The sequence below is a fragment of the Schistocerca gregaria genome, chromosome 1 (genome assembly GCF_023897955.1).
Source record: "Schistocerca gregaria isolate iqSchGreg1 chromosome 1, iqSchGreg1.2, whole genome shotgun sequence".
Lineage (NCBI taxonomy): Eukaryota > Metazoa > Arthropoda > Insecta > Orthoptera > Acrididae > Schistocerca > Schistocerca gregaria.
The window spans coordinates 495,723,224-495,867,402 of record NC_064920.1 but is presented as its reverse complement, the minus strand read 5'-3'; positions in this window follow the sequence as shown (position 1 = coordinate 495,867,402).

The window sequence follows — 144,179 nt, the reverse complement described above, 5'->3', positions numbered from 1 at the left end:
AAGTGAGCCCCGTATCACGGAGAAGAGAGTATAGTACAGCAGTGAGACGTGACATTACTGAGGCCAATGAAATGATATAGTACGAGGACTTGCTGAAAAGTAATGCCTCCGAATTTTTTTATTTGGAAACTCTTAAGGATTTTTAAATAAAACATAGGTTATTCTACATCTTCACTCTTCATGTCCACATATTTGTAGCCCTCTTCCACTAGAAGCCTACGAATTGTAACATGTAACATAGAGATGTATAACCTACCCATTGACGGAAAAAAATGCAACGCAGAAAACCAGTTAATATAGGGTAATTAAATTTTAAAATACGTTTAATGTAACATATTTAAGTGATTAACATTGATAGATCATGGGTTAATGTGGTGCGACATCAGCCATTGCAGTTTTGAAATTATGGTAAATTAATAACCAGTGTAACCACCGGAATGCTGTATGAAAATTTGCAAATGTGCATGCGTTGTGTTGGACAGATGCCAGTAATCAGTTTGGAGGATGGAGTTCCATGCTTTTTGTACTTGGTCGGTCAATACAGTGACGGTTGTGGATGACGTAGGAGTTGTCGTCTGATGATTCCCCACATGTGCTCCATTGGAGACAGATCTGGCGATCGACCAGGCCAAGTCAACGTGTCTACCCACTGTACAGTATATTGTGTTACAAAAGCTGTACATAAGCGCGCGTTATCCTGTTGGAAAACACTCTCTGGAATACTGTTCATCAATGGCAGCACAACAGGTCGAATCATTAGATAGACGCACAAATTAGCAACCAGGACGCATGGAATAATCACTAGAGAGCTCCTACTGTCATAAAACATCGAACTCCGCACCATGACTAGGACGCAGGCAGGTTGGCTGTAGCCCTAAACTGGCTTCCTCGTATCAACACGCGGCCATTGCTCGCACCGAGGTAGAACCAGTTTTTATCAGAAAACACAGAAGCCCTCCACCTTGCCCTCCAATAAGCTCTCACTTGTCACAACTGAAATCGCAGATGGCACTGTTTGGTCTCAGTGGAATGCACTGTACAGGGTATCAGTCTTAGGGCTGTCCTTGAAGTAACAGCTCGTTGTGTCACTGTGGTGCCAAATGCTGCTAAAATTGCTGTGCACGCGAAGTACGATGCCCCAGAGACATAAGCCGCACCCGATGTAATGTGGCTACATCCCTGTAAAGTCTTTCTGCAATATCGCAGAAGGAAAAAAACCTCTTTTGCATCCTCATAGTGGCGCTAATAGCGTCATTCTTATGTGACTGGCGCGAAATTTGAATAGACGTCTTCCAGATGCAGAAACACACCCACAGAATTAGTTTACGTCGCACAACTGCATCTTTGGTTGCAGATCTTTCCATCACACTAAGTCGGTACCTGAGAAACTGTTTGTTATAATCGAGTTTCTAAATCGAAGAGTACGTTCAGAATATGACAACGCCAGATACACACGAGCAGTACGACATCTGCAACAATCCAATCGTCCTCCATACACTTCCGACTTGGCGGGATCCGACTTTTATCTGTTTCCAGAACTCAAAGAACACCTTAGACGATTTCATTTGGATAGCAATAAATCGGTGTAAACAGAGATGACGTCTTGGCTCCGTGAACAAAATAAAACATTCCACAGTTTGAGATTAATTCAGCAGAAGAGGAAGACGGGACATTGCGGCAGGCAGCTGCTACATGCTGAGCCCCTTGGATAACATAATTAATTATTTTATTCTAATATCGTCAGGGGAAGGTTTTCCATATGATGTGTCCTCTTTATTGTGGAGAATGTCAACTCTTAGGGTTTCTAATTTCTCTTTCCTTTTCCCCATTTTTGCATCAAGTTCCCGTAAGTACTATTTTATTTAGAGTTATTGACCCCTTATTTTGATTATACAATGGGAAAAATTTTCTTTAATAATTTTGTTCCTGTTTGTAACATGTAGTTCTTCAAGCTTTAACGGTGGCCGTCGCTAACAGGCTTAAGCGCTCCTTTGCCTCCTGCATTTTCAGTCGCCGACAGGCTTTTAAGCTCATCCGTCATTCCTCCCCTTCATGCGGTTTAGGCTCCAGTAACGAAACCGGTACGCTGTTTAATATGCGAAGGAGGTGTGCTGCATGAAATATGATTTTGTATAACCGTGGCAGTTTGATTACTCAACGGCAACAAACTGTGCTTCAGCTTTCAGTTACTAAGCAGGTTTTTATAGTAAGAACTTATGTGTGCATATTATATTATGCAAAACCCAAACTGTGAAGGCAAAAATTGTTGGACAATGGTGAAAAATACAATTAAACATGAAAGAGGAAATATTGCAATCTGTTGGTACGTCTCTTAAGTCCTTTTAATACACTAAAGATCTTTAAAGCATAAACAACCATAATTATTGTGAAATGCATAATATTTCCAGACAGCAGCTCTTGACTAAATGGAAATGATTATCTGAAAGGAGTAGATGGTGTCTTTAAAATAGCTTAGAACATGCAAACAGAAACATGGGTAATAGAATTTAGTAGAACTAAATATGTTACTGACGGTATTATTTTAGGAGATGAGTCTCAAGAGTTAATAGACAAGTTTTGCTGTTTGTTAAATTAAATAATTGACAATAGTCGAAATAGAGAGGACATAAAACTCGATGTATCATCTCAAAAAGGTAGATTTATTAACATTCAACATCAATTAAAGTATTTGAAGGTATGGAGCGTAGCCTTTATGGAAGTGAAACGTGGATGATAAACTTTTCAGACAAGAAGAGATGATGATGATTTCACTGTTCAGAACGATTTGCTGAAAGAAAGGAACTGTTGATAGGATGCAATCCAGAAACGTTTAGGAATCGTCAGTTTGATAGTGTAGGGAAGTGCGGTAAGTAAAAATTGTTGATGGTGGCTAAGGGTTATCTGCAGTAAGTAGATATCTCCCGCCCGGCTAGCCAAGCAGTCTAACACGCTGCTTCCCGAGCGGGAAGGCGTGCCGATCCCCGACATCAATCCGCCCAGAGGATTAGTGTCGAGGTCATACGTGCCGGCCAGCCTGTCGATGGTTTTTAAGGCGGTTTTCCATCTGCCTCGGCGAATGCGGGCTGGTTCCTCTTATTCTGCCTCTGTTACACTGTGTCGACGATTGCTGTGCAAACACTGTCTCCACGAACGCGTACACCGTAATTACTCTACCATGCAAACATTTGGGGTTACACTCGTCTGGTATGAAACGTTCCCAGTGGCGGCGGAGGGGAGGGCGGTACACTGGGGGCCGAACCGCGCAATAACCCTGGGTTATTCTGGTGTGGGACGGCGGTGGAACGCGTGGACTGCTATGGCCTGTTGTGGGGTTGTGAATCACTGAAGGCTACAGCGGGACGAAGCCTCTCCGGCGTTTCTAGATCTCTCGTTCAATACACAAGTAGGTATTCACAGTAAGTGGGTTCATTTGGATGCAAGCTACATAGTTATTCATAGATGAACAAGCGTGCACAGGATAGACTAACGTGAACATCTGCATCAAACCAGTCCTTGAACTGAAAACAATAAAAACAGTTCTTCATTTGTCAGTTGTTTATCTAGACTTATGGCACGTAATGTGTTACCAAACTTTCAGTTTTTAGATTGCGCTTACTTATTAAGGTTACAATGTTTGTTGGGAAGAGAAATTGCATTTTTACAGGTCTGTCACTTCGGCCTTACAGAAGTGCATACGGAAACAGGCCTACAATAAACATGGTAGACTAATTGATGTAACTTGTCCCTTTGGAACATTATTCTGCGAGTGCATGGTTTAGCTGGTACGATGAGCTGGAATTAAGCCTGTATGTAATCTTTATCCTGCTGCGATGTTGACTACTGTTGTTTCCCCTGCTGACTCGACTCGACTCTTATTATGGAGGAAAGTGGCTCAGTTATTTGCGCTGGAGAGAACGGCCGGCTACAAGGAGGCACGTAAAGAGCGGTGGACTTGGAAACAGAGGCATGCTAGTCTAGTTATGGGGAAGCGACGTGGGGAAGCCGGTGGCCTGGCCTATGAACTGTTATTAGCTCCATCACTCCAATTGGAGTTAATGTGTCAGCTGCTTGACCATTGGACACAGCCAGCTTGCTCAGGGAACCGTTGCGTGCACGTATTGTGGACTATATGCTGAGGTCTTTTGTAATGGGTAGAAACTCTGTTTTTATCACTTTGACTATCACTGTGACATGTTATAGTCCCATGATAGTTGTCGGAGAACCGATCGTAATTTGTTGCTTGCCATTGATATGTATCTGAGCACTATGCGACTTAACGTCTGAGGTCATCAGTTCCCTAGAACTTAGAACTATTTAAACCTAACTAACCTACGGACATCACACACACCCATGCCCGAGGCAGGATTCGAACCTGCGACCGTAGCGGTTGCGCGGTTCCAGACTATAGCGCCTAGAACCGCTCGGCCACTTCGGCTGGCGCCAATGATATGTATAATAGTCGCACTGGTAAGGACTTAAGGGCTATCATACTAACGGGTAGCACAGTTCTTATAATTACAGATCACAACTGTAGATTGTGCTGTCCTCCAGATTCATTGTTAACCCTCGTCACCATATTGTCACATCGATTTAGTTCGCACCCGTAGACAGGCAACCCAAGTATCAGATTTACAAACCGGGCTAAACGGCGTCCCATATTGAGCGCCGTTTGTGTGAGCTGCAGCTTTGGATTGATGCTCTGTCCGATGATGTACGTCTGTTATCAGTATATCTTGTAGTTTTTGCTCAGGCGTGTTCTGAAACCCAGAAAGCATTTATAAAAAATCCTGTATGTCCCCGACCCCCACCCTCCCCAACCCATTTGGAAAACGAAACGGCGGGATGCATTCGTTTCTTATTGTCGCTACTGGCTAAAACGTTAACTAAAATAATCACAAATTAATATTTTTTAAACAAAATTTTCAGTGAAAGTGTTAACTGACGCGTGAGCGACTGCCTGCTGGTTCCTTTCGGATCTAGGTGGTATGTGTGGTCTTTCCTCCTACTCGCTGTTGGTCCAAATTCTGTATTACGCTACTAGGTTGCGTGTGGCCAGTTTCCTGGACTCGTATTCGCTGTTTGTGGCTAATGAGGATTATATATGAGTTCTCTGCTCTCCACGTTACTGTGCAGTATGACTGTGTTAATTGTATACGAGAGTCACAGTTTTCATCAGAGCGCTCTGTAAGTTACCTGTCTGGCGTATTACTTATACAGAGCCTGCATACCTTCTTTACGTCGTTACTATCTTGTATTTCATTAAAGTAGTGTTTAAAGTAGTTACTGTTAAGTTTAACAGTAAGCTACCTGTCTGACATGTTATCTATTTTATGGTCGCCAGCCTTGTTTAACTCATTGGTAGTTTTGGAGTTTTATTACAACGTATTTATCGGTTCCAGTACCAGCCAAATTGGTTAACTTATTGGCGTTCTGTATCTAATTAGAATACTGTTGAACGCTTTCACTGCTTCTCAAACTTGTTTCACTCATTGGTGATTTAGGACAGATTAGCCGTTATTTTATACTCTATTTATCAGGGCTAAATCCAAAAAGGGGGCTCATTATATGATTTGGCTTGTCTTGTGGCATTCACAAAATCATTTTGCACATTCCTCATCCATCTGTTGGTCAGATGGCTCGCGAGCCAATTCTAGTGAGTCCGCATTATTTGTCGTCTGCTGTTTCCGGAACTAGCCGCTCGTGTAGTAATAGTCTTGTGATGCGTTTATTTGCCGTTTCTGCCCACGGAGCTTAATTGATTCCGTCTATATAATTGGCCTGCTTTCGCCATTGTTTGCTTGCCTGTAATCTCTGAAAATAAGCGTTCGCCGTGTCTTGGAGTGTTATATTTCAATTTTATAATCGGTTTCAGTAGTCCTGAATCTGAGTAACACCGTCTATAGGCAGCTTTTAGTATTAGTTTAACCTGTGTGTATTAGTTTAACCTGTGTGTGTGTGTGTGTGTGTGTGTATGTAGTGAGTGAAGTGTTATGAAACAATGTGTGTATAGTGTGTGCAGTGACTGATAGTGAAATATGAGTGAATAGTGTGGCATTACATTATTTAATGAGTTATTTGTAAATAAATTATTGTATACCATGAGTAAAATCTAATGATTGTCTCGAACTAGAAGTCTGTAAATATATGTGTATAGGAATTAGCTTATTGTAAATTGATCTAAGCTTGTAAATACTTTGACATGTCCTATATCCTTGTAAAAAGAGATCTACGGATGAATAAAACTACTACTACTACTACTACTGATGCTATGGTTGGCCATGCGACGTAAAGCTCGTTGGGTTTATGACTCTGATAACCTGCTCGCCCGTGGAGGTGTGTTCAAACATAAGGTTAAGATACTTCAAAATAATTTCTAAAGTTATGTAAATTTTGAAGCACTTTCACAACTTTTAAGTTGTTGCATGAGTGCCGGCCGTTAATTCAGTTACTGCGTTTCTCGTAATTGCTATTTAAGTTCCCTGTTGTAAAATTCTGTTTACTTAATACTTAACATTGTTGTCGTAAACTGGGCTTTATGACCGAGTTATCGTGATCCTTATTGAAAACTGTGTTTTTTGTTGTGTCCTTCAGTCCAGGGACTGACCTAATGAGGCTCTTCATGCTACTCTATCCTTTGCCAGTCTCTTCATTTCCGAATAACTATTGCAACTTACATCCTTCTAGATCTGCTTAGCGTATTCATCTCTTGGTCTCCCTGTACGATTTTTACCCTCCACGCTTCCCTCCAGTACCAAATTGGTGATCCCTTGATGCCTCGATCGTGCCCGACTAACCATTCCCTTCTTCTATTCAAGTTGTTCCACAAATTCCTCTTCTCCCCAATTCTATTCAGTACCGCCTTATTAGTTAAAAATAAGTGATCTATCCATGTAATCTCCAACATTTTTCTGTAGCACCACGTTTCGAAAGCTTCTATTCTCGTCTTGTCTAAACTATTTATCGTCCATGTTTCACTTCCATACAGGACTACACTCCACACAAAAATTTTCAGAAAAGCTTCCTGACACTTAAATCTATACTCGATGTAAACAAATCTCTCCTCTTCAGAAACGATTTCCTTCCCATAGCTAGTCTACATTTTATACCCTCTCTACTTCGACCATCATCAGTTATTTTGCTTCCCATATAGCGAAACTCGTCTACTACTTTAAGTGTCTCGTTCCCTAATCTAATACCCTTGGCATCACCTGATTTAATTCGACTACATTCCATTGTCCTCGTTTGTCTGGCCTCTCAACAGATACCCCTCCGTTGTGGTTGGACCTGCGACACGGCTATCTGTATCGCTGAGGCACGCAAGCCTCTCCACCAACGGCAATGTCCATGGTTCATGGGAGCAGGGAAAATTGTGTATAAAATTGTATTACATGAAATTGCTTCGCTGTAGTAGATTTCAATCGTTGGATCATAAGACTTTTGTGCAGTTGCTAAGCATAATTTATTCTTTGATCAGTTGGTGTTCTTCACTTGCATTTCTCTGTTAACAACTTTTATTGCAACTGCTTAATACTTTAAATTATTTTGGCTTCGTCGCGCAAGGCATTTATCATGGGGCTCTTAATCTGGTAATTTCACTTCGGTCCAACAACATGGGACTATCTTTGTTGTTTTCTTGCTATTATCTTACTGTCATGTATTTCAAGGATGGCATTTAACTGTGTCTCTGTCAAGGTAAACAGTTTATCTTTTTAAGATAATAAATGTCTTTTCAAATGTATTTTGTGGTCCCAGTATTTTACCACTCCCCAACCTTTGCCCTACCACTTCACACTTACGCCCAATTCAGGTACAATTTCTTAAAGAGAGCATTGAATATGTAATTCTTCACGTTCGACTAACCCAAGGCACGTCCCTACTGACACCGTTGTCGGAGGAACGCGTAAGTGTGATCTTCCTTCATTGTTCGTATGTTGAGACGTAAAGAAAGTCGATATATAGCCCTTCTTTGATTCTGTCTTTTACAATTTCGTCTACTACTCCGTTGTTCAGTTAGTTGAGCGCTCTTTCTTCGTCGTTAGCTAAAACCTTTTGTTTTCTGCATCTATATCTACATATTACTCTGTTAACCAGAGTGATATAAGTGACAGGATGTACGTCCAAGCTCTGCGAATTTCATTCCCGTAAGATAAACGCAAAGAATTGTTGCTTAAATGCTATTGTACAACTTGCAATTAGTCTAGTGTTGAAACTTCCTGGAAGATTAAGACTGGCAGCCCGCGTTGTGTAAGGTGATTAAAATAACTGTAAAGTAAAAAAAAGAAAAATCGTCATTTAGTCATTCATCCGGACGGATGTGAAAAAGGTTTTGCGATGTGTGATGTACGGCATCAATCAGTTCGTTATCTCGCCAGCAAGATGACTCAGTAATCGGATTATATGAATTAATTTTATGTTGCTGTTTCTCCTTGTTTCTGGCACTGGTAAAGGCAGTTTTTGTGGCGGCGCCGTTTCCTTTGTTTGCTCACGACGAGTCTCGGGGCTACGCGGTGTGGCCGCGGCAGTCACCGCGCGGGCCTGACGCCGGCGAGCGGCCCGCGGCACTCGCGTTATTTCTCCCGAGTCCTGCGGCCCGGCGTGGCCCCCGGCTGATTGAAGTGGCTGGCTGGCTCCCGCCCCCGCAGCCCGCCCCCAGCCGGCGCGCGCGGACAATACGGCAGGGCGCCGCCGCGCTGCGCTGCGCTGCGCTGCTCCTTTCACCGCCGACAGCCGCTCTCGACGCGCCCTCAGCCGGCTTCGCTTGTATTACTCCGCTGGCGCGTGCCTGCCGCGTGTCGCACTCGGCGCTCGCGATTTTCGCTGCAGGGTTTTACGCGCTACCTCGACTCGGAGCATAATGATTTTGTGCTAGAATGTCTGAAATGTTACTGGAAAACGCTAGAGGAATGCAGAGGCTTATAAGTACTGAAAGCTGTGTAGCCCCGAACGGAAATTGTGTAAGTGGGGTGGGTATTCACGAAATATGCGAAATATTCGGTACCTTCAAGTTTATGAAGCTATTTTGGTAAGAAATGTTACACAGTGGGGCGAGTATTTTCTCTGTATAAAAATTGGCCAAGTGCGTATAGGTCTCGCTTACTGATGGGTATACCAAACTTAATCATGTATACAAATAGTTAACCCATCTCGTTAATCGAGAAAAACCGACGATTTATGCCTGTTATACCGGTAAAACGTCTGTCCCGGGAATTCGAAGTCTGTAATAAAATGTCTACATAGGTTCCTGAGACTAGCCCTGACATACAAAAAGAAGCGATCAGGGCATTCATTTTATTTATTTAGAGAGAGAAGATTTAATAAAATAATTTTATTTCCTTACTAAAACAGGACAGGAGCTTACATTTTATATCTTCATGTAGAGATATTGAAAGGGTCTTGTAGCCACCTTCCATTAGTCCGGTAGCCCATTTTCACTAGCATTTCTCTTTCTTTTCCTTGTTTATCTTTTCTCATAACTCTCATAGTGGTGTGACTGAATAAATGTGGTTGTGTGTCACTTGCTAGACGGTGACGCAGTCTGCTCCAGAAAGTCTGCGATACTCATACAGATTCATCAGAATAGCCAATTCTCGTAGTGGTCAAGTAAGCAAACAGATTTGCGCTACTTGTGATAAATCCACCTGCGTTAGGTTGGTGGCAGAAATGGCATCTTTGGGTTTTCCGCAGACGCGCTCTGGCCGTCGTGGCGGAAGGAGCTCTTAGCCGGTGATGGCCGGTGCATCGGTAGCTATTGGGGCTTAGGCCTCGCTGACCGCTCTGCTCTACAGAGAGTCTTCTTCCGAAGCGCGACAGTAGCGCCCGGTGGATCGGCGGAGGGTTGAGCTTGCTCCCTTTCGTCGAGAAACCGCGTAGTTGCGGAAAGCAGAATTGTCGTGAAGAGTCCTAGACTCACAGCAACCCCGTAACGTTTGTTACAAACTCCCCAGCGAGGCTATCTCGTTCTTTGTAGGGTTAATCAGTGCCAGAGGCCCGTTCACGTCGGATCACCCCGCGTACTGTAGGCCGATTCTCTTCTTCCGCACCTCCTTTAGGTGCTGCGCCACTGCACTAACGGCGCACGCTTGGCCGTAGGGCACTCCCCCCACTTCCGTAGGGTCAAACAGTTAGGGCTTTTTCTTTTCAGAAAGAGCAAAATTGTCGTTCCCCTTTCTCGTCCCTCCCAGAACACCAAGATGGCAGATTCCGCCGGTGCTTCTCCCGCCATAACCCGCAGCAAAGCTGCAGCGAAAGAGGCGCTCGGGTCGACTGACCCCGTCGACGCCAGCGTCCCGCTTGCCGCCGTGGGGGAGGTATTGGCCGACAAGGATCGGCAGATCGCTGCGCAAGCGCAGGAACTGCTGGACCAACGTCGGCTGATAACCGACCTTTGCGGCGCAAACGACACGCCGAAACGGACTACATTGCACATCACGCTGCACTCGCCTGCTACTGGTGACTCCTGCACGACCGTCCCGCTGTCGCTGCTGACTCCAGTGGCGGAATCAGCGGCGGCGGACGAGGACACAGAACAGCACTACACCGGGCCCTGGCAGGTGGAGGGCCCACCACACAGACGCAGAAACACAACAGGCACAAGCGAGCAACCAAACTCGCTAGGCAGCCGAAAGGCGTTGCTGCCTACACCGAAACAAACACTTCCCGCTAGGAACACAAACACTCAAACCAACACGAACCGACCCGCGGTCAGTAATAACACAAGTACACAAACCGCAGCTACGCCCGCACAACAAAAGACTGGTTTTCCCCCAGTCGTGATACAGAACTATGGGGACCTTAGCGTCCTCAACACCACATTCGAAGCGAGGCACACACCTTGTACGCTCCACACTAAATACTCTGGGGATAGGGCCTCACTGTAAGTGGCTACTAACGCAGAGTACAAAGATCTCCTGTTCTTCCTCAAAGAACAGGGGATCGAGCACTACACGTACAGAACGGCTGAAGAGCGGACACAGCAGTACGTGGTGAAGGGAGTGGACCCCAGCACACCGAACAAAACAGTTCAAGCGGCGCTCAACTTCCTTGGTTACGACTGCCGAAGTGCTAACCGGATGACGGGCTTCCGCACACACACCCGCCTACCACACTACCTGGTCGAGATGGCCGATACGGCCGCCTCCCGCGGCCTTCTGCAGATAAAAAGCCTTCTGCGGATGGACGTAAGGGTAGAGTTATATGAACCACCACTCGTCCCCCAACAATGCAACAACTGCCAGTGATTCGGTCATTCGGCCCTTCGCTGTCGCCTGGCACCCCGTTGCCGCGGATGCGCTGGCAAACACGCATCCAACGCTTGTACACAAGCACAACGAAACGCACGCCGTTGCGCCAACTGTGGTCAAGGCCATGCGGCCAACTACAGGGGCTGCGACGTATACAGAGAGGCGCAGAGGCGTAAAATACAACAAGCTAGAGGACTCAGCGCCATACCACGTTCAAGGCCCGCACCAAACCTGTCAGGAACGGTGTAACATTCGCCATGGCTACGAGCCCTGGAGGAGCGGTGCGGGTGGCGGAACCTCCGCGCCCATCACACGCGCAAAACACAACCGCTGCGACAACAATACAACCGTCTCAGCCAACAGAAAACACATCAACCACACCGGTTCCAACACCAGCTCCCCAAAACAACACGACCCCACTCCCTGAGGCCACGGCATGCGAAACCACGCAGACCGCACAGGAAGACGCACCCACACAAGGACCCCCAGAACCGAAAACCCAGAGAAGGCGTAGGCGACCTCGAGGGAACAGGAACGGGTACACAAGATCGCCACAACAAACCACTCCGCAACAACAGAACACTGAAACGCAGGCACACAGTCAGCAAGCCAGCGACACCAGCACACACACTACTCCACCCGTCACCACAACTGTAACACAGGCACCACAGACTGCAGTACACAGCAGCAACACAAGCGCCAGCCCACACACAACGCTAACACCCGCACCAGTGGCCGCTAACACCACAAACGAGCCACAGGCCGACATGCACAACACAAACACAACACAAGGTGGAATATTGGAAACAATATTCCCCCAGCATACGACCAAAGAGATCCTTGTCAGGATCCTCTCGGTAGTCACCACACTGATCACACAGCTCTTGAATGCCCAACCCGGGCAGTACTTGACTGCCATACAAACAGCTCTCACCACACTGTCCACATCCCTACATGGATAATACGCCACACCCGGCCCCCTTCGCAAACAACCAGACACTATCACAGATCCTGTTCTGGAATGCAGACGGGATCAACGACAAAAGGGCGGAACTTGCCGCGTTCATGGAGCGTAAGGGCATCCTTATCGCACTACTGAGCGAAACTAAACTCAAACCGCACAATCACCTAAACTTTACCAGCTACTGCGTCTATCGTACCGACCGACCGGACGGCTCTGGTTTCGGTGGAACGGCCATCATTATACACAAAGACATTGAACACACAAACATAGTGCTCCCTGAACTTGAAAAATTAGAGGCAACCGCCGTCAGGGTCAAGTTGAACGGAGCCTATACCACACTGGTGTCAGTATACAACAGTCCTAAGAACATTGAGACACGCGACATCAGCACTATACTCAACATATCACCGCGCGTAATAGCCGCTGGAGATCTTAACGCGAAACACCCAGACTGCAATTCACGTATACGAAATTCCAACGGCAAAAAACTATACGAACACGCGCTAGGACGAAACTACATTACACTAGCGCCGACCGAACCGACGCACATTCCCTACCGGAGGGGACACAGGCCAGACGTATTAGACATAGCCCTCATCAACGGCATAACAACGACACTCAACGTTGCTGTTGAAAACGATCTGCCCTCAGATCACCAACCTGTTATGCTATACATTGAAGAAACACTGCAGCACATTGACCAACGCAGGATGCTCGACTACAAGCGCGCGAATTGGACATTGTTCAAGGAAACGCTTGACAGTCACATCCCACCTACCCACGCAATTAATGAGACAGCCCAAATAGATGATGCTGTTGAAACCCTCACTAACGCCGTCCAAGACGCAATAGCCGGCACCATACCAATCCGCACACCACAACATTACAGTGCTGCCCTGCCCCAGGAGATCCTGGGCCTTATCTCAATGAGGAACCGCCTCAGGAGGTATTGGCAGCGTACCAGGCGCCAGCACTTCAAACGGCACATTAACAGGCTCCAGGGAATAATCCGGGACAAAATACAAACATTTAAAACACAACAGTGGGACCAAAAACTCGCAGGGCTAGACACCACACGACCTGGCGTGTGGCAGATGGCCCGACACTTCACCAGGGAGAAACACTACACACCCACGCTACAAGGGCCCGACGGACCGGCATATTCTGCGGAAGAAAAAGCTGAACTGATGGCCCTCATACTTGCAGCGTCATTCACACCGAACATGGATCCGTCAGATCCAGCGTTCACACTTGCAACAGACCAGGAGGTCACTCGCATCCTGGCCCAACCAGCGCGCAACAACATCCGCCAGGCTAGCACAGCTGAAGTGAAATGGGCCATCATGCATACCACTGCTAGGAAGGCCCCTGGTCACGATGGCATTCAAAACCGTGTCCTCCAGGAGTTCACGGATAAAGCAATAGAATATCTCACGCACATCACGAATGCCATACTCAAACACCAACACTTCCCCGCCTTTTGGAAGACGGCCAAGGTCCTGATGTTCAGGAAGCCGGGGAAAGACCACTCCCTCCCACAAAATTACCGACCCATCAGCCTGCTGAGCGCGCTCAGCAAGATTGTTGAGAAGGTAATACTAAAACGACTCACTAGGCACTGCATTACAAATGACACCCTGAGGCCGGAGCAATTCGGCTTCAGGAATCACCACTCGACAACACAACAACTCCTCCGCGTCGTCGGATACATCACACACGGATACAACATGAACAAAGCAACTGGTGCGGTGTTCCTGGACATCGAGAAGGCTTTCGATCGTCTATGGCACAACGGCCTCATACGCAAACGACGCAGGGTTCCCCGACGGGCTCGTACGTCTCATACACTCATATCTCACGGACAGGAGTTTCAACACCGACGTGCAGGGCAAACAATCAACACGACATGGTATACAGGCAGGGGTATCCCAAGGAAGCATCCTAGGGCCCTTACTGTTTAACCTCTACATTAACGACCTCCGAGATACACATAACACGACGATGGCAATCTACGCGGATGACACTGCCATCCTAGCGCAAGATTGGAAGCCGTCTAACATTAACTCACGACTACAGACCGCACTCAGAACGGCAGAGCCCTGGTTGGTGAAGTGGCGTGTTAGAGTAAACGTCGACAAGTGCGAAGCCGTTCTGTTCACCAGAAGACCGAAACTACTGCGCAAACATCAACACTGCAATCAAATAACACTACACGCACGCCCAATACGTTTCCGAGAGAAGTTCAAATACCTCGGTGTCTGGCTGGACCGGAAACTACTCTGGGGGACCACATCCAACACGTGACCAACAAAGCAAACGCGAGGCTCAAACAACTCTACCCTATGCTTAACAGGCGTAGCACACTGAATAGGAGGGTGTCCAGGTCCATGTACACCACACTTATCAGACCTCTGATGACGTATGCTGCTCCCGTCTGGGGATACGCTGCGCCCACACGTGTGCGCCGTCTGCAGCTCATACAGAACAAAGTACTCAGAATCATAAGCAACGCTCCGCGCTACACGCGCACCGCGGACCTTCACCGGGTATATCGGCTAGATACCATCTTGCAGGTATTCCAAAAACTCTCCACACGACTATACAGAAACACGAGACACTCGCGTAACCCGTTTATCCTTTCTCTGGGTAACTACGACCACAACCATAGATGGAAACATAATAGACCAAAAACACTATTAGCACGAAACTGAACATCTATGGTCCATAGCACGCTAACATGACAGTACTGGCGAGCCCCTGCAACTCAGCTACTACTGGCAACCCCAGATGCTTAACCCGCCGAAATACCGGCAATCGCAGGGAAACCGTACTGCACACAGCACGCAAACCAGCCACACACACCCCCCACACTGTGAGCTGATCTATGACCGATCGCCCACTAATACATGATGACAATGTAATGTTTCAGGGACGCAGCAGCAGCAGATCCTGGAACGAGCGCCAGCAACGAAAACGGTAACGATGCACGATACCTCGCACTAACATAACCACACCTTGCATGCGCTGTCGCAGCTAGCAATCCGCTACTGCCCTTACTACCCGTCCTACTATCGCAGAGGTTTTTTTCCCTTGGCGCTTGCCTTGCCACTTTTTTCCCTCTGCCCTTAAAACCGCTACCCTTCAATCGTTTTCGACCACTTCTATCTCCTGATGGACCATGTAAATGAGTAATCTTACCCAGACGCATGGATAACATCACAGCCTGCATCCTGTGACTCCTGATTCTAAAACTAACGTGTTATACGGAGGTGACAGTAGAACTTTTGGTTTGGTCACCACGTTGGTGCGGGCGTGGAGGGGCCCCATCCTATATTTGGGTTTTCGGAACCACGCGGAGCGTGGAATAGGCTGGAGATGAAAAAGGGAGGCAGAGTGCCGCCGGTACGGGAAGCGTCCACATCTGTGCTCCAGTAGAAGAAGGGTGAGTTAGACGGACCGCGTGGCGCGTTGTTACTTGGTGAGAGGAGAGCTGTTAGCTTTTGGTCTCGCTTTTCAACTCTGAAAGATTGCTTTGCCTTGTCACAGCAAGGAATGCAAAACTTTGGCAGATATTTCTTTTAGTAAATTTCTGTAGCAGCCTTGGATCCACCGGAAGAGCGCCACACAAAGGTGTCGGTAAGAAGTGAGCACTCGCTTCTGTATGAATGTGTGTTTGCCTTCCGCTGTGCCTGTATAAGCATTAATTTTTCTAAATATTAAAAGCTTTGCATTCTCGTAAATTTGCCTTGCCTTAACTATCTTTCTTCCATGAGCAGCCAACCATGTGGTTGAGCATTAGAGTTTGTTGGGCTCCCGTCATCACTAACTGTCTGATCTCATGTTTGTTTTAAGGAATGTTAACTGTTCATGATTGCGTGATGTGATATTGTTGCAATTTGGCCAAGATACCTAGAAATTGCTTCTCCACAAACCACGTGGGCACACGGGTGTACTGCGAAACGTGTTCCGTTTCACGAATTATTGCGATCAGTTATCAGGCAACAGCAGTTGTATGAATGATTCACACCAATGATTTTAGGTGTAGATTATAACGGTGAATGTATCGATGCTTTTATTTAATGTTTTAGGAATAAATGTTATCAGGAATTGTGTACATGCCTCATATCCATATCTTAGGAATAAATGATTTTATCCACAATTTTCTCTTGTATTCCGAGGTTACGTTTTTGCACCTAAGCCACTCACCTCGTAGCTTTCCCATTAGCACATCCAATGCGTTTCCTTACGCACAGGTCCAGTGATTACTTTCCCCTTTTATTTTATAACAAATGCTTTAGATTAAGTCTTATTTTCAGGTGTGTTGCTAGGAGCTGATCTTGTGCAGTGTTCATGCATTTTCTATTTTATTTTATATGTTTGATTCTCGTGGACAGTGCACGGGCAATAACATTAATTACATCACATCCCCTATGAGTGACATCACAACGTATGCATTTTTATGAGTTTTTGGTCAGTGATCAAATTAATTTATTTTCCGACTCGGCCAAACCTCTGATTAGTTGTATGGTTAGAGTCGGTGATGACCCTAATCTTAACGTAATAACTCGTAGTAACAGGTTAGTTACAACATTTGTCTGTTATGCTTTCGACTCCTGATAAATGCAACTTAAATTCTAATAGCAAAAATATATTCTATGTGTAATTTTCGTGTTTTAGTTTTCAACTGACGTTTATTATTCTTTCGAGTGAAATATTTCAGTGAAGTTTTCATATAGTGTTTTAACTTCGCTTAGTGTTACAGTGGCAGTTTTAATTTATTGGTTGTAGCTAATAATTTTGTGAAGTTTTGCTGGTATTGCTATTGGCTCTTTGTAGTAGTGTTAATACAAGTAGCTGCTTTCTTAGTAGGCAGAGAATTTCGAGACCATTATTGTTAGTTCTTAAATAGTTCTACTGGTGTAACTGAACTTTGGTAACTTAGACGTATAGTTTATTTTTCAGTAACTGTAAAATTTACCATGAGTGAAAAGTGTGGGCTCCGTCGTAGGTTTGCAAGTAGTAGATTACAGTGTGGGATTTGTTCAAAGTATTTTCATTGGGGGGAATGCAGTGGGGAAGCCAGTGATCATTTTAGGGAGATCCTCTCCTGGGAGTGTAGAATCTGTAGTAGAAACAAGTTAATAGAGGAGCAGGAGCGTAAGATCTGTGCACTTCAGGTGCAGTTACAGTGCGCAAAGGAGGAACTAGATAGGTTGAGGAGGGTGAAGGATGGTGGGGAATGGGAACTGGCAGTTGGCAAGAAGGTAGTTAGAAAGAGGAGGTACTCAGACAGTTTTACTTTGCATACATGCAATAGATATGACCAACTGTCAGAGTTGAATGGAGAGGAGCCTCGTGTAGCCGTAGATGTAGGTAACTTGCAGCAGTCCTCAGCAATTAGGAGGCCTAGGTTAGTTGCAAAGTCTAGCAGAAAGAAGGTTCTGCTGCTAGGTAGTTCCCACAGTAGAGGTGTGGGTCAGCAGTTGCACGAAGTGTTGGGGAGTGAGTACCAGGTCACCAGCATTGTGAAGCCTAGTGCAGTGTTGGCTCAGGTGACAGAAAGCATAGGGGAGCTATGTAAGAATTTTACGAAAGAGGATCAGGTAGTGATAGTGGGTGGAGCAGGGAATAGTCTTGATAGGGACGGGGAATATGATGTCAGTGGTGACTTGGTTAAGATAGCTACTCAAACTGGTGGTACTAATGTGCATTTCGTGCAACTGTTTCAGCGTCGTGATCGGGGCTGTAAGGCACGTTAATGTGGGGCTGGGGAGGGCACTGATGACGAAGGGCATGGATCACATCTCAGTGGTGCCAGTTGGGTCTATCAGTAGATGGGGTTTCACTAGGCATGGCCTACACCTCAGTAGGTATGGGAAGGGGAGGCTGGCTAAGCTTATAGGTGACAGTGTAGTGGGTGGTGGTGGCGGTGGTGGTACCACTCATGGAAAAATTCCTATAGTAGTTGGTGTTAGAGCTGCACCTTTTTTTAGACTGAAGTCAGCTGATAGGTATACCTGCTTAAAGGAAGTGCCTCTAACTAAGGGCTCGCCTCCAGAGGATGTAATGTTTCCAAGTAGAGAAGGAATTACCTTATTTCATCAAAATATAAGAGGTATTAGAGATAAAGTTAGTGAATTACTAATAGAAGCTAACTCTGAAATTATTGGTATATCTGAGCACCACTTAAATAATTTGATAATTCAGAGGCTTCCTTTACCAGGCTACAGATTAGCTGGCTGTTTCTCAAGGAGTTCCTTGCGGGTTGGGGGAGTGGATCTGTATGTAAAAACAGTATTTCATTTGAGACTAACATATCGCGACACTGCACTGAACAGGTATTTGAAAGTTGTGCAGCATTAGTTGAATTTAGTGAAACTAAACTTCTAATTGCCGTTGTTTATAGGTCCTCTAATAGCTCCGACTTCAGAGCATTTTTGCTTAAGCTAGAGAGGGTACTTGATTCACTTTGTAGGAAGTACCAGAAAGTAGTTCTATGTGGTGACTTCAATATTAATTTTGTAAATGATTGTGCAAGAAAAAGGATGTTGGTATATCTCCTAAATTCATATGATCTGATGCAAACTGTGCTTTTTCCAACTAGGGTGCAGGGGAACAGTAGCACAGCCATAGACAATATTTTTATTCATTCTTCACTACTAGATGGGCTTTCTGTTAGTAAAAGGGTGAATGGCCTTTCAGACCATGATGCACAAATTTTAACATTAAAAGGTTTTTGTACTCTAACCAACGTCGTATTTAATTACAAACTACGTAGGAAAGTTAATCCAACAGCAATAGAGAGTTTTTCAAAACTCGTGAAGCAACAAGAGTGGCAAGAGGTTTATAGTGCCGATAATATAGATGATAAATACAATGCTTTCCATAACACATTTCTTATGCGCTTTGAGAGTTGCTTTCCATTAGAACATTCTAAATGGGGTAATAGCAGTAATGGACAGCCCGGTTGGCTGACTAGTGGGATAAGGATATCATGTAGAACAAAGCGGGAATTATATCAAAATGTTAGAAGTAGTCACAATCAAGCTACAGTAGCCCATTACAAACAGTATTCTAAGGTGCTTAAAATGTTATTAGCAAGGTAAAAAGTATGTGGTATGCAAATAGAATAGCTAATTCAGAGGATAAAATTAAAGCCATTTAGTCAGTTGTGAAGGAAGTGTCTGGTCAGCAGCACAAGGTTGACAATATAAAGTCAGCTTGCAGTAATAATATTTCTGTTACTGATAAATCAGATATATGTACAGTATTTAATAACAATTTTCTGAGCATTGCTGGTGAATTAAATAAAAATTTAGTATCTACAGGGAAATGATATAAATTTCTTAGCAAATGCCTTTCCGCGATTGACGTCTGAAATACTCCTCTGTGATACAGACAAGAGGGAGATTGAGACAATAATCAAATCATTGAAGACTAAGGACTCTCATGGTTATGATGGAGTGTCTAGTAGAATATTAAAGTACTGTGCTGCACATGTTAGCCCTGTATTTAGCCATATTTGTAATTTTTCCTTTAGGAATGGTCAGTTTCCAGAGCGATTAAAGTACTCAGTAGTTAAGCCGCTTTATAAAAAGGGAGAAAGGGATAATATAGATAATTTTAGACCTATTTATATGCCATTAGTGTTTGCCAAATTTATCGAAAAGGCTGTGTATGTAAGGTTAATTGATCATTTTATATCACACGATTTGCTATCAAATGTACAATTCTGCTTTAGAAGTCGTTTGACAACTGAAAATGCTATATTCTCTTTTCTCTGTGAGGTACTGGATGCTCTAAACAAAAAGTTTCGAACGCTTGGAGTATATTTTGATTCAACAAAGGCATTTTACTGTGTTGATCACACAATATTGCTCCAGAAGTTGGACCATTACTGAGTAAGGGGAGTAGCTCACAATTGGTTCACTTCTTACTTTAGCAACAGGCAGCAAAATGTCATTATTCACAATGTTGATAACGGCTGTGATGTGGGATCTGAGTGGGGTACTGTCAAGTGGGGGGTGCCCCAGGGATCAGTGTTGGGGCCGCTCCTGTTCCTTATTTATATAAATGATATGCCCTGTAGTATTATGGGTAGCTCAAAAATATTTCTGTTTGCTGATGACACTAGCTTGGTAGTAAAGGATGTTGTGTGCAACATTGGCTCGGTTTCAAGTAGAGCAGTACATGACCTCAGTTCATGGTTTTTAGAAAATGAATTAACGTTAAATCACAGTAAGACTCAGTTTTTACAGTTCCTAACACACAATTCAACAAAACCTGACGTTTTAATCTCACAGAACGGGCATATGATTAGTGAAACTGAACAGTTCAAATTCCTAGGTGTTCAGATAGATAGTAAGCTGTTGTGGAAAGCCCACGTTCAGGATCTTGTTCAAAGACTTAATACTGCCATTTTCACTATTCGAACGGTATCGAAAGTGAATGAAATTCGACACGTAAATCAGTCTACTTTGCTTATTTTCATTCACTTATGTCGTATGGTATTATGTTTTGGGTTAACTCTTCCCATTCTAGAAGGATATTTTTGGCTCAGAAACGGGGGGTTCCGGCAATAAGTGGTGTGAGTTCACGAACCTCTTAGCGACCTCTTTTCACAAGTCTGGGTATTTTGACATCGGCCTCTCAACATGAATATTCCTTATTGTCGTTTCGTGTTACCAATATTAGTTTATTTACAAGAATAAGCAGCTTTCACTCGGTTAAAACTCGGCAGGAATCAAACCTCCGTTTGGATCGGACTTCCTTAACTCTTGTGCAAAAAGGTGTGCAGTATACTGCTGCATCCATTTTCAATAAGCTGCCGCTCGAATTCAAAAACCTTAGCAGTAATCCACGCGCTTTCAAATCGAAACTGAAGAGTTTCCTCATGGGTCACTCCTTCTTTTCTGTCGAGGAGTTCCTTGAAAAATTAAGATGATTCTCATTTTATTGCTGATAGCGTTTGCGTAAACTTATGGACTGATTTTCTTTCAGGTTCATAAACATTCATTTTTATCTCTTATTACATTTTATGTTGTAAGTTCATGTACTGACACGTTCCATGACCTTGGAGATTTGCTCCTCAATTTAGTCCTACGGAACTTGACATTTAAATAAATAAATAAGTAAATAAATGTCATATAACTACAAGTTAGCAGCCTTCGGATATTTCTACCTGTTGGTACTGCAAAAATTACCTTCTTCCCAAAATTTCATGATTCTACCTCAAGGAGAAATACCTTACACATTTTGATGAGTGAGTCATCTAGTATGTTTTGACTGGTTTGGCTTATAAGCTTAAGGTTTTTACACCGTGAAGGGACCGTAGATCTTAGTTTGATACGTCTGTCAGATCCTGAGAAAAAAGGGTCTTAACAGAGGAACAGAGAAGCAGACAGACAGACGGACACCAAAGCTAACCTGTAACGGCTCCGTTTTCACCGACTGAGGCGCGGAACCTAAATAGGAATGAATTCAGGGATCACGTTCAGAGGGTCATCAGAAGCTGTACTTCTGCCAGTACCTCCACATTCCAAACTTCACAGAAGCTCTCCAGCGAACCTTGCAGAACTAGCATTCCTAGAAGAAAGGATACTGCGGAGACATAGATTAACTACTGCCTGGGGGATGTTTCCAGAATGAGATTTCCACTCTTCATCGGAGTATGCGCTGATATGAAACTACCTGGCAGATTAAAACTGTGTGCCGGACAGAGACTCGAACTCGGAACCTTTGCCTAGGAGACGACGTACTGGCAGAAGTAAAGCTCTGAGTACGGGGGCGTGAGTCGTACTTGGGTAGCTCAGATGGTAGAGCACTTGGCCGCGAAAGGCACAGGTCCCGAGTTTGAGTCTGGCACACAGTTTTAATCTTCCAGGAAGTTTCATGTTATGAATGCTTAATATGTTACGAACACTTGACGTATCGACCGCCAGAGTGTTAACAACCAGAGGATGTACATTGCGTGAGCGGGCAGCACGATTGGTAATTTGCGTTATTCTGCAAGGATGTTATCAAAACAGAATACAGGAGACAGCAGTCGTACAACCTTTGGTGGTTTTTATCGTTGAATTGACGAGACAGGATTTATACCATCACTAATGGAGGTGACTGTGGGCTCGGAACAGCATCTTTGATAATAACTAGAAGTTCAGGGTCGCGGGTTCGATACCATCCATGCTTGAATTCTGAATAATAATCGTCAACAGTGGCAACCGAAATCTTCATGCATAATGTGTCAAACTCGTCCTAGCAACTGCCTTGTTAAAGAGGGCGGAGGAACAAATAATGTCAGAAACCATTTCCACACAATATGGGGCCTGTAATAGAAAAAGTATCATTTATATCTCTCCAGAGGTAAAAATTTCAATGTACGCATCTCTGGAAAGAGACAGCGAAGGGGGAGGAGACTATGAGTAAGACTGAATAACCAACAAAACGGTAACTTTCTACTAGTCGGACCGCAAAGTTTGAACATTCCAGGGCGACAAGAAGAAAAGAGAAGGCAAATGCAAAGACTCAGTCTATATCGTTCAGATGTACTTGTCGACCTCAAAACTAGAAAATAGAGGGTTAGAGAAACTGTATTGGATGTGTAATTAAGTAAATAAAGGGAGACGAAAATCTAACGAAATTGGGACATTAGAAAACTGTAGTAGGTGAAGGAAAGTTACGGGGCGGTTTGCGCTTGATGATGGAAATAAGAGGAAAGACCAGCGTAGCTCTGCAATAAATCCAGGACAGTATCAGGAAACTCACTATTCGAAAATTAGAAGAGTAGGAGGTATAACTGGAAAAGTTCTACAGGCGTGGAACGAAACCAGCTGTATCATGTATGGTGAGACGGAGGGTGTCGTCTTCAGACGTTGGACCATAGCGCGTAGACAGGAGCATGTATAACCGGAGGTTACAATTTAGTAACTTTGATTAGCAGTTTCACACCACAGACCAGAAAAGAAGAAGAAATTAAAGTTTTTATTACGTGCATGCTAGCACAACTACAAGTGACTCCAGGTGGGGGTAGTGACTTAGCCATGCAGCAGAAAGCAAGAATCAAGATAGCCTGTCACGTGAAGGAGAACAGGTTGCTACATCGGCACCAACCGTGAGGCACAAGTTACACATTCAGCGAGAGACCCACAGTGAGTATGAGACCGAGATACGTTCGTTAGCTGTTGTTACGTTAAGCAAGAAGCAGTACTTAGGGCGCAACAGTGCCTACCAGATACTTGCCAGTGCAAATGAGAGCCTGTAGCACACTGATAAGCAAACAATGACACAAGGATTGCTTGAGAACGAGTCAAGGATAGGGACAAATTCGATCATAAAGATCAAAGACGGTTCAAATGGCTCTGAGCACTATGGGACTTAACTTCTGAGGTCATCAGTCCCATAGAATTTAGAACTACTTAAACTTAATTAACCTAAGGACAACGCACACATCCATGCCCGAGGCAGGAGTCGAACCTGCGACCGTAGCGGTCGCGCGGTTCCAGGCTGTAGCGCCTATAACCGCTCGGCCATTCCGGTCGGCGATCATAAGGATCGCCAGTACTTATAAATACCTCACATCTCCATCTCAGAATGCAGTTTGTCATTAGGATCGATGGCGTTCGTGGCGAAACACTCGAGTCAATGATCACTATGGTGCACTGACAGCCAAGTATTAGATGTTGCAGCCCTTCTCGTGAACATGCTGTTTGCCATTACCGAAATGGTAGCATGCAAGTAACCACGGCTGCCACTCGTGAAACATTGAAATAGTCGCTTACCACTGTAGGAGACTGAGGGTCTCCCATCTACCGGTGCTTGTCGCGCCATCATCGTCACTGGTGGGTGAGAGAGTCGTACGGTGCATCTATTTCTGATAGTCGCTGTAGGCACTTCCGGGTGCCAAGAGCCTGCCTGTCCAGCATGACCATGAGACCATGATCGTCCAACTACTCTGTTGCTGAAAGCGCGGTACAGCCCAAAGGGACATCATGGGGCCGGCCGCAGTGGCCGAGCGGTTGAAATTCCGGCAATGAATAACACAATTGGCAGTTTACTTGAAAAGGAGTTCAGTTGAAAAGGAATGGAAATCTCTAGGAACAATCACAGAATCTGCATACAAAAAATATACGTACAAAAAAAGTGACTGCGAGGAGACTTTTGGTAACAAAAGAGCTACTTCAACTAATCATTGAAAGAAGACAGTACAAAAGCTTTAAGGAAAAGAGAAGAACATAGCAATATTAGTCACTTAAGAATGGAATAAATAGGAAGTGCTTGGAGGTCAACGAGAAAAGTCTGCAGGAAAAAAAATCTAGGAAATCGGTAAATCCACTCCCGGAAATGGAAAAAAGAACACATTGACACTGGTGTGTCAGACCCACCATAATTGCTCCGGACACTGCGAGAGGGCTGTACAAGCAATGATCACACGCACGGCACAGCGGACACACCAGGAACCGCGGTGTTGGCCGTCGAATGGCGCTAGCTGCGCAGCATTTGTGCACCGCCGCCGTCAGTGTCAGCCAGTTTGCCGTGGCATACGGAGCTCCATCGCAGTCTTTAACACTGGTAGCATGCCGCGACAGCGTGGACGTGAACCGTATGTGCAGTTGACGGACTTTGAGCGAGGGCGTATAGTGGGCATGCGGGAGGCCGGGTGGACGTACCGCCGAATTGCTCAACACGTGGGCCGTGAGGTCTCCACAGTACATCGATGTTGTCGCCAGTGGTCGGCGGAAGGTGCACGTGCCCGTCGACCTGGGACCGGACCGTAGCGACGCACGGATGCACGCCAAGACCGTAGGATCCTACGCAGTGCCGTAGGGGACCGCACCGCCACTTCCCAGCAAATTAGGGACACTGTTGCTCCTGGGGTACCGGCGTGGACCATCCGCAACCGTCTCCATGAAGCTGGGCTACGGTCCCGCACACCGTTAGGCCGTCTTCCGCTCACGCCCCAACATCGTGCAGCCCGCCTCCAGTGGTGTCGCGACAGGCGTGAATGGAGGGACGAATGGAGACGTGTCGTCTTCAGCGATGAGAGTCGCTTCTGCCTTGGTGCCAATGATGGTCGTATGCGTGTTTGGCGCCGTGCAGGTGAGCGCCACAATCAGGACTGCATACGACCGGGGCACACAGGGCCAACACCCGGCATCATGGTGTGGGGAGCGATCTCCTACACTGGCCGTACACCTCTGGTGATCGTCGAGGGGACACTGAATAGTGCATGGTACATCCAAACCTTCATCGAACCCGTCGTTCTACCATTCCTAGACCGGCAAGGGAAGTTGCTGTTCCAACAGGACAATGCACGTCCGCATGTATCCCGTGCCACCCAACGTGCTCTAGAAGGTGTAAGTCAACTACCCTGGCCAGCAAGATCTCCAGATCTGTCCCCCATTGAGCATGTTTGGGACTGGATGAAGCGTCGTCTCACGCGGTCTGCACGTCCAGCATGAACGCTGGTCCAACTGAGGCGCCAGGTGGAAATGGCATGGCAAGCCGTTCCACAGGACTACATCCAGCATCTCTACGATCGTCTCCATGGGAGAATAGCAGCCTGCATTGCTGCGAAAGGTGGATATACACTGTACTAGTGGCGACATTGTGCATGCTCTGTTGCCTGTGTCTATGTGCCTGTGGTTCTGTCAGTGTGATCATGTGATGTATCTGACCCCAGGAATGTGTCAATAAAGTTTCCCCTTCCTGGAACAATGAATTCACGGTGTTCTTATTTCAATTTCCAGGAGTGTAAATAGTCGTCGCAAATGTTGGTTGAACGTACAAATAATCAAAACTCACCTGGGTGAAATTAAAACAAAAGGCGAAAGTATAAAGAGTATAAGAATTATACGCAGAGGAAAGAACGAATCGATTTAAAAATAATACTGACTGTCTCTACAAGACGAAGGAACTGGCCAATGTGGGATTGCCCTGTCTGACGTGTATGGCTGTGAACCTGTCCGAAAGATTTACTAAGGGACGGGCTCGCCGCCAATTGCTTTCAAGTCACAACAAGCTGTATCTAGCAGAACCCTAAAAATACCTCATGCTTTTAGTGCCCTACCAGGCTCCATCAATGTCTGCTCAGGCCATTAACTTTCTTGAGTCTTGCTCAAGGTGCGTCAGCTTATAATGAAATCTTTAATAATTTTTCGTATGCGGGAAATAGGTGAGAGAGTAACTTGTTCTCTCTCAGGTCAACCGATCCACAAAGTGCGATCCCACTTGATGGTGAACGGTTACCAGTTTGATCACATTGTTGTTGGACGCTCAGTGCGAGAAGAATGCCCATTGTCGGGCATATTATTTGCGGCAGTGCTTGAACTAGCTTTGCAAGTTCTGTAGAGGCGATTAGCAGGCATTGGCATATATAACGTGACCTTACGTTGTGCTGCATTGGCCGATGATATGGTGTTTCTGGCCAGATCAGAGGATGAACTGCACATGGTGTTTCAGTAGCTACGCCAGTACGGGGGGGGGGGGGGGGGGCGTTGTGAGCGTCATCAAAATGAAGAAGACAAAATTCATGGATTTTGGAGGGGGGGGGGCTTTGCCACGCAACGACGGTGCCCTTTGCCAAAGTGGCCATTCTCAAATGTTTAGGAGTGCAGATCTATAGCACAGCGGCGGCTATGCACTGCCGGCTACTACACCAGACGCATGCTCTGATACAGGACAACAAATTGAGTCAAATGAACATGTTCCTACAAACACATTATGTCAACACCTTTCTTGTCTGCAAATTGAACTATTTTGTACATGTCCTTCTGTTGACGGTTACGATGGCCGACAGATATCAAGCAGCATATGGACATTTCGTGAGCCCCGGTCTTGTTTTTAAAGTCCGATATGCCACGCTGACACTGCGGCAGAGGGCAAGTGTTACCGGTTTAATTCCTGTCTATAACCGTGCGCACGCTATGTGTCGCACTTGGACATCTGTCCACACCCATCTGACAGGCACCCTGGTAGCTGAAGTGGCACCACACTCTCTGAATCGCCCGTTTCTGTAGGACACATTTCACCAGCACTCGCCCATATCAGAGACTTCTTGATTGACCTCAGTTACATAAAATCAGACATTACAACAACACGGATGCCCAGCACAAAGACTATTATCGCCTTTACCAACAGCAGCAGCCTGTCAATATGGTCCTACAAAGACATCCTGAAGTTGGCTGGAACACGGTGTGGCGAGCAGTGCACAAGCCTTTTCTACCTGCGACGGTGCGTTCATTGCAGTGCGTGGTTGTGAACGTTAACTTAGCTACTTGTCAGAGGCTACATTCCATTCATCTGACGGACTTGTGTCCGACATTCCCTGCTCACTGGGGTTTCTGGGTATGAGACGCTGAAACTGAAGAAGAAACCTGGAGCATATTGATCCACTACGGGCGGAATAGGGGGGGGGGGGGGGGTACCCCTTACCAACAAACGAGAAAACAGCTCGGATGCTCGGCTAGGGTAGTTGTAGGATCTTTTTCTTTAATAAAACAAAATTAGTTCCACAAATACAAGAAAAAAATTAAATAAATAAATAAAACAACATAGACAAACCCTCTATATACTCTCCCTGATTCTTCGATCCTAGAACACGATGCGTGGCTATGGCTATGGGATGGCCAGGCCTTTGGTGTCGACCCCTAAGTGTCGCCCTGCTCCTGCAATGGTTCCCTTTGAGAAAAATGGCAAGGCAACCGCTCACGGTAAGCGATAAAACCGCGTTCGAGACCTGGCCGGGCAGAAATTTTCATTAACGTTATCCCCATACACAGATGATGGTTGTCCTTATTCACAATTGCGAATACATTTCATGTATTTCACAACGAGCTGTAGTCACCATAGTGCCCGTTCCATTGGACATGCATGCAAGTTCAAAAGAACATTGCATTATATCTCGGAATAGGTCAGGCATTGCATATATTGTACTCTACGGACTGTCGATATGTGCCTTCGCCTGCTCTGTCTCTAGATGTGTCTCCAGTCGAGAACATACGGTACATCATCGGACGACAACTCCAGCGTCATCCACATACAGCATTAACCGTCTCTGTATTGACCGACGAAGTGCAGAAGGCATAAACTCGAGTCCACAAACCGACATCGGGCGCCTGAACAACGAAATGCATACACGTTTGTGTGCTTCACTCAACATTCTGGCTGTTACAGTGGTTATTAACGTATAAGCATTTCACATTTTCAATGTTTTATATCGCACTTACATTAGCCTATGATCTTGCAATGTTAATCACTAAATATGTTATCTAGACGAACGTATTACCCAGATTTCATTGCTCTACATTAATTATTTTTTGGTGTTGCGATGCTTTCAAATGGTTCAAAAGGCTCTGAGCCCTGTGGGACTTAACTGCTGAGGGCATCAGTCACCTAGAACTTAGAACTACTTAAACCTAACTAACCTAAGGACATCACACACACCCATGCCCGAGGCAGACTGTAGCGCCTAGAACCGCTCGGCCACCCCGGCCGGCTGCGATGCTTTCCGTTAGTGTACTTAAGCAAGTAGGTGTAAGTACATTACCACTGTAAATATCTTAGAACAGGTCTATGCCTCAGATGATCATGAACAATGAAAAGAGTGAGCACTTGTAGGAAGACAGAACTTTCGGTCGGGTGTGGTCTTGAATCCATATACCCACCCTCTATGACACTATTTCCATTTATACTTCAACTCAATGTCTTAAATTACACTATATCCCAAGCTTCGCTTCAAAAATGTAATCTTCAACGATACATTTTGTGGAACATATCAACAGTGAACGATATCAAAGTACAGGAGCCATGAAAGGTCATACACGAAATTAATAAAGAACAATATAACACAAAATGCAGAAACTGTGGACAGAATTGTGTCGGTGTTCTATACATTTACTAACTTGCAGTGCTTACTAAATATGAAGAAAATAATTCGTTTCTCCCCTCTCCTATTCAACGAATGATAGGGCAAAAAGGTACGTAATTGTTCCTCAGAGAGTAACAGGTTTCTTGTTTTAATAAAAATTCACTGCGGTTGCTCTGAAACCTAGCTTCTCAGAGATATTATCTTGCTTCTTCAGATTTACAATGGCGGGTTGAAAGTATTCTACAGTGCCAAACGGCAAGCTTATGTGGGGAAAATTCAATAGGGGAAGTACACGTTTAAATTGAAAAAGCTATGACACGAAAAGCACATTTGAGCCATTCTTTGATGCGAGTCGTTTCCACATTTATTGTCAATTCTCTAGAACACCCTTCATTCGTCCATTAACTTTTCCATTAATACGGCGATTAAGCTGGAAAGAGAGCGGTTTTGTTTTGTGCATGTGATCCACGCAGTGGTTTTCGTTAAGTTGCGAATGGTTTTGAGAGAACTGTTATTCAGTAGGCGTGCCTGAATCACATACGATCGGTTGCAGAGCGAGCGAAACGATTTAAATGCGCTGATATGTTCATGTTAAATAAATGGAAATACCCTTTTAATCTTTCTAGAGACGTTTCACTGGTACTGAAAAACGACTTCAGTAGTCGTTATGGAGAGTAGCAGATTCAATAGTGACTGTCTTGTTGAAAGTACCGCTACTAAGATTGCTCTTTTTGTTTACGTATTTCTTAGCTTTTGAGGAATGAAACAAAGTAACGCACAAAACTAAAATTGTTGAACAGCAGAAAGCAGAAGGGAAATGTAGCGTGAAATGTACTTAATTCGACCGATAGAAAAACGAGCAGGAAAAGTTATTTCGTAACAGTACTTCTATTACAATAGCGCTCCTGAACGCGATGTAACTAATACTTCTCCTTTTTTTCTGTGCGCTTCAGTTGATTACGCACAAAGTGATCGAGTCTCCATTTAGACAGTACTGCACTGTCACTACATATCTGTCTATCTAGTCTATTTAGTTGAGTATAGACTGTTAGTCAGTTACTTTTTCACTCCGATCTTTACTAATCAATTGTTTATGCGCTGAAAAATTAAAATAACCATATTTATACTTTTTGGAAAGTTTAAGCACAGTATTGAAATTACCATGGAATGAATGTTTTTCTTTATTCACTATAATATCTAGTTAATGCTAAATCATACAACTGGAAATATAGTTTTTTTTTAAGTTTTACTTTACTCAAGAAGGGAGCACAATCGCGATCCTGATAACATAAAAGTGGTGCGTCATGATCGTTTTACACAACACACGACCCGTGTCAATGATCACTATTATCTTCACACCCAATGACTACAATTAAAATGAAAATGTCCGTCTCTATTTTCCTTCTTACATGCTTTGCAACATATTTTTGAATCACACTTCAGTATCTTTTATGAATTTTATTTCACTGTAACAAGTTGTTGCGTTGGCAACCCCCATAGGCATTACTTTGTTTTTACCTTTCGTTAGCGCGACACTACAACAGTGTCATTGTACTTCACATGTCTGTAACCACTTGACTCTGTAGTACTATAATAAATTATCACCATAAGTGTGCAAACTAGTTGTCTCTTTGTAACTTGTGTGGTTTTCCATTTTTTAACTTTATCGAATCGCTCTAAAGATAATAACATGTTGGAACAGAAAATCCACTGTTGTGAATTGTGAATACAACCAGACAAATTAAGTACTCTAAGGAAATTTTATGGATCTCCAGGGGCAGATTAAATAAAATTTTTATGACCTCCGCTACCCCTGCAGTCACGCCACCTGTTCATTCGTGCCACCCCAATCCCCTTTTCTTTTTCCTGACACCATCAGCTTACATATTTAAATTCAGGTGGGTGTATTTGTTCCAACAATTAAGTGATTCTATGAGAAAGACACCGAGGAATGTTTAAATATTTCGGAAAGTTCTATAATGTTCACTCATTCCTTCTGACTAAACCTAGACTTAAATTCAAGGGTTCGGTCGCTACAGAACTCCACGGTCTACGGATTCGACATTAGTATATCTGCTTCTATTATATCTACGTGTAACTATTCCACTCACACTACACATTAAACCCTCGAGGTGGTAAATCGTGGGAGCTATTACGGTAACATCACTTTTATTGGTCATTAGTCCTGTGCTTTGATGAGGCTCGCCACTAATTCCTCTGTTGCGCCAACATCTTCATTCAGAGTAGCACTTACACCCAACGTCTTCGATTATTTGTTGGAGATACCTGTGTTTTCCTCTACAGCTCTTGCCGCTGCCTGTAATACCTGTATCTTTTAGCTCACAGTCATAACCTTTCTTCTAGCCACTATTTACCACAAATACTTCCCCTGACGATTCTACCAAGGAGCTATTCATTTTTAATTAATCCACGTAATTATCAGCACCTTCCTGTAACACCACATCTCAAACAGTTCGATTATCCTCTGGTCCGGTTCACGCCCGCCCCCTTCGTTCGTTCTCTGCTTGTCTTGCTAGTAGTACAGGGTAGAATAAATTGTTGTTCTTTTTTTATTGTTCGAATGTGCGAGAATTATGTGATTTTTCTCCACTGTATGGAACTTTGACGTCTCCGATCCGGGCCTGTAATCAGTACCGATGATCCATGCGTCTATATAACTGCACAATAATACTCGCACTATGTTAACAGACCCTCTATTCAACGATCAATTATGATCATGTCCCCCTGTTTGCGCCAAGAATTTCGTTTGATAAGTGTGCTTCAAAGTATTATCGGTGGCAATCAGAGGCGCACTTCCTCGTCAGGAGAAATATACACCTCCTTATCCAAGTGATTACACTGTGCATTGTCTGTTTCTATAGAAGCATTCACGGTTTCTTATAGTCGTCTCCCCACCCTCTCACGGCGTTACTGTTTCCAAGAAATGCATCAAAAATTTTGTCTCTCAAGGTAAATTCTTCGGTCCATTATAAATTTACTGCTTCAATATATTTTCGTTTGTGCTGTTAATTTATCAGTACAGGTGCAACAGTATGCTTATCAGTACGTTGCAAAACGTTGCGCATTAAATCGGGATTTTCCCGGGGCTTATGCCTCTCGTTCTTTAGATGATAACAAGTTAGGGTCAAGTGTTTTGTATAGTAATTGTGCTAGGCACTGTTTGTACACTCATCAGAAGATTCGTCTTAGTGTCACTATCCTGTAGTGCAGGGTCAAAATACTACTGTTACATACGTGCTCCATTGCACTTGCTACAACAAGTGCAATGCAGCAAATTGGTTCCTTCTTTTTCCATTTGATGTGATCTACGGTGGGACTTACAGGATTTGTGGAGAGACCATAAATTCACGGGTGGTCCTTAGAAAATCTGAAAAATCGTTTCTCTAATATTTTTTCGTACAGAAACAGAGCCTTGGATTCCAAGACGCCTATGCACTGAAAATTGCTGACATTTTTGCAGTATGTAACATCCCCTTAGAAAAATTATTGATTTACTGCGCTGATAAACCTCTTACATTATTTGATTTTCAAACAGCTGAGCAGAACTGAACTTCCTCGGACATTTCGCTCTTTCCCTGTTCTGATCAACACTAAACTGACACACAATATTTTTTAGCGCAACGAAATCTGACTTTCAATAATCTCTACGAAAGAATGGCCCCGACTAACATTAATCTATGCCTTTCACAAGTCACTTACCTCACAAAAATCTTCGTTACTCGAACTACTGCAATACAGCGAGCGCCACTACTGCCAGCTAAATAAAAGATTCAAACTAATGAAGGGACTAACTACTGATAGGCATAGTTAGAAAATGAAAGATTTTGATAGAGAACAAACAATGTATTTGCCTTAATAGTGTTCAAAAGTCATAATATATACATCAGTTCATGACATCCAGTCTTACAAATTTACTGTCTCTGTCCAGATCATCCGCTCTCAAAACTCTGCCTTCTTTCCCCCCACATACACCACTGCTGGCGGCTCCAACTGTGCAAAGCTACGCGCTGTTCACATCCAGTTGCCCAACACTACAATGGCAGACAACAGTGCAAACTAGCCACAGACTGCACACAGCACAGCCAGTGATTTTCATACAGAGCGCTACGTGGCGTTACCAATAAGAAAACCTAAACAGCCTCGATCTCGAACAACCTTGAAACTTTTATTGATCTATTTATATAGAGGTTCAAATCTATCCAATTCCTAAATGTAAAATACGCACTATAATCAGCTGTGAGGCGAAATCCAAATAACAAATAACCGCAGAAAATCGCTCAGATTCTAATGTTACATTCTCTAGGCATTTATCTAGAAGTTCCATCATCCCGTTTTCAAAAAATGTTTGTTCTTTAACAAGAAATGTCCCAAAATCTTGGTTTCTGGGTACCAAACCAAGCCAAGAATTCCAAGACAACTATGCACATCAAATGGCTGTAAGTCTTACGACATACTTATAAGACACGGATCGGGAACGACCTTAAAATTTTCTTATGTCTTAATCCCTTTCCGAGCAAGTGAGGTTCAAAGTTAACCTAGTTGCACAAGTGAAATACACACGTGAAATACGGTATGAGGCGATAACTTAGCTCATAAAGTGACGTAGAACGCAGAAATATGCTGTAAACTGCCTCCGTTATCATCGCAGGAGTTCTGGGAAACCATGTTATAGTACTAAAGCACATGCAAATCTCGTTTCATATGAACGTGATGCAGTGGCGGTTACGTATAGGGGGTTTCCGGAGCTCCACCCAAGACACTGTTGGTCTGTATTGTCCTGCTCCACAACGGCGACTTGGCGTAAATCCCTCAAATTGGTTGGTGGGTCAAGGCTTCCATTAACAGCCCTTTTCAATCTATCCCAGGCAAGTTCGATAGGGTTCATGTCTGGAGAACATGCTGGCCACGCAAGTCGAGTGACGTCGTTGTCCTGAAGGAAATCATGTGCACGATGGGGGCAAGAATTGTCGTCCATGAAGACGAATGCCTCGGCAATATGCTACCGACATGGTTGCAGTATCGGCCGGTCGTATCGCACAGCCGTTACGGTGCCTTCCATGATCACCAGCAGCGTACGTCGGCCCCACATTATGCCACCCCAAAACAGCAGGGAACCTCCACCTTGCCGCATTCCCTGGACAGTGTGTTTAAGGCGTTCAGCCGGACCGGGTTGCCTCCAAACACATCTCTTACGATTGTCTGGTTGAAGGCATATGTGACACTCATCGGTGAAGAGAAGGTGATGCGAATCCTGTGTGGTCCATTCGGCATGTTGTTGGGTCCATCTGTACCCCGCTGCATGGTGTTGTGGTTGCAAAGATGGACCTCGCCATGGATTTCGGGAGTGAAGTTGCGCATCGTGCAGCCCATTGCGCAAGGATTGAGTCGTAACACGACGTCCTGTGGTTGCAAGAAAAGCGTTATTCAACATGGTGGCGTTGCTGTCAGAATTCCTCCGAGCCATAATCTGTAGGTAGCGGTCATCCACTGCAGCAGTAGCACTTGGGCGGTCTGAGCGAGGCACGTCATCGACAGTTCCTGTCTCTCTGTATCTCCTCCATATCCGAACAACATCGCTTTGGATCACTCCGAAACGCCTAGACTCTTCCTTTGTTGAGAACTATTCCTGGGAAAAAGTAACAATGCGGACTCGATCGAAACGCGGTATTGACCGTCTAGGCATGTTTGAACTACAGACAATACGAGCCGTGTACCTCCTTCCTGGTGGAATGACTGGAATTGATCAGATGTCGGACTCCCTCCAATAGGCGCAGCTCATACTTGGTTTTTATATCTCTGTGATGGTTTAGTGACATCTCTGAACAGCCAAAGGGACTGTGTCTGCGATACAATATCCACAGTCAACGTCTATCTTCAGGAGTTCGAGGAACCAGGGTAACGCAAAACTTTTTTTAGATATGTGTATGTACAAGTAAAGGTGTGGGTCTATCTTAGAATTGTCTCTCATTGGCAGAACAGTCTGCAAATTGTGAGGGAAGGTAGACTACGACCTTTATGTCATTTCTTTGCAGAGGTGATGTTAGCTGGTAGGGCGACTGAGGACAGTGTTTTGAGAGTGGCAGAAATGATTAATGTATGTAGCAGTATGGTTGGCAGACTCCAAGTCTGGAGAGAAGCAATGTTTCTCTCTCTCTCTCACTCTCACTCTCTCTCTCTCTCTCTCTCTCTCTCTCTCTCTGTCTGTCTCTCCGTGGACGACAGAGACAGATTTATTCTGTGGTCATTTTGATCACAATTGATTCTAAATACATGAACCTTAAATAAGCTGGAGAGTTTCGCATATTCTCCAAGTTGAGGGTCGAGGAAAGCAGTCGTATTACTACGCTACTGGCCATCAAAATTTGCTATACCACGAAGATGATATGCTATAGACGTGAAATTTAACCGAAAGGAAAAAGATGCTGTGATATGCACACGATTAACGTTTCAGAGCATTCACACAAAGTTGGCGCCGGTGGCGACGCATAAAATTTGCTAACATGAGGAAAGTTTCCAACCGATTTCTCATATACAAACAGCAGTTGACCGGCGTTTCCTGGTGAAACGTTATTGTGATGCCTTGTGTAAGGAGGAGAAATGCGTACCATCACGTTTCCCACTTTCATAAAGGTCGGATTGTAGCCTATCGCGATTGCACTTTATCGTATCGCGACATTGCTACTCGCGTTGGTCGAGATCCAATGACTGTTAGCAGAATATGGAATCGGTGGGTTCAGGATGGTAATACGGAACGCCGTGCTTGATCCCAACGGCGTCGTATCACTAGCAGTCGAGATGACAGGCATCTTATCCGCATGGCTGTAACGGATCGTGCAGCCACGTCTCGATCTCTTAGTCAACAGATGGGGACGTTTGCAAGACAACCATCTGCACGAACAGTTCGACGACGTTTGCAGCAGCATGGACTATCAGCTCGGAGGCCATGGCTGCGGTTACCCTTTACGCTGCATCACAGACGGGAGCGCGTGCAATAGTGTACTCAACGACGAACCTGGGTGCACGAAGGGCAAAATGTCATTTTCTCGGATGAATCCTAGTTCTGTTTACAGCATCATGATGGTCGTATCCGTGTTTGGCGACTTCGTGGTGAGCGCACATTGGAAGCGTGTATTCGTCATCGCCATTCTGGCGTATCACCCGGCTTGATGGTATGGAGTGCCATTGGTTACACGTCTCGGTCACCTCTTGTTCGCATCGACGGCACTTTCAACAGAGGACGTTACATTTAAGATGTGTTACTACCCGTGACTATATCCTTTATTCGATCCCTGCGAAATTCTACATTTCAGCAGGATAATGCACGACCGCGTGTTGCAGGCCCTGTACGTGCCTCTCTGGATACGGAAATATAGATAATGGTCGACTGCTGCTCTGGCCAGCACATTCTCCAGATCTATCACCAACTGAAAATGTCTGGTCAATGGTGGCCGTGCAACTGGCTCTTCACAATACGCCAGTAGCTATTCTTTATGAACTGTGGTATCGTGTTGAAGCTGCATGGGCAGCTGTACCTGTACACGCCATCAAACCTCTGTTTGACTCAATGCCCGGGCGTATCAAGGCCGTTATTACGGCCAGAGGTGGTTGTTCTGGGTACTGATTTCTCATTATCCATGCACCCAAATTGCTTGAAAATGTAATCACATGTCAGTTCTAGTATAATATATTAGTCCAATAAATACCCGTTTATCATGTGCATTTCTTCTTGGTGTAGCAATTTTAATGGCCAGTAGTGTACGTTCTTGCGAGAGTTCTTAGTGTACCACTGCTCACTTTGCCCCACCAACGAAGCGAGTATACAAAGTCATTATAGACAGACCAAGTACAAAAGGTTTTCTGCTTCACAGAAGAAGGTGTTAAGAGTGTATGGCTGACACTTCAATGAAGACTAAGCAGTTATATAAGATGACAGGCAGTATGATGTAGATACAGTAGTCTGGTGACCCTCACATACAACAATACATTGTGTAGCAAAGGTAAATAACGTATTGCAGTCGCGCAGAAAATACATTACATTTGCTGTTGTCACAAGCATGCCTCTTGGTCTAGTTAAGTGTTTAATTAGGAGTAGAATACTAAATCCTCGTTCATGTTGTGTTCAGCCAAGCATGATTGTAATGTTGACAGCCAGTTAGGACCACTGTCCAACTACGATAACTAACGTTGTTTAAGCATAATGTATTGTAGAATCCATTTCTGCAGGGTGTGGTTCTGTTCTTATTTGTTTGTTTTAGTGTATTAGGTAATAACGCATTGTCATGTATAACTATATGACACTTGTAAGAGGATTAATGTGTCCTTTTTTAAATTTAATTATCAGTAAACCATTTCTGTCTTGAAGCACTTCGTAAAAAACATGATAATAAAAATAATATAATAGTACAGGGACCGAGTTGATTGTTCTAACAGTGGACTACCTACTCTCGTGCAATTAAATTGCTTGGCCGAGAAACTCTTTCAGAAATCCACAAACAATCGTTCTTCTGATGTCTAGCCAATTCCACGGTTCATGATCCCTCCCTGGCATGCCCCGAACTCAAATACAGTCAGAGCGATCCTCGGTGCCAAATGTTAGGGGGCTGACTAAGAATCACCTGTACTTAACATACTTCCAAACCAGAAAATTCGATGAATGACTGGACTGAAGCTGTCGATTCGCTTAAAAGACGAAGTCATCAGACGCAACCAACCGATTCAGCTCATATTTGGCAGATCGCTTCTGCACAACATAAAATAAACTGTTAACACGTGTTTGCTCAAATCCTACCCTTTTGTGAGAAAACGACTCCTAAATTTCATGACACGTAATGGACTCACAACTGACGGGATCCATAGACTATTGAAAATTCAGCATTTTTCAACATGGAACGTAGAAAAACGCGTGTTTTTTTCACATATCAAGGACAGAAACTTTTACGTCTGCCACTTATGTACCCAGAAGGTAAACACTGCTTGAGGTAAGCGTCGCTCTTATAGCGCCAAAGGCATCTAGATTGGGAAGAGAGAACCTGTGTTCGATTCTCAAATATATGCTACATGATTTTTTTGGAAAGACTACGAGGATTAATAATGTAGTGAATAACTAATAATAACAAGGTAGACAAATATATTTCTCATACGCATTCTGTTAGTAAAGAATTAAAATTGTATTCCTGGTTGCCTTTCAATGGCTATTTCACTTACACTGTTATATGTACTCTTTTCCCTTCGAACAACTTCATAGATGGTAACTGTGAAATAAACCTTCGAAGGAAGTACGCTCATGGTACCAAGAACATCTAATGAACGCAATATTTATGCAACTACATGGTTCCTTCCGGAGATTTGACGGTAAACGGACTTAGTTTATATTTAAAAAACCAATTCTTTTTCAGTAATAAATTTTAATGCATATTGCTCGTATGATAACATCGCCCGAAAAGTCATCCCTGAACTTGATCGTGAATTATGCTAGTTACATGGCAGTTACGCATTTCCCGCTGAATTTCCTGGAGCACATAGTAATTCTGAAGTCTCCAAATAAATTTCTGTACCGCGGCCCCGCGGTAAACAAGCAACGTGCGTTAGACTGTCTGTGGTACCTCGTGATGGAGTAGGACCGGTGTCACTGTGAATTATTTTCGTACAACGAGACTTTAAATTTTAATTCCTTATCAATCCAATGCGTCTGAGAAATTTGTTTGGCTATTGCTTCTTATTGATCACCTTATTAACCATCCTACGATATGAGAAAAACCATAAATAAAAGAAGGCAGAACATCGAACACAAATGCTACGCTCCCCAACCAGATGTCTAGATTGCTTTCTCTCAACAGTATTTACCTTATGGATACACAAGAGGCTATCGTAACGTCCCTTGCAGCGATCTGTAGTAAAATATGCTTTTGTGGACCCCATATATGATGAAAAATTCTTACTTTTCAACCTCTTACAATTTTTAGTCGATGAACTTCAGGAATGATTACTCAAAGTACAGAGATGGGGTTGGGAAAGTTTGTGGTGAGTCATGTAGCTTACTGTCTTTCATTTTAAGTTATATACTAGAGATTTGCCAAAGTCAAGTACAGTCGGTTGGTCGTGTCTGAGGCCCCGGCCTTGTTAATGGTTTTACGTAGGACCAGAAATTTGTCGGCAGCATGTTTTGTTAATGTGTGGCGGTGAAAGCTGCAGCGTGCTTCGCGCATTAATGTTTTTGTAGACGCACGAATTTCTTCGTTTTTAATACACTTATTCGGCTTCTTCTTTTTCAGAGCGCAATTTACAATCTGTTTACTCTTTGCCCATAATATCTCCGTTGCTCTACGTCCGTTATATTGGAAGCAAATGATTCCTATTCATTGACAAAGTCAGATGCTAATGGTAGAATACTTATTTGCTCTTTCCAGCACAAGAATTCTGCTCGCCTTTTTCATGTATTCATAAACTTCAGTAACAATCGTCGGTGTGATAACAGCATGACCGATACCAACTGTGTGTATACTTGCACTGTAGATAAGCTCAGGCCTGTTTGTAGGTACATCGTGTAAAATATTTCCATTATTTGCGGGTTGTTGAACTAGCTGCTCAAGAACATTTATCACCTACATCCGGTAGGTTAAAGTAGCATAATCAGGCTATTTTCGCGCTACTGAGCGTAGACTTTCCTTGAATGATTCTACATATGTTGGGGTGAACTCCGGTGGCCGTTTAAAACATCTCATTGTCAATTTCAGTTCACTTGGGCCGATTACCACGTCCAGAGAATATCGTGGTCAAACTCAATTTCGATCAATGCAGGTACGATATTTGTGTCAATTCCTTTGAACACTTCCTCTCGGCTGACGTATAACCTGTCTTATCAATGCACGTTCCGTGCCTCGGAAATTTCTACTTCTGGTTTCGTCCAGCTCTCAGTTCAGAGTACACTCTGAGCGTGACAGCTCTCTTGCACATTATTTGCCCTATAGCAGCAGGGACACCGAAACGTCCATTTCTCCTTTGCTTGCAGGTGTTTTATTGAGAGGCGCAGCTAATCCACTGTAATTATCAATGGGTCCATACTCGTGTTTGGAACTTTATTCATAAGTGTCATCTTTATCACTTATATAATTTACAAAGAGTTGTTTCAGCTTACTGCCAAATCAGTGAAATTATTCTCATACAAGTAGCAAGTATAGCCAGAAACAATACATTGAAGGCCTTTACAGTGGGCAGGACTTTCTGACAACCAGACAGCAAAAAATGGCAATCCATATGGAAGTTTACGGCCAACATTATTATAGCCAGTTTTTAACAGAGCTTTGGAAAACTTACGATAAATCCGGAATATGGATTCGATAATATTACTTCCGTATTTCTACAATCTTTGGAAATGGGGTAATGGAAGGATTATTCAGATAGCTGTGTAGCATCTATGAGACGGGAGACTTAGCAACAGACTTTCTCAATAACATCATCCACATTATCACGAATATAGCAAGGCCATACAACTGCAAGAACTACCGCACAATCAGCTTAACAGCTCATGCGTCCAAGCTGCTGACAAGAATATCGTACAGGAGAATGTAAAAGATAACGATATCTGCTTTTCGGAATGGTGAAGGCCCAAAGATGCAGTTCTGGCATTGCGCTTGGTTAAGGCAGCGGGACTTAAACCAAAACACTGTAGCATTTTGCGACCTAGAAAAAGGCTTCAACAATGTAAAATGGGGGAAGATGTATAATATCTCCAGAAAAAAAGAATAATGTATGGGAATAGGTAGATACACAGTATGTATCATAATGAAGAAGGAACCATGTATACCCCACCGCCTACAAATTTGTACATGTAACACACAAACACACACACACACACACACACACACACACACACACACATTGTTAAGACTGTTAATCATTGGTTGTTATGCAGGGATATTTCATTAACGCTAAACTATAGCCGTACATACTTCAAAAGTGTGGTGGAATAGTAACACTACAATTTAATTTTGTGGCCAGGTAAGATATCTAAGTGACGAAAGTCAAAGTAACCTTAAAGTGTATTGTTTATTACAGAACCTGACATAAACACACTGAAGTTTATTACACATAAGATTAATTATCCTCTGCATTAACAAAGATCTCCGTGTTTAGGTAAAACTCGTATGTAAAGCTGCCAGATTACTAGGATGTCTGATCCGCTTCCGCGATCCGACGTTAGTGTCTGGCTACAATATGAGTTTCTAATGTCATGCACTCTAGAGGTGCGTAATCCTGCTACTAATGAAAAACTCTTGTGTTCACTGAGCACATCGTGACCCAAGCCGAGCACAGATCTTACCATTTTTAACTGAGTCGTTGTGTTGACCGTCAGTACTGATGTTAACTCTTTAGCTGCACTTGTCTAAGCACAGCCACTGCATCATAGGAGGTCTGCTCCAGGCTGCGACTATCGAGTACGATGTCTGTGAAGCCTGGAAACCTACCTAGCCAAAACCTTATTTTAGCTCCAGATGGAGCTGCAAATGAAGTAACAAAAGTCGGAACCCGAAGTCTGCGAACAGATTTCGAAGTGTTTCTCCTGCAAGCAGGGGCCTAAGTGTCTCTTCAACACTTGCCGTACTTCCTGGTAACACGCGAAATTCCCTGGCGAGCCAATCGAACAAAATCTTACAAAGAGTTATCCAATGGCAAGGATCTATTTTCTGGAGTGCCCAGCCGCACAGTTAGATAAAAACTGGACCCGAATCCGTATGAAGAGAGCTCACAATATCTCAATAATTTTCCGAACAGTACGACATCACAGCAGTCTGTCCCAGAGGTCTACAGGATTTCAGTTAAAGAAAGGCAATTGTTTTGTCTCTGTCCAGTGAGTGACTCAAAGAATGGTCGTATTTAACGTAAGAATCCTGTCTGCTTTTCTCAAAAGAGCAGTGCTACAAGTATTTTAGTACGGGAAAGCTGTGGTCTCACACTCAGTGAAATCCTCACTCATTTGTGGCGTGTTCTGCCTCCCCATGTTTTCTATCCCAGTAACTATGGTGCCGAGCGCAGAACAGAATGGGCCGTGCTCTCTCTGCATTTCTACACAAAGCCTGTTATGTAGACAATTTTTGGGATATGAGAGCGACGGTGAGGCCATATTGAATTTCGTCATCTTCTACCAGGGTGCCAGGGCGTACTAAAGACTGCCTTACGCCACAGGGAAGCTGTGCTACCGCCGGTGACTTATTGTCTTGCTCTCTCCATCAGTCCCTTAGCCTCTTCATTGTACACAATACCCTTCGTTGAATGTTATCCTAGCTGAAGTCTACTTTTTGACAACCCGCTTTAATGGTGCTCTTCCGTCTGCTTCACTTTGATATCTGTGTGGACAATTTCCAGTCCAGCCAAACGCATTTCTCAAAAAGTAAAATTGATACATGTGACTGACGTATTAGCAGTCACTGTCGGCAAGATCATTAAATGAAGCGTATACGTGTGTAATCCGTAGTTAAAATAAAGGAGTACGCTATTTGGAGACCAGATTAATTCGATTTAAACATCTCGCTGTATAATTTGCATATTAAATGTGGGTAACGTGAACATCGGCGAAACCGTTAGTTTCGACGTCTTTCTACCCGAAGAACGAAGTAAAGAACTACATGTTCTACCTAATAGAATCCCCGTGATTAAAACGGAGACATTATAAACGTGGCATTTCACCATTTGCCCAAAGTAACCTGTGGTCCCGGTGGGCACCTGTGTCATTCCGCTGCTTCTACGGAATCTATTTACACTCTTGACGAAGCGTATAGAGGTCACTGTCGAAACACGAATTTTCATTGAGAATATACGCCACAAGTACCCCGAGAACAGTTTTCACAACAAATCCGTAGCGAAAGATTTTGTGGACATATTACTGCAATTGATTAGATTCACGTCAGCTGTCGAGGTTATCTTTTTGCTGCTGTTTCTGTGGACTTCTTGTATAACTAACTGTCTGGGTTACTGTTTTAAGGTTCCTCACAGACCTGTCAGGCAACACTGATGGGCAGCGGACGTGAGCTCTCTGCTGCGTCGAAAGCGTCCTGCGACGCGGAGTGAGCCGCTCATCCGGGATTCCGAGTGCCGCCGGCGTCTAACGACCCGTCATCGGCTAATTGAGAGTGCGGCGTGCCAGAGTGGTCGCTAATGCAGCCGCAGCGGCAGCAGGCAGCCGGCGAACGGCCGTGATGAATGGACGCGCCGCGCCCTCTGCCGTCTGTAGCCTGCTGATCCGTGGGCACACAGCCTCCCAGACGGCCGCGAGTGCCCGAGCCCCTGAAGACCTGCAACCCGCTATGCGCTGCCAGTGGCCTCAGTGCCTGCGTTATCCAAATATAGAGGATAAAGTTATCTCTCGAGATACGAGGTGGGGCTATTAAATAATGAGACTGATGCTGCCCCCGAGTACGTACGCATGCGGCAAATATGAACGACCAATAACTGTGTAGCGTGAAGCCTTCTCAGCATAATGAGTATATCTGTTGACAATTCTTTGCGGTTGTCACATTCGTTTGTGCAACACCTGTTATTTTGCTTTGCGAAAAATTTATAATAACTTAGCAATGAATTATCGTGAAGCTTTACATGAAACTTGAAAAAACTGTTACTGAAACGTATCTTTCAGTAAATGAAGTGTATGGTGAAGACTCTACCACATTCACGAGTTTTTGAATGGTTCAAGCGCTTCCAAGATAGCGAGAAAGCGTTGACGACGATTTACGCCTGGGACGCCCATCAACATAAAAACAATTGAAAATATCGAAAATGTAGGTAATCTGATTTAATCTGACCGTCGGTTGGATATTCGATCTGTTACTGAATCTTTAGCAGTTGACAAAGAATGTGCACGGCAAACTTTAAATAAGCAAATGAACGTGAGGAACGTGTGTATCAAACTGGTGCTAAGAGTTCTCATGAGCGAACAAAAAGTAGCTGTTGAAAATGTTTGTACTGACACTTTGAGTACCGTTGAAAGTGATCCTCATTTCTTGAAGAGAGTGATAACATTTGACAAATCTTGGTTTTTCACTAATGATCCAGCATATAAGAGAGCTAATTCAGGCACTGGAAGGGCCCAAATTCACAGAGAGCGAAAAAAGGCCCAATCAAGATTAAAAGTTTTGGTGAATTTTTTTCGGTATCCATGGAATTGTGTATGTTCACTGAGCTCCCGAAGGTCTAACTATTAATCTACTTTACTACCTTCAGGCAGCTGCTCAACTCCGTGAAAAAATAAGAAAGGTACATAGGAGGAAAAGTCATGTGTTATGCATCAGTTAATGCACTGGCTCATAGCGCATTGTCTGTTGGGACGTTTCAATCGAAGTACAACCTCCCAGTGTAAGAACACCCATCTCATTTTCATGACTTAGCCCCATGCAAATTTTATCCCTAAAGTCGAACCTACATCAAAAGGAACCAGATTTTTTAGCCCTCTGAAGGGGTGAAGAAATCGCTACGTGTCATCAAGGAGATCACAGAGGAAGACTTTGAGCACTGCTTCCATCAATGGACGATTCGTATGGAGTGTTGTAGGAATAAAGGAGGGGAGTATATTAAGGGTGGCAAAAACTAAGTATGTATGTTTTTGAAATAAAATGTTTTGCAGCAACAGTCCCGTTATTTTACAGTCACACCTCGGAAACTTCCATACCATGGTGTAGTTTTCACACAACTACATCAACGATGCAATCCCAGCGTTACTAAGTGACCATAACACACGACAGATTTTGTAACTGTTACTCTCGGAAGTATCAGCGGTATTCAGGTAAATCTGAAATCTTTGTTAAGCTGTCATTTGTTAAGCTGTCATTTCTGTTCTGGCCACAGCCAGACCTCTGTTTGGTTCTGAGTTATGAATCTGGTAGAGAGTCCAGTTACCAATGGGCATGTTTTATACCGTGCTACAAAGACAAATGGATCCAGTAGTAATCATTTGAGCTCGATGTATTCCATCTGCTCTTAAATTCATCCTTCCGGGAGACAAAGAAATGCTGAAGAGAGGCGGAGGCTCCTTTGACGAGTTCATCGGGGAAGATAGGATTTCTGTTGTGAAGTGGACTGATAGTCGTTTTGTTATATTTCTTCTGGTTCCACTAATCTAATAAGTACATGGGATATAAAATCAAAAGAATACACTGGAGAGCAAAAACTCAGATGTACCAGATACTAAAACCAATGATTAGAATATGTTGTAGGAATGCTTCATAGAATAGTATTTTATTCTTCGGACGAATCTTAATAAAATCACGTCACTTTCTCTAGGAGTGCACTGACTGCACGTTGGTAATCATATCTGACGTAACATAAGCGCTTCACATTTGTTTTTAAAACAATGAATTACTATTACTGCTCTTCTGTACTTTTTGTCGAGAACGTGTTGGACAGAGCAGCTTTCGTAAAAATGTTTTTATTTTTCTTCTGAAATAATAATTAACATTTCGTTTCAGGGGTGTCATTAATTTTTAGCTTGTACTCTGTAGCCAATTGTCAGTTGGAATAACTGTTTTCATTGGATTCGAAGTTTAGCTTAGCTGATGTTATAATTTCCTTAAGAGCCTGTTTGGTATTTGCCAACGAATCATCATTGCTCATTCACTATGGAGGTACTAAATCGAATCCACTTCATTTTACTTAAGTCTACTCTGAAAGATAAAACTATGATAGTTCATTGTAATCTAAAATATAAAGCTCGATTAATATCTCGTGAACTAGATCTATCGCTTTTGACTGTTTTCCATTCCTTAGCTATATCTCATGGCGACTGTGAATGATATTTCAGAGCTAACCTAATTTTTTTTCACACACATAACTTATTCCTTAATGTGTACTGCTTGTTCTGGTGCGAACTGAATTTTTCCGTACCTCCACTCTCTTCGCCGTAGCAGAAAAAGTAGCATCACAATGTATACGAGCAAACATGTGGCCTGTAAGAGTCTTCTTCCGTTCCCCTGACACGACGATTGTGAACTTGTGGACTGATTACAGAAAGGATAGAAGGCAACGGGTACTAGCAAGAAAATCTAAGGCATTTTAAGATCTGTAACGAAGAATTCATGCACTCGTTTACAACTGCAGCTTGACGTGACGTTTATTCTTCTGACTTTCAATCTGAAGCTCAGCTAGCATTTCAAGCAAAACGGGAAAATACAGTACAAGTTGTAAACAGGGATGTTAGGAAAAGAGAGAGTAGATATTTGTCAATCTGTCCAATTAGCGCCGAAAATAAATGCATGAGATACCGAAAGAACGGCTGGAATGCAAAAACCAAGCTCATATGTTCCGAATATCAATTATTTCTGTGCATCAGTGATGGTATAAAATGTATCTTTGATTTTAACGACTGAGATACGAGTCACTTTTTCATTGCCTTCTTCTCAAATTTAAAATTTGTGTCTTTTCCTGCCCTAATTTCAGAAATATTGATGGCTGAAACTACTTTCCCCGTGATATATTTTTATAATACTTTGCAATTAATGTTTGGAAACACTCACCAAATATTTAAAAAATAAGTACTCGCTTTTCTACTTTCATAGCGCTACATAAAAAATACTAGTCGATTCCTAATGTCCATTGTGCAGTCCGCTGGACATGGAAAAAAAAATCGGTCCCTGTAAAAAAAAGAAAAAAGTACTTTGTATCGTTCATTGACAGCACATGTATGCAACAGCCGCATCAAACCATATTTAAATTAATTGTGAATTTCTCGATGGGCCTGAAAAGGTTGTTTAAACGTTACGAAAAAAGTTGTGACTCAGTAAATATTAGCAGCATTTCACCTCCGATTTCACACAACTGTTACAGCGGTGTAAGTCTAGCACCGCTAAGTAACTGTATGACACAGAATAGATTTTTGTTGGTGTTGTTCTCTATTTGGAATCATATGTAACAGGTGGCGATACTACGAACTTCATCTGTGCACATGCCTACACAATTTTCCCAGTCATTGATGTTTCCTTTCATAAAAGTGTGTAGTATTTCGGAGAGATCTGCTTCTGTCGTCGGAAGAATTATTTCCCTGCAGAAAAGACGATTTTTACGAAATTTCTTGGCATGTATAAACGGCACGAATCAAATTAGATACGTATTATTACGGCTCACTGCAGCTTCATGAAGCTGAATAACAAAACCACCATTACCTTGAGTTTTTTAACCAGCTCACCGCCGTTAATGTAGTCAGCAATACCGAGTACTCGGCAACAAGTACCGTTGTCTTGCAAACGTACAGTTGCCAGTTGCTTTGCACCTGACTTGCCTGTCGTAGCAGATATTGGTCCAGGGTAACTGGCAAAATAACGGTGCGAGAATTCTTCCTCTTTGCTTCACGGGACGGAACAATGTAACGTGAAAAAATAGTCTTTCTGGGAACCACAGCATGTTTAGTGGCAATTCTTATTGTTCTATTATTTGTTTTACCTTGTGAGAAAACTATTATAGCAGTTTGTTTAACAAACTAACGTCGTTTCATTTTATTAGGCAGCATGCTGTCAGCAGCAAGAGCTCTGAAACACATCACATGCTGCGGTGGTTCATTACCACCAAATATACACGTAAAGAAGACCGATAACAACTAACAACGATCTTTCTTCGACGAAACTAACCTTCAAACTGATTGTTACTATGTACAAGCAAAAGAGTCACATATTACTTAACCTCGATATTATTGCGCTTGTCCTTCATCAGAAATACGCGGTGACGTTACAGTCAATAATTACAGTGGTGAGTTACGAAAACGAAATGCATTATTTACGCTTTCCGGTGCATATACTATCAAAGCGATTACTCTTTCACTCACGATAAGCGGACTGAATCGCCCTCAGTACCAGCGTGCACTTATACAGATGGTGGCAGTGTCACTTGTAGAAGGTATAAAGTAGTTGTGCTTTGACAGCTCTGTCATTTGTTCGAAGGTATAAACTGGCAGTGCTTTGACGGCTCTGTCATTTGTTCTCAGATAATTCACGTGAAAAGATTCCCGGCGTGTTGTGGCCACACAATGGGAATTAACAGACTTTGAACCGGGAATGGTAGTTGGAGCTAGAGGCATGGGACATTCGATTTCACAAATCGTTAGCGAATCAGTGTTCCGAGATGTACCGTGAATACCACATTTTAGGCGTCACATCTCAGCACGGATACGCAGTGGCTGACGACTTTCACTTAACGACCCAGAGCAGCGACGTTTGTCTATAGTTGACAGTGCTAACAGGCAAGAAACACTGCGTAAAACAGCCTCAAACATCAATGTAGGACTTACGACCAACGCATCGCTTACGACAGTGCGATGAAATATGGCGTTCAAGGGTTATGACAACAGACGACCTAAGCGAGTGCCTTCACTAGCAGCACAACATCGCCTGCAACGCTTCTCATGTGCTCCGACCTTATATATTGGACTCTAGACAAGGGGAAAGCTGTGACCTGATCAGATGAGTCCCGATTACAGTTGACAAGAGCTGAAGCTAAGGCTTTAGTGTGGCGCAGACCGCATGAAGCCATGGATCCACGTTATCAGCAGGGCACTGTTCCAGTTGATGGCGGCTCCATAATGGCGTGGGCTGCCTTTGAATGAGACGGACTGCGTCCTCTGCCCCAACTGAACCGATCACTGACTGGAAACGGTTATGTACGGCTAGTTAGAGATATTTGCAGCGATACATAAACTTCATGTTCCCAAACAACGAAGGAATTTTTTTCGCTCACAGTGCGCCATATCACCTCGCCACAATTGTTCGCGATTTGTTTCAAGAACATTCTGGACAGTTCGAGCGAATAATTTGGCAATCCAGATCGCCCAGCATGAATCCCAGTGGACAATTGTGAGACAAGGTAGAGATGTGTGTTTGTACACGAAATCTTATGGATGGCTGTAGATTCAGCATGGCTGAGTATTTCTGCAGGACTCTTCCAGCGACTTGTTAAGTCCATGCCACGTCGAGTTGCTCCACTACGCAGGACCAAAGGACTTCCGACAAGATTTTAGGATGTATTCCGCGGTTTTTTGCCACCTCAGTGTATTGCTGTCGATTAGTAGTAAGATTTCATTAAAATTCACCATGATGCCACAGCAACAACACGTACTTCGCGGCCTGCTAGGTACCGTTACTACCTTACAAGCTGTTCCTTTACCCACAACGCAAATAAACTGCCACCACGTCCCTGGAAACCACGGGAAACCTCTGTTCTAGCCTATACACATGGAGATAGCGATCACGATGCTTTAAGCAAAACCGAAAATCGTCTGAACACACAAAATGTTGTCACTGCCGCACCCAGTATTGCCGTTGGGTCCACCAGTGTCGGTGCTGCTTTCACTGCTGGCAAGTCACCGGATACGGCAACAATGATCCCCATGTTGACTGATCGTGATGCTCCAGACGTTGGCACCGTGTCTGTCTGAATACTTTTCACTCTATAAACAAGCCTAAGTTTCTAATGGTATGTGACATGGACCCACGGTCCTGCATCAACAAGCGAATCATACATTTCATTTCCGTGTCCGGCCAGCATTTCCAGAAGGTAGCAACTCCGATGACCTTGTTGGTTCCCTCGATCAGGTCCTGTGTTATGCAGGGTTGTTCAAGTTGAGGACATACTAGAAGGTTGGCCGGGTCTTGTGTTGTTCCGTACTCGCAGGATGTATCTCCATCAGCTGGAAGAATGCCCCATTTTCGCATGTTGGTCTTGCATAGAGGAACGCCCACCCTAAGACGATTGAGCGATCTCCAAATAGGGTAGGGCAAGTCGTTTCCTGGAGCTAGCTCTTCCTTTACAGGGATATCAGGTGGTAGCTTGCTCTTCCATCTAGTGATGCGATTACACTCTGGTGTTCCCTCTAGTGGCTGAGTCCTGGTGATGAAGCTCTTTCTCGACTTCAGTAGACGGACTGCGCCTGATTATCATGCAGTGGATGTCGGGGATCATAAGTTTGCTTAGCCCACTCTACATCAGCAGCAACAGCCCTTCCAATAGGTGGGGAGGGGGGGGGGGGGATACAAGCGAATAATACGTGGGGACTGCAGAAAGTAAGTTACACATGTAAAATACATCAAGAACACTGACAGCTGATAGGCAATCGGTTTCGGAGACACAATATACCATGAATAGTCCGTACATACTAAGAGAGGCGTTCAGTAACTAATTTTTTTTTCCTGAAAGCAGATTGGTGTTATTCACGATTGCAATATATCTTTTGGCTTCCAAAATAATCTACGTTCAGTGCGACGGCATTACACCATCATACTGGGGCGGCCTTTATGCGTGCCTGGTACCATTATACAGGCAGACGTCGGGACCAACATCTTACTGTATCAATAACCTCTCCATTATTCATATACTTCTTCCAGTGAAGTGCATTCTTCACTGGACCAAAACGATGAAAATCGGAAGGTCGAGGACCGGGTCCTAGGCTGGGCGATCAATTACAGGCCACTGAAGTTTTATGAGTACCTCATGTCTGGTAGACACGTCTGTGGCTTTTCATTGTCATAGAGAAGGAGCAGTTCGTTTGCATTTCTGTGACGACGAACACAGATGTGACGATACCACGACGCACATCAGGGTTTATCGTTGCATCAAGAGGAAGGACATCAAACAGAAAAACATCTTTAGACTCCCAGAAGATCGTCGTCGTGAGTTACAGGGTAAGGGTGCAGTTCTGAACTTTTCCTTCGGAGGATAGGTGGTGTGCCGCCGCTCCACGGACTACCGGTTTGAGGAGATGTACCCGTGTTTCAACGCCTGTGCCGAAGTTCAACCAAAAAAAATTGTCACGACCAGTCTCGTGAGGGGGGAGCAAATCATACTCTTTGTGGTCTTCTGCTAGGCGACGAGGAGGCCTGTGGGAGCACAGCATTGAGTACCACAACTGGTGGACGAGTGTGTCAACATTATCAACAGAGACATCCAGTTGGGTAGCGTGGTGTTTGACTGTGATACGTCGACCACCTCTAATGAGAGTTTCCACACGTTCCGACAATGTAGAAGTCAACAGCAACATGCGGCCAGCCTGTACCAGGGAAGTCGGACAGGCTTGCGCGACCTTGTTGCGATGACGACAGACGTCTCGCCCAACGAGACACCGTTCTGTTGTTAATTGTCATATCTCAGTAGATATTCTGCAAGCGCCTATGAATATGTGCGATCCTCTGGTTTTCCGCCAAAAGAAACTCAATGACAGCTCTTCGTTTGGAACGCACCTCCGTTAGAGACGTAGGCTACATACAGGGTGAAAAGTATTTAAACCGACAAACTCTGGGAAGTTGTAGCGGACATCAAAACAAATGTTTTCTCCCTTATGTCATTTTCTCCTATGAGGATTATATAAACCGGTGGAGGCCGTATTACGCTCTTCAGTTCTTAGAGGCCATATTACGATCTTCAGTTGTTAGAGGGCGTATTACGGTCTTCAGTTGTAGGCAAATGCTGTGCACCTGTGTAGTAGTGCATTGCCTCTGTTTACTAATGGAGCGATACACCTGGAGTGAGTAGACTGATATGATTGGTGCGTACTACGTAGTGCGCCACAACGGACGAGCTGCACAGCGGGTTTACCAACAACAATACCCTAATCGCCGTATCCCGCATCATACGACCTTTGCTGCTGTGTACCAACGTCTGCGTGAGACCGGGTCATTTAGCAGATTACCTGGACGGGGACGCCGTCTCACGGTAAGAACGCTGCAATTAGAGGAAGCTGTCTTCCAGCATGTGGAGCGGGATCCTTCAATCTGCACTCGTGCAATTGCACGTAACGTGGGAACGAATCAGACGAATGCAAGAACGGTCCTTCGAGAACAGTTGTTACGTCCACTTCACTTACAGCCTGCCCACAACCTGGAACCAGCTGCTTATCCACCTAGGGCACAGTTTTCGCAGTGGTACCTGGAACAGTGTGAAATGCATCCTACATTTCCATCCTCTGTATTATTTACCGATGAAGCAACGTTCAGGCGTGATGGAGTCTTCAACAAGCACAATTCGCATGTTTGGAGTGAGGATAACCCACGTGCCACAGTTACTAGCGCTCATCAAGTGCGGTTCTTTCTTAATGTGTGGGTCGATGTTGTTGGAGACTGTTTAATTGGGCTGCATCTGCTACCTAGGCCATTAAATGGCAGGCACTATTAAAATTTTCTCGCCAGAGCACTGCCAGAATTGCTGGAAGACGTCCCGGTCCTTGCAAGACAACGAATGTGGTTCCAACATGACGGGGCGCCAGCATATTTCAGTGATCATGTGCTTCGATTCCTGGACCGACGGTTCCCAGAAACGTGGATTGGCAGAGGTGGTCCTGTACCATGACCTGCTCGAACCCCAGATGAGAAACCTTGTTTATGGAACTCCTGTTACATCAGAAGAGAATCTAGTTGCCCGGTTAGTAGCAGCAGCAGGAACAATTCAGGATACTCCTGGGGTTTTTGGCCGTGTCAGACAGAGCGTGATCCGACGGTGTAACCTTTGTTTACGAGGCATTTTTGAAAATCTACTGTAACTGAAATTGGTTTGTATTAATGTGTTGGCACTTGATCATAAGAAAATTAAAAAGTGTTTGTTGGTTTAATTAATTTGCCGCCAGAAAAATCTTCCTGTTCTGGTTCAAATACCCCTCACAGAAAAAAATGACATTAGGGAAAAATATTTGTTTTGATGTCCCCTACAACCTGGGTTTAAATACTTTTCACCCTGTATACCGCGGCCACGTATCGGAATTCATGAAACTATAGGGACTGAAGCGGGAATATGCCACAGTGTCCCACAGCAAATTATGTATTTTTCTCAAGCTAAACTGGCAGAGAAAAAAGGTATTGCAACACTTATCGAACCTTCTTCATAGATAGTAGCTGAATTTTCCAGTGACTGACCCACGCATGTCGTATGTGAAAATAAGCAGTTTGTGGGCTCGCGACACTAGCAGGCGATAAAACCTCGAACGCAAATTTGATTTATGTTGTTTCCAGTTTCACGCAAAACAAATAATTGCATCTACTGCCAAGATAAAAGTAGACCTTTCTGTAGCTGTCACCAGGATAAATATCGCAAATGTCTAATACTGTCAACTTACTTTTCGGACCCGTTTTTCAACCAACAACGGAACAATCGTACAGATCGGTTCAACAGAACATACGAAATTACTAAATTCCTGTTTAGAGTTGAACATAATTCGTATTACAGCGGTGTAAGAATTCCACCATTAACCTGCCCATGGTTGCCCGTTAGGCAGGCAGGCAAGCTGCTTCATGTTATCAGCAGAACGGGCAGCCTGCTTTAGTAGCATTGAAGCCGAGCTGTGCCCAAATCCAAGCAGTCTGAAAGAATCTCTGCTTGGCTGCCCATCTTACCAAGTACACCGCTACGTAGTGGTTTACTCTGTACACGTTCAACTGTAGTATTTCCAGGGTTGGAAGGTGATGAAAAGTCTTCTTACCTGAGTATCACAAGACGAGGCTCAATGAAACACAAATTCATTTTGGGTCATTTTAGACCAGAAATTTGTGGTTTTTATTTTGCCTTTTTTCCTTGTAGGGGTATTCCTAGCATTTTATTTATTTATTTATATGAAATATTTTTCCCGCAGCTTCACCTTCTTTCGGTTAATTCTATTCTCAACTCGAACCATCGTAGATCTTTTCTGTATTAAGCAGAAACATCTCTGAAAGCCGAGCTCCTTGGCACTTAAGGATCGTAAGGACAGGAAATAGACTTCCTAAACATTACTTTAGTTGGTGTTCCAGTGTAATAGACACTGCAACACTAATGTTTTGGAAGACTATTTTCTGTAACCTTAGCGTGTTCCAGACAAATATCACACTAGTTACACCAATTTTACTTACTTTTTCCAGGAGGTGTACTGTCGGTTCGTTGAATTTGTTCTAAATGACCAAATTAGTTCATTCTAAATCTCTTAGATTCATTTTGGCAAACACGAAGTTCGTTTTTTATATTATGTTAATATGAAAAGTACATATATGAAAGGGAAACATTTTCTCCGGCCGCGGTGGTCTCGCGGTGCTAGGCGCGCAGTCCGGAACCGTGCGACTGCTACGGTCGCAGGTTCGAATCCTGCCTCGGGCATGGATGTGTGTGATGTCCTTAGGTTAGTTAGGTTTAAGTAGTTCTAAGTTCTAGGGGACTGATGACCACAGCAGTTGAGTCCCAATGTGCTCAGAGCCATTTGAAACATTTTCTTCGATAGTATGCTCCTTCTTATTACGTTTCATATCTCCCCTAAACTGATAAAGCCTGTATACTGACAAACAGCTTCAAGTCCTTAGCACACATTTTCACACACTTGTCGGTCACTAACTCTTTGTCCTCTCTCAAAATATTTATGTATTGAGGAAACTGTTGTGTTGGCAGAAGAGCCAACACCGTGTTACTAGTGGGGGCAGTAATGCACGCGTTTTAGCTGACGCAGGCTGGTGTGAGGAGGAAAGGACTCTACTAACGCGAGGTCTGGAACATGAGAAGGAATTAGAATTCAGAAAGCGGACGTAATTAGTTTGATACTTTAATCCATTAATGATGAACGTCGCTCTTGACGGTACATGATTCACAATATTATCTGTTCAGAATAGTAACTGAATATGGCGAGGTCGTAGCAAATGACGTAGATGAAGGCTATACTAAACTGTCGTCTCGGCAAATGATAGCGTATGTAGACAGTGAACCATCGGTAGCAAAGTCAGCTGTTCAACTGGGGCGAGTGCTAGGGAGTCTATAGACTAGATCTGCCGTGTGGCGGCGCTCGCTCTGCAATCACTGATAGTGGCGACACGCGGGTCCGACGTATACTAACGGACCGCAGAGAATTTCAGGGCTACCACCTAGCAAGTGTGGTGTCTGGCGGCGCCACCACAGAAACTATATTCAAATTTACAAACATATTCTAGGTCCTTGAATGATTCTTTAGTTGCTCGTCACACAATTTGCATTGGAGAGATACCTGCCGGTTTATCTGAAGCTGCCTCAAAAGACATACGACAACTATTCCCGTGCTGGACGTGAGCTCTGTATCATGACTGGTCTTGATTTCCACTCAATATACTTTAAGTTCGGTTTGTTCATTTTGCTGCTCCCACTGTTGTGAAAAATGAGCTGCAGTGAAACTGCCTACGTAGCGGTATTTCTAGCAGTTTCCGCCAGCTTGGCAAGCTAGCGGAAACCCAAGCTTGGCCTGCTGTAACCACTGTGTTTCAGAACACGCATACTCTTGTGTCTCAGTCGTGGCAGTGTGATATGCTTTAATAGCTGTGACGGAGATTTAGGCAGATATGCTGGAAGGAGAGTTTGCACACCTCTGTACTGTTATGTAGTTACTATTGTTACCAGTGATTTGTCGTCAATAGTGTAAACAACCAGTAATTTATCTATTTATGCACATTCAAAGTCAACTTCCAGGCCCTGCAATAATGAATGTACATCAAAGCCTCGAGGTATTTCACAAAATACTTTCACATCTGTAAATTTCGTCCCGTTAAGATGAACGTGATGAGTTGTGTTTCCTAGTAAGCCCTGAATACATTCATAAATCTGGCTAAATATCGGTAAGCTCTCATTCTGTTCACTGTGGGACAGTGAAGAGTGGTATCGAATTCCTTTCACGAGACAATGGACGCAACCTCTGCCCCGATGCCTTTGTCTATGGCACTCTGGATTGTTGTTGTTACACTGAGCAATCTTATGATTGGTTTGATACAGCTCTCCGTCACGGTCTGTCGTGTTGATGTTTCTAGTATTTGCATAACTATTGCACCACACAACCATCTGAAGTGTAAGTCTATAACTTCTACTTACCCACATTTCCCTCAAGAAATACAAAATTTCTTTAAGTGCTTGAATCTCTCCTATCAATCTATCTCCTTTTATAGCTAATTCGGGTCTTATGGCTTTTATGGCGTGCTTACTAACATAAGTGTCAAAATACCTGTGCAGCATACTTAATAATGACTCCCTGCAAGCCTATGGAAACAAAATGACAGTCCAGAAACAATCATCCTACTTCATTACCTTACACATAAAGTTCCACTATTTTATTAGAACGTGCTTATAGTGTATTCGCTTCATATGTACCGGCCCCACAGGCGGGAATTCGTTCATGCTGAAAGGTGTGTAATTAGTTAACGTGTTTTTCCATTAATGTTCTCATATACAATGTACTATATCCTGTCGAACTGTGATAAATATTTGTTTTCGACTGAGAATTATTCTGACTTTTCAAAATTGAGCGGTGTACGTAGAATAGAGGGGAGCTGCTCTGTCCTTGCTTGCTTTTTTAGAGATGGTGACAGAAAAAGTGCAGAAAATTTCGGAAGCTTTTGGCGGTTCGGGCTCACATAAAGCTAGATTTGCGAACTGAATAATCGTTTCTAAGAAGGCTATAAAGGCTCCTGGAAAAGGTGAAATAAATGATTATGAAGGATCGCAGAAAAACAATCGAAAAAGTTACGGTATGAGTCTTTCGGATATTTTGGGCATCAGATTGTGACAGCAAAATTTGTTCTAAAGTTTTTGCATTTCAAATAAAAACTGAGGTGTCGCTAGAAAGACAACGAAGCAGTACTTCTGAAGAGTATCTTAATAGTTAAGGAAGTATGAATTTACAGATGTGACGTCGAAACTAAGGCTCACTTGTCCCTGCCGAACCATTCTGTTTCGTAAAGACTGAAGAAAGCAAGATAAGTATGGTGAAATGAGAGAGGCATGCTCACGGTTTTCTTCGATTATAAAGGCATAATGCATCATGAGCTCTTACCACAAGGTCGGATGGTAAAAATGAGTACTACGTATACGTTCAAGGCCGTTTGCGTAAATTAATGAGAAGAAAAACCAGCCAGATTAGTAACGAAACAATTCACGGCTTTTACACCACGATAATATACCTGCTCACGCATGCTTGTAAGGTTTTGGCCAAAAACAATAGTGTAATGATGCGGTAGCTTCCAAGTTTGTCAGACACGCCTCATGTGTACTTTCCGTTTCTACAAACAAATAAATCCCCAAACGGCTGTAGTTCTATAAGCATAAACCTCATCGTTGTTGGTGAGAGAACTACAGGCTATCCCAAAAAGTTTAAGAAAGTATTAAAGATATAAGAAAAGACATTTATTAAACAATCGTTCACCGGTTTCGATCGATGACTTATCATCCACAAATCGTTACTCTGTAAAAGGAGTAACATGAAAGTTATTAGAAGACACATGAAGATCAATATAACAATAAAATGATATATCAACAATGTAATTAGGGGAAGGGATATCTCTGGTAACCGGTGGAGCTGTTAGCGTGGAGCACTATCTCCTCTGGCCTGGCTTGGCGAGCAACTGCTTTTTGACGTGCATCTGCCGTCACATAAATAGCGGGAATTCCGTCCACCGTCACAAGCATTACATCAATAATAGTAAATGGCCATGAAATACGAGTCAAAGAACACTTAAAACAGGCGGTTAAAGAAATAAACCGTTCGAAAATTAATTGTTTAATTCTTTATTATTCTTTATTATATTTTACGCAAGTGTATTTTTATAATCACATGACTGTGATCACGCTCTAAATATTTCGATCTACAGTTGTTTTTTCTCCTTTGAATCAAGATAACAATGTTGTTAAAGAATCTTATCATGGCAGCCTTTTACCCTAAATTTTAATCCCACTCTTGAACCTTCCACTACTTCCGTCAAAGCTTCTTTTGTGTGTAGATGAACACAGGCTGCAGCTATGTCTCACTTCCTTGTCAATCCGTCCACTTCTTTTTTCAAGTCTTATTGTTAGCTACCGGTTCTTCTAGATATTATTCTTATGTTTCTGAGAATTGCGGACACCTTGTGCCATTTTACATTGTCTCTTAAGGAACGAAATTGCTCCTGGAAAGAAGGGTCGTACAAAAGCCTTGTCCGAACGAATAGTAAGAATTGCTCACTAGTGCGGTCTCTTTACATGTTAGATTAATAAAAAAGCGAAGGTTTAACGAAGAGCGGTACGTTTCGCCACAGGATCCCGAGACCATTATGGAGATTCTCAAGGAACTCCAGCGTCAGATGTTACAAGAGAGGCGTAGTGTATCACTGCTGACATTTATTCGAAGGAGAGTCGGCCAACATACGAGAATTCATTTGTCCCACATATGTTTCTCGGGATAACAGTGATGATAAAGTGACAGAAATTTTTTAGCTCTTACAACAAGTTATTCACAGGTATTCTTCCCACGCGCCATGAGGAATGGAAGAGGAATTAAGGAAAATGATGGTTTCACGTGACATTCGCTTCTCCAGCATGTGGAGTGTAGTACGGTTGTAGATGTGCCTAAGTCTGTATAACGTGTGCAGATTTACTTGGAACTTGCAATGTGTTCTTTGTTTTGTATCATTTGTCATGTAGAGGCAATGTCTCTTTCTCTTCGAGCTTGTCACAGCCTTTATTACTAGTTATTTTATTATTTCAACCTTCCTTTCGTAATCTACGATGTCTCGTGGGACCCTGTTTCTTCCAGAAGCGTTGCAGACAGACATAAAAGCGAGTTATCTTGTATCCATTGATACAGAGGACGTCTGCGTGGTTTTTGTGGCTCGGGCGTGCCGTTTCTAAGGGAAGGCCTGTTTCCCCTAAATGCGAAGCGAATTTTAAAATAGCCCTCATCAGTATTTTTTGTTGTACCTTTCCTTATGAACTCGGCCGATATCGCCGTCCCGACGCCAGAGATGGACCCCAGGGATTAGGCTTCTCGTATTTCGTCTGCCGCGGAAGAGGGGCGCGGCCGGAAACCTTTTTCCGTTTAGACGTACTTTACGTCCTACGCAAGCGCATACGTATACGCTTTTTTTCCGCCCTTTTTGCCTCTTCGTATCTTCACAATGCCGCAGGAAGCGGCGCAGCGATCACAATAGATCAGAAAGGCGGTGTGGCCCGCATTATCAGGAGGATATTTCCGCTTTTTACGACCGTGGCGGCGGCGGCGGCGGCAGCGGCAGCAGCTGTGGCGCACAACCACTTTGCCGGGCCCCTCCTCCTGCTACGGACTTTCCCTATCACGCACGCCGCTGTTCGCATGCCCTTTCCTGTGTCGGTGTACTGAAGCATGGCGCAGTGCATTATCGGACTTGTGTGGCGCTTCCGTCACATTCTCATATCAAGTGCACCCCATATGACACAACTGCCAAGGACGAGAGAATGCGATTTGTTGTGACACAGATCACGCGGTGTTTCACATGTGGACACTAGTTTTCCAAGCACACGCTGCAGAGTTCTAATTACCACTCATCTCGAAGACGTCCCTTCTCGTAGCAGACAGTACGTGGTCACCGGTTCGTAAGTTGCTCTTCTTCGCCGCTACGTTGACTACTACGAAGAATGTAACGCATGGTAGTTGTCAGAGATTAAACCGTTTAGGATGCTAAGATATTTTTATTGAGTCAGATTGGAAAAGTGACTAGAACCATTCATAATGTGACAGCCAATTTCACATGTGTTTGACAGGACTACGAAGGAAATTTTGCAGTACTGTTCTACACATTAAGGCACATATGAACATCTCTCCAACTTGCTAGGAGGAGGAAGAGATTAGTGTTTAATGTCCCATCTACAACGAGGTCATTAAGGACGGAGCGCAAGCTCGGGTTAGGGATGGATAGGGAAGGAAATCGGCCGTGCCCTTTCAAAGGAATTTCTGAAGTGACCTGGGGGAATCACGGAACACCTAAGTCCGGATGACCGGACGTGGGTAAGAACCGTCGTGCTCCTAAATGCGGGTATAGTGCGCTAACGAATGCGCCATCTCGTTCGGTGCCTTGCTTGCAGATGCGCTGCCGGTCCTGAGAAGTCCACTCACTGTCAACACCAAATCGTGTTGGCCTTTCTCTAGTTTCTTAGTCATAGCTTTTGTGGAAACTGAAACTAAACATTGTTTTACAACTTTCAAGATTCAACTTGAGGAAGAAATTTCTGAGAATGTACGTCTGGAGTACAGCATTGAAGGACAGTGTACCATAGACTAAAAGAGAACAAGTAAGGAAGGGAATAGAGCCGCTTGATATGTAGCTGCTATAGAAGGACGTGGAAAATTAGGTGCACCGATAAAATAAAATAAATCGGTGAAGAGAAGAACATGTTAAAACGATTGAAAAGACAGGATGACTTGACCTGTACTGTGACGCCAGGGAATAACTATCATGGAACCAGTATGAATTTTTAGTTCTGCAGCGGACTGTACTGATATGAATTCTCCTGACCGATTGAAACTGTGTGCTAAGCCGAGACTCGAAATCGGGGCCTTTGTCTATAGCAGGCAAGTGTCCTAACAAAAGAGGTACCCAAGCACGATGCACAAGACGGCCTTACAGCTTCACCACCGCCAGTACCTTGGTACTTATTTTTGAGTCATCAGGATTCCGACTGCTTTGATGTAGCCCATGCTCTTCATCTCAGACTGACATTTCCACCCTACGCCCTTAATTATTTTCTGGATGTGTTACACACTCAGTCTATATGTTTTCCCCTCTACAGTTCCCTCAAATACCATGGAAGTCATTCCCTGATAGACATCCTACCGTCCTATTCCCTTTCATTGTCGGTGTTTACCATAGATCTCTTTCCTCGCCGATTCTACGGAGAATCTTACCGTTTAAGTTCAGGCTATTTTCAACATTCTTCTATAGCACCAAGTCTCAGATGCTTCGATTCTTTTCTGTTCCAGTTTTCCCATAGTCCATGTTTCCCTACCATACAATGATCTGCTCCAAAGGTACATTCTCAGAAACTTCCTCCTCAAAATAAGAACTATATTTGATACTAGTAGACTTCTCTTAGACAGGAATGCTCTTTCAGCCAGTGCTGTTTATTATATCCCTCTTGTTCCGTCCGTCACGAGATTTTGCTCCTAGCTAGAAGAATTCTGTCTGACTATCTATGTTTATTACGGCCTCCCTCTATCCGACGTGACTGTACACCCTCCGTCAGGTCAATCTCTCACAACTTTGAGAACGAAAATCGTTAACGTAATTGCCCCTTCTGACACAGGACGGCGTGGCGAGAGGTCCAAATTTTGGTCTTAAGAAATTCCCCCACTTGTCCTTGCGACTTACGATTACTGTATCCCTGGGGGTTACTTCAAGTGTGTGCTGCACCCAAAAGATGAAGTGTGGCAAGAACATTGTACAGTGGTGGGGACCTACGTCTCACAGATACGTGGGAAGAGGTGCATGGTGACTGTCCAGATCACAACTATCTCACCAGCCACTCAGCCAGCCGTCTCCACGAGCTCTACGTCTCCTCCGAATTCAGGATGAGAACGCAGGATGCCGAGCGGTAACTACTCGCTTTCTTGGATGACAGTGCTATGATCTGCACGGTGTTCCTCTGAAATTAGACAGTGTGGCGTAGACGTTGAACGTGGAAGACGAATAAGTCTCATCTACAAGAACAGACTGCCGCCACAAATAACGCAAGCTCGGGGAACCTGGTATCGCCATTTCCCGAGGTAACCTTCCACAATGTTCTGGTGTTTGGATTGCGCCGCACCGGCGACCCAACGCCTGCTGGTCCACTATGAAGAAGAAGCGGCCGAGTCTCATTGTCAGACCGTGGACTACTATTACACCGTCCTATGTGAAGTCGACACCCAGCGCCCATCTCTGGATAACCAACAGGAACAAAACAGACTCAGTACGAAGATACTGTCGCTGACGCATGGCGAGATTTAGAACATGTAGGGAGGTCGTGGCGATGCGAGCAGGATCGCCAGGAAATGCTAACATACCACGGCCGAAGTCTATTGCCTCCGTCGACAGCTCATTACGACCCTCCCACGCAGGACGATCAACAGGTTACCATCCAAAAGGCCATGGTTGACGCCTTTGTGATATATTACCGCCCCTTCTACAATGGAAGAAACGTGGACGATGGAACGATTGAGGACGTGTCATGAAATGCGATGCGTTTCCTATACGATATTGCGGCAGCCTCACTGACAGAAACACCCGCCAGATTATATTACTGTGACCTAATGATGTCGCAGTGAATTGATATGTACTGGGAACTGATGACCACCGACTTCAGTGTACCGACCATATTCATTGCAGGTCTACCCAATACCGATCCACCGACCCTCTCGAGGATCAAAAATGGTTCAAATGGCTCTGAGCGCTATGGGACTTAACTTCCGAGGTCATCAGTCCCCTAGACTTAGAACTACTTAAACCTAACTAACCTAAGGACATCACACATATTCATGCCCGAGGCAGGATTCGAACCTGCGACCGTAGCAGCTGCGTGGTTCCGGACTGAAGCGCCTAGAACAGCTCGGCCACAGAGGCCGGCTCTCGAGGATCGATGAGTTCTGCTTACCATCCACGCTAGACTTCTGTAAGTACGTATATGGACCCTGCTAACCTTGATCCTTTCTCTATAGCTGGCGTCACAAGGGGACGACATCAACCTATAAATGGTTATGAGAGTGCCTTCAGCGACTTGTCGCCTTCGTGTTGCATTCGTCTCCATCGTCTTCGACAGTGCCTTCAACAAACACCAGTTTCACCTGTCAGTTTCATCCCATTTGGGTTTCCCATTGCCTTTCACGGACTTTCTTCTGAGTCGTTTGATGCTACATGCCACGAATTCCTCTTTATCTCAGAGTATCACTTGCAACCTACGTACCCAATTATTTGCTGGTTGTCTTCCTCTCTAGATTTTGCCTACTGTTCCCTCTAGTATCATGGAAGTCATTCCATCGTGTATTAACAGATGCTCTATCATCCTTTCCCTTCTCCTTACCAGTGTTTTCCACGTGTTCCTTTCCTCTCCGATTTTGCGCAAAACCTCCTCATTCCTTACCTTATCAGTCCACCTAATTTTCAACATTTGTCTGTAGCACTGTATCTCAAATGCTTCGATTCTCTTCTGTTCCTGTTTTCCCACAGTCCACGTTTGACTACCATACTATGCTGTACTCCAGACGTACATTCTTAGAAATTTCTTCCTCAAATTATGGGCGATATTTGATATTAGTAGACCTCTCTTTGCCAGGAATGCCCTTTTTCTCATTGCTAATCTACTTTTGATGTCCTCCTTGCTCCAGCCGTCATTGGTTATTTTACTGACTAGGTAGCAGAATCCCGTAACTTCATGACCATCAATCCTGATGTTAAGTTTCTCGCTGTTCCCATTTCTCCTGCTTCTCATTACCTTCGTCTTTCTTCGATTTACTCTCAGTCCATACGCTGTACTCTTTAGACTGTTCATTCCGTTCAGAACATCATGTAATTCTTCTTCACTCTCACTCAGAATAGCAATGACATCAGCGAATCGTATTACTGCTATCCTTCCACCCTGAATTTTAATTCCTCTCCTGAACCTTTCTTTTTCATTACTTCCTCGATGTTCAGACTGAACGGCAGGAACGAAAGTCTACATCCTTGTCTTACTCCCTTTTTAATACGAGCACTTCGTTCTTGATCCTCCACTCTTATTATTCCCTCTTGGCTGTGGTACTTATTGCAAATGACCCGGCTCTCCCTATAGCTTCCCCTACTTTTTTCAGAATTTCGAACATTTTGCATCATTTTATATTGTCGAACGCTTTTTCCAGGTCGACAAACCCTATGAACGTGTCTTGATTTTTCTTTAGTCTCGATTCCATTATTAAACGCAACGTCAGAATTGCCTCTCTTGCCCCTTTCACTTTCCTAAACCCAAACTGATCGTCATGTAGCGCATCCTCAATTTTCTTTTCCAATCTTCTGTACATTATACTTGTAAGCAACTTGCACTCATGAGCTGTTTAGCTGATTGTGCAATAATTCTCCAACTTGTCAACACTTGCCGTCTTCGGTATTCTGTGGATGATGCTTTTCCGAAAGTCATATGGTATGTTTCCAGAGTCATACATTGAACACATTGCCACTTCCCCTAATGATTTTAGAAAGTCTGATGGAATGTTATCCGCTCTTCTGCCTTCTTTGATCTTAAGTCCTCCAAAGCTCTTTTAAATTCTGACTCTAATACCGGATCCCCTGTCTCTGTTGAGTAGTATCCTGTTTCTTCCTCTATTACATCAGACAAATCTTCCCCCTCATAGAGGCTTTCAATGTCTTATTTCCAACTATCTACATGTAAAAGTGGAATTCTCGTTGCACTCTTAATGTTACCACCCCAGCTTTTAATGTCACCGAAGGTTGTTTTTACTTTCCTGTATGCTGAGTCTGTCCTTCCGACAATCATTTCTTTTTCGTTGTCTCCACATTTTTTCTGCAGCCATTTCGTCTTAGCTTCCGTGCACTTCCTATTTATTTCATTCCTCGGCGACTTGTATTTCTGTATTCCTGAGTTTCCCAGAACAATTTGTACTTCCTCCTTTCACCAAGTAATTGAAGTAATTCCTCTATTACCCATGGTTTCTTCACAGTTACCTTCTTTGCACCTATGTTTCCCTTCCCAACTTCTGTGATGGCCCTTATAGTCCATTCCCGTTCAACTGTACTGCCTACTGAACTATTCCTTATCGCTGTATCTATAACGCTAGGGAACTTCAATAGTGTCTCGTCATTCCTTAATGCTTCCGTATCCCACTTCTTAGCGAATTGATTCTTTCTGTCTATTGTCTTAAACTTCAGCCTACTCGTCATCACTACTATATTGTGATCTGAGTACACCTTACAATCCAGTACCTGATTTCGGAATCTGTGTCTAATCACGATGTAATCTTACTAAAATCTTCCCTAATATTCCTCGTATTATGATTCTTGAAAAGAGTATTAGCTTTTACTAGCTGAAACTTGTTACAGAAATCAATTAGTCTTTCCTCTCTCTGATTCCTTGTTCTAAGCCCATATCCTTCTGTAACCTTTTCTTCTACTCCTTCCCCTACAACTGCATTCCAGTCCCCCATCATTATTAGATTTCCATCCCCCTTTACATACTGTATTATCCTTTCAATATCCTCTTACATTTTCTCTTTCATCTTCAGCTTGCGACGTCGGCACTTATACCTGAACTATCGTTGTTGGTGTAGGTTTGCTGTCGGTTCTGGTAATAACACCCCTGTTACTTAACTGTTCACAGTAACACACTCTCTGCCCTACCTTCCCATTCATAACAAATCCTACTCCCTTTATACCATTTCCTGCTGCTGTTGATATTACCCTATACTCATCTGAATAGGGATCGTTGTCTTATTTCCATTTCACTTCCCTGACCCCTACTACATCTAGATTGAGCGTTTGCATTACTATTTTCAAATTTTCAAGTTTCGCTACCACGTTCAACCTTCTGACAGCCCACGCACCGACTGTTAGAACGTTACCCTTTCGTTGGTTATTATTTTAAAAAAAATCATGGTAACCTTCCCTTCACAGAGTTCTGAATGAGGGGCTATTCCGGAATCTTTTGCCAATGGAGAGATCATTATGACAGTTTGGGCACATGTCCTGTGGATACACGTTACGTGCCTTTGATGTAGTGGTTTCCTTTGCCTTCTGGATCCTGAGGCCGTTGATCATTGGTGATTTTCCGCCTTTAGGGGCAGTTTCCCAACCCAAGGATAAGAGAGTGCCCTGAATCTTAGTCCTCTCCTCCACCGTTGGCAGAATGAGGGTGACTTCTTATGGGGAAAGTCTCCGGCCACCAGCGCTGATTATTAATCAAAATTTAAAGACCGGTGGGATTCAAACCCGGTAAGGAATACGTTTTGATTATGAATCAAAGACTCTATCCTTAGACCACTGGTGCGGAACCCGACTTTCTACGGCGACTTTTAATTGGTGCGGCGTCACAAGTGCAAGTCAACAGTAGAATGGTAAGGACAGTGCCCATCTGGTGCTCCTTACGTCAGGGATACCCCCTCTACAGGTTTACATGCATTTGCATTGTACCGCTCATAGGAAGTCTGTTACCCCACCTTTCAGGTCTGCCACTACGTGCTCATACCTTTCTTTGTCATGCATACACCGATGACCTGCTCTTGCTTGTAAGATTGGACTCCGGGATCTGTTTCATTCGTGTCACACAGGAGTAGATCGTACTACACGGGAATGCTTGCAGGCAGTCTTCTGAACGTGGTCAAGTCATTAGCCATGAACATCGGACGTGGCTTTCAGCAAGAGGGGAAGTTGCCTCCTCGTCGATATCTGGCATCACCTTTACGAATAACGTCCATCGTACACTGACAATGAATCACCACACAAATTGCTACAATCAGCGCACACAGACATACGTCAGCCCATCCTAAGCAGCCTGGAACCCATCCACTGCGTGGAACTCATCGACATTCGCGTGGCGTCAAAATTAGTTCTCGTGCCAGGGATGCTGGGACACCAATTACAGGCGGCCTTTGGACAGTAGTCCTCTGGGGTTCTGTATTCAGGATGCGCTATGACACCGTCATCCTTCCTCCACGTAGGGGTGAATTGGACCTCGTCAATCTGCTATCGAGGAGGATGGCGCTACACATGAGGACAAGGATGAAACGATGGACTGGAGGTCACATGTCCCTCGTGTGCAGTCTCCTCAAAATCCTTCAGCTTCTGCTTCATCACTGGTGGTGGTTTCACATGTCTGCTTTATCACTGGTGGCAATTTCACATGTCACATACATTCTCTCTCGTATCGACGGTTCATCGCTGAATATCTTGGGTTCCAGAAAATACGACATCAAAGGGCCAAATGCTACTTCAACATATTCCAGAATATAGATATGTACATCTTGGACTCCAGACAACACGACATCAAAGGGCCAGATGCTACTGCAAGATGTTCCACGCAATATCACGGAAGCCAAGCACTCAGATGTTCGATGGCCAACACTACACTGGCCGATCCAAAAGTCCTTTCTTTGTCCCCCAGGCAGGGCACCGTGGAAATGTGTTGTGTCACATGATACTGGGATGCCCCTTTGTGCCCGAGTAGTCTTTGTATGACACCATTGAACATCGACTCAACGTAACAATATGTACGGCAGTTGTTGATGCACATTACCTCCAGCCCCCTCCCCCCCCCCCCTCCATCTACATTTGTTGAGCCAAGGACACTTCTCTATCCAGCAGTGGACTCTCGCTCTTCGATCCCCCGCCCCCCCCCCCCCCCTGTTCCAAACATAGCACTCGCTTCCCCTACCCAACCCCCTTACCAAACATAACACAATCACACGGTTTAAGGCAAATCTGTTGAGTATCTCTTCCGGTATGAGCAAAACATGAAACTTGGTTTCAGTCAATACGTCCAGGAGAACCACGACACCCTTAAACGTATACTGTACCACCAACACTACTTTACCAGGTACTGGAGAGTGGTTCTTCCCGAATAACCCCATTTGCCGGAGGCATTACACCACAGATCATTGCCAGGGAAGCAACCCTGTAACTGGCAAAGTGCAACTTTATCCATGGTTTGGAGACACGAAGATAGGTACCCCAATCTGGCTACCTCCTTTTCTAGTTGACCAACGCGGCTGGCCGGTGAATGAGGGGGACACCGTGTCCTGACCTAAGGCTTTCGACCCTTGTTCGACCCTTGCCCACCCTCCCCCTCCCCCAACCCCAACAAAGTCCCCTTGGCGGATCGCTTTGTTCCTTTTGGTTAAAAAAAGATGTGAGGGCCGTCTTGCCGGGAAAGCGATATGTATATGGATCGAATACCTGTTGGGTCACTCTGTTTCACTCTGCCTTTTAGCGTTGTATTCACCTCTTAATGATTTGGAAGCACGCATTGCAAAGTGTGTCAACAATTTCGGACTGCAAGTTTATGCCTTTCTCAGACTAGCTATCGCATTTTGTACTGTCAATTCGCCGCAAGTTCTTTGAACAATGGGCAATGGGTTATCCACCCTTGGAGTATCGTAATAAATACGACCAGTACCGGAAAGATAACTACCTCATCATAGACTGTGAAGTGAGACTTAGAATTTGAAACAATCAAATATTTTTAACCAGTAGTTTACCTGCAACCATCAAAGTACACTTGCATAGCGAAACAACATGCGAATCCAAAAATGTTGTGTTTTGTTTTCTTATGCTACAAGAAAAACTTGTTCCGAAAAACTGCTTGAGCAACTTTGCCTCGTTTTCATACAGTACGCTCTTTTAGCAGAGCCGCAATTGGCTCAAAATTCTGCTTTCTGCCTTCCTTGAATCAAATGTAGATTTGGACATGGTTCTTTGCGTGGCATGGTGAAAACGTTTGCCACAAAGAGTCTACAACAAAGAATTGTGGCTATGAGCCATAACAGCAGTGCTGCAGAATAAATTAATATGTACATCATGTGTGTTTTTTCTTGTTTTACCTTTTATTTCTGCCACCTCAACCAGTCTCTGATACGTATTGAGTCACTCACATTCACATTCTCGCTTGTAGGATCTTTCTACTATGTGTAATTGTATACGCAACAGTGCAGTGTTCTGTTTTCTTCCTTACAGTGGGGTTTAACACAGAGATCTCTCTCATATGCTGTATGTCAATAATGTCAACTGGTTTACCGATTTATTTTAAGCGACTTCAATTACAAACCAAGGTTCCTTTTGCAACGGTATTGAAATAGGCAGAGAGATGCAGAGAGATTGAGGCGAAGAGATGGTGAGAGAGGTGCGGAGGAAATGGACATACAGAGAGAGAAGGTGGAGATTGTGAGACAGGCAGAGGAAAGGAGTTGATGGAGCGACAGAGTGGGAGGGTAAGACGGACAGACAGAGGGAGGAAGGACGGACGAGGTACGTTCCGTAATTAACGCAAGTAATTCAGGATTCCAATAAACCATTTCATTCTCCACTCTTTTGGTTGTTGTTGTTGTTGTTGTGGTCTTCAGTCCTGAAACTGGTTTGATGTAGCTCTCCATGCTACTCTATCCTGTGCAAGCTTCTTCATCTCCCAGTACCTACTGCAACCTACATCCTTCTGAATCTGCTTAGTGCAGTCATCTCTTGGTCTCTCTCTACGATTTTTACCCTCCACGCTGCCCTCCAATACTAAATTGGTGATCCCTTGATGCCTCAGAACGTGTCCTACCAACCGATCCCTTCTTCTTGTCAAGTTGTGCCACAAACTTCTCCCCAATCCTATTCAATACTTCCTCATTAGTTATGTGATCTACCCATGTGTAGCACCACATTTCGAAAGCTTCTATTCTTTTCTTGTCCAAACTATTTATCGTCCACGTTTCACTTCCATACATGGCTACACTCCATGCAAGTACTTTCAGAAATGACTTCCTGACACTTAAATCTATACTCGATGTTAACAAATTCCTCTTCTTCAGAAACGCTTTCCTTGCCATTGGCAGTCTACATTTTATATCCTCTCTACTTCGACCATCATCAGTTATTTTGCTCCCAAAATAGCAAAACTCCTTTACTACATTAAGTGTCTCATTTCCTAATCTAATTCCCTCAGCATCACCCGACTTAATTCCGCTACATTCCATTATCCTTGTTTTGCTTTTGTTGATGGTAATCTTATATCCTCCTTTCAATATACTATCCATTCCGTGCAAATGCTCTTCCAAGTCCTTTGCTGTCTCTGACAGAATTACGATGTCATCGGGCAACCTCAAAGTTTTTATTTCTTCTCCATGGACTTTAATACCTACTCCGAATTTTTCTTTTGTTTCCTTCACTGCTTGCTCAATATACAGATTGAATAACATCGGGGAGAGACAACAACCCTGTCTTACTCCCTTCCCAACCACTGCTTCCCTTTCATGTCCCTCGACTCTTATAACTGCCATTTGGTTTCTGTACAAATTGTAAATAGCCTTTCGCTCCCTGTATTTTACCCCTGCCACCTTCAGAATTTGAAAGAGAGTATTCCAGTCAACATTGTCAAAAGCTTTCTCTAAGTCTACAAATGCTAGACACGTAGGTTTGCCCTTCCTTAATCTAGCTTCTAAGATAAGTCGTAGGGTCAGTATTGCCTCACGTGTTCCAGCATTTCTACGGAATCCAAACTGATCTTCACCGAGGTCGGCTTCCACTAGTTTTTCCATTCGTCTGTAAAGAACTCGCGTTAGTATTTTGCATCTGTGACTTATTGAACTGATAGTTCGGTAATTTTCACATCTGTCAACACCTGCTTTCTTTGGGATTTGAATTATTATATTCTTCTTGAAGTCTGAGGGTATTTCGCCTGTCTCATACATCTTGCTCACCAGATGGTAGATTTTTGTCAGGACTGGCTCTCCCAAGGCCGTCAGTAGTTCCAATGGAATGTTGTCTACTCCAGGGGCCTTGTTTCGACTCAGGTCTTTAAGTGATCTGTCGAACTCTTCACGCAGTATTGTATCTTCCATTTTATCTTCATGTACATCCACTTCCATTTCCATAATATTCTCCTCAAGTACATCGCCATTGTATAGACCCTCTATATACTCCTTCCACCTTTCTGCTTTCCCTTCTTTGATTAGAACTGGGTTTCCATCTGAGCTCTTAATATTCATACAAGTGGTCCTCTTTTCTCCAAAGGTATCTTTAATTTTCCTGTAGGCAGTATCTATCTTACCCGTAGTGAGATAAGCCTCTACATCCTTACATTTGTTCTCTAGCCATCCCTGCTTAGCCATTTTGCACTTCCTGTCGATGTCATTTTTGAGACGTTTGTATTCCTTTTTGCCTGCTTCATTTACTGCATTTTTATATTTTCGCCTTTCATCAATTAAATTCAATATTTCTTCTGTTACCCAAGGATTTCTACTAGCCCACGTCTTTTTACCTACTTGATCCTCTGCTGCCTTCGCTACTTCATGCCTCAAAGCTACCCATTCTTCTTCTATTGTATTTCTTTCCCCCATTCCTGTCAATTGCTCCCTTATGCTCTCCTTGAAACTCCGTACAACCTCTGGTTCTTTTAGTTTATCCAGGTCCCATCTCTTTAAATTCCCACCTTTTTGCAGTTTCTTCAGTTTTAATCTACAGGTCATAACCAATAGATTGTGGTCAGAGTCCACATCTGCCCCTGGAAATGTCTTACAATTTAAAACCTGGTTCCTAAATCTCTGTCTTACCATTATATAATCTACCTGAAACCTGTCAGTATCACCAGGCTTCTTCCATGTATACAGCCTTCTTTTATGATTCTTGAACCAAGTGTTACCTATGATTATGTTGTGCTCTGTGCAAAATTCTACCAGGCGGCTTCCTCTTTCATTTCTTTGCCCCATTCCATATTCACCTACTACGTTTCCTTCTCTCCCTTTTCCTACTACCGAATTCCAGTCACCCATGACTATTAAATTTTCATCACCCTTAACTATCTGAATAATTTCTTTTATTTGATCGTACATTTCTTCAATTTCTTCGTCATCTGCAGAGCTAGTTGGCATATAAACTTGTACTACTGTAGTAGGCATGGGCTTCGTATCTATCTTGGCCACAATAATGCGTTCACTAGGCTGTTTGTAGTAGCTTACCCGCATTCCTATTTTCCTATTCATTATTAATCCTACTCCTGCATTACCCCTACTTGATTTTGTGTTTATAACCCTGTAGTCACCTGACCAGAAGTCTTGTTCCTCCTGCCACCGAACTTCACTAATTCCCACTATATCTAACTTTAACCTATCCATATCCCTTTTTAAATTTTCTAACCTACCTGCCCGATTAAGGGATCTGACATTCCACGCTCCGACCCGTAGAACGCCAGTTTTCTTTCTTTTGGTTATAAAACCTTATTTTTCAAGATAACCTCCTTACAGGCACCTTGCTGGGAGGGCCTTTGTCCTCAACTGGTCGACTTCGAGACAACGTCTTGCTGTATCAATAACCTCCCCATCATCCACGTGCTGCTTCCCGCAGCTTCTTTCAGCCAAAGAGATGTAAATTGGAAGGTTCGAGATCGGGGATGAAGGGCGGATGAGGAAGAACACCCCTCGGGTGCGCAGACTTGTGTGAGGCCCTGCATTGTCATGCAGAAGGAGAAGTGTGTTGGCACTTTTGTGAGGGCGAACACGTTGAAATAATTTCTTCAGTTTACTGAGGGTAGCACATCTGTGTGTGGCCGACCGGCACGCCGGAGATTGGACAAGTTTGCGCGACCTTGTTGCGGTGATGTCAGACGTCTCCCCGAAAGACTCCCCGTGATTTTGTTCACTGCTAGTTCTCCACAGACATTCTGCAACCACCTAAGAATATCTGCGATGCTCTGGTTTTACGCCAAACGAAACTCAGCGAGAGCTCTCTGCTTGGAATGCACCTCGATTTCAGACGCCATTGTGATGTCTAGATATATCCCCGCCAACTTCATGAAACAACAGTCATCTAACATTACCACTGGAAACACCCTCCAATCCACAACAAACACTGAATAACCAATTCCGCAGACCGAAAGTGAGGAGAGGGACTGTTGTAATTGGTTAATACAAACCTATGAGAAATGCACGGAAGTCTGATTTTTAACACATACCTACGTTTTTTATGTAAACCTGTTATTATTTTTAGCCAACTGAAAAAATACTTAATCAATTCCGTTTGTTACATTGTGAAATGTTATGTACATCTAGAGTAATTTGTAACGTAAAGTTGACGCTTGAAACCTCAGGCGTTCAGTCGCGTATTGTACCAAACAAGATCTGTAGGGTTATGTTTATAAAGACTACGATGTGTACGAGTTTGGCTGTCTCCGTATCTGCGTGTAGCGCTTGCTGAATTAGTCCTTGTGCTCAGAATAATCGCAGTACACTGTGATACCGGACGTTTGTGATAGTGTTCTGTACACAAGTAAGAACAGAAGTACTTACAGTAGGAACTTGAGAAGGTCGCATAGACAACAATGTATACAGTGTTGTAAGAACTGTGAAAAAGGTTTATTCTAACTCTGAAAAGGCAGAGATGATACTCATCTATGGCGACTGTAGACAAAATACCGCTACAGCCTGCATTCAGTATGCAGGGAGGTACCCGGACAGAGATCACACGGCGCGCCACAGATTTGAAAACATCTATAAATAATTGTATGCAACACATATGGTCGTAACACGCAAACGGGTCCGTAACAGACCCATCACATGCGAAGAAGGTGCGTTTCTTGTGTTAGTTGCTATTGCCGTGAACCCGCACGTGAGTTCACGTGACGTCGCTAGAGGCAGTGCAACGAGTCAAAGTAGTGTAATGCGCATACTTCATCATCACAAATTGCACCGATATCATGTGTCGCTGCATCAGCAATTAGATGGAGATGACTTCTATGAGCATTAACAGAGAACACGTTGCCGTTGTAACTGTTTACCGATGAAGCAGATTTCACAAACAACGGTGCAGTGAATTTACGAAACATGCATTACTGGTCCGTGGACAATCCTCGCTGGCTTCTGCAGGTAGAACGGCAGCGACCGTGGTATGTAAATGTGTTGTGCGGAGTAATTGGCGACCATCTCATTGGTTCTCACTTCATTGAAGGCACACAAACAGCTGCGAAAAACATCAAGTTTCTACAAAATGATCTGCCGACAATGCTATAAAATGTCCCACTGGAAAAGCGTAGACGTGTGTGGTATCAACATGATGGTGCTCCCGCACATTCTGCAATGAACACTAGGCTGACTCTTGACAGGATGTTCGACGAGCGTTTCATAGGACGTGGGAGACGCGTAAATTGGCCAGCCCGTTCTCCTGATCTTACACCTTTAGACTTATTTCTGTGGGGTACGTTAAGGGAGAACGTGTACCGTGATGTGCCTACAAGCCCAGACGATATGAAACATCGTACAGAGGCAGCCAGTGGCAACAAAACACCAGATGTACTGCGTCGTGTAAGACATTCATTACGTGGTGCATGGCAAATGTGTGTAGCAAATGATGGGAACCACTTTGAACATTTATTGGCCTGAAATATCACGACACACTCTTTTACATTCTGTAATTGAGAAGAAAAAACAAGTTTGAAAGTTTAACTACATTTTCATGTTATCTAACAAATCAGTGCGGTACAGCATTCTTTAGAGAAAAAGACTAATAAAAATGTTAGCATGTGGACGTAACGTGCTGATCATTTCTCTTCTGCACCTACGTTACATCACTCTTCTTTTTGTATCCATAGTTAATTCGGTTCTCTCCGATACACACGATTGAACTGCTGAGAAGTTACTCAAGCGTCAACTTTACGTTATAAATTACTCTCGATGTAATTAACATTTTACAATGTAACAAACGGCATCGATTAATTATTTTTTCTATTTTCAGTTTTCCTAAAAATAATAACAGGTATCCATTAAAAAAACATAAGTATGTGTTGAAAATCATACGTCCGTGCATTTATCAATGGTGTGTATTAACCAATTACACCAGCGTCTCTTCTCACTTTCGACCTGCGGAATTTGGTATTCTGTGTTTGTTATGATTTGGGAGGTGTTTCGAGTGGTAATGTTAGGTGACTCACACTGTAGAGGAGGTGAAGCGGAAAAATTCCACGATATTCCGCAGCAAATTCAGCATTTTTCCAACCGAATGTAGCCGAGAAAAAAGTATTGTAATACTTATTGAATAACCCTCGGATATCCAATTCCAATACATATTGTTAAAACGGGGAAGCAATTCCGGGTTCGCTAGACACGCAAGAAATCGATGTGTAAATTTTTTACAGTCATTAGTTGTTAAAGCTTCAGGATACCTTCACAAAATAAGACGAAGTAAATGTTCCAGAATTTGAATAAAAACAACTGTCAACAAGAGTAACACAGCAGAAGATATCCTCGGTGTAACGAACCAGCTTACAACACTTAAGAAACACAAAGCTTTCATTCCAGATTGCATACCAGTCAGATTTCTTTCAGAGTATATTGATACAGAACTCCACACTTAGTAATCACGTGGAACCGATCGCTTGTAGTATGATCCGTATACAAACACGGGAAAGTCGCACAAGACACGAATACCCATGAAGAAAACAGGAGTAATCCAGTGAATTCCAAATTCGTATCACTAACTCTGATTTGCAGTAAGATTTTGGAAAATAAACTGTACTGGAAAATTATGAGCTATCTCGAAGAAAACGATTGATTATCATATAGCCAACGTGGATAAGGGAAATATCGCTCCCGTGAATCACAACTAGCTCTTTACTCTCACAAAGTAATGAGTGTCATCGACAGAGGACGTCAAACCCATTCCACATATTTAGATTTTCAGAAGGTTTTTCACATCGTTCGTCATAAGCGACTTCTAATCAAATTGTGTGTCTGTGGAATATCGTCTCAGTTGTGTGGCTCTATTCATTACTTCCTATCAAAAAGGTCACTGTTGTAAATAGTTGATGGAAAAGTCATCGAGTAAAATAGAAATAATATCTGACGTTCCGAAAGGAAATGTTATAGCCCCTCTGCTGTTCCTGATCTACATGAACGGTTTAGGAGACGATCTGAGCAGCAATCTTAGATAGTTTGCAGATGACACCGTCCTTTACTGTCTTGTAACCTGATCAGGTAATGAAAACGAATTTGCAAAATGATTATGATAATCGTAATAAAACAAGAAAAAGGAGAGGTCGCACGGAAAGATTTAAGAATTCGTTTATCATGCACTCTGTTCGAGAGTGGAACTGTGTAGAAGTAACTTGAAAGTGGTTCGATGAACACGCCGCCAGAAAGTTAATTATGAATTGCAGATGTAAAGAAACTGGTTCTCTACTTCCAAAAAAACATTTTAAATAATAAAACGTTACCTATACAAGGAATCTGATTAACCCTGTTAGTCATGTGGAAAAAAAATTGGCACAGTCTTTGTCAGAACGTGCAGAATCTTATGTGAGGCCAATAAGACTCAATTTTAATCTAAATATGGTATGCCAATGTTTACGTAATAAAAAAATTGGTAATTCAGTACAATTATAATATAGATGCGATAAAACGCTTAACGGGGGCCAAATGAACAATAAAGTCAATATAATTCCAGTAAACCTGTAAAAGTAAAAACAAATTATTGTAGGCACCTACATAGGCATCGCACATCTGCTATATGCCTTCGAAATACGTAATTTTGTTTTGAAGCCGACAGACAATGAGAAAATAGGTGCAGTTTTCAAGCAGTAACGGCGGACAGCATCAGCTGATAAAATACGTAATTTTATGGTGGCTATCTTTTACTACACAAAAAATAAAATATGTACTCCCCCCAAGAGAAGTTACAAACAATCATTACAATAAAATTTAATGAGCAGCAAAATGTCTGAGAAGAATTTTGAAAGAAAATTATTAATGGAACTTTAATTTGGCGGGTTTTCAGCACTGTCAACAAGACGAAATAATAGAAAGAATATTTATTGGTACTAAACCAAATTCTGATACTGAGACAGTATTTTTAAAACAGTTAATTTAATTGCAATTGTCTTTAATTTTGAAATGAGAGAGAGCGTAATAATTTTCTTTTAATGTCTTACCTCTGATTGTTGCCAGCATCATATTCGGATATGAAAGTATCTAGGATGATTGCAGGTACTAGTAGATGGGAACAATGGCAGGAGGGTGTCCACATGAGGAAATCAAAGAAAAACTGGGAATGAACTCTATATATGTAGCAGTCAGGGCGAACAGGCTTAGATGGTGGGGTCATGTTACACGCATGAGAGAAGCAAGGTTACCCAACAGACTCATGGGTTCAGCAGTAGAGGGTAGGAGGAGTTGGGGAAGACCAAGGAGAAGGTACCTGGATTCGGTTAAGAATGATTTTCAAGTAATAGGTATAACATCAGAAGAGGCACCAGTGTTAGCACTGAATAGGGGATCGTGGAGGAATTTTATAAGGGGGCTACGCTCCAGACTAAACACTGAAAGGCATAATCAGTCTTAAATGATGATGATGATGATGTCTTAGCTGTTGCTGCAGGCAGTGCGATGACTTCAGCGGTGGTCCGCGCGGACGATGTGTGAAGTAAATCCTGGTTCGTGGCTTGAAGATAATGATGGATCCTCCTGTTTCATTAATATTCCAGTTACGGCCGTGGTCCACGACTCCGTTGTGGCCAAATCAGCTGGCAGCACTAGCGCGATAATTATAGTTCCAGTGTGTGCGTTGTCATTAGGCGCGACGTTTTATTATTAAAAGTTTATTAATCACGCGGTGCGGGTAGGTCGGAATTATGCAATGTCTTTAGTATTTACGATATATAGCCAGTTAATGCCAATACTTCGCACAGTTCTTTCACCGTGTTGCCACAGGAAAACAGTCACATGTGTTTTTCACTATAACAATCCGTTAAACATCAGTTCAATTGACGTCGTCGCCTTTCAGTCAGTTTGGACGATATAGTAAATGTTTCTTGATCAAATCACAGCACTGTTCTTTTATTTAACATTTTGGTTTGTTCCACTTTACGCATTTCTATCAGTTAGTGTCCCACACGACAATGGTGTCTGATTCATGGCTAATTGTCACAAGTTCACACAGTTTGTAAAATCGTCACCGCAAACACTCGATATACTTTTCAGGTTTTACTGTTCACTTAATAATGCACGATCTTCTATTAAAACAGCGGAAGCACTGTAATTAATTGTTCCTCCGCGTATCACCGTCTTGCACGCCGCCCTTTGCCACGTCTTTTCACCCGCGAACCGGCCATCTAGCACAACTCGCACGCCATCTATCGATAGTCGTTCGCTCTCTCTTTGACACAATACTTCTCCTAGCCTAACCAAAGATTTACAAAGCATATAAAGCCAGAACATTCATATTCGTACAATATAAAATATAAAACAGTAGCAAAATGAATAAAGAAATAATGTGACGTATTAACAAATAAAGAAGAGTTGAAATAAATGATACATACGTACTACGACAAGGTAATGCACAAAAAAATATTATCAACTTTCGGGGAAAGCAATGTCTTTATACAGAGTAATCATAGAGTTGTAGATAGTTGTATTTATGGTTAATATTTAGAATACTACTACGGTATCTGTGACGCACGATAGTTCGTAATCCTACACTTTCACAGGTTAAAACATGCGAACTAATGCCGCTGAGGCTACTACCATCTGAGATCCGGCAGTTAGAGCGGTCTCTGTCACATCCTGCGTATCACTTACCCCAATTGATTTACCCATTCATGTGAAATCCAAATCAACATTTGCCAATCCATTAAAACAGGTTTCAGGTCAGAGAGGGAGAAGAGGAGTTGGTCAGAAAGATGGAGAGAAGAGGGGGGGGGGGGGGGGAGATGGTGAGAGGTACAGGGGGAAGAAGGTGATGCAGGAAGGAAATGGGAGAATGAGACGAAAAGAGAGAGGAGAGAGAAGGAGATTAGGAGGTGTACAAGAAGCGTTTAAGTAACAGAACATTTTTTTTTTTGGTGTGTGTGAAAGCAATTTTGTGTTATTCCTGAATCCAATACACCATTTTATTCTTTCGGCTCAAATCCTATTTTTCTACGTAATGCCCATTGAATGCGACGACCTTACGCCATCTTATTGGGATGGCCTGTATGACCGCATGGTATCACTATACTGGTAAGCCTAGGAGCCAACGTCTTGCTACATCAATAACATCTCCATCGTCCACGTACTGCTTTCTGTGAAGTGCATTCTTCGTTCGGCCGAACAGACGGACGTCGGTAGCTGCTAGATCTGGGCTGTAGTGCCGATGATGAAGATCAGGCGAATGAAGATTTATGAGCTCCTCTCGGATCATGGACTTGTGTGAGGCCTTGCTGTGTCATGTAGAAGTTGGTTGCATTTTCTGGCGAGAGGCAGTTGCTAGAACGGACGTGTTTGCCGACTTTTCAGCAGTGATGACAGACGCCTCCCTCGATGACCCACCGTGATTTTATTAATTACTATGTCTCCGTAGACATTCTGCAAGCGGCTATTAATGTCTGCGATGCTCTGGATTCCCGCCAAAAGAAACTCAATGACAATTTAAATGGCTCTGAGCACTATGGGACTCAACTGCTGTGGTCATCAGTCCCCTAGAACTTAGAACTACTTAAACCTAACTAACCTAAGGACATCACACACATCCATGCCCGAGGCAGGATTCGAACCTGCGACCGTGGCTGTCATACGGTTCCAGACTGAAACGCCGAGAACCGCTCGGCCACTGCGGCCGGCATCAATGACAGTTCTTTGGGTTGCTTACACATGCCATTTTGAAACCTACGTATGGCGCTGCACATATCGGAACTCCATGAAACTGTAGGGGCTCAAGCGGTAATATTCCACGATGTCTCACGACAAATTCCACATTTTTTTGAACCGAAATCAGCGTGTGAATAATTTTTAGCCTCCAGTGCCACAGTGTATTTCATCTGAGTAATCACCTTCATATGATGAGTGGCATCACGCTTCATATCCGAGACTCATTATTGTAGAAAGAAGAACCGAAGCAGAACAGCACAACCCAGCAAGCAGTGTGATGTGTGGACGGAATACGAGGTCGTTGTCGTCGAATTACGCTCCGAGCGCAGGCTGTGAGGGAATGGGCCCCGGTCAGCGCCACGGTGTGGTCGGGACCGCCGGGCTTAACTGTGGCTCGCCGCCGTCTGGTGGCCGTTTACACGTCCGCGGATCAATCGTGCCGTGGCGCGCCGCCTGGCTCCGTAATCTGGGCCGGCCGCACACCGGCTAATCAGCTTACCCACCGACAACTCCGACAACACAGAACCGGCTTTACCGGCCGCTCCTTTCTTCGTAATGAATACGCTAATACGTCCGAGGAGCTCGTCTCCCTCAGATAAGTCGTCGCCGTGCCGCATTACCTGCCATTTCCATTACCGTCCTTTCGCATTATATGCTGTTCTTTCCTCATTACGATTATGCTTCTTCCTTACTCTCAGGAAAAGCATGGCTGTCTCCATTGTATTCATTTTGTTAGTCAAAAGCATTTCTAACAATTTTTGTCAACGAATCTGCTACACCGCAGGTTCAATATTAGATCTACATCTACATTTATACTCCGCAAGCCACCCAACGGTGTGTGGCGGTGGGCACTTTACGTGCCACTGTCATTACCTCCCTTTTCTGTTCCACTCGCGTACGGTTCGCAGGAAGAACGACTGCCGCAAAGCCTCCGTGCGCGCTCGAATCTCTCTAATTTCACATTCGTGATCTCCTCGGGAGGTATAAGTAGGGGGAAGCAAGATATTCGAAACCTCATCCAGAACATACCCTCTCGAAACATGGACAGCAAGCTACACCGCGATGCGGAGCGCCTCTCTTGCAGAGTCTGCCACTTGAGTTTGCTAAACATCTCCGTAAAGCTATCACGATTACCAAATAATCCTGTGACGAAGCGCGCCGCTCTTCTTTGTATCTTATCTATCTCCTCTGTCGACCCGACCTGGTACGGATCCCACACTGATGAGCAATACTCAATTATAGGTCGAACGAGTATTTTGTAGGTAACCTCCTTTGTTGATGGACTACATTTTTCTAAGGACTCTCCCAATGTATCTCAACCTGGCACCCGCCTTACCAATAATTAATTTTATATGATCATTCCATTTCAAATCGTTCCGTGCCCATACTCCCAGATATTTTACAGAAGTATCTGCTGCCAGTGTTTGTTCCGATATCATATAATCATGCAATAAAGGATCCATCCTTCTATGTATTCACAAAACATACGGAGTGCAACGACAAGAAAGTTACTATACGGTGATATTTGTAAGTACCTTGCGGGCTTTAGAATACGACTACAATGAACAAAAGAAAAACAGTGGATAGCGCACCTCTCCGTGTTAATATCTTAATACGTACCAGAGGTTGAAAATACCGCTTCAGTTGTTATGTTCTTTTATTATCACACCACCGGTCCCGGGCTCTTATACCTCGCACGTAGGTAGCACACCGCGCCTTGTACACGTCAGCTGCGGCGCTCAAGGGTCACAGCACCAAGTTACGACACCTGAAGATGGACGTATAAGAGCCCGAAACGGTCGCGTCGCGTGATAATAAAAGATCTTTACAACTGAAGCGGTATTTTCAACCGCTGGTATAAAGCTCAATTGCGGATGCTTCTCCAACAGGATTGTTTGTCCTAATACGTAGTTGCAGAACGCACCACTTGGGAGGGGAGCGGCGAGGGAAGGGGGTCAGGGGGAGCAGTCGTATCAGAACGTCTATACATATTATAAAGTTCCAGTCACGTTATTCTGTCAGGGTATGAAGGTCAATATCAAGAACAACTTCGATTTCGATAAAAGTTTCAATAACAGATCGATTCATGAGTAATGGGTATCTACATGATTCACAGTTATGTTAGTGAAGAGTGCGTAATACGTGTATAGTCACCTGTAGCGTATTTATCTTGCATTTCGAGTGACACATCGTTCCTATTCCACGACATTCACACCCAAATTCCCCATTTTTGTCTCATTCGACCTGGAAGAAGCCTATGACCGTGTGAGGTACTCCAAACTTACTCATTTCCAATTAATTACGTCTGAGTTATTGCGTCCATCATATCTAATCGTCCATTCTTTTCCCGCCATTAACAACAGCCCAAAACGGACTAAAAGTACTCCGCTTACCTTCCACCATGTGGATCCACTACCACTGCATCAAATTTCCGCTCCTCTCACCGACATCACAATCTTTCACGTATCCTGCGGTATCCACAAACTTGACTCCAATAGCCCCATTGTGTCGCCTCTGATCACCAATCATGGTATGCTCCCGCAGCTTTACAAACACACACTTCACAGCCTGTACCAGCGCAACTGCCACCGACGTACTTCCCGTAGAGTGATATCCTCTGTGATATGTACCCTGCCTACGAACAATAGCTCTTCCCCGTCTATAGCACTCCTAAGTGCCCACCCGACGAACTCTTACTTCCTTTTCGCCTTCCCACTATCCACTGTACCATCCATCTTCATTTCCAGATAGCAGTCAGCGGCTTATTTATTTACACCCATACTCTTCATTCCTACGGAACTCCAAATGTTGTATGTCCCCACTACTATTTTTTGCCTAGTGCACGTCTTTCAGCTTCGTAAGTGAAAGTGCAGGACTCATGTTTTATGAACTTCACCGCCCTTTCTAAAGTGCCTCTTTCATCTTTTTAACTTGAACTCTGTTTTAAAATTTTAAAAGAATAAGACAAAATTGTAGTAAATGACCGCCACCGTTAGCTGAGTGGTCAGCGCGGCTGAATGCCATGCCAAAGGGCCCGAGTTCGATTCCCGGATGGGACAGGAGATTTTCTGCGCTCAGGGGCTGTGTACTGTGTTGTGTTGTCCTCATGATCACTCCATCCCCATCTCTGGCCCGCAGGTCGCACAATGTGGCGTCGATTCCAATAAGTACTTCCCCTCGGCGGCCGAATTTCTCCGAATGGGGGCCTCCCTGCCCACAATGCCGTATGCTCATTTCCATTTGTAGTAAATAGCATCATAAAAAACCTCTTTTCGAATATTGAAATGTTTTTAAATCTTGCGTCTACAAATCTTGTTGTTCTTATTTATATTTTGCTAAAGATTTGGCTGCAAAGAGCGACACTGTACAGCTGCAGCCCTCCGTCTCACTCACGTGTGTTGAGGGGTATGAAATGGCAATAAAGAACGAAAATAGTGACATGTGGTGAAATGTCTCTTTCCTTCATTAACAAATAAAACAAAACATGAAAATATGAATCTTCCTTGCGACTAAGCTCTACATATATACCTAAGATTTAAATTTTAAACAGGTTAAATACAGCCCTAGAACAAACGTGAAAACAAGAGAAAGGACAAAATTCAAAATTATGTTCACACTCGGGAGTGTATGGGATCATAACACAAAATTTACTATTGTAAATTCAAAACACTTTGTTACAGTCTTTTACGTCAAAAAAATAGCTGTAGCCAGAAACATTGTTAAATACAAAGGCTGTTACAAACGGGCACAAAACGGCTCCAGGCCCTATTTTATACCAAAAGCTGCCGCTTGCGGTATCACGAACACACTGCATACGATTTGGCACAGGAAATTTCTAAAACAAGAAACAAACATACATGTAACAACGAATATAATGATTTCACAAGTCCACGAGCTCGTGATTGTACAACACAATGGCAATAATTGTAATTAATAAACAAATTGCATTAATAAGAAAATTTAAAAACCTAACTTTAAACGAGCTTTTGACAATGTTGACTGGAATACTCTTTTTCAAATTCTAAAGGTGGCAGGGGTAAAATACAGGGAGCGAAAGGCTATTTACAATTTGTACAGAAACCAGATGGCAGTCATAAAAGTCGAGGGGCATGAAAGGGAAGCAGTGGTTGGGAAAGGAGTGAGACAGGGTTGTAGCCTCTCCCCGATGTTATTCAATCTGTATATTGAGCAAGCAGTAAAGGAAACAAAAGAAAAATTTGGAGTAGGTATTAAAATTCATGGAGACGAAGTAAAAACTTTGAGGTTCGCCGATGACATTGTAATTCTGTCAGAGACGGCAAAGGACTTGGAAGAGCAGTTGAACGGAATGGACAGTGTCTTGAAAGGAGGATATAAGATGAACATCAACAAAAGCAAAACGAGGATAATGGAATGTAGTCAAATTAAATCGGGTGATGCTGAGGGAATTAGATTAGGAAATGAGACACTTAAAGTAGTAAAGGAGTTTTGCTGTTTAGGAAGTAAAATAACTGATGATGGTCGAAGTAGAGAGGATATAAAATGTAGACTGGCAATGGCAAGGAGAGCGTTTCTGAAGAAGAGATATTTGTTAACATCGAATATAGATTTATGTATCAGGAAGTCGTTTCTGAAAGTATTTGTTTGGAGTGTAGCCATGTATGGAAGTGAAACATGGACCATTACTAGTTTGGACAAGAAGAGAATAGAAGCTTTCGAAATGTGGTGCTACAGAAGAATACTGAAGATAAGGTGGATAGATCACGTAACTAATGAGGAGGTATTGAATAGGATTGGGGAGAAGAGAAGTTTGTGGCACAACTTGACTAGAAGAAGGGATCGGTTGGTAGGACATGTTTTGAGGCATCAAGGGATCACAAATTTAGCGTTGGAGGGCAGCGTGGAGGGTAAAAATCGTAGAGGGAGACCGAGAGATGAGTACACTAAGGAGATTCAAAAGGATGTAGGTTGCAGTAGGTACTGGGAGATGAAGCAGCTTGCACAGGATAGAGTAGCATGGAGAGCTGCATCAAACCAGTCTCAGGACTGAAGACAACAATAACAACAACTTTAAACGAAATGTAGAAAGAATAACTTAAGGTGTTGACAGACTACACAGCAGTTACTTTACTTGAAAAGCGCAATACACTCTAGGAACATGCGTCCGATGACAAAAGTTACTGAGCGGGTACTGTGGAAAGGTAATGGGCCAATGATTGCAAATTTAAAATTTAAATAAGAGTGTGTTTCGATAACTCGACCCACTTAACGCAACTCAATAAAACTGAAAACTCACAAAAGCTTTAAAAGGAATTTTTACACTGATATGAATATAAACAACCTACATTCACGAACCAAATTTACATAAGACTAATCAAGCTCAGCGATTTTAAGAGCAAAGCAAAACACAGTAAACAATTACAGCACAGCCAATGAACAAAATTTTACAAACGTGCAGATGCTCACCCATATCGTTCCGAAGCAAAGCTGAATTCTGTTCAACCACTTAGAATAACTTCTCCTCAGCGCTACAAAGTCTTCCCAACGTCTCAGTAACTAAAGGCGCGTAGCTATGACCGTATTCCACTTTAGAGAACCACGAAAGCACCGCCGCCGTTACGGTGCTAACCACCAGGTAAATTCACTGCAACCAGTAACTTCCTTTACGCCGAGCACCGTCTCCACTGAAGCCCGTCCGCAACAGCTTCACAACACCTCACGACGTTGATCGGCTCCCACCGTTCTTGTAGTATAAGTTTTAACGTATACTTCGACACCTCAGCACATCGTGCCTGCGTAACATCAGCTTGGACGAAGCACTGCAATCCGCTCGCCACACTCACCTCCACGTCCACAACTGTCTCCACCGGTCCGCGCCTTCCTCTTTTAAGCTTCGGCGCTGCACGCTCTCCACCTCGCCGAGAGCGACACTTAGTGCGCCCATGGCAAGACTCTCTGCAATGCTGTGCACCATTTTAGTGGTAGTGACGGCAGCTATGACTTGGTGTCAACCACACGGGAGGCTTCATCTTCATGGGGTGACGGGATGGCAGTGGTGGGGCGGTGGTGGGGGGGGGGGGGGGCAGGCGGTCATTAAACAGCCGCCGCTGCTCCTGACAGAAGGTGGATAGTGAGTGGGAATCATTTGTTGGGAGACCGAAGGAGTCTGTGACGTGTGCGAGCACAGAACTGCACCTACCGCTGCCGCCTGGTTGGCACATATTAGACAAAACATTATGTAAAACCGTACCAGCTACAGTTGTTACTTGCACTGACTGCTCGGAGCAATGTGCTTTGTTTTGAATATTCCACTGAGTTACTGCGGGTAATGGATGAAGACGGTTTTACTCATAAGTTAGTTTGCAGTGAGGAAGCTCATCTCTGGGGCACAAAACATGCTCATGAGATTGGGCAACTCCTTCATTATTCACCTAAAGTGAAAGTTTTTGTGCGAAGTCCTTTTGAAACGTAAACGAACTACATTTTGTGGAGAAAACAGCGAATAGTTTCGTGTACCTGGACACACAGCAGCAACGGTTTATGCTAAAATAACAGCTGGGAGATTCCATTTCGCAACAAGACCGTGATCCACCGTACCCTCTTGCAGGCATTCATCCATTATCTCAGTGCCAAACTACCACAGCGTTGACTTTAACTTGAATCCAATCACGACTCTCCTCATCTTCAGTGGCCCACCGCCACCTGACTAACCTCAATATAATTTATTCCAATGGAGAGTCTTCTTGATCAGTTACCACGTAAATTAGAATAGTTGTAAGGTTGGATAATAATTAATACGTTGAATGATATTGACCTTGATGTGTTGGGAGCTGAGTGGCGACACTATTATTACCGTACTGACGTTTGCCATATCAGAAATGGAGGTCATATTATACCCCTGTAATGTGTGTAATAAACTTGGGGAGCTACGCTACCCAGTGACACGTGAATGTGTCTCTTAGTTTCCATGCAATTGCCTTCTAAGATACCAGTTGCACTTATCCGTAACCTAGTATAACACGGATTTCTTCGGCTACCAGGCTGTTCAAGACTGGTTTGATACAGCTCTCCATGTTACTCTATCCTGGTAAGACTCTTCATCTCCGAGTAACTACTGCAACCTGCATCCTTCTGATTTGGCTTAGTGTATTCATCTCTTCGTCTCCCTCAACGCCTTTTATCTTTCACGATTCCCTCTAGCACTAAATTGCTGATCCCTTGATGCCTCAGAACGTGTTCCACCAACCGATCCCTTCGTCAAGTCAAGCTGTGCCACAAATTCCTTGGTTCTCCAAGTATATTTAGTATCTCCTCATTAGTTACGTGATCTACCCATCTAATCTTCAGAATTTTCCTGGGGCAACATGTATGGAAAACTTTTTGTCTAAACTATTTATCGTCCATATTTATCTTCCACAGATAGCTACACTCCACAAAAATACTTTCAGATAGAACAGTTGTTGTTGTTGTTGTGGTCTTCAGTCCAGAGACTAGTTTGATGCAGCTCTCCATGCTACTCTATCCTGTGCAAGCTTCTTCATCTCCCAGTACCTACTGCAACCTACATCCTTCTGAATCTGCTTAGTGTATTCATCTCTTGGTCTCCCTCTACGATTTTTACCCTCCACACTGCCCTCCAATACTAAATTGGTGAACCCTTGATGCCTCAGAACATGTCCTACCAACCGATACCTTCTTCTGGTCAAGTTGTGCCACAAACTTCTCTTATCCCAAACCCTATTCGACACTTCCTCATTAGTTATGTAATCTAATCTTTACCAAACTTCTGTAGCACCACATTTCGAAAACTCCTATTCTCTTCTTGTCCAAACTATTTGTCGTCCACGTTTCACTTCCATACATGGCTACACTCCATGCAAATACTTTCAGAAATGACTTCCTGACACTTAAATCTATACTCGATGTTAACAAATTTCTCTTCTTCAGAAACGCTTTCCCTGCCATTGGCAGTCTACATTTTATATCCTCTCTACTTCGACCATCATCAGTTATTTTCTCCCCAAATAGCAAAACTCCTTTACTACTTTAAGTGTCTCATTTCGTAATCTAATTCCCTCAGCATCGCCCGACTTAATTCCACTACATTCCATTATCCTTGTTTTGCTTTTGTTGATGTTCATCTTATATCCTCCTTTCAAGGCACTGTCCATTCCGTTCAACTGCTCTTCCAAGTCCTTTGCTGTCTCTGTCATCGGCGATCCCCAAAGTTTTTATTTCTTCTCCATGGATTTTAATACCTACTCCAAATTTTTCTTTTGTTTCCTTTACTGCTTCCTCAATACACAGATTGAATAACATCGGGGAGAGGCTACAACCCTGTCTCACTCCCTTCCAAAACACTGCTTCCCTTTCATGCAACTCAATTCATATAACTGCCATCTGGTTTCTGTACAAATTGTAAATAGTCTTTCGCTCCCTGTATTTTACCCCTGCCACCTTCAGAATTTGAAAGAGAGTATTCTAGTCATCATTGTCAAAAGCTTTCTCTAAGTCCACAAATGCTAGAAACGTAGGTTTGTCTTTCCTTAATCTTTCTTCTACGATAAGTCGTAAGGTCAGTATTGCCTCACGTGTTCCAGTATTTCTACGGAATCCGAACTGATCTTCCTCGAGGTCGGCTTCTACTAGTTTTTCCATTCGTCCATTCGTCCATTGGTGTTAGTATTTTGCAGCTGTGACTTATTAAACTGATAGTTCTGTAATTTTCACATCTGTCAACACCTGCTTGCTTTGGGATTTGGATGATTATATTCTTCTTGAAGTCTGAGGGTATTTCGCCTGTCTCATACATCTTGCTCACTAGATGGTAGAGTTTTGTCATGGCTGGCTCACCCAAGGCGATCAGTAGTTCTAATAGAATATTGTCTTCTCCTGGGGCCTTGTTTCGTCTTTCAGTGCTCTGTCAAATTCTTCACGCAGTATCATAGTCATCTACGTCCTCTTCCATTTCCGTAATGTTGCCCCCAAGGACATCGCCTTTCTATCGTCCACATATGTAATCCTTCCCCCTTCTTGCTTCCCCATTTTTGCTTAGGACTGGTTTTCCATCTGAACTGTTGATATTCGTACAGGTGGTCCTCTTTTCTCCAAAGGTCTCTTTACTTTTCCTGTAGACAGTATCTGTCTTGCCCCCGATGATATGTGTTTCTACATTCTTACCTTTGTCTGTAGCCATCCTTGCTTAGCCATTTTGCACTTCTTGCCGGTTTCCTTTTTTGAGACGTTTGTGTTCCTTTTCGGCTCCTTCATTTACTGCATTTTTATATTTTCCCCTTTTATCAGTTAAATTGAATAACCCATCTATTACCGAAGGATTTCTACTGGCCCTCGTTTTTTTACCTACTTGATCTTCTGCTGCCTTCACTATTTCATCTCTCAATGCTACCCATTCTTCTTCTGTTGTATTTCGTTCACCTGTTCTCAGTTGTTTCGTAATGCTCTCTCTGAAACTCTTTCAGCTTATCCAGTCACATCTTCTTAAATTCCCACTGTTTTGTAGTTTCTTCATTATTGGTCTGTAGGTCACAACCAATAAATTGTGGTCAGTGTCCACATCATTCCCTGGAAATGTCTAACAATTTATAACCCTGTTACTAAATCTCTGCCTAACCATTATACAATCAACCTGAAACCTTCCAGTGTCTTCAGGCCTCTTAGACATATGCAGCTTTCTTTCATCGTTCTTAAGCTATGTGTCAGGTATGATTAATTTCCACAATTATACTGCGAAAGCCACTGTAAGGGGTCTGGTGAACAGTACATTATGTACCACTGTCGCTCCCTCCCTTTCCAGTTCTGGTCACAAGTGGTGCACGGGAGGAAAGGCTGTTCATAAGAATCCGTTGAAAGGCATCGGTCTGAACCACCTTCCATGAGGATTGCTTGTAATGTTTAACTTCGGTTCACCTAGCCTTGCAATTTGCTTTTCTGGTATTTGCTTATCACTTAAGAGGAGTTGCGTGGGGTACCAACATTAATGACAGTACCGGTCTCGAAGTCGGACCTTAGCTTTCGCGGGCATGGGCTCTTCCGAAAGAGCTGCCCGAGCACGTTTCACAACTGATCCTCATAGCTAACTTCCGCCAGTGCCTCACACCTGTTATGTAGGAGATGAGGTACTGATGGAAATGAAGTTGTGACGACGATTCGTGGGTCATGCTTGGACCACTCAGTCGATAGAGCACTTGTCCGCGAAAGGCAAAGACTGAACTTTAGTTTTCAAAGCTGGCTTGTGGCATGACCAGACTCGAGACAACAGTTGGTCCTAGTCGTTTTAAAAGTTCAGCTTGTGACTGATAGTCAGACTAACGAACGAACTCTTGTTTGAATTTTTTTTCTAAATTGGTGGGAGGCTGATATTGGTGGGACGTGAGAGGCTGATATTTTCACCAGCCACCCAATTCGGCGAAGGTTATAGCGCCATGAGTTCCTTTTTTGTGGGAATTGTTGCACCAGAGCATAGCGCCTGGGAAGATTTAGAAAGTATTCAGGTAACGGTAAGTCGCAATCTGGTGGTGTGATGAGTAGCGTGTGCTAGTCTCGTTTGCGCTTAGGATAAAATATTTTATTTGGAAATCTGTAGTAATCAAGTTCAGTTAGCAGGGAATCAATGTATCTGAATTGCACAAGTGAAATATTGTTGGGTTTTCAATCTAGCTTTTGGTACATGAATTAGTGTTTCATTAGCCACGTCTTTAGGATTTCTCTGTGGCGCTCTGCAGATTTTCTTGAGGAGAATGAATGTTTAAAAGCCAGATTTGATAGCAATTGCTCGCAATTCGTAGGAATTATTTATGAATTTATCTTTTAGAATTCCTTCCACTGCTGTAGTGAGTTCTTGCAGATTTTATGCATTCACAAGAACAACTGTGCCATATCTTTCGATGATACTACCTTGTATGTCCCTAGAATTTTTTGAGAAGTCAACCCCCATCAGGCCGGGAAAAAAATAATACACCTGAAAGGGCGACGTCGATTTTTTTCCCGATGATGGCGTATGCCATATGAGGGATAGTACATGCACCGATAATGGTTTTAACGTCGTCCGCAGAAAGATAATTTAGTGGCAGAGCTGCCAGAGCCTTATCTCTGCCTACCATTTAATAGGGAATGCTCTCAGCTAGAAGGCTCAGTGTAATGAAAACGTGTGAAGCAAGCAGGCAACCATGCAACGGACGCACTCGTGATTCCTACAGCCAACTGAGCGACACTGATATGTATCAGTTTGTGGCCTAGTGGTTGGATGGTCCTTTCGGAGAACTTGCACACAAGTAGCAGGTGCTGCGTTAGCTGCTCAACAATGCTAGTATCAGTGCATACGTGAGCATTCCTCACATCTGTAGATGTGGTTCTGGGTGTCCACGCTGCGCTGACTCCAACCAGGGTAGTCGTATTGTGAGGGCAGCAGTGGCAGATCGTACAGCAACCATTGCACAGATAAGAGGTCTCGTGAGCCCAGACGTGTCAACATGATCTGTAGCGAAACAGTTATTAGCTGTGGGACTGCGGGCAGGTACACCCGTGGCCCGTCTTCCACTCACGCCACAGCATCGACGTGCACGGCTCGACTGCTGCCGTCAGATGATCATTTAGAGGTTACCTCCGTCGTGAATGGACTATACTACCTGAACATTCTCTACTGAAGTGTATACGTGACTGTTCTAGTGATTCCTCAGCTATCGTGTTATCAAACAGTAACAGATATTTCCGCTTATTTAAGCACAATACATTAAATTCGCTTACTGTTGAGATTCACGTGCCAGTTCCTGCACCAAACGTCAACCGTCTGCAGGTATTCTTGTTTTCCGCTACAATATTCTAGCGTACCGACGTCTCTATACACAACAGTATTATCCGCGAACACCATCATGGAGCTTCAGAAGTTATTTATTAGGTCATAAACATACATTATGTTACAGATCTATACATTTCATCTCACATATGATAGGTGTAGGGGTAGAGTTTTTAATTACTAATCAAACCAACCTCCCTCCTACGTTAGGAACCCCGCCACCACTCAGCTTTTGAATAATAATCAGCATTGGCGGCCGAAAACTTCCGACATAGGAAGTCGCCCTCATTCTTTCATCGACCTTGTCAAAGAGGCGAAAGAGCGGGCAGAGGTTCAGGGCCCTCTCTTGACCTTGTGGTGGGAAATTTCCCCTAAAGGCGGAATAATCAGCAATGATCGCAGGAATGAGGATGCAAAAGGCAACAGAAACCACCACACTAAAGAAACTTAATGTGTATCCACATGGCTTGTGGTCTGAAATTGAAAGAGAGTCATGATGATCTCTCCTACGGCAAAATATTCCGGAATAGTCCCTCATACGGATCTTCGGGAGGGGACTGCCAAGGGGGAGACGACCAGGAGAAAAATATTGAATAACCAATGAAAGGATAACGTTCTCCGCGTTTCGGTGTTGAATGTTAGAGGCTTGAACGTAGTAGAGAAGATAGAAAACCTGAAAGCGGAAATGCAAAGCCTCAATTGTAGGGGTCATTGAAGCGAAATGAACAGAAGAGAAGGATTTGTGGTCAGAGGACTTTGGGTCACGTCAACAGCAGCAGAAAATTGTGTGACTAGAGTAGCATTCGCTATGAACAGGGAGGTATGGAAAAGAGAATGTCACTGTGAACAGTTCACAGATAAGGTTGTTCTTATCAGAATCGACAGCAAGCCTGCACCGGAAATAATAGTTCGGATATACGTGCTGACATCGCAAGCTGAAGATGAAGAGAGAAAGTATATGAGGATATTGAGAGGATAACAGAGTCCATAAAGGAAGATGAAAATTTAGGAGTCATTGAGTATTGAAATGCAGTTGTAGGGGGAGGAACAGAAGGAGAATACGGGCTTGGGACCAGGAAAGAAAGAGGAGAGAGACTAATTGAGTTCTGTAATAAATATTAGCTAGTAATAGCGAATACACTGTTCAAGAATCACAAGAGGAAGAGGCATACTTGGAAAACACCCTGGAATTATGGGAATATTTCACTTAGATTTCATCATGGCCAGACAGAGATTCCGAAATGAGATACTGGACTGTAAGGCGTACAAAGGAGCAGACATAGACTCAGATCACAATATAGTAGTGACGAAGAGTAGTCTGAACTTCAAGATAGAACATCAGGTAGAGTTAATAGGAAGAGTCGTGTGATACGGAAGTACTAAGCAATGACGATATACGCTTGAATTTTCTAACGCTATGGATACAGCAATAAGGAATAGCTCAGTGGGCAGTGAAGTTGAAGAGGAATGGACATCTCTAAAAGGGGCAATCCCAGAAGCAGAAAGAAAAACATATGTACAAAGAAGTTAAATGCCAAGAAACCATGGGTAACAGATCAAATGGCTCTGGGTAACAGCAGAAGTACTTCATTTGATAGATGAAATAAGGAAGTACAAAAATATTCCGGGAAATTAAAGACAAAAGTCGCTCAAGATTGAAATAATTAACAAGTGAAGGGGAGCTAAGACGAAATGGCTGCAAGAAAAAAAGGTGAAGAAATCGAAAAAGGAAAGATTGTCAGAAGAAATGACTCAGCATGTAGGAGAGTAAAACCAACCTTCGGTGAAGTTAAAAGCAAGCTTGGAACAAAAAGAGTGCAACGGAAATTTCTCTGCTAAATCCAGATAAGAGTGCAGATGAGTGGAATGAATACATTGAAAGCCCCTGTGAGGCGGGAATATTTGTCTGATGTGATAGAAGAAGAAACAGAAGTCGATTTAGAAGAGATAGATAAATGCAATATTAGAATCAGATTTTAAGAGAGCTTTCCAGGACCTAAGACCAAATACGGCTGAACAGTGAATTTATTTTCAAAACCTTTTCTTAAGAATTTATTTACTAGTGATTCATCAAGAGTATACAGTATGAGCTTCCGGGCTGAGAACCTTGCCGCTCACTTGTTACACGGCCATAGTCAGGACCGCTCACAACAACCTCTGAAAGACTACACCGGTGCAAATCTGCAACACACCAGATTACTTTAAACTAAAAATTTTAACAACTCACAAAAGCACATAAACTATGCACCCCGCAGGATGTATGGAAATGGTACAAAACACTAACATTAAACGATTAACGTGCCACCGAAGGTGCAACTTGATTTTAAAAAAATCTCTTACGTTGGAAGGGTGGGAACGTTATATACTAAAATAACCATTTTAATAAAAACGCATGAAATGCAGTCTTACGTAAAATATACAACGTTAGGCAAACATGCTCTACATTACACATATACCTCCTCTCAAGATGATAGCCAAGATAAAAACATATTTCAGGGATTCGGCCATTACACTTCAAGCAATAAATTCGTTAACACCGAATCCGACAAACATGACAGAGACAGCTATTAACGTATGGCAGATTGACAAGGAGATTATTGAACTACCCGAACCGCAGGTTGCTCTAACCTGCCCCTACTCCACAAGGGAAAAACGGACCACCCAACTCATAAATAACCACCTTCCCGCGGGTGCGCAAACGGAGAAGAATGGTGGGACGACCACAAAACAAAGCGGCTGGTGACCTCACCAAAAAAACAAAACGCTCTCCCGAACCGTCCGCTCTCAGCAGCTTCAAAGGACGCAGGAAGGCGCGCCGATCTCCAGTCTCACGGCGTCGCAGCTCGCACCGGCCAAACCGATGTCGTAGGTTGGCTCCTGTTGCTCTCGTGTAAGCCGCGAAGCCACTACCCCTCGCTATACGGCGCGGCCCACTGGACTCACGAGGCGACCTCACATGCGCCGACGCTCAAGACGGACAAGTCATCTTCTATCTCAGTGCGCGACCGACCAACCGATCGATGCAACCACAAATGACCATTGCCTGAACAAATTAGAACAGACTGGCGACCTCACACATACTAGAACTCCGGACTACAGACAGACACTGACTGCCCCATATTGACCCGGCTGACCAACTGACCGACTGGCGAGCTCATAGCGCCCCTCAAATGCACGTGAACAGGCAGCCTTTCCCCTTTCACAGCAGAGGGAGACACCAAAGCTGGGATTGCCACAGCGGCGGCACCGCCAGAAACGGAGCGCGACTGCTTCACACTACGCGCTACGGCGCGCTCTTCAAAACAGCAATTTCTACCACGGCTCAGTGACAAGTACGAGAACTATCGCACAGTAATCATAGCAGCTCACGCATCCAATTACTGACGAAAATAATATGCAGAAGAACGAAGAAGAAAGTTGAAGATGTCTTAGATGACGGTCGGTTTGGCTTTAGGATAGGTAAAGACTCCAAAGAGCCAGTTCTGACATTGCGGTTGATGATAGAAGTAAGACTAAAGAAAACTCCAGAACCTCATTGGATTTGTCCACCCGTAAACAGCGTTCGACGATGTAAAATGGTGCTAGACGTTCCAAACTGTGAGAAAAAAAGACGTAACCTGTACGGAGAGACGGGCTCCTTGACCAAAGAGGTTCTGCCATGAAATGAAGCGGCATCTCAGACAATGACTCCTCGTTGTCGGGCCGTATGGTGGGCGACAGACTGGTTGATATCCCACCACTGTCCAGGGGGCGGTAAGAGGGAGGGGAATGGGGAGGGGCGGAGGAGGTCTCCACACACGTCTTTGCTGCTCATTGGGGCTCAGTTAGAATCGGAACTCTTCACTGAAGAGAATTCTACTCCAGTCAGTGAAATTCCAAGCCAGGTATAGCGCACAAAGAATTTAAAACTGGTCATTGTAATCTTGTCAGAGACAGCAAAGGACTTGGAAGGGCAGTTGAATGGAATGGACAGGTCTTGAAAGGAGGATATAAGATGAGCATTAACAAAAGCAAAACGAGGATAATGGAATGTAGTCGAATTAAGTCGGGTGATGCTGAGAGAATTAGATTAGAAAATGAGACACTTAAAGTAGTAAATGATTTTTGCTACTTGGGGAGCAAAATAACTGGTGATGGTCGAAGTAGAGAAAATATAAGATGTAGACTGGCAATGGCAAGGAAAGCGTTTCTGAAGAAGAGAAATTTGTCAACATCGAATATAGATTTAAGTGTCAGATAGTCGGTTTTGAAAGTATGGAGTACAGCCATGTATGGAAGTGAAACATGGATAATAAATAGTTTGGATAAGAAGAGAATAGAAGCTTTTCGAAATGTGTTGGTACAGAAGAATGCTGAAGATTAGATGGGTAGATCACATAACTAATGAGGAGGTACTGAATGGAATTGGGGAGAAGAGGAGTTTGTGGCACAACTTGACAAAAAGAAGGGACCTGTTGGTAGGAAATGTTCTGAGGCATCAGGGGATCACAAATTTAGCATTGGAGGACAGCGTGGAGGGTAAAAATCGTAGAGTGAGATCAAGAGATGGATACACTAAACAGATTCAGAAGGATGTAGGTTGCAGTAGGTACTCGGAGATGAAGAAGCTTGCACAGGATAGGGTAGCATGGAGAGCTGCATCAAACCAGTCTCAGGACTGAAGACCACAGCAACAACGACAACAACAACAAACCGGTCATGTGAAATGAAATATCGCAGACACGAAGTGCTGAACTCTGTGTATTTCGTTCAACTTGTAAACCGTGAATTCATATTATTCTTTTATTCGAACGTTTTGGAGGCAAATGAAATTATCGAAGCTGACGCTGGTTTACAAGGAAACCGCTTCGTCATATTTAACAGTTCAATAGGCGGCCGAATTCAGACGAGAAATTTTTTTCATGAAGGTGAAAAATATGTTGCTCTAATCTAATTCGCTCTGTATAATTTAATTGTAATGCAGCCATTACACGTGTTTTTCTCTCGTTGATGTGCTGCTTGAATTCTTTCAAGACACTGCCCAATCTTTACAACTGTACTTTCTAGCTCTTCGCTGTCTCTGACTGAATTACAATGACTTCGGTAAATTTCAAAATTAGTATTTCTTGTCACTGAAAATCGGTTCGTCCTCCAAATTCTTGTTGATCAAGATATAGCCTAGAACTCTGTCTCGTTCTACTACTTCCCCTTCACGCCTTTCGACTTTGATAACTGACCACTTGCTAGTGTTAAAGTTGGAAGTAGCCTTTCGCTCCTTTTATTGTATCGCTGTTACACACTCCCACAACTTCTATATTTTCTTGGACTTATTGTAAGAAAAGATGGCGAAAACTTAGAGAAAGTAAGGATGAAAGGAAAAATTGAGGCAAAAGACCGGGGGGAAAAGCAGCGAGCAGGTGGATAGATAAAATGAAGATTATCCCAACTTGGTTCATGATTTCACAACGTTCAGAAATGAATACAACGACTAGTGATGGTGATGATGATGCTGGTGCACGGTTATAGAAGTAAAAGAACAAGAACGAGTAACAGACTGTGGTTTCCCGAATATCCCTATTGGGGCAACCATGTCTAGAGCCCCATCCAACGTATGGATCACCTTCTATGTGTCTCTTTCCTGGTCATGTAACTTATGCGAAGATCTGTGTTAAAGTACAGTTCTGTATAGGCAATAGATACTGTGTCTACATACGTTCCAAATACTAGTAGGATTTTTAGCTGTTATTTGTTAATTTCAATTAAGGTAAATTTCCTTACAGCTATAGTTTTAATCTTACTTTGATATTTATCTCAAGTACGGAGAATCTATTTCAAGACAATATTGTCTCTTCTTTAGATACCTGTTAGGAATGCTTCACGAATCGAATACGGTAAGCATGGTCACTGTCGTGCCATCAAGGAAGGCATCTGTAACGTGTCAGTCGCACAGTTTTACAATTCGTTTCAAATACTCTCTACTCTCTGCATCTGAACGACTCATTAAAGCTCACCCTACTATCCAATTATCCTGTTATTTTGCTTTACTTGGACATTCCACTTGAGGTCGATCGGGACGGTTAACCCTACGTACTTCATAGTAGGTACTTTTCCCGCGTAATCGGACATTACTAGATCTCTTCACTGAGTTTATGCGCAGTACCTTACATTTCCTAATGTTCAGGATCAATTGCCAGTCTCCGTACAAAGTGTAAGTCCTTAGCAGGCCTTCTTGCATTTCTCTGCAGTATTCAGGAGCTGCAGCCTCCCTACACACAACAGCATCGCCCGAGAACAGAAATAGGGAGCGTCCACAGTCATCCACTAGATCATTAATATGAAACGTGAACAGTAACTGCCCTGTAACGCTGCTTTGGACTTCTCATGAAATCCGTTTGCTGATTTGGTTCCGTTAAGAACGACGCGTTTTTGTGTGTCAGTATGGAATTTATGAATACGACCTCAATCCAATAGCCACCTCGGTGCTATAGTATTTTGATCGCTAAAAGACTGTGCATAGCTATATTGAATGCTTCCTGGAAGTCAAGGAACACGGCATCCAACTAGGTCGTTTTATGTACGGCACTCATTATCCCGTGGATGAACGAAGCTAGCTAAGTATCTCAAGATCTCTATTTGCGAAATCCACGCTGATAATTGCAGAGGAGATTTTAGTTCTCTAAAACATCATAAGGCGTGACCATAAAACATTTCCATAATTATAAATCTACATATACACTCGACAAATCACTATACGGTGCATGACAGAGGGTACCTTGCACTGCACCACTATCTATATCTAGCCCGGGAAACGATGTTGATTGACGTTATCGAGTGAAGGGATAGTGTCCCGGCGACTCACCTGGTTCCGACCCCAAGAGGTCAAAATTCTTTTATAAGCAATGGCCGGGAACTCCTTTGACGCATCGTTTACTGAGTGAAGACTGTGCACATCATCTTCAAAAAACATGGTTCAAATGGCTCTGAGCACTATGGGACTTACCCTCTGTGGTCATCAGTCCCCTAGAACTTAGAACTACTTAAACCTAACTAACCTAAGGACATGCTCAGAGCCATTTGAACCATTTTCATATGGCGAGCCAACGTTTTCGTTATTTCCAACACTGGAGAAGAACAAAAGAAGCATACAGTCCTGATTGCTTGATTCCAACGGTTAAGCAGGGAGGTGGATATTTGAGGGTGTCGGCAGTCATACCATGGTATTCGGTTGGTGTTATCATTACTCTCAAAGACCGTGCTACAGCCAACGATTTTTTATGTGAACGTTTTAGGTGCACCCCCGTGGTTAAAATTTTGTACCCCAATAATGACGCCGTGTTTCAGGACGATAATGCATTCGTTCATACAGCCCGGACAGTACAATCCTTGTGGGCGGTATTGGAGGACAGACTCTAGAGCAGATATCCGCCTCCCTCGTCACTATAGGAGTTAGAAGAGGCTCTTATCGAAGAGTGGCCCAACATTCCACTGGAGACTATACATTCGTTACATGCCATTATTCCAAGAAGATTTGCAGCTTATTTATAAACCATTCCCAAGTAAGTACAGATGCTCACATGATTTTGCATATCCCCCGTAGCTGCTTTGTACTGGACAAGGCTACAGACTGCTATATGGTGTGATAATTTCTGTGTTGATAACGAGTGTGTGAAGAATTATGGGCTTCTAGTATTATTATTTCACCATTAAATTTGCTCTTTCACGCCGACCCATCTCCTTCAGCTTTTGTGGAAATTGCATCATGGTTCATTTATTGTGAATTAGGAAAACCTGTGACGTCAGCATACATGAACCAAACGTGTACGAAACATTGCTAGTTATTCGTTTCCTGTTTCACTCGCAAACGACAGTAGATAGACTTGGCCACGAAGCCTGATTTCTCTTGCCTTACCTTCGTGGTCCTTACGCTAGGTGTACTAACTGCAGGCTAGTACGTTACTGAGTGATATGTTTTATTGTGATGCAGTGTTGGTATTTCTGGTCATATAATTTCGTTTAAAAATATGACGAAACTCTGCATGTTTTTTCCTAACAGTAGTAACACCACTATCAAATTTACAAGATCAGGTATTCTCTCAAATAGAGTGGATCGCAGTGTAGCATGGAGGAAAGTCATAAGTAATTTTATACAGGAAGAAATATCCATACAGCGTGAAGCAAATACGCCTGATTAACTTTATGGTTAAGTTGGAAGTGCGTTGAGCCATTATAGAGTGATCAAGGGGATGCAGGGCGTTTTCGTCGATTTGCAGCTGCCGAGCTTTTAGCCTAGTGCTCAACTCGACGACCCCGTAGCTCTCCGTCACCAAACGGTTGCAGGGATTGTGAGGGAATGATGTACTCCAACCACAGATGGCAGGTGGTGTGGTCTAGCATAGAGGGCGCTGGCTAGTGCGGCGTTTTTAATAAGCACGTGGAGCGGCAGGCAGCCCCGCTCGCAGCGGCAAACTTCCTAAATTAAAAATTCTCTTCGAGACAGGCCGAACATGGGCGGCGCGCGTGTCTTCTGAGTGAAGCGCGAGAGCGTGAGAAACGAAACGTTCACGACTGTGGACTATGCCCAGATTGTACGATCGGAACACGATTCCCATTAGTGTTCCATTCTCATTCCATTTTGTAGGTACAATGTTTTTGGTAAGCCATTTTTCATGCAGCTTCATCATCAAAGTAGAACACTGTTATGACTTCATAAGTATTCCATTTAGGCTTATAGATATTATCCTACGTGAATGAAAATAGAAACTTGACATTAAGTCTAACATTGTAACACTATGCTTTTGTAATTTCTGACAAAAAGGAGAACCACCCAGAATACATGATTAGCTCCTGACATAACACAGAATGCATACACACCGTCTGTGGGTTGCTACAGTTTGTGAGAGGTAGAATTGTCAGCAGAGTGTATTGACTTTGTTCGTATTCAGTGTTGTTGCCAGGACTGGCAGGGTATATGTGTAATGGAGATGAATAGCGTCATATGTTTAATGATTCCTGTGAAGAACTTGGAGATGCCTGTACTCGTGTGAAGCTGTGCTAGCACCACCTCACAGACCTTCGAAGGGGCCTCACTGTGATGCTCCATTTGGCCGACTGTCCGAGTCGTGCAGTATCCAGATTTGTGAGACATTCGCATGCAACAGTGGCCCAATGTTTGCGAAAGAGCTTGAGTGCAGGTATGCAGCTCTAGTACACAATGTCTGACCATCTCAATGGACGACTGCTGTACTGCACTCGAGTATATCGTAAGTTTTTCAAATTTTCACCAGCTATTCCAGATCAAATAATGGACTCCTTGCAGCACTCTCAGTCATCCCACACCACTGGACAGAGACTAGCACGAGCCATTTAACACAGCAAAGAACTACTTCGTTTGAAGTTGTGCCGTGACTGGGAAGCATGGCCATGATACGTGGCCACTTTACCATAGGATGACCCACCGGCAGCAAGAAGCTCGAATTGGCGATGATTGGAGAAGAAATTTGGTGTTTCCCTTTCCGAAGAAACCATCACGCTATTTCCATTACAATGTAGATACACATGGATAACTGTACGGAGATTTAAACAAACCACTCGCCTAACCACCACTGAATCACCATACCTTGCTCGAGAATGAATACAACTATTTGACATAGCTGATGGTATTCTATTTACGAAGCCTGCAATCAGAACGTAGGCCATGTTTGTATTGTAACAATTTGCACAAATATAGAGTACTTCAGAAAGATTAATACGATTTCACAATAGTGTACGATCTACAGGAATGAAAATAGGAGATGTGGGGTAAGTTTTAACTTGTGCATCGAAATATTGAACTTCTACAAAAGTTAAATGAAAATTTGATACTAAACTCAACATAAAAACATACCACTGGACAGAGACTAGCACGAGCCATTTAACACAGCAAAAAACTACTTCGTTTGAAGTTGTGCCGTGACTGGGAAGCATGGCGTACTGATTAATGAGGTTGCATTCTGTCTCACAACGAATCGAGGCTCTGCACTACCTCGTTGACCACAGTTGGCTAGTATGGTAGTGGCCTGGGAAGAGGTCCAATTTTCTCAGTTATCTGTGAAACGTGGCGCCTTTGGTGCCAGTCGCTTCTCTGTATTCATTTAAGATCTCTGCGATCGAGTCTGTGCCGCGTGGCCGCAGTTTTCCTCTTTGGTCGCTATTCGGCTATTTAAGCGCACGTCGCTGTGGGGAGAGGGCTGGTATTGGTCGGTTGGTTGATGCTCCGGTCCGCAGTCTGCTTGACGGTGGTCACTCTTTGGGCGTGATCTGCCTCTTTCTTTCACGTGGGCAAAAGGGCTGCGGACGGAGAAGTGCGTTCGGAAGGCAAGTGTATACGGCATCTGGTGAGATGGCGATGGTTTCGTCAGTGCTACGAAACGACGTAACAGAATTTGAGAGCTTTACTATTATTCACTAGTCTTTAATGAATTTAAGTATCCTTGAGAGTGTGTCCCACGTCGCAATTTGGAGAGGCGCAGTAGCGTTGCTCCTGAAGTCATGGTGTGGGGACCGATTGGGTATGATTATTGGTCATTGCTGATAATGTTTGAGGGAACTCTGAGAGTGCTATGTTACGTCACAGTCATCCTGTGTCTGCTTGTAATATCTCTCATGTAACACTATCGTGGTGCTCTTTCTAGTGGGATTGTGCTCGTCCACACATGACACTCTGCATGTTGAGTACTTCCAAGGCCAGCAAAATCCCTAAATTTGCCACTGACGGAAAATAGGTGGGACTAGCTTGGATGTCAACTCCGTCTCAGGGCTAGCATCCAGGATATCAAGGACTAGTAACAACATTCGTAGGCGACTTGGCCTCATAGTACAATACACCCGCTTTAACACTTTAAGATTGAAATTTTTTCTGGAGGAAGGAAAATTTTTATGTATGTGGTAATGTTCTTAGGGTACGTTTTTAATGACTTTAGATGAAAAATTTATACAATAATTTGCACCCTTTGTGGAAACGTACTTTGTACACTTGACTTCGTTTTATGGGCTAAAATAACGAAATACGAAATATTCTGTATTGTAATAAATGGTAAAATAATCATTCAATAATTACCATGCAAAACAACGATAATAATATTATGTTATACAGTGAAATATAGTGAACCAACCAAATACTTGGGTTTCAGCTAAGACACGGCAAAAGTTAATGTATATAATTATGACCAGAGAGTCTATAGAGGTTATGACAGCTTTTTTAACAGAATCATGTGTACGTTCAGGATGGAGTGGAGCAACGTGGTAATGTGAAGTGGGACAATATGGCCATGTTCCTTGTGAATTTGAATCAATTTTCAAATAACTCTCACCCTGTGAGATCTCGCTCTGTTTTCACTACTTCCTCTGGTTATTTCATTTTTGTTGTAACGCAGTGTCTTTTCAAGAAAAAAAATCCAGTTCAGAAGGGTTCAGCCGATATATACATGCTGACAGAGCCTTGGGGTATGTTTTTATGTTGAGTTTAGGATCAAATTTTCATTTAACTTTTGTAGAAGTTCAATATTTCGATGCACAAGTTAAAACTTACCCCATATCTCCTATTTTCATTCCTGTAGATCGTACACTATTGTGAAATCGTATTAATCTTTCTGAAGTACTCTATATTTGTGCAAATTGTTACAATACAAACATGGCCTACGTTCTGATTGCAGGCTTCGTAAATAGAATACCATCAGCTATGTCAAATAGTTGTATTCATTCTCGAGCAAGGTATGGTGATTCAGTGGTGGTTAGGCGAGTGGTTTGTTTAAATCTCCGTACAGTTATCCATGTGTATCTACATTGTAATGGAAATAGCGTGATGGTTTCTTCGGAAAGGGAAACACCAAATTTCTTCTCCAATCATCGCCAATTCGAGCTTCTTGCTGCCGGTGGGTCATCCTATGGTAAAGTGGCCACGTATCAGGTGGGCGCCTAATTCCTGGTACTGAATATCTCCCTTGCTTGGTGCTGCACTCCATAGCTCATTTCGGCAACCAGTTGTGAAGATCATTCTGATATGCCATTATGAGTTTGGTGCTTGTAAAGTAAACATTTCTATCTCCACAGCTAGATTTGCATTACAGTCAAGATAAACATTAGCTGCTGGTTAAGCACGGCAGATTGCTAACCGAAGTGGCCTGGGTTGGTTCGCAGCTTTGTTGGAGACTTCCTACACTCAGGAATGAGTATTATCTTACGTTTGTAGGATTATAATTGACAAGAAATTCGTCTCCAGTACATTGTCATATCGGCTTTTCATTGCTGAGGTCGCTGGATGGGCACCAAAATAAAAAAAATAGATAAACATTTTCTACAGAGTTCACATTGAAATCCCTCCTCACACCAGGTAAAAGGGATATAGGAGATGGAATGAGAGAGATAGAGCTGGGTGTTTTTCTGAGAAGGACTGATAGTTTTACAGTTTAATAAACCAATTGGCATAACAATAGTTGAAGGAGAAGAGGAGGGCATCATAAATCAATCAAGTCTGACCCTGAATGTGTACAACCCACACTAACGAAGTTGCCAGAAACTGCTGTGCCCTACCACTATAACATTTCTGTGATATGTTGACTGCTGGTAGCTTGTATAACTTAATAACATTAGAACCCTGTGGGATACAATAGATGACTAGATCGGAAGTTAACACCTCGTTTCATTGTGACTAAGCAGGAACTAACGTTTACATTGGAGGTGGATGGGGAGGAAGAAAAGGAGAGGAACTACTGATGTCAGCTGCATCGCCACTTTGTGACGAATCATCGGCAACGAGTGAAAATGTGTGCCTGACTGAGCCTCGAACCTGCGATCTCTTGCTTACTAGGCTATGCTACCAGGACTTAGCGGTTTCCTACGGGATGGTCCTACTGAAATCTGATCTTCCCTATCTAACTGATAAAAGTGTCGTGCACTGCTCACTGTAGGTTTAGGTTATGCCTAAATAGAAGTAACAGATCGTCCCTAATATCGGGCAGTAAAAGGTTACACAATTTGGGTACGCGAAGTTTGGGGTGAGTTTATTCAAACAGATGTTCTAAATTTTATTCCAGGTGCCATCTTTCCGGTGTCTGCGAAATAATGTCGTTTGACAACTGAGGTGTTGGGACAATTGTAGAGCCGCAACAATAGAAGTGGCAGCAAATAGTTTCGAATCCTTGTGACCGCCTCATTTTTTCATCTATGACTCTTCTTACTCAGCAGTCTGCAGCTTATGACGGTAAGACGTCAGAAGCTACAGCACAGCCATTATCAACACAGCGGTTTCTACGTTTCAAATCAGCTCACCTTATGCGCTTCCACCATCAAACTGAACGACAATCGAAGTAAAGTAGCAGTGTTAACGTCATTTCCCTTTAAAAAAAAGTTTTCGAGCGGTTCCTGGCTAAAGGGAAAAAGAAAGCACATACCACGGCTACGTGGAGGACACCATCTTCAGAAAAACCTATTTCAGGAGTTCCAAGAGATGCATCTGATAAACCTTCATGATCTAGGGCTAACAAAAGAAAGTCTTTCCTAAGAAACAGAGATTCATGAAGCAGCAGGATCATGTTGACGAAGCTTCTGATCCAAACATTGATGAAACCATGTCGAAAGTTCCATCATCTAAATATGAAGAGGACTAAGAGTGTATTTACTGCGACGAAGCGATACTTTTAGAGAGACGTGGTTTAAGCATATCGGTTGCTTTCCCTGGAGTTACGAGTGTTGTGCTGATGTTGACGAAGATACTTGGAAAGATTTTAAATGCGAGATCTGTATCAAAAACCACAAAGAGTGAACATTTTCTTGTTACAGCGTAACGGCTTTACTCTACTTACGTAGATAATGGACGTTTTTGTTGGCAGCTGCACTTCAACATTTATAGGCGAAGTCATCTCGACGACCTGGTATGGTCCCTCGTACTTCGTCAAGAATTTTTTCGTCTTTCCCTTAGGTGTGTATGGATTCGTGATCAGTATCCATTGAACACCCTGTGCTGTGGTAAATGTCCCAACCTCTTGTTCTGTTCTTCCTACCTTTCCAACGCTTTTGTATTGACCTTCTGTACCCTCTTCCAGACTTCCCGTACTGTCCGTGCAAATTTCCTCACTGCGTCCCCTTTAGCTCCCGTTTCCGCTCATAGAACGTCAAACGGTGATGATGGCATCTTTCTTCCATAGACCACCTCGATCGATGACATTCAGATCCCCGAATGTATTTTGGTGTTATAACTCGATACCATGTACGCAAGATAAACGTCCCAGTTATCATGGTTTCCATTCACATAGTAACTTAGCATTTTTGAAATTGTCTTACATACTCACTCTGTTCTCCCATTCGCCTGCGGATGAAATGGACTGGTCCGTAATTTTTTATTTCTAGGTAAACGACACTACTGTGACATTAATTCGGACATGAAGTTCCTTCCCTGATCCGTAAATGTGGTATAAGGCGCCCCAGACTTCAATAACCAGTTAATGACTAAAGCTTGTGCTTCCATACTTGCCTGTTGCTCTGGTATTGCGACCATGGCTAGAAACCGTGAAAAGTGATCAATTGTAGTTAAAACATAACGATTCCCTGCTGGTGTTTTATTAAATGGCCCGCAGATGTCTAGCCCAATAAACTCGAAAGCTTTCGAAGCCTCTGGGAACCGTTGCAATGGAATTATTGCGCACATCTTCTCGCTGCGCACCCGGTACACAATTTGCTATGTATTGTTCCACATCCCTTCTCCGAGTGCGCCACCAAAATCGTCCTGCTACTCGTCTTTTCGTTGCTCGACGACCCCCATGCCCTGAGAGCACATGATCATGGCCCTGCTTTAAGACTTCCTCTCTCAAACTCTTCGGTACCACTGCTTGTGGTCCACACCTAGTAACTCTACACAACAAATTTCCCTCCACAATCAAATGTGGTTGAGTTCTAAAACCCTGACACTCCTCATCTTCTGCTTGTGTCCTTTGCCATTCCACGACACACATACCCATTACTTCTAATGCGTCTAACTTGGGACCTAATGCATCTGTATTCCCGTGTTTATCCTCTGGCTTATGAATTACTTCAAAGCCAAACTCACTTAATTTTAGAGCCTCCCGTGAACTGACTGCAAGGATCCTTGAGTCCCAGTAACCATCTCAACGCTGCATGATCCGTCATGACCTTAAACTTCCTACCATAGAGGTAACAACGAAAATACATTACCCCATATATTACAGCCAACATCTCCTTTTCTGTTGTGGAATAATTCGACACTGGCCTATTTAACTGTCTGGAAGCATACGCCACTGGATGCTCCTGTCCCTTTACCTTTTGCCTCATAACACATCCTACTGCGCCATTTGAAGCGTCACTTGATAAGATGAAGTCTTCTTCAAAATTCGGTAACACCAACACCGGACCAGAAACTAATCTCATTTTTAATTCATCAAAAGCTTGCTGGCATTCCTCCGTCCACTGAAATTTAACCCCTTTCTTTAAAAGCATTGTTAACGGCTCGTCTATTTTAGCAAAATCCTTTACAAATTTACGATAATATGAACATAACCCAATATACGATTGTAATTGCTTCGTTGTACGTGGTGTCGGAAAATTCTGAACTGCCTCTGTTAACCGAGGGTCGGTTTGAACCCCTTGTTCACCGATTACATGACCTAAATATTTGACCTGCGTCTGCGCAAAATTATTTTTTTCTAAAATTAATGTTAACCATGCCGACCGCAATCTTCTAAGGACTTCTCTCAAACAGGATACATGTTCTGGTATATCCTTCGAAAACACTAAAATGGCATCTAGGTAAACTATATATGTCTTTGGTTTTAATCCCTTTAAAATCCCATCCAATAATCGCTAAAAAATTGCAGGTGTATTTTTCAACCCGAGCGGCATACCTATATACGATAGTGACCCCCAGTAACAGTAAAAGCTGTCTTTGCCCAATCCTCTGGCGCTACTTCCAATTTGTTATCCACTCCGTAAATCCATAATCATAAAATACTTACAGTGTCCCAGATTATCCGATGTGTCCGAGATATTCGGAATCGGATATGCGTCCGAAATGGATTTCACATTCAGAAACCTATAATCACAACAAAACCTATATTTCCTTGTACTATCCGCTGACTTCTTAAGCATGTGAACTATGTTGCTCGAATACGAACTATCGCTATGCTCTATGATTCCATCCCGTAGTTGTTCTTCTATGAACTCCTCTAGTAGCGATTACATATGACGTGCTACCCTATATGGTTTCCTAAACACTGGTATATTATCCTCCGTTGGCATGTGATGCTTCGTAATCGGTGTTGCCGGTAACCTACCCTCCTTTCCGAATAAATCGCTAAATGTCAATAACAATTTCTCCAACGTGACCCTGTCGTCTCCCTGCAAATGCTGTAATTTTCCCCTCAACTACGCTGCACGGACGTTTCGTTTATTGATCGCCTATCGAAGTCATCTTCACCAAAAAACCCAATGTGGCCAATAACAACCCTTTCTACAAGCTAGAATCCGCTCTGCCGAAATTATCTATACTTACAGGAACTCAATAATCTCCTTCCACATAACTTGCGTGAGCTAAACTCCTCCGCACAAAACAGTGGGAATTATCCAACTCCTCATTATTCTAGAGTGGCTCTACTATGAACAACGTCTCCTTTGGTAAGTCGGTATTTATCGAAACCCAGAGTACCTTCCTGTACCTGCTGGTATGTTATCCTGCTGATCGACCCGTAATGAATCCGTTCCTACTTTGGCTGGCGTCACCTTCGTGTCATATTCGTCTATTTGCAACCGTTTCCCCACGCAGAACATTGTTCCACTGAGTTCCACTGTTTGTTGCCAAAGATCTATCTTCGCACGATGTTTGTCAAGGACGTCAAGTCCGAGAATCACCGAATACCCCTCACCTACACATGATAACACCTCTACCTGCTCACTAAACTTAGTTCCCGCGATCACAAACTGAAGTACCGTCGTACCCAGTGACTACACTTTATTATACCCCACCCCACCCCACGTAACTTATAATGTGGTGGCTCCTGCTAACCAGGTCTAGACTAATAACAGACACGTGTGCCCCAGTGTCAACCAGAAACCTCTGTTCCCTTCCGTTCACCAAGCCTAATAAGCAGCATTCGGTTTGTGCACCTTCACGCTCATTTCCTAATTTCACTGGGACCGCCCTCCAACGGTTGAAACAGTCCCGTTCTCGTTTAACGGCTGCTGTCGCCGAGGTTCCCCCCTACTTCTACTCCTGCATTTCACTGCCCGGTGACCCATTTTCCCACATGAGTAACATCGCAACTGACGCTGACACTGCCACGTAATATGCCCTACCTGGCCACAACCAAAACACTTGACTTTCGCTGCCAGAACTTTATGCTCCACCCCTCTAAGTATGTGGCAATCCTTAGAGCTGCCGCGAGATCACTGGAATTCTCCGTTTCCTCCCGAGGTGACATCTCCGCGGTACTCCACGCAAAAGCACGTCTAACACCCTGTTCTCAGTCTCCAGTAACAGCTCTCTATTCGTCTCCCCATTCGGTAAGTGCATTCAGGTTTCGAATCCTGTCTGAGAAAACTTCCACATTCTCATTTCTTCTCATAACTAATGCACTTAATTTTCCCCGAAAAAACCTGGTACCTCTGGCGTAACCTAGTCTCAAGCTCTGCAAACGTCCCCACATGGTTCAACGTTTCATGGTACAGTATGTACGACTTGGCATCCCCTATCAAGCGTTACTTCGCCACTCTCAACATTACAACATCCGACCACCCATTGGCCTCAGCCATTGTGATAATGTCATTAAGGAATGTCGACACATACTCCGTTGTTTTAGGCGAAAAAGGTTTAATCAATGCTGCGATTGCCCGGTCAAACGGTCTACGACACTCCCCGACCTGCAATTTATTTTCACCCGACGTCCCTTCCCCTACTTGCAATGCCTCAAATCTCCTCGCTAATTCTTCATATTTTTCTTTGTCCCTTATCCTTTCCTTCGACAATTCCCGAATTTGCTCTGTTAGAGTTTGAACAGCTTCCGCTGTAGTCATTGCCACAGCCTCTGCTGTTTGCTGCGTTTCCACCATTCTTTCTTATAGTTCTACTGTTAGCATTAATTCCACTCTGCTACTCCTAAGACTTAGTTCTTGCGGCGACTCATCGCCCATCTACATTCTGAACAATTCCTCGCCAAATGTCCAAACATGCCAAAAAAAAAAAAAAAAACTGCTCTTTGTAACCCACTTTGTACACGGTAATCCGTGACCTGACAGGTTATAAAAATTATGTCGCCCCATTTCACTTAAATGCAGATAAATCTACAGGCTCCTCCAGCCTTACAAAAGACCCTTTCATAAAGTCCATCCTAACTGACATTTAACTAACCCCTTAAAACAGAATAGAATAACAGATAAACAATAAATCAAACGTCAGTCATCCATCCCCATGGTGCTCGTGCGCAAGTGACAGTCCTGCTTTCCTCCCTACACTGGTATGGACGAAGTAACAAGAAGTGTACGACCACCCGCCAGGAACGCAACCAAACACCTCAACTACCCCTCTACACAGGCACAGCTCAAATTTACTTGCGCGACATTAGATGTAGGAGTGGAAATCCGGTACTAGCATTGAACCGGCTCCACTTCCGTTTAATAGCGCCAAGAGACAGTGCAGAGTGATACAGCGGTATTCGGAAGTATTCCTTTATTCACATATTTACAGTACTACGATGGGTGCAGCATAGTGTCGGCATGCCACCTGCATTGTTGTCCCACGAGTCCAGCGAACTAATCAACTCCTGGTATGCCGACGCCGCTGCTCTATCATAAGGTCGCTCTGCTAGAAGACAGGCAAGCTCGCTCGGTCGCCACCTGCCGACGAGTCACGTCTTGTGTTGCGTAGCTGCCCGCAATTTCGGAAACTGTTACAGTCCCTGGACCTCGCCGCCCTCCGCCCAATTTGGCCTGCTCTGTCTGACCATGGGACAAAGGTGGATGTACTGATCAACCGTGGCTCTCGGGCAGCCGCTGCTCCCAGGACAGGACCGAACTCGAGCCCGCGTCCTCCTGCATGCGATGCAGCAACTTGTAACTAGTGGTGCTTGCCGGACGGAAACACCTGCCACTGCCCCTAGCGCTGCTGCACCTCGCGCATCATACGCCTCGCTCGGTCCTCGGTACGCCCGGGGGGAAGCGAACGTGACCTGTCCTGGACCCGCTGCGGACTGCTGTCACTGCCCTCCTTCAGGAAGACCATACAATCTCCAAGTACGCAGCAGCCATTCCGTTCCGCCTCGGTATTGTGTCCGAGGAGGCGGAATACAGCCTAAACCAGTAGACAGAAATAAAGTACTGATTTACACAATATTTACAGCATCGCAGCCAGACTGGCGCTATAAGCGTAGACCAGCACAGGTCCACCCTGGCTCTCGACTGATCTGCCCCCCCCCCCCCCCCCCTCAAGCTAAAAGTGCCTGACTATTTATACTGCTTTTATCCTCGCTTCTGACTTAGAGAGAAACAGTAACTATGGCAGGGGTAAATTCCCATATGTCAGCCCCCCTCGCCACTCTCAGCTCTAGCCTACTGCCTCCCCTCATACGTCGCAATAACTTAACGTAACGCTGTAGTTTCCTGCCTCACAGTCGCTTCACACCAAACAAATCGTACGTGCAATACGCCGCTGCAGCTCCACGCCATGTTTACTCTGCCTGGCCTACTGGCTGTCAACTATTAGCACACACTCCCAGCGGCCCCAAACTTCATCGCCCAACAACGCCGTCACTGAATTTTTAACAAAATTCCCCTGTCTTACGACTAAGGCTAATACTAGCACTGCAGTTAGTTTATCTTCTACAAGCCATGAACTTATGGCAGGAACTGCTCTATTTGAAACCGAGCCAATGTTGCACACAGCTTCCTTTACTACCATGCTAGATATATTTTAGAATTACCCGTAATACTACTAGACGCATATCATTTATATAAATAAAGAACAGGAGTGGCCCCAACACTGATTCCTGACGCAATTTCCACTTCACCATGCTGCATTCAGACCCCACATCACCGCCTTTCTCAGCACTGTGAATAATGAGCTATTACTGTCTACTGCTAAAGTAAGAGGTCAACCAATTGTGAGCTACTCCCTGTATTCCATAATGGCCTAACTTCTGGAGCAATACTTTGTGATCAACACAATCAAATGCCTTAGTTAAATCAAAAAAATATGCCTAGCGTTCAAAGGCTTTCATTTAACCCATCCAGTACCTCACAGAGAAAAGAGATAGCATTTTCAGTTGTTAAACGACTTCTAAAGCTAAACTGTACGTTTGACAGCCAATCGTGTGACATGAAATGATTATCCTTACATACACAATAACTTTAGCAGACAGTGGTGGCACAGCAATAGGTCAAAAATTGTGTATGTTATCCCTTTCTCCCTTTTTATAAAGTGGCTTTGCTGCTGAGTACTTTAATCATCCAGGAAACTAACCTCCCCTAAAGGAAAAATTACAATTATGGCTAAATACAGGGTTACCATATGCAGCACAGTACTTTAATACTCTGCTAGTCACTCCATCATATCCAAAGAGAGTCCTTAGTCTTAAGTGATTTAATAGTTGACACAGTCTCCCCTTTGTCTGTGTCACAGAGGAGTAGTGCAGACATCAAACTTGAAAACGTATTTGCCAAGGAAGTTATATGATTCCTATAGAAACTAAATTTTTATTTTATTCGCCAGGAATACGCAGGAAGTTTTTGTTATATACTGTACATATATCGGATTTATCAGTAACAGAAATATTTTTACTACGAATTGACTTTACATCGTTGACCTTGTGCTGCTGACCAGACACTTCCTTTGCGACTGACCATAAGGTTTTAATTTTATCCTGTGAATTAGCTATGCTATTTGCATACCAAATAACATTTGCCTTCCTAATAACATTTTTAAGCACATAACACTAGTGACTGTAATGGGCTACTGTAGCCTGATTGTGACTATTTCTAACATTTTGATATAATTTCCACTTTGTTCTACATGATATCCTTATCCCACTCATCAAACACCCAGACTACCTATTACTGCTCGTACCACGTTTAGAACGTTCTATCGGAAAACAAGTCTCAAAGTGTTACGGAAAGAATGATACTTATCATCTATGTTATTGGCACTATAAACAGTCTTCGTGTCTTGTTCCTTGATGTGGTTTAAAAAGATCTCTATTGCTGTTGGATTAACATAGTTGTTAATTACATGTGACATTTGTTTGAGTACAAAGCCTTTTACTGATGAAATTTGTGCATCATGGTCTGAAAGCGCATTCACCCTTTTACTAACAGAATGCCCAGCTAGTAATGAAGAATGAATAAAAATATTATCTATTGCTGTGTTGTCTATTACTGTTCCCCTGCACCCTAGTTGGTCTGCATCAGATCCTGTGAGTTTACGAGATCTACCAACATCCTGTTTCTTGCACAATCATATACAAAAGTTATATTGTAGTGACCACAGATAACTAATTTGTGCTACTTCCTATACAGTGAATCAAGAACCCTCTCTAGCTTGAGCAGAGATGCTCTGGAGTCAGAGCTAGGAGACCCATAAATAACAACAATTAGAAGTTAGTTTCACTAAATTCAACTGCCCCTGCACAACATTCAAATATCAGGTCAGTGCAGTGTCATAATATGTCTGTGGACTCAAATGGAATATTTTTTCATATATACATGGCCACTCCCTCATCCCACAGGGAACACCTAGAAAAAGAGAGAGCTAATCTGTAGCCCAAGGAAGACTCTGAATTGTCAAATTACGTAAGTGGTCCTCCAATGTACCAATAATTTCAGAGTCAACATCTACAAGCATTTCACTAACTTCATCTCTAATACCTCTTATATTTTGATGAAATATGCCAATACTTATCTACTTGAAAACCTGACATCCTCTGAAGGTGAGCTCTTCGTTAGAGGGACTTCCTTTAAGCAGGTATACTACCAGCTGACTTCAATCTAAGAAAGATGCAGCTCTAACACCAACCAATACAGAAATTTTTCCATGAATGATCCCACCATCACCCACTACACTGTCACCTATAAGCTTTGCCAGCCTATCCTTCATGTACATGTTGAGGTGCTGGCCATACCTAGTGAAACCTGATCTACTGATAGAATCAATTTGCACCACTGTATTGTGACCCACGTCCTCTGCCATCAGTGCCTTCTCCAGCCCCATGTTAAAGTAAGTTTGACCACCTGCTACAATGTACCAGGATAAGTATATTTAACATGCTCGATGTAACATGCAAACAGTATTTGTGTTTGATAGATCGGAAGAGAGAGACGTGGTAATATCTAATCAAGTTCTCTAGCGGGTGATGTTAGTGAAGCTTCTATAGTCATAGTTTCACTCCATTAGATGTTACAAAAATAACAAGGAGAGAGAGGGGGGGAGGAAGACTGTGCTGTCATCGAAGTTCTGACACCATCACACCCTTCGCATTTCTAATGTAGTAATCATAGGAATATGATAAAGGAGATCAGAAATCATATTCATAGACTCTCATTCGATGTCGATGAACGGTATGTCTTATGGTTCTGAGTTACTTTGCACAGTCCGAGTGGGCTCTGCATAGTTGTGAATTATCTTGTGTGTGTTAGTGTACTATTTTTCTGATTCTGATAGCCCCATACCTAGTCAGTGATGGGTGGAGTACTAGAAAGCCTTGTAAGTAACAGTGCTGTTGACATATGACGAGGTTCTTAGAGAATTAGCAGGGGTTTCTGACTTAGCAGGAGGCATCTCTTACTCCTGGGAAACATGTGGACTCAAATGCTATGTATCTAAAACTGCAAGATTTGTGATAATAGCAGGTAAACGAAAGGGGAGTTAAGAAATGGGTCCTTTAATACTTCTTCCAAGCTTTGTGGGCAAACATATTTCCACCTCTTACATTTGTCTCGTGAAGTGACTGAAATGAGAAAATTAGCAGCTGATATGAACATCTTCACCAATAGACAATCTTCAGCAGAAGTTCCAACTTATGTCTTCTTGGTAAATGAGAGACATTTTTCTTTGAGTTTTCAGTGGCTACAAAGGGGTTGAGTGCCACGTTAGTAAGTAGCCTAAATATACATTTACATCCATATGCTTACCTCACAAACTATGATAGGGTTTGTGGCACAGGATACTCTGACCACTACTAGCCATTAACTTTACTACTTCAGTTCTGAAAAAAGTAGTAGCATCCTGTGACAGAGATAGATCTTAGGACTCTGTCATGAACCGGAAATGAGTTTAATATTCTAGTCCTTTGATGCAGGGTGTAACTGATATTAAGTTGATAAGAGCAGAACTTTTTTACTTGATGAGGGAGTACTTACATACAATTACTGGATATCCACAACAAATAACGATACTTAAGCGACGTGAAAACAAGTGTATGAGCAGATTTGTTATGTCCTAGAAAAGAACTCCTGTGAAAGGGAGAAATTTATATTTTGTGTGAGAATTTCGAGGTGTATGGCCGATAACGTCCCTGTCTCGAATTGCATAATGATGATTTTTTAAACTTGGGAGCGTTTATTTACTGGGATAGAACTAGAGTTCGAACTTTGCATCCAAGCAATGCCTCCTTGTCTCACAGTGCATTGTGGCCGGCAGCATGCGGGGCCATGAGGCCTTGGTCAACTGGAAGTTGCAGATAGGCTTCGCCAGTGATGGGTGGTTAGTTACAAAGAACGCTCCGACATATCAGCTGTTGCCCCTGCTGCGGGGACTAGTCATGCCGGTGGCACGTTCTGGATGACTGATTGGTGAAATGGCCGGTATGCTTGGTGAGCAGCAACAGAATCAGACGTGTGAGTTGCGTGACTCGCTTCAGTATGTAAGTGTTTGCACTGGACAGTAATTCCACCTGTGTTCCAACTATGTAAACTGATCTGTTGACCGCTTACACTCTCTAAGACCTCTGAGCGTTCGTTAGGGCTAGTGTGTGGATGCTGCGGAATAGGTGTTCAGCTGTTAATGAATGCATGTGCAGGTCTCTTCTGAGTGGCGCCATGTGGCGATACAATGTCCAAGCTAGTTGCATGTTCACAGCTCTCAGCAGTTGGCAGATGGTGTGCAATTCAGGATGGCAAATAATGTGTGATTGGTAGGGTTTTATTCCTGGATATGTTCAGTGGAAAAGCTATGGTGGAGGTGGGTGGTTGGGTGACGAACTCAGGTGCATACTAGACCCTAGATATATGTAGCACTATGATCTATTTGTGGCGAAAATTTAATTACTTGACTATCAAAATGTTTGTGGGTGACTCTCAGAAATATGAGTTTATTATATAACAGCCTCATCGTAAGGTGGTGAGTGTTTCAAGCAATCTATTTGTAAATTTTTAAACAATTAATTTGATTGGGTAGTGCTAATGAAGTATTTCCTTCTTTTTTTGTACGAATTGCGTCAGCACTCCATTTGTCCCCAGAGTTAGACAGTAGGAAGACAGCATTCAGAGAAGAGATCAAACCTCTGTCTGGATGCTTGGAGACGTTGGTTCACATGTACAAACAAGAAGCTGAGAGAGAGCAAAGGTGGTTTTGCAGATATCAAATATCAACGGACACTGGTTTGTGCTCCACAGTCACTTGTAACTAGAAGCAGGCTCTTGAGAACGGTTAATGCACATGTGGACCTCCAGTCATGCCCCAGCTGGTGGCAGTAGCACATGGTGCAATTACAGTGAAGTAGCCGGCACATGAATGAGGGAAGACACAGTGTCTCAGCTGGTACATCTCCTGGCACATCTGCCCTGTGGTCTGTGCAAAGGAGTGTTTTCTACATTTTAACAAAGTAATTATGTGCGGTGAAATACGTTAATGTCGATGGAATGACAGTAATACTTGTACAATCAGAAAAAAGTGATCTACTTAATTACCTCAGTCCAATATATTTTACAGGACTTGGAACTTCCAAAACAGCAGATAATTATCTTTCCCTGCAAAATAAAAGAGAGATCCAACCCATGAAAAATGAATTTTATAAATAACAGTATACCCTGCGCTATGTAATTGACATTGATTTCAATTTCATCTCATCAGCTCCTTCTTCTCCAGCAGAGATTGAGTCTTTTTCCTGCCAATTTCCAGGTGGGGGAGAGGAGGGGGAGTATGAGAAGTGAGGGTCCTGGTGGATTCCACAGAAGGGAGGATTAATTAAATTATCGATTTAATTTATTAATAAATTAATCAGATGTAAAATATGCTTGTATCAGGGAGGGGATGTTGATGACTTCACAGATGTGTGGGAGAGATGGATGGAGAGGGGGAGGGATGGGGAGGTTTCTCAGAAGGACAGATTATCCCTATAGGGTCATAAGTCAATTAACACAACAGTAGATAAAGGGGAGGGGGTGGGGTTCATAAATCAATAAAGTTAGTCATTGAATGTATGCAACTGGCACTAACAATGTGTGCCAGAAAGTGCTTTGCCCTACTATTTGCTATCAATTTTTCTTTCAGAACAAGGTTATGTAGTCGAAGATATATATTTTAATGAATACAGCGGTTGTTGTGTAAGTAAGGAAAAATCATGTAATCTTCGAATTAGTTATAGTTTTGTCCTAATTTTTGTCACTTTTGAGCTATTGTCACTTTCATTGTGTATTCCAGTTGTTATTCGTAAAAATGTCGTAAGGCTAAAATCTAGATCCCGTAAAGAAGCACATCACACAGTATTGTGAAGCAATCTCCTTAGATGAGAAAGTGTAACAGCGATGGCAGTACTAGAAAGCGGCCGCTATCCTCACAGATTCAAGCTGGTCTCCTTCAGTGGACACGTGCTTAGGCCAGCGGCGGCCAGTTGTTGCGGACAGTACATGGCACTCCACTCAGGCAGTAGCGGCGTACGGCGAAATTATGTGGTCAGCACGGCTGCGTGCGACGGAGAGCTCGCCCATTCATGCTTCTCAGAGCGAAGTCCGCCAGGGCCACCAGAAGTAAACCTCGGTTCTTAGCCAGCGTCGACAGCACCAACTTACAGAGGTGATGGCTTAACAGATGGACCATGCTCGAACTGAGCGTAGGCGACCAGCAGTGACTCGAACAGAAGGCTCGACGTCAGAGCGCGCCAAGTCAGTATCACACAGGCTTTGCGCCTTCTGACTGGCGAGCCTCAGGGTTAACACCCCATTATAATAATAATGACGTGTGACGAGGGCCTCCCGTAGGGTAGACCGCTCGCCTGGTGCAAGTCTCTTGATTTGACGCCACGTCGGCGACTTGCGCGTCGATGGGGATGAAATGATGATGATTAGGACAACACAACACCCAGTCCCTGAGTAGAGAAAATCTCCGACCCAGTCGGGATTGACAGTCTGTCACGCCGACCACTCAGCTACCGGGGGCGGACAACACTCATCATTGCTACCTCTTCGACTTATTTCCTCATTTAGAAATGAGAGGTTAACAGAATTAGTACCACCTAATTCATTTCTTGATATTGTTCTCCGTGACATTATGTTGTTGCACATTTTCATTGTGAGTAAAGTGCCTTCAATAAGTAATTCAATACGCGTTTTTCTTTCTGGAAGTAGATTGGTTTTATTGAGAATTCCAATACACCCTGCTATTCCACAATCGTTTGGCTACAAAATCTTGTTTTTGAACGTAATCTCCATTCAATGTGACGGCTGTTCGCCACCTTACTGGGAGAGCCTGTGTGAATGATGTCGAGGCCAACGTGTTGCTGCATCAATAATCCACGTACAGCTTTCCGCTGAGTGTATCCCTCATTAGGCCAAAAAGATGGAAGTCGAAAGGTGGGAGATCCAAGCTGTGGGATGGATGAGGAAAGACAGTCCAGTGAAGTCTTGTGACGTTCTTCCGGGACAACTGCCTCGTGTGAGGTATTGCGAACTTGTTGAGAAGGAGAAGTTTGTAAGTAGGCTGTTTAGGTTTTCTTGTTGGTAACGCCACGTAGCGCTCTGTATGAAAATCACTGGCTGTGCTGTGTGCAGTCTGTGGCTAGTTTGCACTGTTGTCTGCCATTGTAGTGTTGGGCAGCTGGATGTTAACAGCGCGTAGCGTTGCGCAGTTGAAGGTGAGCCGCCAGCAGCGGTAGATGTGGGGAAGTGGGGAAGTGAGATGACGGATTTTTGAGAGCGGATGATCTGGACGTGTCCACCAGAAACAATACATTTGTAAGAATGGATGTCATGAACTACTATATATTGAACACTATTAAGCCGGCCGCGGTGGTCTCGCGGTTAAGGCGCTCAGTCCGGAACCGCGTGACTGCAACGGTCGCAGGTTCGAATCCTGCCTCGGGCATGGATGTGTGTAATGTCCTTAGGTTAGTTAGGTTTAAGTAGTTCTAAGATCTAGGGGACTGATGACCACAGCTGTTAAGTCCCATAGTGCTCAGAGCCATTTGAACCATTTTGAACACTATTAAGGTAAATACATTGTTTGTTCTCTATCAATATCTTTGATTTGCTAACTATACCTATCAGTAGTTAGTGCCTTCAGTAGTTTGAATCTTTTATTTAGCTGGCAGTAGTGGCGCTCGCTGTATTGCAGTAGTTCGAGTAACGAAGATTTTTGTGAGGTAAGTGATTTGTGAAAGGTATAGGTTAATGTTAGTCAAGGGCTTTTTTTGTAGGGATTATTGAAAGTCAGATTGCGTTGCGCTGAAAAATATTGTGTGTCAGTTCAGTGTTGATCAGAATAGGTAAAGAGCGAAATGTCTGACTACGTTCAGTTTTGCTCAGCTGTTTGAAAATCAAATAATGTAAGAGGTTTATCGTCACAGTAATTCAGTAATTTTTTAACGGGACGTTTCATATGTCGACCCTTTGCCCAGGATACCTCACTGGAATCTTCTGATTTTTTCTTGTACTTTGTGTAATTAGTGTAGCTATTGTTTATGGCTAGTGGGTAATCATAGAGAGAATTTCCTTTGTAGTTGTAGTTTTTCATTGTTGTACAGTAAAACAGTTGCAGCATGCATGTAGATTTGCACCAAGTATTTCGCAGCTGCGCTTGCAATTAAGTAGATATTATTTTCAGTGCTATGTTAATGTGTTTTCTTATTTTGCTCCTCAAATTGTGCTTTTCTGTGTTATCGTGTGAAATATTGTGACAATAATGGCGTGTGAAAACCGTAACACTAGGCTCCAAAGTAAACTGAGAAATAATCATGGCGACGAGCGTAGCTTATCAGCACCACTGTGTAATGAATTAACAGACATTCAAAGTGGTAATTTGGTAATTTTGCATAGGGAAATGGAGCGGGCGGCAAATAATGGCGTAGACAGTGAAACAATTAGTGAACAGGGAAGCATTATCGATCGATCGGTCGGCAACAGCTCGTCTCAGGAATCCGAAATGACAACACAATCTGGCAAATACTGTAGATTCAGGTTTTGAGTCCTCACCGTTTTCTCAAATAAGTCAAGACACATTTTCTGCTTGTCAAAATGTGAATGTTGCCGGTGCAAATTCACTGCCGAAAAGCACTGAGGAACATGTTTCAGAGACCAGTGCATTGTTATTACAATTAATATAACAAATGGGACAAACACAGCAAAAGCTTCAAAAGTTAGACACAATGGAACAAAATCTTCGAAAGTTAGACACAATGGAGCAAAATCTTCAAAAATTAGACACAATGGAACAAAATCTTCAAAGGTTAGACACCACGCTTGAACAAACACGTGAATATTTAACTACTGAGTTACATAAAATCGAATCGAAATGTCAAAAAGTCTGTAATGACGTAAAAACACAAATTTGTGAGCATTTCCAACCTATTTTTTCGCGGCATGAAAATACATTACAGAATCACGAAGCAGCTATAAAAATACTGCAAACTATTGTTCATGAAAATAATGAGACCTTGCAAGCTAAAATTGACTCCGTTGCATCTACCGATTCGGTTACGCAACTTGCATAAACTCAGGAAAACTTAAAGGACACAGTAGATACGATTTCGACACAAATGGACACTCTGAAACTTGGTTCAGAAAAACACACTAAGGAAACAAGTTCACTATCGGAGAAAGTAGTCGAACTTTCGAATCAGTTCACTAACTTATCTACAAAGGTGGATGATGATCTGAATGACACAAGACCTGTAGCGTTCACTGACACAGAAGAGTACGAACGAATTAGGAAAGTCAAACAAAATCAGACTCAAATTAATACGCAACACCAAAGAGAAATCCGGGAAGTAAAAGATCAGTTGACGCAGGTAATACAAAAATTACATATTTCAGAGGACACTCGCGCTCCAACACGGGAAGTGGAACTTAGAAATACGGAAAAGCCACAAAATAATAACACAGGGCATTTCGGAAATTATGAAAGAAATTGGCAAGGTGCACCGAATTTTGAGATGGAACCGACGACACGACGTAACAATGACCGATGTGCTACCCGCCGACACGATGATTTTGACTATAAGCTGTTCATTACTACACGAAAATTCAAAACATTTAAGAATTCTGGTAACGACATTGATCCACAAGCGTGGCTTCATCAATTTTCTCATTGTTTTCCTCCCAACTGGTCATTAGAGCACAGATTAGAATTTATGTGTGGCTACTTAGAGAATGAGCCACCTGAAAGAATGCGATCGGTCATTCACGATTGTCACAGTGAAGGAGAATTTTATCATGCTTCCTCTGAGCATATTGGTCTCAAGCTACACAAGACCGAGTAAAACATAGCATCATAATGATGAAACATTTCGAACAATCAGAATTTTCCAGTCTTGTGAAATATTTTGAAGACATGTTGGACAAGAATCAGTACCTGTCAAACCCATACAGCCCCTCAGAACTCATCCGCATTTGCTTAATCAAATTACCTGAACATTGACGACATATTATTTTGGCAGGACGTTGCAAAGACGACATTGAAGCTTTTCAGGGACTCTTACAAGAATTAGAAATTGACACTGACAATCACGGAACGCGAAAACAGGAACACAACAATTGCAGCTCACATCTGTCACAATTCCGCGATGACAGAAGTAATAACTGGACACGACAAGGTTATTCTTATAACGTAAATCGTGACCAAAATGGACACCACCCGTATGACAACAGTTGGCAGAGTAGTAATAATTACAAGGAAAGATGACCTCTCCGCGGTAATGGCTATCACAGAGACAAAGAGAGAAACAGAACATATGGGAACTAAAATAATTATTATCAAGGGAAACAGAATAACTTCAGACGTAATGGTCCACCGCACAGTTGCGATTCAGGGAGAAATTCTCCATCACGTGACCGACAAGAAAGAAACTATGGAATCTACGAACATGATGACAGACGATATGATCGTAACGACAGACCTGAATTGCATCGGAGCTGGCGGGATTCAAACAGGGCAGGGCCCTCTCGGCAAGTTGAATTTATAGAAGATAGGTCTCCTAATCCCAATAACGACGCACGCCAACAAAGGGATGACTCGCACCGCAGGCAGCCACGTGCGCCGGCTGGCTCAGAGAAAAATAACATAGACGCTAAAATTTGAGCATTCTTTGCCGATGTACCATATACCACATGATAATTCCGTTGAAGCTGAAACTGTGCGTACTAAGAAGAGTAAAGATTTACACCACATTTCAAATGTAAAACCGTTTATTGAAAGATAAACTGTTTTTTAACTTAGTCTTTGCCATAAAACTTTTCACTTCACGCTACTAGTACAATTTGTCATACTGAGAAACTGTTAACATGCAATGTTAACCGTCCGACCGCCGTGTCATCCCCAGAGGAGGATGCGGATAGGAGAGGCATGCGGTCAGCACGCCGCTCTCCCTGCCGTTAAGATGGTATTCTTGACCGAAGCCGCTACTATTCGGTCGAGTACCTCCTCAATGGAAATCATGAGGGTAAGTGCACCACGAAAAATGGCAACAGGGCATGGCAGCTGTATGGTCACCCATCCAAGTGCCGGCCACGCCCAACAGCCCTTAACTTTTGTGATGTCACGTGAACCGGTGTATCCACTGTGGCAAGGCCGTTGCCTGTGGCTGGTGAATGCCGACGCGATTCAGCCGGTCTCCCTAGTGCGTCACAGACGTTGTCTATGGGACTCAAATCGGAAGAGCGAGCAGGCTACGCCATGAGTGCAATAGCTTGCTTCCCCAAGAAAACATCAGCTCCCTGTGCTCTACGAGGTCGAGCAATACCGTCCACCACTACGAATCCTGAGCCCACAGCACCTCGCAACAACTGCACATGATGTCTCAAGATCTCTTCACGATACCTGACAGGAGTTAAACATTGTCAGTTCACCTTTACAAATTCATGAAGAGGTGTTCGAGTGATCAACATAATCCCTGCCAAGATCATTAGGGATTCTCCTCGATATCGGTCTCTTTCTACAATGTTTCGGTCCCGAAATATTATTCAATGTTCCCTCCAGATGCGGATCTGAACTGAGTCACTCTCCGGGAAAAGAACATTGGCCCACTGGTCGACCGTCCAGTTAGCATGTTGACAATTCCATTTTAGACGTTCCCTTCTGTGAATCAGTGGCAGTGGTACACATACAGCAGGTCTCCGACAGTAAAGACCACTCTGTCGAAGCCTTCCGTACATCGTTCGCTTCGATGCAACTTGTCCAGGGGTTGCTGCGAGGGCAGAAGTCAGTTGCGTAAGGAACTAAGATGGCACCGTCATGACATTAGAGCCATATCACGGTCCTCTCTTTCTGATACAACACGTGGTCGGCCCTGACCTGATCTTCAGGATACAGTTTCGGTCTCTATAAACTGTCAACCCATCCGAGAATCAACATAATAATCCATTTTAAACCATCGGGACATATCAGTTTGCGACTGGCTGCTTCCACTCTTCCTGTGGCGCTCCACCGCAGAGGCTGTGGTAGGCATCTTCTCTGTGCCATATTGTGGATGTGGGACTACCAGGCAAACACCAACCCTTCTGATAGGTGCCCTGGCGTCATCATTGGCGCGGTTGTTCTTTGACCGGAATGCTATCTTGTGTGCAGAAGACGATCTTACTAACATCTGTTTGTGTGACTATATCGTGAATTAGACATAGCATGGGGAAACAGAGGTTTGTCGCATTAGTTTCGGACACCATTTTATATAGTCCCAGAAACCTCTTCAACTCTGAAACAGCTATGATATATGTAAACAGACTGAAGCGATGGAAATTTTTCAGAGCCTCTACAATTATTGTTCGAGTTTAGGTGGAATACTAAGTGAGCTGTGGCGTGAATGGGAATTTAGTTTGAGTAGGAAGGCGCACTAGAGTAGTCCGAGCAGTTGTGCTAAGTCACTGTGCAAGAGTGACGTAGTGGTTAGGTCATCTGCATAGTGAGCAGTAGTTCTGTGTTTGATCTTCAGTCTTGGTACAAATTGTCATTCGTCGCTTCAGTCTGCATATATACATCGTATCTTTTCGTGGTATTAGCACCGAATCTCCTATGAGAGAAGAGTCTTTTGTGCAGCCGCCGAGCCAAGGATGCGAAGCAGCAGCAGCAGCACTTGTCTGATAAACAGTAAATTAATTTATTCTTAGTTTTTTTCACGTGCTTCTGCAAAGAAGTGAATTATACGTGTTTATTTACTGTGTAGACTAGTGGCTAGAAAATAAATCGTAGTTTTTGTTTTTGACTAAGTCATGTTAATACCCTCGTGTAGGGCGGCTTCCTAGTATAAATTTTTTCGTCGCCAGAAACTCCGTCACCCCACTGAGTTTTAAATTTGTTCTAGTAGACAGCATACATTTTATATCAGTGCATTCTGGTTTGAATATTTATCTCGCGCAGTAACTTTTCAGCAGACATCGTTTCTAATAACAGGTATCTGTAAATACATGAACTTCAGTTGAAAAATTTTTTTCTTTTTAACAGCTTGCGGGCTCAGAGTACGCGAGAAATCTGCATAGCAAGTTTTAGTTACTTTATTTTCCTCTGGTATATTTTGTATTCATTTCAAACTCGGTAGCACCATATATTTTACACACAGTACGATATGGCTAGAGACTGTGCTTATTGTGAGCGGACAGAAGGAGAGTTGGCTGCCATCCGTAGACAGCTGGAAGCATCGTTGGCTACTGTCAATAAGCTTCTGGCTAATGCTTAAAGTTGCGGTGACGTCGGGACGCCAGTGACGAGATCTGCGACACCTCTGGTGCCACTGGAATCCCCTGGTGACCCGGACGTCGCTGCGGCTTCAGATACGCATCATCTGACCGGTTCGTCCTCATTCCAGAGTGGGTGAAAGACAGTGGTGGCTTCGCGTGGCACTGGTCGGAAGGCTAAAGAGGCAGCAGGCCGTGCGGCTGGCTCGCTACGTCTAAGCAACAGGTACGAGGTGCTTCCCAGTGTTGATGATAACTGAGCCAGCACGGGATGTGTTTCCTGTTGGGCCATCGGTCAATTTTCCTGCCCAGTCCGGACCAGTGCAGAGGGTGGGTATGCTTGTCTCAGGGACAAAGTAGGCAAGGTGGGAAGGAATTCCAGTGTGCATTCGATATGTTTGCCGGGAGGTTTCATCGGTGCTGTGGAGGAGGCCCTGCCGGCGGCTATCGAGCTTACTGGGTGCAACCGGTTGCATGTAGTGGCACATGTCGGCAAGAATGACGCCTGCCATGCTCAGCTAATTTCAGCGGCTCGCTGATTTGGTGAAGGCAAATAGCAACGAACGAGGGGAGCAGGCTAAGCTGTCTATTTGTAGCATCGTACCCAGAGCTGGTTTGGAGCAAAGTGGAAGGTCTAAAGACGAGGCTCAGACGGCTCTGCGATGGTATCTGATGCGAATTGTAGGGTTCCCCTTAAGGGGGGGTGGGGGGCATGTAGTGGTAAACGTAAAACTTTACTTTAAAATCATTACGCCGTATTTATTAATGTACAAATCTAAAAATTTTCATGTGTAAAGCAAAAGAGCTTTGTTTTAACAAAAAAATATAATAAAATAAACAGAATTAATATTGTTTTTATTAAGTGCCATAACTCTAATTCTGATCTTGCAATTAGTCTGAAAATTTTATTGTAGAGTCCTGAGAAAGTTTTAAGATCACTGAACTACAGTTATTAATTTATGGTGTCATTAAGAAAGTTTTTAATTTTGCACATGCATACAGTCATCTAAAAATTGGCATGTAATTGCTGGATATTGTATTTTTCAGTTCCAGGGAGACAGCAACACGTTGCGAACTGTTCCTGAAAATTTAATAGCATTGGCGAATATACTCTTTTAGAAAAGGCTTCTAATATCGTAAGAAATGAGGTTCAAAGGTTTTCTTCTCATACTTCTACATGTAATAAGCTTACCTCAATTTCAAAATCCTCCATACTGATACTCTACATCATCCACGTTTCTCTTCTCTCCTCTTCGAATCTGCTTGGCTGGAATTTGCAGGTAAGACACTGATCTGTTAGGTTTCTTGGCCATGTTTTCATCGATGGTGTAAAATGCTTTTATTGTAAACACACTATAACGCCTCTTCTTCTTGATGATTTGGTTTGATTTGTACTTGGCCTCGGCTAAAAGTCGGCGACAGTCGGTAGAGTGTTGAGAACGTTATAAAGTTACGAAGACGACGTTACACAAAATAATAGTGCTGAACCGAAATGTCGACGTGCGTTAGATATTTACTTCACCAAGAATCGTAATTAATCGTTCATAATCGATGTTTAACTGATTAATGATGAAATATTAATGATAAAACCAATACAGTCATATCCACAACAAATTCCCTACAAGCTGGTCGTAATTTCAAGTATCTAAGAAATAGTAACTGTGGGCTTGTTATTTGAGCCGAGCACTACAGTCAAATACTATCGCTGCGCGTGATTATTACTCGGGAGTTTCATGTCAATAATTTGATAGAATTTTAAATCACAAATGCATGACAGTCACTTCCTAACCGAGGCTTGAGAAGAAAACTTTCCCAGGTGTTGGGGGGGATTTAAATTATATGCTTCGGACCTATCACTGAAGTTTCATAAACCGCTGGCTATTATGAATGAAAATTGTCTGTCAGTGTTCGTTGTCTGAATCACTGTGTAAGTAATGTTTAGTTCAATTATCTGGTTAAAAGTTCACTTTATTCTAGTAGGTAAAAGTCCTCCGTTCGAATTCTAATGCCGTGATATTTCAAGTCAGAAGATCGTATTACTGCGTCATAATAAATCGCAATTATTCAATCTCTAAGCGCGCCTACATGCACGAGCATTTAAATATATGACCTTCATCGGCTAACTCTCGTAACGTAGTGACAATTCATTGAATTATATTTAGTAATTACTCACGATTACCTAAGAGTACTCACACGGAGTACTCTTTGGGATCGTAGGTTCTACTTTGCGAATGTTAATTTATGCTAATTTTGCGATTTATTATGATTCTGATTTTAATTCTACTGAAATTTAATCTTTCTTTAGTAGACTGCTATATTGTCAAGTCTTAGATTCCTGATTTAATTACTTGTTATTGTCCTAATAATAGTGATAAACGGAACTTCGTTCGCTCATTCACTTTTCTGGGAATTTGGGACTTGGGGAGAAATCTTTCAGGTATTGAGAACTAATTTTTGATTTTTATTTCTCATCCGAGGAAGTGCATTACAAGACCAGGCTCTGTGGATCTATAACAACTGTCTTCAGCACTACAGTTCTCCCATTATTTCCGTTATTGTTACACAAAAGTGCTTCATAGACACCTGTTTTGACTACTTCAAGTCCACAGAATGTCCTTTTTGAGTATCTAATCCAAATTATATTATTGATGCTTTCATTTGCATTTTGTGTCTTTCCGTGAAGACACTTCCTCAATAAATCAGGGTTCGCAAGAAACCAGAATGTCGGCTTATTTACATTCATAACAGGTCGTGGTAATGAGTGTTTATGTGAATAAGTTTCATGTCTGTTGTTGAACTTGCAACAATAGTCTTTCGGACACAAATCGTGCATTGGTGTTTGGTCAGTGGATAGTTTGTGGAAGAAAGTTGCCCACACAACACGCCTCATTGCCTCTAAATTATGCGTGTTTTTCCTGATAGCTATTCCATAAAATAACTGAAGAGAATAAATTTCTCTTACAGTAAGCCTGCCTTTTCCTTGAAATGTTCACATGTGTTGTAATTATGTAATAGGCGTATTTAAACTGTTTTAGCATGTAATTATCTGAACTGTTTCTTATTTAAATTGTTTTGTTAATTAAATTGCATTGTGTATTATTGAGAAAGAGCGGGAAACCGCGCATAGATGCATTTTGAGAAAGAGCGGGAAACAGCGCGCAGTAATACATCTGTAATGGTAGCAGGGATTGTCTGCACCAAAAACCATTGTTGGCGGCGAGACCGCACTTTTGTAGCATTGAGCGTTGGAAGCGAGCAGTTGCGAGTAAGATGTGAGACGAGGCAGTCATAGCTAGCGAGACATGAGAGGAGGTCGCTGTAAGCGAGGTATGAATTAACACTTTGAAAGAAGCGGTGTGCTCGCCAGCCACTCGCTATATGTAGCGCAATGCTAGTTTTTAAGAATTTTTGTAAAGAACTATGCCCCTTGTAATTGTTTGTCAAGATCGTTCTCAGAATATAGTTATGTAATTTTGATGGAAAATTAGGTATGTAGCGCAACGCTACTTTTTAAGAATTTTTGTAAAGAACTATACCCCTTGTAATTGTTTGTCAAGATCGTTCTCAGAATATAGTTAACTTCTACCAGATTAAATGCATTAAGAATTTTCTATCCCAAAATCATTCACGTAAATGCTTTACGGAATTTATTGTTATCTTAAAAGAAAAGTCTAAACTGAGCTTCAGGTTTTATCAAATCTAAATTAACTTCAACTTAAAGAATTCCAGTCACAAAGTATTATGAAACTCCACCAGCAGCTTATAATTATGTTAAAGAGAAGTAAGTATATTCATTCCACAGTTTGCTGTAGCAGTCAGATGGCGATCCAGTATAAATAATTAAAGGTAAGAATCAGTCTTAATAATTTCAGGTAACGACTGAGGGCCACGGCGACAACACATTTTATGTTTCGTCGTAATAATCAGCAGGTAGTCTTGACAGAGCAGCAGTTAAAAGATTTTAAGAGACGCAGCGTTCAGTCAGCAAGCAAACGTTCATCCAATATTAGACGGGAAGGTTTCACCTGGCGATATCCATTCAGTACGACATTTTAGTGAATCTACTGTGGATATGAATATACTGACTTTGATAATAGTGTGAATAAGTTACTGTTAAGTGGCGCAACGCATATACTAAAGTGTATAACTTTTATTCACAGGTCATCGGCAATTCTGTTTGCTTTATTGATTCGGCGTTGAAAAGTGTTTGTTCAGTGTTGAATCCGCTTTGAACAGTGATATATTTTGTTGCGTGTGATGATTATAGACAATGTCCCGCAGAATAATTACTCGTTCTCAAACTGATAAAACTTTTTGTTGCGTATGATGATTATAGACAATGTCCCGCAGAATAATTACTCGTTCTCAAACTGATAAAACTGTACAAAATACTGACGAGAGATTCTTTTCTGGAATAGGCAGTAATAATACGTGTGAAAACCCTGATTCTGAAACGTTAGGTGAACAGACATTTAATAACTGTAACAATATGGAAGCGTTTAACGAACAAGTAACTTCAGAAATGCCCACAGACAATGAAACGGTAGTGCAAAATAATTTGGCATTAAATGCAACAGACGGTACACAGTCACAAATTCCGCATAGTAGACATAACAGTTTCAGTAACGAAACCACTACAATGCAGTCAGACAGAGAGACTCCATTAAGCACTGATTTAGATTCAAACGGTACACAGCTACACAACCTGCGTAGCAGATCCAACAGTTCTCATGACCAAAATTCCGAAATTACGGAAAACGTGACGCAGTCACAATCATCTGAGGATGTTCAAATGAACACAGATCTACAGCCTTTAACATCGAATACAAATACACACAGAAGTCAATCCGAAACGGATCCAATAATGGCATTTTTGCTACAAATGAGACAAGACATGAATCAAAACTTTAACAGAGGGTCACAAGAATTAGAAAAAAGGTCACAAGATCTAAAAAACGAAATTAAGGCAGAACACGCACACACAGATCAGAAATTAGACAACATGTACCAAAATCTAAAACACGAAATCAAAGTAGAAATTCAAACAGTCGCTGAAAAATGTTCACAATCAACACAAGAATTACGCGACAAAATTCAAGAAATATCCGATAACCAAGCAACATTTGCAGTTAGTATACGGGAAACAATGACAGAAAACTTTGCTAAACAAAACGCTCAGATTGATGAACGTTTTAACAATCACACAGAAAACTGTTTGATACGTCACCGTAAACTGGTGCGATCGCAGGATAAAGAACGAAAAGAATTACTACAAACAATCACTAAACAGCGTCAGGACGACAAAAAGAAAGTGTTTGCCCAGGGCAAAACATATGTAGACAATCACATACAGTCGATCTCGGAAGAAATTGAAACGGTCAAAGAAACAAATAATCAAATACAAGACAGGCTTACAGAAATCCAAACACAGACAATCGATGTGAAAACTTCTACAGACACTGAAATCCAGAATGTTAAAGATAAATTAACAGAGGACGTTCAGACACTAACTGACAAAATAGAACACATAGAAATTAACCATGACACAGAAAATTTAAAGGCAGATTTTAAGAAAGTCACCAAAAGCAACCGTAAATTACGAAACGAACTGACGGAAAAGATCAATGAACTCACTACAAGAATAGATCTTTTAGATACTAACAATGACGAGAGATCAGACGACACTGCACCAGTCCCAGTGCAACAGAACTCTAATAGTAATAACACGCCATTGACAAATATACAACAAACTATCACAGATCTAAAATCGCGTAATGATTCATTGCATCAGCAAATAAATTCTCTACAGCAAGAGATAGCGGACGCACAAGAAACCGCCGCACATAATCATTTTCAACAGAACACACACCGTTACGAAATGCCTCAGATCCATAATACATATAATGTTGGTAGACTTCAGAGAGTAAGAGATTTTACCCAGGAAGAAAGACACCCGAATCCATATTCAAGACAATACGACAACACTTACACACACAGACATGACAGTTTTGATCACAAACATTTTCTTTCAGTTAGAAAGTTTAAAACATTTAAAAACGACAGGGCGCAAATACATCCGTTGGATTTTATCCAACAGTTCAGGGGAGCACTTCCACCATCATGGCCAGTACAACATAAGTTAGAATTTATTGTCAGTTTTCTTGAAGGAGAACCAGCACGACGAATGCGACCAATTGCTAGACAATGTTTTTCCGTAGAAGCATTTGAGGAAGCATTTTTATCAGCATATTGGTCTGACACTACACAAAACAGCATCAAAGATCGGCTACTTAGTTTGCCAAACTTTGAAAATTCTACCTTTCCAACAATCACACAATTTTTCGAGTACATGGTGGAACAGAACCAGTACCTCAACGAGCCATACAGTCAATCGGCATTAATACAGCTTTGCATTTCAAAACTGCCCAGAGCTTTGAAAGTGTCATTACTGACAGGGCAACAAAAGGACAATGTATCCGCTTTTAGAGACATCTTACAACTATTAGAAGCACACCAGGCAGACTACGCATTTGTTAACAAAAATTTTTCACGACAGAACGGAAAACAAACAAACTCAGCTACTTTTGAACAAACACGATTTGGTAATAACAATCCGAGTAAACGCTTTCGCAGCGAAAATGACAACGAAAACAGGAGTAATGAAAAACATTATACTGACACGGTAAATTTATATTCAGGACAGCAACAGAATCCGAGACTTAACACGCAACCGAATAGGTCAAATTTCCATATGAATCATCGCTCAGATAATGCGACCGGGGAAGGCCATTACGCGGGTCGACCGCAAAATGAACAAAAACAAACGTTTCTACGGGGTGCAGGTGGGCTGCCGTACAGTCACAGTTATAACGACAGGAGAAAAGAAAACGAACACAGACCGCCGAGGACGTTCCACAATGACAATTTTAACGGAAACTACAACAGGGCCCAACAGCTGCGTTACCGTATGAATGTACCAGACACCAGATTTCATCCACCAGACACTGCTAATAATCAAAACGGCAGAACTGTACAGTTGATAGAACACATACCAAACTCCCAAGCTGAAAATCACATATCGGAAGAATTATGACTAGAGAAAACCTGCAATGAATCTCTTAATGTCGATACTATGAAATCACACAGAGAAAACATAACGACCGAAAATGCCATTACATTTGACGACGTGAGAGACACATTGTTACAGGAAAAACCAATCCTACAGAAAACAATATATCACCCAATAATAGAGATAAATTTACAGTCGCACAATATTTTAGCGATAATTGATTCAGGTTCACCTATGTGCGTAATTAATGAAGACACATTTAACAGATGCAATAGCAATAATGATTACCCAGTATTTCCTTTAAACAGAACGAAGGTCAAGGGAGCTTTTGCAGGAAAAGGCATTGAAGTTAAAAGACAGACACAATTAACATTTGTTTTTGCAGGGGAAACGTTCCACAGTGATTGTTGGATAGTTCCGAATTTAACAACAGACATGATATTAGGAATAAATTTTCTTGTTCAGTACGATGCGAAGATTGACTTCAAATCGTCATACCTCACACTACAAAAGGAAAACAGGGAAGTGATCGTAAGATTTCAAAACACAGTATCCTCCGAAGAACAAAATATGCACAGGATCGAGATTATTACTGATTCTCAAGATAACGATTGTTATATCGCACTATACACGAACACACTTAATAATGACTTGGTAGAGGAACAGGAGTACAATTTGTTCGAGACAATTACATGCAAGGTAGACAATAGTGTAGCAAAATGCGACGCAGAACGCACAGAACTTGAAAATATTCTGGTACAACACAAAGCAGTTTTTGCCAATGTTCCAGGAACAATGACAGGATTTATGTACGAATTTCAGGTGAAACCACACGAGACTTTCAAAGCAAAGCATTATCCAATCCCACACATACACACAGAAGCAGTTAAGAAAGAATTACGAGCAATGATCGATCAAGGAATAATAGAACCAGCAGCCAGCCAATATATAAATCCACTACACATTGTTGAAAAGAAGGATGGATCACTACGTTTAGTTTTAGATTCACGTCAAGTTAATAAAATAATCATTACAGAAACCGACCGACCACAGACGTTAGAAGAGTTACTGCAAAAATTTCATGGCACCTCCATTTATACTACACTCGACCTCAAATCAGGGTTTTGGCAAATCCAACTACACCCAAATTGCCGAAAATATACGGCATTCCTTTGCTTTGGGGAATGCTATCAATTTTGTAAACTTCCGTTTGGACTAACGATTTCGTCTGCCGCCTTTATACGAAGCATGAATACTATTCTACCACAAGATCTGAAAAACAAAATTACTACATATGTCGATGACATTTTAATTGCAGCAGAAAACTGGGAACAACACAATCATACTCTTCAACAATTACTGAATACATTCGAGCAGAATGGTATAACTATAAACTTGCGTAAATCTGAATTTGGTAAAGCGTCAATAAAATTTCTAGGGCACATTATCTCACAAACAGGTATCGCACCAGACCCTGACAAATTGCAAGCACTGAAAGACATCGACGTGCCAACAAACAAAAAGGAACTTCGGAGCTTTTCAGGTCTTATCAATTATTTTAGAAAATTTATCCACTACAAAGCATTAGACACGCCCTTGCTATACCAGCTTACAAGTAAAAACACACTTTGGTCATGGAATGAAGACGTTGAAGCTGAATTCGAGAACTTGAAAGAAGCATTATTAAAAGCACCTTTGTTATCACACCCTGACCCAACACAAAACTTTTCCGTTGCAACAGATAGTTCAACCACAGCACTAGGAGTACATATTTTCCAAGAAATAAAGGAAGAAGATAAGACAGTCGTGAAACACATTGCTTTTGCAAGCAGGATACTTTCTCCAGGAGAGCGCAATTATTCTGTAACAGAATTAGAGACACTATGTGTAATTTACGCTTTTAAGCGATTCCGTCATTTTCTATATGGCCGACATACAACAATATATACCGATCACCGAGCAATCCAGTTTTTATTGTCAGCAAAACTTATGCAGGATAGATTAAGCCGCTGGAAATTATACTTACAAGAGTTTGATTTTACCATTATACACATTCCAGGCACGCAGAATACTGTTGCCGACGCATTGTCGAGGTCCATTCACAATAAACGCATGGAGAAAGAAAATACCTTTTGCTACAACAACCATAGTATTATGTATATTAAACAAGTAGCTTTCGAAAACTTTATATCAGCAGCATTACAGGATATAGAGAGAGAACAGCAGAAAGATGAAACACTGAAAGAGATTGTAACGCTTTGGAAAGACAGAAGTAACGCTAAAGTCAGACTTCATTACACTGTACATCAAAATATACTCTTTATTCGATCATACCGAGACGGTAATAATTGGCTTTTATGCATTCCGGAAGGGATCGTAAATAAACTGATATGGTATACACATCTAAGTTATGGACACTACGGAGCGAGGAAATGCTTTCTGATTCTGCGACAAAATTGCCACTTTAATAACATGGAAAAACACATAAGAAAAGTAATAGCATCATGCAAGATATGTCAAAAAGCTAAATCATCAACAGTGTCACACATTCCACCATTGTATCCCATCATACCGGTTAAGTTAAGACACATGGCAGCAGTGGATCTTTTCGGTCCAATCCCCAGAACAAATAATGGTTATAGTTATATTTTTGTAGCTGTAGAACTAACATCCAAATTTGTAACATTTTCTCCACTAAGGAAAGCAACAGCAAGAACAGTATCAAGAGCGTTTGTAAGAGATTTTCTATCAGTAGTAGGACGTGTACAGAAGGTTATTTCGGATAACGGTCCGCAGTTTAGGTCAGACGTATGGAAGAAAATGTTAGAAAGTAAGAACATAACACCTATTTACATATCAAGATATCACAGTTCTTCCAACCCATCAGAAAGAATAATGAAAGAGATCGGGAAGTTATGCAGAATTTATTGTCATAAAAGACATACAACATGGGATAAATATATTTTACAGTTTCAAGAAGTGATAAATGCAATACCCAAGGAATCTACGATGCTATCACCAACCGTAATACTGACAAATAAAGACCCACCGAACAAAATTACCGAACTAATTACTTTTCCTAAGACGCGTAGGCTTCGACATTGTGAAATAATAGACACAGCATTAGCAAACACTAAAAGAGCTGCAGATCGGCGGAAGAAACAACAGAAGCAGGTAAGTCGACTACAGAAGTACGAGATTGGCGACAAAGTACTGATTCGCACTCATTGTCTTTCCAACAAAGGTAAGCACAGATGCCGTAAATTCGAACTTCTGTATGCAGGCCCTTACAGAGTTCGTAATATTCCACACGCTAATGTAGTGCATGTGGAAACGCTACGTAAGAAGAAATCATTAGGGAATCATCATGTATCCAACGTGAAACATTTCTTGACTTAAATTTTTGCATTTCAGCTGACGAAAGGACGGCGTGACACGTAAGTATGCAACAATGGTAGTTTCAGCGCGCTTCAGTAACAAACAAAGCCGCGACACGCAGCGGGCCGCTAATATTTCACCGTACCTTAAAGAACACAGCAGTACTTAATGATGCTACGCCAGCCAAGACAAATAAAAACACGAGAAACATTTCCTAACTTAAAGAGAACATGCAGACAACGACACGACGTATGAATTTGTGCACTGAGAGCTCATAAATGAAAGAAATTTTTTTTATAACGTGACATAATTACTTAAGAAAATGTCGATTTTTGCAATAGCTAAACTGATAATATAGATCGTTCATTAATCAATTATTTTAGTGGTAACATTAACATGTACTCTTTATTCCAGAATGCAGCATTGTTGTCACACGTCATCAAAATGAAACGTAGTTTTAGTTAGAATAAGGATGTGAATCTTTAGGTCACGCAGATAGCTGACGCTAATTGTCATTACAGAAATTTTATAGGTCATGCCGGCAGCTGACGTGATTTTGCAGCAGTTAATATTATGATAAAGTGTTTTATAGGTCATGTCAGGAGCGGACGAGAAGTACCAGAAGATGTTTATTGAAGTCATGCCGTGCACTGACGATAATTAATACTGAATGTTTTATAATAAGTCATGCCGTGCGCTGACGTTAATTAATGCTGAATGTTTATAACAGGTTATGCAGAGAGTTGACACAGATGCAGAAGAAGAATGTGTATGTTATGTTAGTATATAAGAAATGTATAATGTTAAGAAATAATTTTGCTAGCATGTGACACATTGCAACACTATGGATGGGGACCACACATTACAATGTCTAACCAGAATAATGTTTACCTTAATTTTCAGCTGCAAAAGAATACTTTAAATAATTTTATGACAGTAATTTTATTGTATATTATGACCTGACATTTGACGACTCATAACTGACGACTACACCCCTGAATGGAAGATAAAATTTTAGGACAGTAAGTCAAGAAATGCATTGTCAACAAAATTTATAATTAATGATGTAAGAAACTAAGATATGTAAATACAGAATAAGTAATAATGTACTTGTCTATAACAAATCTGTATACTATCAAATACTGAATAAGTAGGAACTTTTATGTCTTTTATATATGGGAATAATTTTCTGGAAGAATTCTTAAATTAAAACTACATATTGTTACAAATTACGACACAACATATTTTGTCATAGGGAAAATTATTTGGTAGTCAAATTATGGTACCAACAATGTCCGTGAACCCATTGCCAAAACAATTTTACCCGTACCTTAATTCCTGTGCATCCCCATGGTTATTGAGCACAGAATCAGTGAATTGTGAAACACGTGACTTCAACCAATGATGTTCTCGACGAGGTGTTTGCATACCTAGATGCACACCACAGCCCGATGTATGTCAATTGGTGCCTGCATACCTAGATACACACCACAGTATGATGTACGACAATAGGTGTTTGCATACCAAGATGCGCACCACCAACCTTAATGGACCATTGGAGATGGAACTTAATCCTGATGTGGCTGCGGCAACTCAGGCTATTCGACGACGTACTTAGTGTTTGGGTACACTAAAACTATGGAGCAAGGAGATGATGGAACCACATGGCGAAACCTGGTGTTGTGCTATGTGAGGGAAAGGAACAGACTTTTGAGTGCATTCACAGACAGTTGCCAGTGCTTTGACCATGCTATCCAATTCCTTTTGTACCTTCCTTAATTGTGGTACTAAGAGATGCCAATTTGAATTAAATGTTTCATAATGTAAACTTTCAATTGCTTCATATGATCTGTATATTGATTTTCACATTTACTCTTATTCTTGTTGTTAAATTTAAGGGAACCAAATTTTACTTGATGTACAATTCCTACTAAAACCCTTTCTATTTACATATTCTCTTTATTAGAGATAGACAAATCATTTCGTATGACAGCATTTGTGTATACACTTTGTTCAAACTATTTTCTATAATCAAATTTTATACTTATGTTGAGTCCATATGACTCAACAACGTAGTAAAATTTTAAGAAAGCCGAGTAGTGGCATATGTAATTATGTAATAGGCGTATTTAAACTGTTTTAGCATGTAATTATCTGAACTGTTTCTTATTTAAATTGTTTTGTTAATTAAATTGCATTGTGTATTATTGAGAAAGAGCGGGAAACCGCGCATAGATACATTTTGAGAAAGAGCGGGAAACAGCGCGCAGTAATACATCTGTAATGGTAGCAGGGATTGTCTGCACCAAAAACCATTGTTGGCGGCGAGACCGCACTTTTGTAGCATTGAGCGTTGGAAGCGAGCAGTTGCGAGTAAGATGTGAGACGAGGCAGTCGTAGCTAGCGAGACATGAGAGGAGGTCGCTGTAAGCGAGGTATGAATTAACACTTTGAAAGAAGCGGTGTGCTCGCCAGCCACTCGCTATATGTAGCGCAATGCTAGTTTTTAAGAATTTTTGTAAAGAACTATGCCCCTTGTAATTGTTTGTCAAGATCGTTCTCAGAATATAGTTATGTAATTTTGATGGAAAATTAGGTATGTAGCGCAACGCTACTTTTTAAGAATTTTTGTAAAGAACTATACCCCTTGTAATTGTTTGTCAAGATCGTTCTCAGAATATAGTTAACTTCTACCAGATTAAATGCATTAAGAATTTTCTATCCCAAAATCATTCACGTAAATGCTTTACGGAATTTATTGTTATCTTAAAAGAAAAGTCTAAACTGAGCTTCAGGTTTTATCAAATCTAAATTAACTTCAACTTAAAGAATTCCAGTCACAAAGTATTATGAAACTCCACCAGCAGCTTATAATTATGTTAAAGAGAAGTAAGTATATTCATTCCACAGTTTGCTGTAGCAGTCAGATGGCGATCCAGTATAAATAATTAAAGGTAAGAATCAGTCTTAATAATTTCAGGTAACGACTGAGGGCCACGGCGACAACACATTTTATGTTTCGTCGTAATAATCAGCAGGTAGTCTTGACAGAGCAGCAGTTAAAAGATTTTAAGAGACGCAGCGTTCAGTCAGCAAGCAAACGTTCATCCAATATTAGACGGGAAGGTTTCAGTGTGTAAATTCCCAAGGGACCTAACTGCTTAGGTCATCGGTCCCTAGACTTACACACTACTTAAACTAACTTTTGCTAAGAACAACACACACACCCATGGCCGAGAGAGGACTCGAAAATCCAGGGGGAACCAGCCGCGCAGTCCTTTCCCTCCTAGTGGTTTTCCATCCTCAAGTGCTTCTCATTTCTTGTCTTTGAGCAAGCGACAAAGCCTACCACCAAGCCTCTTTTGGTTGTGGCCAACACATTCACAGTTTTCTATTTATTTTATTGTACGGATTTTTATCTGTTACAGCTTTGAACGAAGAGGAGTCCCCATCGCAAAGGTATTTAGTATATCTAATAGCATACTGGTCTCAGATCTGGAGAAGGTCCTCACAACTGCAGCAGCCTCCATGCCCCCACTTGAGTTACTATAATTTTTAGAGCATGCTACTGTATGCTTTCTTGCCACAGTTTCGCAGTGTCTTCATTGTTAGATTTTTTCCTTGTTGCACACTGGTGACAGTATTTACACATAATTTCTACATCTAAAACTTTACCTCAGTTAATACCAATAACAGATGCAACACCATACAGAGATGTGCGACTCCTTTTCATTCATTTCCCATCTACAGACACACACAGGTCAGTAACATTTGTTGGAAATTCACTTTCATGAATTTCCATCCCAGGGTCTATTTCTTTTTGGTTTATTTCTACCAATTCCACCACTGCTTTCTTCATACACAATTAGGAAATATCGCATACATCATCAGCCATTTTTTTATTCATTTTTTTCAAACCTTGCACAAGGTGGAGACACGTACGAAAAACTACACAATAAAGTACTTCTTTCCATGCTCTGTGCATATGCTAACCTAAAATTACTTTCATAAGTACCAATGTCAATATTTTTGGAAGAGGAAAATGAAAATTCACAGCCACACGAATTATAAATTAATTTAAAATCACAAACTATTCCCACTCTTCTTTCTTCAAAACAATCATGCATTCCGTACTCTCACAACAAACAAATGAAAATGAAAACTTTATATCCTGGCAGAGAAGCTCTGAATCAATAATTCTGAAAACAGTGGAATCCATTTCAGCATCATTCATGCATCTGTACAATTCTCCTGTCCCAAGTTTTCATATTGAAGCTGAGAGCTTATGTTCTTCACTTCGAGCTGCTTCCTCTTTTTTGTTGTTAAACCGATTTCAATGAAACATCCGTTTCTTAAACACATTTTTCTACTATCCATTATGCATAAATCTCGAATTCCACGTAAACGTTTGCAAATTCAAACTACCAACCACTAATATGGGTCAGTATTGTCAAAACGTAAATAAACGACATGTAAGAAAGTTTTCAAGCAAAGATACAGATGTCAGCCAGAGATATAGATGTCAGCCAAAGATGTCGTTAGAAAATAGCTTCACACTGACTAAAAATTTTGCTGAAGCAAGCAATGTCCCAAATGTCGGAAGAGGTGCCTCCAGTGCCGAGTTAATCAGTTTAACAATTTAAAGGCATTTCTAAAGAGGCTATCACGATAAGATTCACTCACAACATAGATTAAACAGTGTAGATCAAGAAAATAATATTTTTGAAAAACCAATTGTTCGGAGCAAAATTCATTACTTCCCCCCCCCCCCCCCTAATAGGTGGGGCATGCACTACACGTAGGAAGTGTCTACTAGGGTAGCGGAGTATGTGTGGCGCACACATGTGCCTTTTTTAATTTCGACAACCCCTCACTTGGGATCAAAGACGATTTCCCTTCAATCAGCCACGGCGACCTCAGAGAATATTAGTCCTCGCACATCAGAGATATAATAGGTTAATATGATTTTAGTAAACTGCTGGAGCATTTAAGTGAAGGTCCCAGAATTTGTATCACTTACTGAAGGTTATAACGCACGTATAGTACTGGGAACAGAAAGTTCGTTGAAACCAGACGTCAACGACAACGAAATACTAAGTACGGATTGGAATGTTTATCGTAAGAAAAGGTTAGTCGCCAATGACGACGGCTTGTTTATTGCAGTAAAAAATTCGGTAATATCTAGGGAGGTTATCTCGTATTCCGAATGTGAATTAATTTGCGCGAAATTGAGTATCAAAGAAAGGTCAAAAATGGTGTCGGATGCTTTTATAGAGCACCTGGGTCAGATCCGTAGTTTGAAAGTGCTTCGACAGAACTTGAAGAATATCGTTAGTAATTAACCTGATCATGCAGTTGTAATAGGGGGTGCCATCAACTTTCCAGGTATAGATTGGGAGTGTTATGCCGCCAAAACTGGTGCCAGTGACAGGGATTCGTGTGGCATTGTTCTGGATGTCTTGTCCGAAAATTACCTCGAGAAGATAGTTAGAGAACCAACTCGTGAGGGTAATGCCTTAGACTGTCTGGCAACAAACAGACCTAAACTTATCGAATCAGTTAACGTAGAGAATGGTATCAGTGATTACAAGGCTGTGAAAGCATCTATGATGACAAGTCCTACAAGGAATGTTAAGAAAGGTAGGAAGATATACAACACTGGCTTCAAACAGAGATTCTGCGAAACGCGACTCTCTCTGTTCCTCCATGAGATACACAGTGCAGTGGGCAATTACGCTCAGGTTCATGCCGGGTTCGTTGATTTCAGTAAGACATTTAACAGCGTTCCGTATTGCCTTTTAATGAAACAAATACGAGCTTACGGAGTATCGGAGCAGACCTGTGATTGTATTCAAGAGTTCCTTGCAGATAGAACTCAACACGTCGCTCTTAACGGAACTAAATCGACAGATGTAAAGGTAATATCCGGAGTACCACAGGGAAGTGTGATAGGACCATTGCTGTTTACAATATATACAAATGATCTAGTAGAAAGCGTCGGATGCTCTTTAAGGCTATTCGCTGCTGATGCAGTTGTCTATACCAAAGTAGCAACGCCAGAAGATAGTAAGAATTTGCAGAACAACCTGCAGAAAATTGATGAATAGTGCAGGCTCTGGCAGTTGACTCTGAACGTAAATAAATGTAACACATGGCGCATACAAAGAAAAAGAAATCGACTGCCGTACAGCCACAGTAGTGATGAGAAACAGCAGGAGTTTGCGTCTTCTGTAAAATATCTAGGCGTAACTATCCAGAACGACCTTATGTGTAATGATCACATAAAACAGATAGTGCGAAAAGCAGACAGCAGACTGAAGGAAATGTAATTCATAACGAAAGAAGTGGACTATAAGTCGCTTGTTCGCCCGATTGTTGAGTACTGCTCATCTATCTGGGATCCCTATCAGGTAGGACTGACAGAGCAGACAGAGAAGATCCAACGAAGAGCGGTGTGTTGTTTACCTGGATGTGAGCGTTAGATAGACGCTAAACAAACTCCACTGGCAGACGTTACAAGAGAGGCGTTATGCATCACGAGAGATTTACTATTGAAATTTAGGGACAGCGCATTTCAGGAGGAGTCGAACAACATATCTCTTCCCCCAAATATATCTCGCGTACTGACCACGAGGAGAAAATTTGAAGAAATAGGGCCAATACAGGGATTTACCGACAGTCATTCGCGATTGGAACAGGGTTGGTGCTTCAGTCTGGAACCGCGCTACCGGTACGGTGGAAGGTTCGAATCCAGCCTCGGGCATGTATGTGTGTGATGTCCTTAGGTTATTTAGGTTTAAGTAGTTCTAAGTTTTAGTTGACTGATGACCTCAGATCTTAAGTCCCATAGTGCTCAGAGCCATTTGAACAGGGTTGGAGGGACCAGATAATGGTACCGAAAGAACCTCCGCCACACGCCATTAGGTGGCCTGCTGAGTATGCTGTACATGTAGATGAATTTATTATCTTGAGGATGTGACGAACCAGACTACCGTGTTATTGGTCAATGTGACAGCAAGTCCCACTTCCGACGCTTTCTCGTTGAAAGGCCAGCATGCGGTATGAGCTATGTAACGCCCTTTCCGCCATCGATCTCTCGCGAGAGGCGAGCGGGCACGCCGGCCGCACCCTTCGGCCGGAGCCGGAAGTGCATTGGGCGGCGGCGGCGGCGGCTGCTCGGAAGTCATTTTCTGCATCGGAAATTGCGCGCCGCTGACGGCGACGCCTGCTCCTGGCTGCACTCACCTGCGATAACGGGGCGCGCCTGTGCTAATCATTGTGAGCTCCGCTAAGCCGCCCACAAAAGCGCAGCGGGCTCGCTTTGTTGCCGCCTGCCGTTGTCCGCTGCGCGCTGCCCCTCGCCGTGGGCGTCACTTTGACTGATGACTGTCCGCCGCAATCTCCGGCCATAAATGGCCTCGCGATTGCTTTTGACTTTCACTCGAGTATGCTTACTACAGCTTCTGCATCCTCAATCATAGCAGAGGACTCGTGCTACGTTGTTGACGTGACTGAATGATTTTCGTTCTAATATCTTGCCGCATATTTCTGTTTTGTTTGTTCAAGCTTATAACATAGTTTGCACTGTTAGTGAGAGAAGCTAGACTCTCCTCTCCAATCTGATTACCGCACGGGATTACCCGAGCGGTCTCAGGCGCTGCAGTCATGGACTGTGCAGATGGTTCCGGCGGAGGTTAGAGTCCTCCCTCGGGCATGAGTGTGTGTGTTAGTCGTTAGGGTAATTTAGGTTAAGTAGTGTGTAAGATTAGGGACTGATAATCTTAGCAGTTTAGTTCTATAAGTTAAAAAAAATCTACTTAATCTTCTTAGGCATTCTGTAAATCGTGCAGTTATTAGTCACAGAGCAAAATGTCTCTAAGCACTATGTGACTTAACGTCTGGGGTCATCAACCCCCTATTCTTAGAATCACTTAAACATAACTAACCTAAGGACATCACACACATCCCTGCCCGAGGCAGGATTCGAACCGGCGACCATAGCAGCAGCGCGGTTCCGGACTGTAGCGCTTAGAACCACTCGGTCGCAACGGCCGGCAGTCACAGACCAATTTCAGATTTCAACAAAGATTCTGAAAGGAATGGCACCACTTCCGAATTCGCCGGAAGTGAGTTAGAAAACTCGGAGGTAATCAGAAGAAAGGTGGCAGAGGCCGAGAACTCAATTACTCACAAACACAAATGTAAAAATTAAATTTTGTCTGAAATCATATTCCTTATGTAAGCGAACGACATTGCAAGGTAACTTGTTCAGACTGTTTAATTGACGTAGAATGTTGGCAAAATTTAGTATAGTTACAACATTTATTTTGTAGAACAAGAAAATAATTATACTAAACAAGTTATAGATTCAACAATGAAAGGTAACTTGTTTGGACTATTTAATTGATTGAGAATGTTGGCAAAATTTAGTATACCAACAACATTTATTTTACCAAACAAGACATAAATTATATTAAGCAAGTTATGGATTGAATTCCCTAAACAACTAACAGATGAATAAACACCTCACTAGGTGGCGCCTGATTGGCAAAGATTTAACTAGTTGATCAGTGAGTCTAGCCCTAAAATTGTGGATAACACAAACTGAATTGATCTGTCGGTGAAGAGACTTTGATTCATCGAATCTATTGAAATTTCTATACATAGGTGCAGCTGCGAGCAAGTGGCAATTGAGATCCGTATGCTCTGACAATGCTGGAGCGGCAGTAAGTTACCCTGCTTACTTCATGCGCCGAGGTCATTTGCAGCTGGCGAGATGAGTGCGACGGAGGAGATGAGACGTGGAGGCATCACCTGTGAATCGATTGCGACCATGAAAGAAATGCTAAAATCTCATGGTCTAGTGATCAGGCAGACGGATCGCAATTTACTGTCAACCAGAGCAATGAAATCACGGTAGATTTCAGTGTGTGACACACCCGTTCGCTGGTCGTACTAAGGACCAATTTGGCACACTTATACGACAGACTGCAGAAGGATACCAAACGCCAAGACTGGCAAACCAAAAACTAAGAAGTGTGCCTTCGGCAAGTGAGTAGTCCAAGACATTTGAAGTCACACTGCTGGCACAGTAAGAAGTTCATCACACGCTCACCTGTCTAAACCACTCGCAAGTGAAGTCAGTCTCAGTACAGGTGTAAGGTGTCAGGTAAATCCAACACCTTCCATGAAAACCCCGACATGATAAGCACATCCAGTAGTATGTCATATAGCTCCGAATAAATCTTGACATAAAATTAACCAAAATAATACGAGTAACGAGTGAGCAAATGGAATACCACAGACTAAAACTAGAATGCCTAAATGCATGTCACACCTTCCCACCATGAGACAGACGCAGTTCCGAGGGGAGAAACGAGAACAGAAGCCAAGAGCAGAACCGTGTTAAGCTAGAAGGCCCTATGATAAGGGACGGACACCCACGTCGCCAGCTAACCCACAGGACCACCCCCAGTCCATGTTAAAAGCTAGAGCCCTCCAGAAGAACAGTATAGATCTTACGATAACACTAAAAGGGTCACACCAGCAGCAAGTTTTAGCGTGAGACTTTTTCGCGTCTCTGTTACATTGTAAACATTGAAAACACTGCCTCACTACCAAAAGTAACCGACAGGACCACCCCCCCCCCCCCAAGCCCATGTTAAAAGACAGAGCCCTCCAGGAGAACAGTATAGATCTTACGATAACAATAAAAGGGCCACGC